Genomic DNA, 141,671 nt, shown 5'->3' on the forward strand with positions numbered 1-141,671 from the left:
CTTTCTGAGAACTAGAACAAAGGCTTTGAATGGGAAGGTTTTCAAATGCACCTGTGACCTGGGCATCTGCAAAATACAAGGGAGTTGAATACACAGAAAGAGGTACATAAAAACTGCTGGGCTATAGAGAATTCTGATGCAAATGAACCAGCAGCTGGCACAGACTGGTCGCTCTTCACGTCTGTTTTTGACGGTTAGGAGGGTGTGATGCAAGGATTATATTCAAAATTGATCCTACCTTACATTGAAGCTTTTGGATTTCACACTGGTTTCCTTTGCATTTGTGTTGTGCTGATCACATCAACTGTTTTTATCTGTTTTCAGAATTATATTTAAGTTTTCCTTTTGCATAGATTTTTCCAAGCCTTAATTCTGCCTCTCCTATTGTGTTGGCATTGGCCTTAGTTTGGCTCACCTCCTGGTGAAAAGCAAGCTGGCTCCATATGACCCTCATCAACAAATCAAGATTCAGACACTTTTGAAGTTCTTCCATCAAGATTTTAGGTGTCTCAACAACAACAACAACAAAGTGTCATGGTAATACCAAGTCACTGGTTAGAATTCTTTCTTGTGCTATTAGATAACTCATAGGACAGCACAAACCTAAAAGTCAAAGGAACAAAGTGCTTCAATTACAAGAAAAAATTACAGAGGAAGAGTAACTTTTAAAATCCAGGGACTGTTTTGTTTGTTTGTTTAACAGTATTTGGTACAAGAGTACAGTCTGCTTGAGGAGCCAACCACTGCAAAGGAGTGCTTACTTCCAAGAACTTTAAAGCCATATAGTAAGAAGGTATCAATAACTGCTGATTGTGGAAAACAAAGTTATTGGACTTAGAATTATAGTGTCTTGGGGCTGCAAGGAAATTTTTGTTAATGACCAAGCTGCAAATTGGCTCCCTACTGACTTTAAGAGCTGAAATTTTAAGTGTTAACTCGTAATGAGTTAACAAGCATCAGCTGCATTGCGGTAATGAACGTGCATGTTTGCAGTGCATGGTGTGACTGCTTGGTACTTACTGCAGTCACCTAGTACGTGATAAGGTTTTGTTGTGCTAACCTAGACATAGGAATGAGTCTTTCATTTACATTCTCTTTGGAACAAGAACATAGTATTTCATACCTGAACAGCACTTAGGCAATAATAGCCTCAGTGATAACTCCTTCACTTGCTAACCCTTGCTAATGGCAAGAACAGAGTTTGGCAATTTTACTTTTCATGTCACTTGTTGAACTTGTGCCTCTTGCTATTTAAAATAATTCCATAGCTGCGTAACGGTCTCCAGATGTCAATGTGACTGATAACACATGACAACAAAGAGGAATTGAATGTAAAGGAACCATCTTACTCCGTTTCTTTGCTGCTGCTCATCAGCCTGTTTTCAAAGTCTGGGCAGTTATGAAAGCTTGTGATCTGACTTCCTCCATTATTACAATAAGGTGTTTATCTTACTCATTTGACTTGGGTGGCTTCTGGCAAGTAAAGGGCTCAGAACAACCAGCTCCCCCTGCTATCAAGAGCCAACTAGTAGCTGAAGCTGGAATTTCAGTATCTTTTAGCTGTTTGTTATGGTGACGGGGTGTGTTCCGATGATACAAGTAAGCCAGTTTCCTTGAAATACTGAGAGAGCACTAGAATTTCACAAGGCCAGATTCTGAGATCCCTCCTATACTCTTGTCATAAATGTTGGAAGCACTTAAATGGCTTGGGGCACATAGCAACTGAAATTACCCAGTCCGCCCCAAAAAGTCATGGCAAAGGTATTTAATAGAAAACAAAGAGCAATTTTTCCCCAGAGTTCCCTTTAGTCTCTCCACTTTGAATTGCGGCCAATGTTGGCTTTGTCCATGTGAAAGTTTAGGCTAGTAAAGGTTTAAGGGGTGTTAGCAGGATCCTGCAGAAAACAGAATTAATTCCTCCGCACATCTAGCTAGTAACTTGTCTTGGAATTCAGTGCTGCAGCGGTGTGCTTTCTTATCAAACACCTTATTCTGTCTTCTCCAGGGAAACTGAAGTGACTAGAAGCTTCTACATTTTCCAATTAATCAAGCTGATTTCCTAAAAAGAATCAAGGTCTCCTGTGAATCAGGATCTTTCCTAAAAAGAATCACCGGGTCTCCTGCAAACAGTAAAATGGTGTAATACACAGACTTGTTTTTTAATTCTTATTTGTATTAGAGTAGCAACTGGCAATCCATAAAATACAGACTGCATGCTCCTTAGGCACGTGCAAAGAGGCATTTCCTGTATCAGTGAGATTACAGTCTTGACAAGATGGATAAAGAGGGAAGTAATTGGTTTTATCTGTTTTGAAGGCAGAAAAACAGACTCCATTAGTCACACAGGGAGAAACAGGAGCACCTCCCAGAACACCCCAAGCTGTATCCCAAGCCGTTCTCCATAGGTGTCTCTCTTCTCTATGTTCTGCTGCGTGATAGGAGGTAAGTCCTGGGTGCTTGTTTTGAATACTATTCTTCACATGTTAGATTTCTCCAAAATCTCTCCACTCCCTGTTACCTAAGTTCTCTTTACTGGCTGCCAACTCTTCTCAATCCTAACCTGACGTTATCAAAGACAATCTGTATTGTCAAGTGGATTGAGTGTGGGGCTACACGCCAACATTCCTAATTGGTTGTCTCAGCTGTGCCACAGATTTGTTAACCCTTGTGCAAGTCAATTAATCTAGTTCAATCTTTAAAATCGGGATAATGACATTTACGTAACGATCGGAGGTGGTGTAATCAGCCTGAATAATGAACGCAATGCTGTAGTGTACATTTCTCTGTCTTTATGTCAGTGGCTTTGCAGTTTGTGACCATTGGTAAACAGCTTATTTGTCACGCTCACGTGCCACCATTTTAATCAGAATTTAAACTTTGTGGTACATTTTTATTTCTCGTGATTCCTCGGGAATTCTGAGTCATGAGAGATGGTTTGAAATGAAGTTTGAGAGGTAAGAACTATGTTCTTCAACCCTGTTAGGCATTAATAGAGACAATTTGTTAATTGTTTCCTGTTCACTGGAAATAATTTCTGCTGAAGGTAGGTTTGGGTTGTAGATGGAGACTGAACAGAGCCTCTCTGTATCAGGTAAGTCGTCTGTGCAGTTAAACAAGCAAGAGCATTTTTGTTAACTTATCTTTTTTGTCAATCTAAAGCCAGTCAAATTTTATTTCACAGAACTGAGAGCATTAGTAGAAAAAAAATCACATTTTCATGCTTATTTCTCAATGTTACTGCCAACGTTTCTCTTTACATTTCCCCAGTGTCTTCCCTGGGAGAAAGGAAGCACAATCTGGGTTAGAGAGCTGAGCTACTGTTCTGATGATGGTGTTAGGAGGGACATGCTCAAAAGTGACATAGAACAGAGTTAAGACTCTTCTGTTTCGCATGGCAATTCAGTCTGTAGAGGACAAAAGAGGAGTTACCTCCCTGCCTCTTCTATTCATCCAGACCAGCAAGCAGAGCTTCCAAGGTCGCTGCTGAACCTGGGCAGCTCAGAGCTGCTGTTGTAACTGTAGCTCTTTTATAAATAGGATAGGCTCAGCTGATTAGCAGTCTTATCTCTACCAATTAATGAGGATAAGCGTTCGTCATGTTGCAGAGTTCATGCCGCTTGCAAAATGTTGAGTAACTGCATGAAGTTATTGTGTGTGGGGAAGAAACCCTGCCACTTGGAAATGTTTATTATTTAACAGCCTATGTATACTCTGGTGGAAAATGATTCTATCACTAGATAAATCTAATAGATTTATCACAGTCATCTTAATGAATTCGGAAAATTTCATCCCAAGAGCCAACTCAAATGAAAATTTACTCCTTGGTTAGCTTTTGTAGTCATTAACTGGGTATGGACAGGCGTGGTTAACATAGGCACTGTGTCCGAGCACAGTTCCTCTCTGCTGAAATGTGTTGTTTTACTGCAGCTCTTCAGATGAATGCTTTGACTCTGTAAAACTTAGTGTTGTTTTCCTTCCCAGTGTCATGTTACGTTGTCTGTTCACAGTTCGAATATCTTTTTCAGCATCTGAAAGACATTTGAGTCTCCAAGATATCATTAACTTCATAGAACTGTGTATTGTTTCTGTAATTTCTTGCAGACTGGGGCTCTTAACATTGTCCGGAAGGAGGACTGAAGAGAAATTGTGACTTTTTAGAAAGTGGTGCAAGATTGCCTATGGTATGTTGCATATGTTGCAACTGCTTCCTGTTTTTCATGTTTGTCTCATCATTTATGGACTGTCACTTCTTTGCAGCCTCCCCAGTTTCCTGAAAATATAAATTTTTGCATACAGGAAGAAGAAAAAAATATCCTATATTGCCACATTCTCAAATGGCGTAACTTGTTCTCACTCTGTGGATTTATCCTGAAACACAATCCAGTGAGCTACACGCATGGTCTCTTCAAAGTAGTACTGGCTGAAAATGTAATTTAAAAATCAGAAAACCTGATTAGTTTTGGAAACTATGAAGGATTGTTTTCTTGTTGGCATCTATATAGGTGCCTGCTCCTACCTCTGTTGAAGTTGGTGACCGAGTTCCTGATGATTTCAAGAAAGCATGGACACTGAAACCACAAATGCCTTTTCCTTTTGCTTCACCCTTGCTCAAAATTTGTTTTCAGATCAAGAACAAACTGCAAAATGGTTTCCTGCATTCCGGGAGCTTCTATTTGTAGTTGAGATGAAGAGTGATTCCAATATAGTAAGGCGGCCTGCATTCTCAAAGAGGAATTTTATATCAGAAAGAGTATTATCTAACAATCTAAGGAAAGGTTAAGGTAAATGTTCATGACAGTTATTGCAGGGTAGATGGGTGTGGGTGAAGTGTGTGCAAACAACTACAGCGGAGGCAAAGGGATTAAAAGGTGTGGCATGAACCAAAGGGCAGGAAGGTGATGAAGCCCATTGAAGGCACAGAGCTGTGCCTGTGCTTGGATTGCGTGTTCCAGGTGAGGTGACGTAGGTTCCACACCTGGCACCTTCTACAATGCGCTGTCATTTGAGTGCCTGGTCCTGTACTTGTGACTGGCCGCCTGAGAGATGACGGCAGAGGCCACGGCACCGCGAACAGACCGAACCCGGCTTTGGCCTTAACTGGGCCTGCGGTTTGCTTAGCCTGAGGAGGTAACGGCTGCTCGGTCAACTTGGTCAACGCTGTTATGACGCATTTTGAAGGGTTCTGCTCCTTTTTTGGCCCCTTTTGCTGGGCTCTAACCCCAGCTCCAAGGGACTTCTAATCAAAAGCGAGGGAAAAAGGAAAAACCACCAGTGCCCCCAGCACTGCGCATGCGCAGCGCTTCCCGCGGGAGTCCGCGCAGGCGCGCGGCCCTGCCCACTCCCGCGCTGCGCAGGGGCGGGCCGCCCGGCGCCAGGGCGGCGCTGTGGCGCATGCGCGCTGCCCCGCCTGTGGGGCCGGGGCTGCTGGGGAGGCGGGGAGAGGACGATGGAGGCGCGCAGGGTCCGCCGGCCCCGCTCACTGCCCGGCAGCCGCCGCGCCCGCCACCACCGCCGCCACCAACACCGTCGGCCTCGGCGTGCCGGCCTCTGAAGGGGCGAAGGGCGGGCGGGACGCTCCGCCGAGCCGGAGGCGCGGTGAGTCGGGGGCGGTTGCGCTGAGGGGAGCCCACGGGGAAGCTCGGCCGGGCCGAGCGGCCTCCCGCGGCGGGGGCCGGGGTCGGGGCTGGTGCCTCTCCCCGGCGACGGGGCCGCTCGGGCTGCCGTGTCCCGGTGCCAGCGCGGGGCCCGCGTTCCCAGCAGCCGGTGCCGCGGGCAGGGCAGGGCCGGCCCGGAGGCGCTGGGATCCGGGGGAGCCGCGGGCTGACTGACTGCGGCGGGAGCCCGCCGTCGGTGCGCTGAGCGGCACGGAGCCCCGAGGCAGGAGTTTCCCGAAAAGCTGACGAGTAAAACCGCTTAATCTGGCCCGCGGTCTCCTGCTCAGACGTCAGATATGTGCGGTCCACCGCCTCGTTTGTTTGTTTTGACATCCGCCTTTCTGACTAAAGGGGTGGCGATGAGTTTTGGGTTATTGCTGCCCGTTCCCTGGTATTGTGGGTGTTGCCGAAGCGGGAGAGTTAACGAATGGACTTGTTTTCCCTGGATATTTAACACGTGATAGTCATACTGTCTAGTTTTTAGTGGAAATAACACTTGAATATGTAATCAAAACCCACGCTACTGAATTTCAACTGCTGTCAGGCTGCTAAATTTCAGTATGAATCCCCCCACCCCCCCTTCCAGGCACACGAGAGTATGAAGTTCTAAACTAAACCAAAAAGGAAAATTTGTCTACTCGATATAATTATTCCTTCTGTTTTGTGTGAGAGGAGGTTTAGTGCCTTAGGGATGGAGTGATATGCGTGTAACCTCTGTTGGAGTGCTTTCTTCAGCAAAATGTAATAATAAAAAAGCTTCTCCACAGAATTGAGTGATTAAGCAAACACAGCTACGTAGCAATGGGGCAAGGGGTACCGGTTTTGGCTATAACACTTTTTAATGCCCTAATACAAGGTTGATGATAAGGTACAAAATGAGGAGTTTTGAATGGCTGATGCAATTTGTAAGAAATCGGTAGAAGTGCTGTAGGCTTGAGGGCGTGTTAAAAGTAGTGTGAGTACTTGGTCAGGATGGACCCTGCAGTAATGCTCTAATCATGATGATTTGGGGCAATGCGTTTTGTCAGGAAAAGTTAGTTACAAAATAGCAGCGTACAAGCATGCTCATTAATAAATAAACTGCAGCCTTACACTCCTCGTGCAGCTGCTTGCATCAAAAGATCATATTACTTTGTATGCTGTTCAGTGTGATTACGCAGCGGAGAAGATGGCTTTTTAAGGTGTGAGCACACATAACTCTTGCCTGGCCACCTGGATATGGATTCCATGTGTACGGAAGCTTAGCAGAGTTGTTTCAGACTTCCTCTGTAACTAGGACTCTTGCAGTCAACCTGGAGTGCGATTCCTTAACAACAGTCAGCGTGGGGATTTTATGGTCTTGTGTCCATGTACATAAAGATGGTTTGATGAAACCTCTCTGAAGTTCTGGTTTGTGGGAGCATTCATTTGTAATGACAGAGAAGTTGAAGACGGGAAACTGCAGTGAAAGGTTGGGTATGTCCGAGATGGGACTTGACTGGCTGCTTTGTCTTACCGTCACATAAATTTGGTATTAAGTGTTAACACTTTCTCAGTTATCCTTCATTCTGTGATGCTGAACATCTAAATACTTTTAAAAACTTTTTGACACTTTTTTTTTAATAATTTGGACATGACTTAGACCGGAGCAGCCTTTTTCACTAGTTTGTTGACATGTGCTTAAAGTTTTTGGATCCAATCCTGGAAGCTGTTCAGTGATAGTTTTGTCCTTATGTCAAGTCTGCTTATTTAATAAAGGTCTTGTGAGGGAATGTTAATTAAACAGTACATGGTGTAAGCTGTAGTTAAAACATCCTGAATTGGAAAGTATTACATGGAAGGAATATCAAGTTCTTAGGCTGTATTTAGTAGGTCTGTACACCGTCTTACTTCCAGTTTTGTGCTAATCTGATTTTCTTTAGTGGCAGCGTCTGTCAGATGAAGATACTTCAAACAAAGTCACTTGGAAACACACCTTGTTTGTTGCTTGCTATATAAATTATTGTTCTCTGCACCTCTTAGTTAGAGGGGATGCTGTGGAATAGGATGTACGTGTATCAGCAGTTAAGTTACTGAGAGAACTAATTCTCCACGAACTACTTTTGCAGATGTTACATTTCCATACACTTTCTTAACTCTTATTGTAATTTTATTTTCCTAGGGCCAGATCAAGCTCTCGGTGTTTCAGTAAAAAGGAAGGAGGCGTTGATAAGCTGTGTAGTGGGAAAGCAAAGGGAAACGATGTACTATTACCTACCTGAGCTTGTCAAACTTTTGTGTGTGCCTATTTTGCAGTGCAGATTTTAAAGAAATAATTACTCATAACTCTGACTTGTGAGAGTGGACGTGTAGTGCAGATATGCATCTGTGGATACATGAGTGTCTTTGAGAAATATGCTGTGGGGATAGGTAGGAGGAGATGGGAGGCTGCTCACTGCAGATTTTCACTCTGAATACTTCTGAAATAGTTTAGCAGCAGTCCATATTGAGAGCTAACTAATGATATTGCTGAAACCAGCTATTTTGTGTAATTCCCTAGGGTAATTCTGTGAGGACAGTGTTTCTTTTGCAAATACGTGGTTTCTAAATCTGATAATAAAACACAACTGCAGTAGTTGTTGGAGTCTGCTTTTTCTCTTCCTCTAGTGTATTTTTTTTTCCTGTCTGGATTATTCTTGGGGAGCTGATCTCCTCCACTGATGAATAATTATCCCCAGCATTTTTATTTGCTAATTCTACAAAATGGAAGGTATTCACATATACTAAACATTAACTTTGACTCATTATAATAGTTTTGGTTAATATTAGGTAAGAGCATGGTACTCCAGTAAAGATATAGTCAGATCTGTAATTCCTTAAAAATCAGAAAGATGGTAAAACATGTGGAAGTCTGAGGATATAAAGCTGCTGGAGAAGCCTGTTTGGACCCTACAAAATAGATATGCCAAGCACAAGCATATTCTATTTGCCTCAATGACTTCAGGTTATAAAGAATAATCCTTAGATTTGAAAGTAAAAATTAAGTTATTAGGTTTTGGTTGGGTTTTTTTTGTGGTTTTTTTTTTTTTTTAAATCTGTTGATTGATAGTCCTTTAATAAGTGCATTACAAGTGTGAGTAGCTGCAAACAGAGGGTAAATGACATGTCTATTTTTTAATTTCCTTTATGGCTTTTCAAAAATTATTATTTTAAAATCTGTTGAATAAAGCGCTCTTTGTTAAAATATAGAACTTAATATTTTGAGTTCTTTCTGTATTTGACCAGGAAGACTGTCAACTCAGAATCCAGTTTGCATGGGGAGGGCAGGAGGGAATCCATCGGAAATGCTTGTTTAAGGCTGTCTGGAATCTCTGAAGTAAAAATGGTGGGCTAGTTTAGATTATGATTTAAAGAACAAACAATCTAAGAACTTTCCTCATGCACACATAGATACTGAAAGACCTTTTCCAGTCAGAAATACTTATTATCTCATTTTAAAGTCACTTTTTTTCTGAAACTTAGGCTTGTTTTCTGTATCTGATTCAGAAATGACTGGCCAGAGATGTATTCCTGAAGCTTGATGAGTTTATGATAAAAGGTGGTACAAATGCAAACCTATTAAAAATAACTTATGTTGAGTCAGATTTTACAGTCTATTTTACACGTGTGCTTGCATCATCAGAGTAATTATGTGCATAAATCAAGTAACTGGCATTAAATTTAGATTGAGCTTGAGGTTGTCAAAAATTTAAGCTATATTTTTCTATTTTTAGTTGTCAAAAATTATAAATGTGTTGAAATGACTATTTCCCAAGTCCTGGTTACAGGTTGTACTAAGCAATGTGTAACCAACAACTAAACATTGATATCTTTACCAGTGCAGGATCTTATAAATTATTAATGGGTGACAGTAATTGTACCCCTTTGTAGTGGTGTTCTCTTAGGGTAAGCCTAATCTGCAGTAGGAGCAAAAGTATTTTCTGATTTGATCAGGTGGTGGTTCTAATTTAGTAATGAGCCAGTGCTCGTTCTAAAATTACAACTTCATTTTAGTAATGCTTTTGTTAGCTAAAAGTTGGGATACTGTGAAATACAGTACTTGTAAAATTGTGGAGATCGTCATCCTCTGGTAACTTTACAGCCAAACATCATTCTTCTACGAGTATTTTCCAGAGCCATAGTCCATTTTAATGGTTACAATAATGTTACGGCCTGTTCTCTACAGTGGGAAGCGCCTCCAAATTGATGAAACTGTTTTAAAAAATCCGTGGATTTTTAACAAACCACCTTTTTCCCTGTGTCTCAATCAGTTGAGGAATGTATTGTTCCTCTAGACTTCATTATCTTAGATACTATTTGTTTGTAGTTTAGTGTTTATTCACACACTGAAAGTTGTTTTCTATTTATATTGTGATAAGGTTTCTTCTACTTGGTTCAAATAGTGATGAGAACTCCCATAGGGGATTTCTAGTACTTTTGAGGAAGCATGGTTATTTAAAGTTCGGGTTTGGTTTTTTTTTTTTCCTGCTGCAAAATTGCTGTCTAGCCAGCTGTTTATCTTTTATTTGTGCTCATTATTTATGGTAGTGAAATACTTCACATTTGTCCTTATTTCATGTTGTTTGTTTTGGGCCACTTCCCCAGTCTGCCACAAATTATTTCAGAACTTCAGTATCGTCCTCCAACTTGTTTTTGTCTCTTCTCTGCTTGCTATTAATCTCATTTTTCAGTTAAGGTTATCTCTATTGCATTGTTTTTTTGTCACAGTAAGGTGACAGATTTTTTTTTTCTGTGACAGAGTATTCTGGTTTTATTTGTTCAATATATGTATCATTGTTGTGGTGGAGACTTCATAGATTTTCCTGAGTCTTGATTCCTTGGCAAATATTTAAAGCTTTTCTTCCTCTTCAGTATCTAAAATAAATTTATTTTGTCCCGTGTATAACTGGGGATGAGAATCTGTGCTGGTCTTGAAACAACCTTGTATTGAGTCTCTTGTAAATTTGGGAACATATATGTTTTCATTCTGGTCTGTTTTCCTTCCAGTGTCTTCTAATTACCTTGAAGAACTTCTCAGTTGCCCACATCCTTTTGAGAAGTGTTTAACAAAGTGTGTAAACTGAGTGTTTAATAATTACTCGATTAGCTTTCCTAATACTGAGATTTTTGTTCTCTTTCCTTCCCATCCCCTTTCTTCTGGTGTTTTTCCATAGGAATTGAATTTCTGTCTCACTGAGGTTCCTTCACTTCCAGTATGGAGATGAATCGAGAAAAGTTGTGTCCCAGTAAGGCTGATGTGAGCTCAGATTCTGCTTATCACTGCTCAGCGTGTCACGATGATGAGGAGTGGAGCAATACTAGCCGGGGACGAGCTAAGTCACGAAGTTTGTCTGCTTCACCAGCCCTAGGAAGCACCAAAGAATTCCGGTATGGCTCTTGGTTCTGCCTATTGTTGCTGCCTTTAAGAAAAATGAAAAAAAATTTTTTTTAAAATTGTGATGTAGATTTTACTTTTTTCTCCTGTTTTTGTATAACCATAGTCTTGCAGCTGTGACAAGTGATAGTGAACAGAAATAAAAATAGTGTTTTGTGGTAATAAATAGGGAAGGAGATGAATAGTGAACCATACTGTTGTGGTCGATGCTGTGAAAAGAACTTGAATTCCTGAAGCAGTCACATAGGTGGTCATCTCTAAACCGACGTTCATGTCAATAGATTCTGGTTGGTTGTGAGGCCCGCCTTCTGTTTCAGTGTTTCTTGGTAGATCTTAAACTCCTTTTGTGTAGATGTTACAGCAACATTCTATATGTGCATATAGAGCTTCAGGGACACGGGACATTACTCATTTGCTTTGTATGTGCCATTAAACGCTGTCTGAAGGGAGTATGTCGGTCTGGACTCAGTAAAGTGTTTGGGTTTAGAAATGGCTATGTGAAACGTAATAGATCCTTTTTTTTTTTTTTTGAAGACAAACTGCACATAAGACTGCTATCTGTAGCGTCATGTGTTGAAATTATTTCTTAGTAAGAAAGTTACTCAAGAAAGGATGGGTATTTTTCCAGCTAGGAGACCTTCTTAAAGTATAAAAGCTTAGAAGGTTATTGCCTATGAGCAGATGAACACACACACACAAAAAAAAAAAAAAAAAATTGAGGAACCCATTGTGCCCATATACTTGACTTTCAGGGTTTGGGGGCAGATTTGAACTTCGAATGCTATGATATTTGTCATATTTCAACCTAGCTTCAGAAGTTTTAAGTACGTTCCGGAAGTAAAATACAAATGCGTCTGTACTGAGCTATGTTAATGCATAGGTTGATAGTAGCTCAGGTCACAAGAAAGAAACAGTTTTTGCTTGGTTCCAGGTCTTTAATTTGTAGGCAGAACTTCACCTCTTGCTCAACAAGGGGATTCTTAAAATGCACTTTGGAAGGTTGTTAGTCCGAAATGAAGGAAGGAAGTTAAAGGTGCCCGATAAACTAAGAGCACACCTGCAATCGAATTGGCGTGGCTGTCTAAACGGGTATCTGCAGAGTTCATAGGCTCAAAAAAAGAATTAATCAACAGTAGAGACACTTCTGCAAATTTTTACAAATGCTCTAGCAAGACCTCTAGTGCTGTGTATGAAAAACTTGCATGAGTATTTAAGTTATAGTAATGTGAGTCAGCACAAAGTAAGTTTGTGTTTGCAGATGTTTCCCAGCAGTGAGAAACGCCCATTTTTTCTTTGAGCCAAATTTCTAATCTAGTTGCAAGGTTCTTTATCACGTCAACAACTTGGACAGAACTTCTGATTTGTGATCTTTGGACCCATTGTAAATACTGAAGAGCATGCTGTGGTAGCAGTGTGACTTGATCTTGTGGGAGGCGTAGCAGAACTTTACCTTACTTACTTTGTGACCTCTATAAAAGCACGGACAGAATCATGGAGGAGTTTCTCCAGAGAAGACGTTCTCGTCCAGAGTTACTGCTTTGCTGGTAGGAATGCTCTTGCAAGGCACAGCATATATGGGTGAGGCTGAAGATCACAGGGGGAAGCTTTGTGGTGAAGGCAGGCATAAGAGGAGTCTTTATCTGAAGAGACGAAAAGGTTAGGAAAATACTTGCTTTGCATATGTCGTTCAGAAATTCAGTGTACTTCAGTGTTTTTGGAAAATGTTCACAAAGGGCTGTGCTCTGACTGTTCTGTTCTAGCTACTATGTTGTGTGTCATAATCCATACATAAGATTTTACATTAAAAACGTGCTGTAAAACTGGTGGTTTTTGCCTTCTCCACTTAAATCTTTAAGAATGTAGACTTCAGTCAGCCTGTGTAAAAGACAATGTGGTCTAAATTTTTGTGTATTATTATCTTAAAACTAAATAACCATTTTTTCTTTTTTAAACTAGAAGTGGTCTTTGTAGACCCTACCCATTGTGGGTTTGAATTAAGGTTATTGTTAGAGATTTTATTTTATTTTATTTAATATGCTCTGCATTCATTCACTGGGTGTCTTAAATTTAGTGCAAAATTGTCCCAAGGCATTTTGCAGAATGTCAGAAAGTGATCTCAGGTTTGCGGTGTAGTACTCAGATTGAAGTAGTTCCTATCTGCTTTGAGCTGATAAATATATTTTCCTAAAAGATTTGTAATGAGCATTGCTGCTCATTCTTAGGAAAGACAGTCTCACTACAAACAACTTTAAAGGTTCATGTAAAGGTTTTAAGGTTCATTTTACCTTCTATTGGTTGAATAGTGCATAGATTGAGTGCTACTAAAACCAATTAAATCTCAACCAAAACGTATACAATTAATAATTAGAGTGCACAGAGAAAATTTTGTTTGAATGTCATGAAGGTCAGATGTGGATATTTAATCCCTTTCGTAGGGACAGAGTTTAGCCAATTCCTGGGAGTGGCATGGAATAATAACTTGTGTTGAAAGAAGGCGAAAAAGTCAGTTATTTGGGAGAAGCTTGAGTGGAGCAGGACGTGGGAGGTGATGTTGTGGCAGGGTGTTATTTAACTATCCCGATTTCAAGTGTAATTGTTCACAAGTGGATAGAGACTTACCATTCCTTTATACATATTGCTACGTGTGTTAATCTCTAACTATGCCAGTCCTTGCTCATTTTTCTGTTTTAATATAATTAAGGTAAACTTTATGAAACACTTAGTAACAATCTTATCTGACTGGATTAGTCGTGCCTGGACTTGTAAATGGAGAAAAAATTATTTGAAAAACAAATATAACTTCTGTATGTGAGATGTAGGAAATTAAGTACTAATTTTTTTTTTTTAATTGGAATTCAGATCTTACACACATGTATTTTGAGACATGGAACCAAATAAGATGTTGTTGTTGTTGTTCCTTAATTGTATCTTTTTAACCTGGCATCTAGTTTTGATTTTAATTAGATTTCTGAGAGTTTTTTAGAACTAAGAGTGAGTTACCAGGCTGGTCTGAGCTACTTCATAATACACACAATAAAAGGCAGTGCAGCAATGATTTGTTACTGCTGAGCAATGTGTTAGTTACCAGTTCCTGCATTAACTGAATTAAGCACAGGAAAGGCATATTTCCCCTCTTTTTTAATGGAATAATGCTAATAACATTTCCATGATGTTTCAACAGTTACATGACTTGAGTAAGTTTTACTCCCATTTACAGATTTGCTGAAGGAGGTGGGAGGGCAGTAAGGCAGAACAGTTCTGACTTGCTCCAGATAATCTCATCCTAGAGCTAGGAAGAATCCTGGCTCTAGATAAATACATGGAAATAATTTAGCATTTTTTTCTACCTATTCAAAACTAAGGCCTGGTAGTGGAAATTATGGTATAATTTCCATGTACCTTAGAACTGAAAGATTTGCATTTTATTAGTTTATTAAGTGCAAAGATTTTTGAGACACCATTACTGTGACTTGACAATGGCAAAAATCTCCTTGGTGTCGGAGATTTCATTGTAAATGCTTGTCAAGACTTACACCGGGAAGCCTAATTTATATACATTGCTGTACCTTATTGAGACGAAGAGCACTCATTAAGCTATTTAATGTGTATTTATACCAGATTTAATCATTCTGCATGTCCTGTTCTGAAATTGTGTGATCTTAGATAAGATGTAGTGCTTCAAGAAATACAGAAAAGAAAGTTTCATGGTTATTGCATCTGCAGCAGCGAAGCTGATGTCACTTAGGGACTGATGCTGCTCTTTTGATCAGCTAGTGTTATTACACAGATATTTTGAAGTTCTTTTGAGTGTTGACACAAGTCTCTCATTTGATAATTTTTCAATGTTATTAAATAACTTTCTACAAAATCCGAAATGTTCGGTCAACTGCCCCTCAAGTACCCAGTTGAGCACTGGAAGTGTTAAATACTTGTTTATGCTATCATGTTGACTGTTACTTAGGATTACAACAAACTGAGGAATTGAAAAATGTGTCATTTAGTTATTTAAATTCCTTCTTACTCTAGCTTAAAAAAAAAAGGTTTTTTTAATATGTAAGAATTACACAGCTAATTCTGAAACAGGAATTGTCTGTGCTTTGTTCCTTAAACATAGTATTTTTCCTTTTCACAGTAGTGAGACCTTGAAAATTGATTCATTTGGGATGTCATCATGTTTCTTTTTACTTATTGTTTATTTTGTTTTTATATATATGTATTTAGGAGAACACGCTCCTTGCATGGACCATGCCCAGTGACCACATTTGGACCAAAGGCCTGTATGCTGCAGAATCCTAAAACGATTATGTAAGTACTCATCAAATGAATGGTATTGTGCTTATTTTATGTGAAAGAATAAAGTTTATTTTTCCAGTGTTCACCCCTAATCAGTATTGTTTGAATTTTGCCTGATGTTTAGAGGTTTCCGTGTTGCTTTATGGCTAGCTCGGGGTCTGCATTGCCGAAGTTGGCCTGCTATTTTCATCACACACTGACTATTTAAGAAGTCAGTCTGAGAGGAGAATGGATAGCACTGCTGAATGGTTTTCTCAAGTAGAACCCCTTTAGATGTGTATTTGCTTGATCTGCATGTTGAAAAGTACAGTATGGGTTTGAATGTCTTTGGTTTTTTTTTTCTCCCAAGGGATGATAAGACATATTCAGTATTTCTCTGTATGAATTTGCCAGTTGGAATACTTCCTGCAGAGTAACAGATACAAAAATAAATTATTTTTACTGGTTTTACGTTACTAATTCATGTGGTGTTCTTAGGCCCACTGTCTGCTACCTAAACTGGTTGGAGTCTTCTCACAGCTCCATGTATCTTTTTTGGGAAAAAAAAAATAACCATTTCATATTAAAATACAGCAGGGCATGTGAATAGTGTTAAGTACTGAAGTTTTTTTTAGACATGTTTTGCATAAGCTTCAATCCATAGTTTGATGTCAACAATGGCAGCTACAATAAACACTTTCCAACATAATTGGCAGTAAACTTGCTACGTGTATTAAACAGCCTTGTAGCAATCTAATTATGGTACGGAAAAGCGTTTTGTTTATTCCATCAACTTGAAATATGTGAAGAGCAGTGTTTCTGAATGATAGAACAACACAAATTTTTACGGACAGCACAAGGAAAGGAGGAGAAATTGTTCTGTGTGCTGTGAAATCTGAGGAAAGCCTTCTTCCTCTCTTGGTATTATGTGTTTGAGTTAGTAGTCTGAATTTTTGTAGTCTGAATTTTTAGTAGTCTGAATTTTTGTATTTGATCTATGGCACTTTCAGTGTATGAATATTGTTAAGGCAAGTTTGCTTTTAGACTCTGATAAATTTGATGTGAAAATAAAGGTTGGCTTCTGCTTAGCAGGCATATAAACATTTTAATTTTGTAGGTGGAGTGGTATAAAAGTGTTGCTTTTTACACCGTGTGTTATATACATAATAAATGATGTCTTGTCTTGGTCAGATGAGGAGTGTCTGAGTTCTACAGATCAACGAGATTAGTGGTCCCTATTTTTGTCCCTTTAAAAAGTTTTATTTATTTCATAGTTCTTTCAGTTAAGGTATTTGAAGTAAGTATTTATTTGCCTAAATCTTTACCTAAATTCCTCAAAACAGGTTGGTGGTATCCTGACTTTTCCTATGAAGGTGTGGCAAAAATCTTGTGGTGTACAGTAGCTCTTAGCTTCCTGATTCTTTCTGTCTGTTCTAAAGTTGATGGCTTGGAGTGCTACAGTTCATCTGAAAACCCTGCTTGTGTTTTATGTTTACCCACCTGGCTCCTCCCCGTGGGCTGGGCCAGATGGTACAATGTAATGATAGTGTCAAGATCAGTTGAGTGCAGAGCCTGCAGGCAGTAGGAAACTTACGTAAGGTGGCCAGGTGAATTGAATGACTTCAGTGAAAAAAGAATTAGGTGCTTGTGTTGTTGCGGAGAGGGGAGGTCAGATACCTGTTTTTAAACTCTTCCTTGAAATTGGATTTTTCTTATGAAGTCTTGCTTCTGAAGATCTGTAATAAACCTTTTGTACAGGATTTTTTAAGAAAGCCTCACAACATTTTATTGAGAGTGATTGAAATACTTAACTGGGAAAAAAATTTTCAGAGAAAATTGTTTTCTTTAAAGATAGCAGTTTATTAATAAGTGATAAAAACCTTGGGCTTTTTATTTTTTGCCTGACTCCTGGAAAGAAAGATGAAGATCTTAAAGCATGTTATGAATAATCTTTCATTTAGTAGAACTACGTGGAGTTGGTGAGTACAGTTGAAATAGGCAGACTGTCTTTCTTTGAATTAAGTCTATATTAGTTCTTAGTTTTTTAAGTGAAAAGCAGTGCTGCAATCTTTATTTCTTTGCTAGCTTTAGAAGGTAGCCTAATAACCTTGTAATGGTTTTGGGAGTGGCTTTGCTGTGTGATTTTTTTTTTTTTCTTTTTTTTTTTTTTTTTTAACAGTATTGACATTTGAGGGATTTAATTTTATGGAATAAACTTCAGTGTTGAAAATGCTTCCTTAGTCACCATTTGTATTGGAAATACTGTCTAGAACTTCAGCTTCAGTTCCTTTGCAACTGTTTGGCGGCAATAAACACATTGATGCAACCCTTCCTTTTATTTTATTTTCATTTTAGCTATTAGTTGATCAGTCAAGTCAGAGGAAACCTTCCAAATTCATGGTAATCTCAGATTCATGGCAATGTTTGAGACTGAGTACGGTATCTTCAAAACACCCTTGCACTGAGCTAGGGGACTGGACTAGACTATCATCAGAGGTGCCTTCCAACCTCCTCTGTTCTATGATTCCTTAACTGTAAAACACAATGAATTGAAACATAACGTGATGTTAAAAGCCTGTATGTGATACTGAGTGTAGCTGCGTATTTGTGGTGTTTGTGTTACGTAATAATATTTAGAGAGAGATATGGAGAGATAGTAAACGATATTGGTATTAGACTACTTCATTAATCTGATGTTTCTGCAGTATTTATATGTACAGTATAGGCATTTTGGAAAGTAAAGCGAACAGCTTATTCCACCTCCAGCATCATCATCTATTTTATTTTAACCCTTGAAGTGCTAAATCCAAATCTCTTTGTAAATTTGGCTTGTTCAGCGTTTGTACTAATCTGCTTTGCTGTATGGATTATATCTGCACCATATGGAAAAGGATGGGGTTCTTGTCATATGTGAAATACAACTGTGAAATCGAGTAGCTTAGAAGGAGATGTAAAAGGAGGAGGAAAATACAGCTGGGTATTCCTAAATCAACTAAATGTGTTGTAGAGCAACGTGAGGGTTCTGTTACTGAACTCTTGAAAGCTGCAAAATTATTTCTGTACGAATATTTAGTTCTTGGGGTTCTCAAGTCTTCGAATGCTGTCAACTATAGGCAGACAGTAGTTTTAAAATACTTTCTAAAGTTGTTTTGTGGTTGTTTTTTTTTTTTTAATTTAAAGTAGTAGTTGTGATACTTTAAACAGATAAACTTGTTTTGGGATCAACATGAAAAGAAGATTACTATGTAGATTAGAGTTTTAAAGAAATTTTGCAGAGAAGCTATGTATACTTACATATCTGTAATGTTTGCCTGGAATAAAAGTGTACAGGCGTCTTTTCCTGTTTCAGCTCTTTATGGCTTTATGATTTGAAGTATGAGAGTTGCAAGTGCAGACTTCCCAGAATAGAATTTATGTACTGTAGTTTGTTCATATTTGTTAAGACTTATCTTGAAGATTTAGTACAGGAGCATGTGAATCTTAATTCTTTGCCCTTCTCTTCTGATAGTGTTGTTTAGTATTAGTAGAAAAACTGTAGAATTTGTATCTGCGCCTACAGGCTTCAAACTATATTGAGAAAATGGTGACTTTTACTGGTATTGGTGAAAAAGTGCTGAAGGAAACATTGCTAAAAAGAAAAAAAAAAGAATATTTGGGTTTGAACTACTGCACTATTTTAAAAATTTACATTAAGCTGTTTGAAGTACAGTCTTGGATGGGGAAAAAAGTCTTACACTGTAGCTTTTTTTGATTCTGTAATTGGATGTTTCTCCTTATTTTGAGTCAGCTTAAGAGGAGAGAGCACTCAAACAAAAGGAAGGCAGGCATTATGGCTGGAAGCATCAGGGAAGATGTCAGTTAGTTCAATAGCTTGATCCAAGAGCTTGTAATGCTTCTGTTCAAGTCCCTGTTTGCACATGTTGTTAGCATGGTAGCAGTTACAAGAATGGACACCTTAATGTTGTGTTAGCAGCTTAACGTAGCAGAGCGTTGATCGGTTTCATGGTGGGGAAAACAATCATGACACTACAAACTATTGCATCCTTCTTTCTGTTGTCTGAGATTGCATGCAGTTACACTTAAGGATATGTTCTTAACAGACCAGAATGTTGTCAAGACAAGATGTAACAAGATGTAGAAGTATTGTCTTTTTTTTTTTTTGTCTTTTTTTTTTTTTCCTCTATTCTCTAGGCACATTCAGGATCCAGCAAGCCAGCGGTTGACATGGAACAAACCTCCCAAGAGCGTCCTTGTTATTAAAAAGATACGTGATGCCAGTCTACTGCAGCCTTTTAAAGAGCTTTGTGTGTATCTTACTGAGGTAATGAAATGTAAATTCCATTTTTGACTATAATTAAAAATTTTACATTTAAAGTGTTCTCAATTACTGATTCTGTTGAATGTGGAATGTGCAGAGTTACATAGAGGAAACAAATCCTTACACCTAATGCCACTGGAAGTAGTAAAACTTCAGAGCTTAAAGTCAGTACTTAAGTGCTTTAAGTACAGAGCTTTAAAGGAAAAAAAAAAAAAGTAAAAACTTTCCTTTATTCCATTTGCAGTTCTAAATTACAGGGAATGGAATATAAAAAGCTTAATCTTTTAAGCCTTGAGCAAACATAGCAACGTTACTATATCGTCTAATCTATATTCCAGATTTTAGTTTAGTTTATCAGATGGTCTGTGCCTACTACAAAGTTCTCATTAGAGCTAGACCACACATTAAAAACCCCAAAACCAACAGATACAGACTACTTCTGTAAAATATTATTTATATGTTTTAAACTAATGCAAATTGTGGGAGAGTCAAATATTTTGTCATTTTCAGAGGTTATTAACAAGTCTATCTTACCTTTCTTAAGGAGAACAATATGATAGTGTATGTAGAAAAAAAAGTATTGGAAGACCCTGCTATAGCTAATGATGACAACTTTGGACCAGTGAAGAAGAAATTTTGCACCTTCAGAGAAGGTATGGTAATGATTTCTTGAAAGTAAAGTTGGAGTATATTGCTTTTTTGTCTTGGTATTTCCTTGGGTTAAGTTTGTTAAATAATGTGTCTTTTGCAAACAGCTGTTGTTACGTCTTAGTTGTATTTTTTAATCTTTGTGAGTGAATGTTGACATGCTGCACTTAGTTTATTTTGGGAAATTAAGACTTGATGAAACTTAATTCAAAACTTGTATTCCAATGTTCCTTCTAGATTATGATGATATCTCCAATCAGATAGACTTTATCATATGCCTGGGAGGAGATGGGACCTTACTTTACGCTTCTTCGCTTTTCCAGGTTGGTTTTTATGGGAAATAGACTTAAAGACCTCTTTTCTTTTTAAAGTATTTGAAGGTTGTTTTGTCTCCTTTGTTACCAAGTTCAGCATTTGTCCTTTGCTGTTCATTCCTTTTTTATCAAGCCTGTTTTACCCTATACCTTCTGAAAATAATATAGTGTGTTGTTTTTATTATGCACAGTTGAAGTTACATCAATAGTCAAAATATTTACAGGAAATTAGTTAAAGTATGAACTGCTTTTAATCAGTAGCTTTTAAATTCTTTTCTTTATTGATAGGGTAGTGTACCTCCAGTTATGGCTTTTCATCTGGGATCCCTTGGATTTCTTACTCCATTTAATTTTGAGAATTTTCAGTCCCAAGTCACTCAGGTTATAGAAGGTAAATTTAAGGGGACAAGGTGTGGTGTTTCTTTTTGTTACGTTTTCTGTAGCTTTTTCCAAAACTAGTAAACTTTCTTAACCAACTCATTTAGGTTGTCCCGTAAGATTCTGTCACAAGACAGGATATACTAAACTGACTAAAGTATTGTATTGCGTTGGCCCATTCAGTGCTGCTTTCTGTACTATTCTGTAAAGGAAAATGGCAAAGAAATAACTTTGTCCTGTGTGGAATAAACAAGTAGAAGATGATGCAGAACTTATGTTAGATGACAGCTAGACATACAAATAGAGCGTAGCTCTGAAGTCTGTGGGAGTCTGTTTCTTTAAGCAGTGCAGTGCTTAAATACTGAGAATTCAGACAAATAAAATATTTGAGGAAAGAAATACTTTGTTTCTTCAATATGAGGTTGAGTTGCATCCAAAGTAGATTCCTGAAAAGATCTATAAAATTCTCACATTGCTAGAATATTGTCTTTTAATAGATGTTTCTAATGCACTGATTTTTTTTAAGCTTAGCTTTTGTCTTAGTGAAGATCCAGTGAGCCTAACGAGATTCCAATCTTGAACATATCTATATAAAACTTAAATTTTATGTTTACATGAGGAAGGGGAGGAAGGACTGGCTTCAAATTTGACTTTAATTTTGCTCATTACTACTAAAAATTAGTTTTGAGCTTTAACCAAGTTTAGACAATTATCTTGTAAATGAAATTGGGAGCTTTGAAAGCACAGGGAATAGACGGATGGCGTTTCATACAGTTTGCTAGTCATTAGAGGTTTTATTTACTATACTAGTGTATCGTTTTTGTGTGCTTTCTCCTGTATTTCACTTCTAGGCAATGCAGCACTCGTTCTACGAAGCAGACTGAAAGTGAAAGTAGTAAAAGAGCACAGAGAGAAAATGACTGTACAAAATGGCATAGAAGAAAATGGAGTAGTGTCTACAAATATAGAGAAAGAAGTGGGCAAGCAAATTATGCAATATCAGGTCAGAGGGCAAAATAAGCAAAAGAACTAATATGCTGTTTGTAAATTGCTTTGTACTTGTTTTATTATGACTTTCTCCTTTTCATTAGTTTACTTACATTGGCCTGGTAGCGTGGGTCAGATCCACAGTGTTCTGTGTATTTAGTGCACAATATGTGCACTAAATAATGAGGAAATGGTGCGCATCATTCCTTTCTGCAGTTGTAAGTGCTAGTATTGTACTTTCCTGTAGTAATATTTTCCGTGTATTTTGAAAACAACGTAGTAGTTCTAAAATGAGTTATCCCAAATATTTTTATAAGTGAGAAGAAAAACCCTGCACATTGTTAGTAATCAGCTTCTGGAAATAATTCTTAATGTGTAAAAACTTCAGCTGGCATTTCATAAGTCAGAAGTGTAAAGAGAGGCTCTTTTGGCAGGTTCTAAATCAGCATGATGTTTTCAAGCTTCTGGAAAGCATGTTTTAGGTCGTCATTTGTTACTTTGCCAAGTCAGCAGTAATGGACTGGTGTAACATTTTATGTCGTGGCAGGTCCTGAATGAAGTTGTAGTGGATCGTGGTCCTTCTTCTTACCTTTCCAATGTAGATGTCTTTCTAGATGGACACCTGATAACAACAGTGCAAGGAGATGGTGAGTCTGCTTATTAGTTGTGTAGACTGTTGCTATTTTGCCGGAGGATTTTCTCACATGGAAACAAAATCTTGAGCTTCAGTTCACTGGTGACAGAAAATGTTAGCATGCAAATAATAGGTACGTTTATTCATTGGTAGCTAACGCATTCCACAACAAAGCATTAAAGTGTTGTCAGCTTTGTTTATGGACTTGTGAAGGCAAGTGTCAGTTTCTTTGGATATAGTATGTTAGGGCTAAGGGCAAGAAATAGCTCAGAAAAAAAATTTGCTTGGATATCTGGAATATGCTGAAGGCCTAAATCTCAACTCATTAAGTTCGTCTTTAAAGCTCTTATCCTTAAAAAATTAATATCACTGTTACCAAGTTGTGTAACCTGAGATCTAGAAGTTTGTGCAACTTATATGAAGCCATAGAACAAATGTGGTATGCCAGGATTAGAAGAGTTTCTGACTTCTTGTGTATTAAATTGCAATTCTCCTGTGAGATACAAGTTGATACATTCTCTGCTTCATTTTCATAACAGTGCTACTTCTTAGTAGCGTTACAATCAATGCTTTATTTTGGAAGACTAACGTAAGTGAAATTCTTGCTTCTTTCACAGGAGTCATTGTGTCCACGCCGACTGGTAGCACTGCATACGCAGCTGCAGCAGGAGCTTCTATGATTCATCCAAACGTTCCTGCAATAATGATCACCCCAATCTGTCCTCACTCATTGTCTTTCAGACCTATTGTTGTTCCTGCTGGAGTGGAACTCAAGGTTAGCTTCTGTTGTGTTCTTTCTCTTTCCAAGGTCAAAACTTTTGTAATAACCATGTGAACCTGACCAAAGCAGAAGAGGTTAAGAAATGCTGTGTGTCTCCTGCGTTCTTGCATTTGTAGGAGGACCAGATTGAGTCTGGTTGAAGAATGCATCTTTGTTTAAAATAATATGCCCACTAGTGGAATACTTTACACTGCTTCCTACTGGATTGTAGTTGTGTAACATTCTGCAAAATGGGAATACATATATTTGCATTACAACTAATAAAATTTTACATTATTTTTGCTTAAGTACATGTAAATCAGCGGTATTTAAGGGAATTAAAAATTCTTTCATGGCTAAAACAACAGATATTGCAGATTTTGAGTATATTGGTAGAGTTATCTGCAATCCCTAATTATTTTTTTGCTCATGCTATCTTGCAGAAAAAAAGGACTTTCAGGTTTATGACCTTTTACTTACAAATAGGGGGTTTATTGCGTGTAGGGGAAAAAAAAAAATATATATATATACACCAAGCATGAAATGAAAGTTTAGAACTTGTATGGTACGTTACTGCACTGTTATTATGGACAGATTACGAATTTCAGTGCAACTCTAAAGTTGCAAAGAGTTAATTCTGTAATCAGAGGGAGGATGGAGGTGGTGTTTGTTCCTTGCTCTTGAAAAATATACGTTCTGGACCTGAAGTTTAGTTCTTTTGTCTTTTTCAGATTATGCTCTCTCCAGATGCCAGGAATACAGCGTGGGTTTCATTTGATGGAAGGAAGAGGCAGGAAATATGCCATGGAGACAGGTCAAGCCTTTTTTTGTTTGTAGCATCTCTCTATAAGTATAGAAAATACTGATTCATGCACTTCACTCATTCTCTAACATCTGCTAAAAGTGTTCTGCAGTGCAGAAACAAGGTTTAATAACCTCTAACACTTACTACAGCACAAGCTGCGCTATAAGGATTTAATTTCTAACTTGAGTTTTTTACATCTTCCTATGAAAGCAAGTGAAATGTTAAGATAAAAGCATGTAAACATTGCATGCTTGGCAAGGAAGATGGACACGTCTTTAGAAAATTCTGTAGTTTTAACTTAAATCTTAAGAGTTTGAGATGATGCAAACCAACAGGAGTCGCGTGTAGGCAGTGGCTCTGAATAATGCCACGTGGTTTAAGCTGTGTTAACTTAGTGAATGCTGGTGGTCACTTGAGATGCTATTGCCTTGAGTGAGCAGAATGGAATGTGGGAAGTATCTTCAGTTCTTATGTGCAAAATGTGGTGTCTTATCCTAATGGGAGATTATTTAAGGCAACTGTGTGATGTGTGACTGGTAGACTTGCTATTCAGGATGACTTCCTTTTTCTCTTGGTCCATACAAGTTCCCAGGAAGGAAAACGTATAGCTGGCATGATGCTCCATCTTGAACTGTTTCTATTTCCTCTGAGGTTGAAAGTTCTATAGAGTAGATCAGGAAACTAGTAAGGATTTAAACGTGAGATTTTGCCCTGTGTTAGGTGCTAGACCTCTTAGTGCTGTTGCTTATAGTTAAAACTTGAAACTTAAAGGCAAAGGTGGTGACTTACCTTTTCCTTTGTCCCTGTGTTGCTGATGTGAAGACCAGCAAAAGACTGCAGGATGTCATGGAATGGGTTCAATATTCTCACTGTGTCAAAGGATGCGGTCCCCCATGCATCTCTTAACAATTTTAAGCCCTGTGTTCACCCTGTTTAGATGAGCCTGCAGACTTGGTTAGTGCTTGATTATGAAAACTCTGTTTTACCGAATTGGCTGAACATAGCTCTGTGTTAGCTAGAGAGCAGAAGTTGGGTTTTTTTGTTTTGGTTTTGGTTTTTTTTTAAGTTGTTATTCACTGCCCTTGACTGACTGGGGTATTCCTGTGTTGTTGCAGTATTAGCATCACTACCTCTTGCTATCCCCTTCCTTCGATCTGTTTCCGAGATCCTGTGAGCGACTGGTTTGAAAGCTTGGCTGAGTGTTTACACTGGAATGTTCGGAAGAAGCAAAATAACTTTGCTGTTGAAGAAGAAGAATTTTGAGTGTCTACATCTAACAAGACTCATGGGAATGGAAAGTGGCAGTATCCCTTCTGTATGCTTGGGTTTTTAAGTTCTTGGCTAACAATTGTGGTCACCATCTGAGACACACAGTGATTATAGCTTATATCTGTCTGATCTGCTGATGGCTGGAAATTACTGTGCTACTTCGTGTCCACCAAGAGTAGGAATGGAAGAAATTAGGCTCTGATTGTTGTAATCCAATTGGAATTTCCTTTAAATGAGCAATCTGAAAATGGATTATTTCTGATTGGTGTTGACAGCTACATCTGTAGATTTGATTGTAACCTGTAACTTACCAGTAACGTGGTAGGCTGAATGTAGATACATAATAGAAAAGTGGCATTAAAATAGTCTGTTTAATTTGGTATATTTGTAATTCCATTTAAGACTGCTATGCATATAAAGACTCTAAGAAATTTTCTTTGGAAAAAAGAAAAAACCTAAACCTCTTCTTTGTTAACTGAAATATGTCTTGCACAGAACGGCTCCCCATCAAGACAGCGCTTAAAATACTTTCTCCTTGTGAATGTGACACTGTGAAGAAACACCTGGGAAGAATGTTTTTTATGAATAGATGGAACTAGTAAAGAAAGGTGTATATATATATTTAAATATATATATATCTTATGCCCATTCGAGCAGTGTTTGACCCTCGCTGTCATCACTGTGCAAGTATCCGCAAAGAGCATAGACAAGCATTAGCATGGGCTTGGTTGGTTGTGACAGTGATCTCCGTTTTTATAGCTGAGCTGGTTTGTAGCTCTGCAGTTCCTGTTGGTGAGAATCATCAATGTGATTTTTTTTTCTTATTATTTTTGTTTGATTCTCTGGAATAAACGGTAGATTAGAGACTAGAATGTGGGGAAAAAAAAATTCCCCAAGTGTTCAGGAGGAATCTGGACTTCAATTACTACTATATTATCTAGTTCCACTATTGTCTTGAAGAAAAAGAATATCCTATACTAGTCCCTGAATGCACTCCCCTTCCACAGATACCTTCCAGTTCTTGGTGCTGGTAGTACAGAAAGGGATACTGCAATGGTAGGCTGATAAACGAGCGGACACATTCCCAGTAGAGTAGCAATGGTGCCTTCAGCACACTCAAGATATTCTAAGTCTCGTATTTTCTTTTTTAAGATGCTTTCAAATGTTTCTAACTTCTCTATGTACATATTTTATTGTATGTGCTTTTATGAAAGAAAAACAAAAACCAACGCAAAAATAGTTGGGAAAAAGGGTTTGTACTGTACTTTAACTGAAAAATATCAAACCCAAGAATAATGTTTACATTTATGTTCTCTGTGGTGCAGTCTCATGATCATACTATCCAAACTTCAGCATTTTCAAAGTCTCGCTGCATTGGTCATTAAAGGAATGGACATTATCTGTTAAATTTAAGCCTATGGCATAATACTGTGGAGGAATCAATGTACTGATTAAGGTGGGATTTCCTTGAAAGTGGAGTGAGAAGCTCTGTTGGACTTTTCACTGTTGTCTGATGTTGTTTGTGTGGTCCAAAGTGATAATGGGAAATGTATCAATTTCTGAGCTCTGCCTAACTTGCTGGTTTAAATAATGTCTCTTCCATTTTGGATGCTGCCCAAGTTTGTCTAATTTTATTAAATCCAGGTGAGAGCACTTTTCCGTAAGAGATGCAAACTGTTGGTTAATGATACAAATCACAATGAAAATGCGTTAATATAAATTAATACTTGGTTTGTAAATTTTGTAAAATAGAATACTGATTTGGTCTAAACAGACAAACTTTGAGATATCTGGAGAATATCCAGATAGTTTTTGGGATTTATCTTTCACTTGAATCTGCAGTAATTGTTTTATCACTGTTTTGAAGCTGCTTACGGGTTTCCTAGGTGGAGTATTCAGTTATTAAATAACTGTTTACTTTTTGAACTGTAGAAGTGTCAGACTTTTTGCTTTGAAACTATTTTATTTAAACATGCAATAATTGAGAAAAGGAACAGGGTATAGTGGCTATATAAATGTGTTGTTAAGTGAAGAACAAGCAGAATACTAGGCATGCTACGAAGTGGAAATCATTTTGCAGACGTGAGGTGAAATGATTAATGAGCCTTATCTAGTATTTTTTTAAAGATAAAACTATATTCAGCACTTTTTATTTATGCTTTTTATAATAGTAAATCTATTATTGACTAAATTGTTGAACTTTAATTTTCAGAGTGCATAGTTCATGAAATCTATAATCAAAACCTAGCTAATTTCTCTAGCTTAGATCTAGATTACGAGTTGTCTTTAAATTTATCACGTACTGCAGCTGCATTACTGGCTTTGAGGCTTCTGCAGTTTTGCTTGTACAACTACTCCTGCTTGATAGCAATCTTACTTGGATCACTGACAGCCAAGTAGAGAACTACAATAACTAACTAAAGGAAAATAAGTCACATGATGACTTTAGGCTTTGCTTTTTCTTCAAAAAGCTGCGTTGATTATAATTGTATGAGCTGCTTTATATCAAAACACAGCCCAAATTGTGTTAATACATTACAAATTTATCTAACTGTACAAAGTTCCTTTTCAAGGCCTTTCATCCGCAAACCAGCAATTCACAAGCAGGCTAGTGAAGTTTAAACAGCACTCAAGTTTTGCATATTTAACTGCTTAAAGTGTGAGTAACTTCTGTTCAAGCTACAGCTGAACCAGAAAAAAAAAGTGTAATGCAGACTTGGTTATATTGGCAATAAAAACTCATTTTGCTGATGTAGCTTACTCGAAGTAACTTGTTTAAACTGTACTAGTAAAATATGGGTTTGCTGATTAAGAGTAGTGTTTCTAATATTAAGGGTTTGTAAATGTCATTGTACCTACAAATCCTTTCAAGTCTACAAAGGGCCAAAATGGAAGCTTGGAAATTTTTTTTTTTTAAAGTTATTCTCTAGTAGAGAGTTTAAGAAGTTATTGACTGATGTAGAATGGAATAAAGCAGTGTACTGAATTTTTAAAAGAGGAAAAATTCTGTTACATATTGTTAATGCTTTGAAAACTTGTTTTAAATATTGTTGAAAACAAATATTTTTCAATCCTTTCAATAAAATCTTTTTGTAAAGTTGGATTTGCAAAGCAGCATTTTGACTGTTGAGAATATAAAATTAGGTGTACACAATTACTTGCTTGGAGGGCAAATGCCCAGTGTGGGGTTTTGATGCATTGTCTTATGGGCCAGGAGCCTCTGCTTTCTAGAAATATACCGAAGGCTTTTTTGAATGTATATGTGTGATACCAGTCTTTTCTCAAAAGTTTCAAAAGAAAAGCTGGTTTTGCTGTGCAAGTTGAAACAAATCTGTACAACTGCTTGGGCTACATTAACTACTTTTTTGAAGGCCCAAGAGTAGAAAAGTGAGGAAGGAAATATATAAGGCAATAACCTGAGATAATCTCTGATAATTTGGATATCTAGTAAGTTTGAGATTGAAAATGCAGTATGAGTGCCCATTCTGTTTGGTCTCATGTATTGTCCTCAAACCGAAAACCAGGAAACTATATGCACAGAAATGCAATTAAAGCTAGCAATACTTTGTAGTGATGGGAAAAGAGCAAATTGATTCATTTTTTCAGTAATACACAATGAAAAATTGAACAAAGAATAGGTAGAAGATACTCATGCGAAAATGAAGCTTATGAGTAGTTGGAGTTTTTCTGTTGGCTGCACTTTACTGCATATGCAGCAGCAGCCTCTCTACATGCTGGTTTTGAGATATTTCTCGTACAGCATGGAAAAGATGATTGATCAAAAAAGGGGAAATGTTTGTGTATTTATCAGGTGTTATGTAAAGAATTTGTGCAAATTACCTAAAACTGAAGTCTCCTTTTAGGTATCATTCTGGGTAAAAGTCGCTGAATGCTTTTGACGGGGGAAGTTCTTGATGACATGCAGAGCAGTAGCTTCCATTTGGAACACTGTGGGTTCTTCCCATTGTTTTCCTCTTCTATTGGTGAATACCAGTAAAAAATGTGATAAGTAACTTTGGATTTATCCAAAGTTAACTTTGGATTTAGTTGGATTAATCTGTTTTAATAATAGAAAATGTGAAGTTGCTTGTCCGAACCAGTTGGTTTAATGATTGTTTACATCCAGGATTAGAATGGCAGGGCAAAAAAAATAGTGTTTCAATTTATGGTAGGCCAAACATTATGACAGGATTGTGTATCGGGAAACTTTCACAGATTCAGCGTAGTAGCTCTTATCTACACAAGTATTTGTGAAAAAGACCTTGTGAAAAAGAACAGACAGATTTCCACACAAACTTAAGACCTTAGACAGGAATAAGAACATTTTTCTGTGAAAATATGAAGGTTAATTCCCCAAGGCATAACAATACGTTTCTGCTTTTGGGGAGATAAATGTTCAAATGTAATCACAACGTTTTTCTTTCGAATGATACAATTGTGTTTCTGCTGTCTCCTTGCTATGAAGATAAAAGGAGCATAGCACAAGCCTACATTCTTCAGCACATTTTGACCAAGTACAGGCCTACTGCAAAACTGAAGTCTTCCCTTACTGGTCCTGCTCTAGGCAAGAGCTGCTGCGTGTTTGCTTGTTTTAGAAAAGGACTGAATATGCTTAATTGTGTTCCTCCGTTTCAGCAACAATTCATAGTCACATTTTGACTTGTGGAATGAAGTCACAGTCATCAGCTGGTACTCGCGTGCTTTCTCTTGATATCGTCAGCTGTATGCACTCTGATACCTCCATTGTGCTATCTATAAAATAGATTTGTTTCAGGTTTAGAAGACTAGGATGAGAAAAATATTTTTTTATAGAAGTTTTTTGAGATCATCTTTGTAAATTTCCCTAATAAGTTGCAATAAACTATTGTAACTCCTTTTTGCAGTGCACGGGTACTCGCAAGTCAAAGATGTATCTGAAGAGGAATGTAACGGCAGTGTTCATAGCACACTGTTGATACGAGAAATAAGTATCCATGCGCACAGTATAACTGTGTTTATACTTTATTAAAAAAGAGACAGCCAGTAGCTAAAGGTGTCCAATCAATAAAATACCAAACTTTTAAGTTACAATATTAAATGCTTATTTTAAGTCACCCTTGTGTATCAAATGGCACATGGTTAGATACAGTATAGGAAGGCATGAAGTTACATTGAGTAGTTTTCATGTGTAGCTGGGATTAAAAAAAAAATAAATTATTGAAATATTCTGAAGTCAGAGGAGGAACAAGAGCCCTAGCCCTTCTGTTGGGGTTAAGCCATCACACAGCCAGAGTGGAGATCAGGGAATACAGCTGTCATCAGAACAGCTTCCGGGGCTTGACCTCTGTTCAGCAGCAGATCTGAGTTCAGAAATGATGACAAGGCAATCCACTTCTAGACTCAGTAATAAAAGATGGGTGTGCAAATTATTTTTGTTATGTTTGTGTACATCCAGGAAAACAGCATTTATATTAATAACGTTCTCTACTCGCATGCATGTTGTGAAGCTCCTGCAGTTACAAAGCAACATCAGGAAAACAAGGAGTGAAAGATGCATTGTCCTGTTAGCAAAATTCATTGAATCGGGAGGATTACTGTTAATTTCCTTTTAATTTAAAAGCTTTGCTTTTGAAACTAAGTTACCAGCTGCACTGCTATAGTCCCCTAGCACAATACGAACCAAGAAATGTGTAGACATTTTCTTGAGTCACTTCCTCTACTTCTGTGAGACTGACTCATTCTCAAGTACTTGATCAGAACTTCCCCAGCTATGATTTCACTCTGTAAGAGCTGCAGATAGAGCACACGGGGGATGCTCAGGAGTTGATCCTTCCATAGGAAGAAAACACTGTGGGAAGAAAGGAAGATCCGTCAACACCAATGCCTAGCAGCATTTATGTCCTTCATGGAAAAGGAGGTTTGGGTAGTTCAAGATTAGTGGCTCTCTAGGTCCCTTTATTCTGTCTCTCTTAGCTATTATAAGGCGGTTAAACAGCATGATAAAGAAGAAACATTACATGTATCTTGTATAGAGCAGATTTTTTTCCACACAGGTCTGTTTTTGTGGATAGCAGCAAATTCTTGCATAGGTTGGAAGCACCTTTGACTAATGTTAGTTTTCTTCAGGGAGAGTTCACCTATGTTCCATCCAAGCTTCTGAACTTTGTCAGGCCAGTAAATTCTGAGGCTGCAGTAGTGCTTGGTGTCATTAGGGATCTGCCTTCTGTTGTGACTACCTGTAACTATTTTCCTGGCTCGACAAGCTCTCGACTTAATTGTGACTGTGATACAGCAGGCTACAACCTTCCTAATTAAGTTAACCTTTTTAAGTACTTACTTCTTTCTCTCAGCCCCTGCCCAAAGCTGCGGTACACGTGAATCAGTGCCCAAAAGAGAACGGATTTTATTGCAACAGAAATGCAAGAGCCGATAATGAAGGCAGCTTCCAGAGTGTAAGAATTCCCTTTGCCCCACTCCCTTATCACCTGTAAGAAAAAGGAGACATACAGCAATCAACACCTAGTGCTGCAAAAACCTGAAGCTATAAAATGCGATCAACCACTAAGTTTCTGAAAGAAGTCACTAGATAGTAATTGGGGTAAAAAAACCTGGTCACTTTTAAACTGTCTCACTTTACACGGTTCCCTGGCTGCACACTGACTGTGGCTAAATGCATTATACCTTCTGATCTCTGCATCATTAAAGGCATACGAAAACAGTACTGTGCCCAAACTGAAAAAAACAATTAAGCTGGAGATAAGGAAACCAGACTTCATCTTATATCTCAGTCTCTATGTGACTATATTACAGATCTCTCTAGCACAGAGGAGTATTGTATCGCATGTCCCTCCTTTGCTGGGCACTCTTGCGTGTTCATTGTTGCCATGCAAAAAGGTAAGGAGACCCAGCTGTTCTCAAGTTATGTTACTCTTGTGTCAGAAGCCACCACCTGTACTTTTCTTCCTAACTGCAGTACTCGTAAAGTATAGCCGCCAAAGCCAGTGTGCGGTCCTTCTGTGCTTTGCCAGATCAAACAGCTCTGTGAATAACTGGAAGAGCCTGATGTGACCGCATATTTTAATAAACAGAACCCCAGGGACTTGGATGACTGCAGCCACTGGACTTTTATCAGTATCTGGAGACTATGTGAAGTATGAGAAACACTGGCTGCTATCAGCATTCGAGCCCTTCCCATGATGAACAATCTGCTTTGCCCTTCTTCTTCCTCACCTCCTTTCACAGGTGTGTTGTGGGAGGTGCTGGGGTGCCCCAGTGATAAGAGCTTTATCACTATTATAGTGCCAAAAAATGCCAAACACTGGAGTTTGTTTGGCTTGCACTGTCTTTTGTTTTGGCTACATCAGGATCAACAGCTGGGGGTGCTGCCTAAGAAATTCTTTAAAATATAATGACCTGAGGGCCTGCAGATGGTCAAATGCTCTGGCACCATTTGAGACTTCTCGTGAAGGAGGGGAGGCGTTTTTGCAGAGCTGTGTATCTTGTACTGGAAGATTTTGTTGCATCTTTCCCTAATCATTCTAGACACTTTGCCAATTGCAGAGACTTCCAGGGCCTCTCCCTCTAACCTATCAGTTCAAGAATTTCGATGTGGTTCCCGTCTGAAAAGTTGATCCTGAAGAGGTAGGACGTGCCTGCCGCTCTCATTGATTCTAACAGGAGCTGCAACAAAGGGGAGTGAGGCTCGGCAATGAGGCACCACGTTCTGGGCCCAAGGATCCAGAGAAGGCCTCCAGCCGCACTATTGAGCAAGTAAGTTTGATGAATTACCGTGTAAAGCAGGTAGATGAGATAAACTACTTCAGGTACATTCTGACTCAGAAAAATCCACACTAGAGGTTTCAGTTCTTTTAAAATCTGTAAAATAAGATGAAATATATACAGCTTTATAACTCGTTGCTATATACTCTGTAAAGGCTGTATGTAGTTGATTTTTCAATAGCATTTCAAGTGTTGGTCTAGCTGAGTTCTCAGTTGCAACTTTGCTCTCTGCTTGCCTTCTCTACCTATGTTTTTTTAGCAGGAAATATGGTCTCTGTTTTCCACTGAGCTGGGCCAGGAGCAATGTTGGTGAAATCAGAACCAGTTGTTTCACAGACACCTCCGGAGAGCTGTCTGTCATTTGAGCCATCTCAGCAGCCTCTTGAGCTCTGCCTTCTAATACTGACAGTATAACTCCCAGCTAGCTTAAATAGAGAAGCAGCTGACTCTTTTGAGTTGTATCTAAGCTGATGGACTTTTTCTTTGGGTACGCTCAGATTTTTCTCTATCAAATTAATGTCTTCATAGCTAACAGACTGAAAGCCCTCTGTGACTTTTTACTCCACCTTTTTTTCTACTACAGAGAAGTAAAGTCACTGAGAACTAAAATGTGGGAGAAGTAAGAGGATTTAACTGTCAGAAAAACTTTATTTCCCCATTAACTGTGGGACTTGGGAAAGAAGAAACAATGGATTGCTTTCCAGCAGGTAGCAACTTTCATCAGTCCTGAACTGGAAGGGCAGGTCTGAACAAATGAAAGAAAACAGCTGAGTCACTGGGAATGAAAGCAGTGACTGCGCCAACGCTATGATAAGGTTAGATGCCACAGATTTCCCCAAAAATCAATACTGATCCTTCTGCACTGGTCAATATATGCACCTCTACAAAAGCATTAAGGGAACTGTCCCTCACCCAAGAGAGTTTGTTCTCTGCCACCTCTACTATTGTCTCTGTTTTCTCTGGTACTGCATAGTGCTCCTCTTAGGATAAGACCAAAAGGGAAAGGAAAACAAAGGCTGAGAAACAAGAGGAGAGAGGAAGACAGAATTACTAATTAACATGAGAAAGGAGAGAAAATAAGTAATGGAAGTAGAAAAAATAAATCCGCTATGTAAATGGGAGAGCATGTATATGAACAGAAGAAGAAAAAAAAAAAAGAATAATCCCCTTGTGAAAGGGCTTGTGCATCAACCCAGAAATAAGGAAGCATGAGGTTTAGCTGTGCTTTCAGGTACTGCGGTTACCAGAAAGGAATGTGTATGAGGCGTTTCCAAGTTTTCCCTTCTATTATGCCTGTACTTTCTGGTGGATTATGTATGTCTCCATACCTTCCTTACATAACAGCTTCATAGCAGGTGCAGTTTCTGAGAGCACCAAACAAGACAATGATACGTGTTTCTCTGCTGCTGCATCATCTGCCAGGAGCTGATTGTGAAAAACTTGTCTGAACAGGGTAAGGAAAACGAGTTCCTATTGTGACCCCTCTGTCAAACTGTCTACGTGCCCTAGCCTAAGACAGAATCATTTTCACCTTGCATGCAAAGCTGTCAGACTCCTATGAAATGCATCCACCTTTTCTAAGTTGCTGTTGCCCTGCAGTGCTGCCGGTTACTGAAATACAGCACTCATTTTTTTTTTTCATTAATTTTACATTTGCTATTTCTTAGTTAGACAAGAAGTTGTTAACTTCTTCCAGTAGAGAAGTCAGTAATGTACCTAGACAGGGTAATGAGTAGCTTTCAAGTAGTTCTAACATAGACAATTTTGAGCAAAGGGCAAGAATATGTACTTACCCCTGGGACATTTACTATTACTAGTTGAACTATTAAGAAACATGTTTGCTATTGACAGCATAAGGAATATCGTGTATGCTATCGTGTATTTAACTGAATCACGTCTTTCTTTTCTTAAAAGAAACAGTGGGTTTTTTTAATGCCTAAAGCCAAATCGAGGAGAAGCGAAGAACTCGTAGTGAAGGGCAACTGGATGGATCAACTTTGTTTCTGAAGGTAGGGGAAAGTAGCTGAAAGGTTTACATTTTTAATCCTAGTAGGAAAACAGACATGGTTCCACTTGCTCCCTTCTTTCTACACCTGATACAATTTAACGAAAGCAAAGATCTAGTGCTGCACAAAGGTTTGTAAGGAGCCCACTTAAATTTACTGAATTATCTTAAAAGCACAGTGCTTGGTGTTAGCTCCATTTTATAGCAAGGAGAGCAATCAAAGTACTTGGAAAGCTGTATCTCAGCTATCAGGAATGTGTCTGAAAGGCTAAGGCAAACACCCAAGGAGCCTAAAAAAACAACAAACCCCAAACTCCCTGAACTCCTTCCTGCTAATAAAAGACTCGCATATCTGATGTACTTTGACCCTGATTCTGCAGTCCTTCTGAGCTCTCAAGACTTCAGAGGAAGTTCAGTCTGACTGACATGAAAAACTACATTTCAAGTTCACAGATCCTTAAGTTAACCTGAAAACTGTGGCCCACCTTCAAAGAAGCTGCCCCAATAAAGGACCACTCATCTTTTTGGTGTGGTTTCCTAAGGATGGAAGGCCTGTGCAGTCTCACTGCGCCTGTGTATCTGTCTTCATAATAATTTGGAAGACTGTTGCCAGTTTCAGCTAACCTTGTCAGAGAGGTAGAAATAGTGAAGATACTGTGATCCTACAGATTTCATTAAAGTAGGTGATCAAGGACTGAGAGTAAAACAGTGCCCCTCAGAAAGGAGTAACAACTGTGATGTTGTTTCATCCTGTATGCTCAGTTGAGAGACACAGATCTATAGGAAACCTGACTTCATTGTTGTTGGTACTCTTGTTTTTTTTTTGCTGGGATCCATTCTGGCTCCCTTCCCCTTAGCAGTATTATGTAGAATGGGATGGCTGTGACTTTCTAGCCTGTGATAATTGCTCAGGGTGAGAACTTGTAGTCTCAGAAGTCGACCATCCTTGCTAGTGTTGCTGTTAGCTTAACACTTACTGCGATGATGCCAATGGTCACCTTCAGGCAGGCCCAAGCAACCCCTGTTGCTGAGATGATGTTATGTAGAAGGGTGATCTCATGCAGGCTTATCAGCAGAATACATAAGCAGAGCTGAAAGAAAAGAGGCAAAGTTTTGGTAAGATGATTAGTTTTTATACAGCCCACCAGAAAATACTTGACAGAAACCCGCAGCAACAGGAAGTTGGGCACAGGTCTAAAGAGTAAAATTTTTCCTCAAAAACTGGCAGACAGTATGAGACAAGACACAAGGACAGACGTACTTCCCTGTATGCCGTATTAGCAGCAACAAAGAACAGGGAAAGTAGTAAGATGTGCTCCAGATAAAGCATAAGGTAATACAGTGGTAAAGTAAGAACGAAGGGTAGTGTACAGAAGTGCAAACTCTTTCTAAACAGATCGTGGGTTCACTTCACTTATGTGTAACTTCATGTTGCTATCCCACCCTGATAGCCCTGCTAGGTCAGGCTCCCCTCTCCCATCCCAGTAGCATTTTCACAAATGTAGGAGACAGCTGTGATGGCTGGAAAGCAAGAGACTGCAGGCTGAGATGCTGTGCAGTGATAACCTTTCTTATTTTAGGAGGCCATGTCGGGTTGGAGCTTTTGGATGCAATTGTTTTTATGGACATACCTCCCAAAAATAAGAGTTGGTTTTCCTTTTGGGCAGGACAATGATAAAATATATGTTGATGTATTTGTATGGATTTTAACTAAGCTTCCCTATAGCAAACACCTGGAGAGATGACCATTATTAAGCTAATCTTACCTAAAAGGTAAGATACAGGCAGGATTGCTCTAGGAAGTTAATAGTTCAGCTCAGCTAGTCTAAAATATTCTCAATGGGAGGGAAAAAAGGGAACCCAGGAGGAGAGTTCTATACCTGTGCCTGAAGATCAAAGGTCAACATGGAAAAACAGAGGTTCAGCATGAAGTATTGTGACTGTAGGCTTTCTAAAGCACCACCCACTCGAAAGGCCATCATGCTTTGAGTCTGAATGAGGATGATGGCACATATCACGTCAAAGGAGCCAACCAAGAGGATCAGAATGAAGCGGGCCTGATGGGAGAGAAACAAGGATATGACTGGCCATGCCAAAACAGGGAGAGACTTTAACCGTGAATCTTCTAACTGGAAAGAACAGAATAAAGAAGTAAGGAGAACCAGGCTGCCTAGTAGTAGCATTTTAAATAGACAACAATTAAAGATGACAGTTTCCCACAGTGTTAAGCGCAAAGATCAGGTGATGGTTTTTGCCATTTGTTGCAACCACTTGTTAATAACTGCAAACTCACACTGGCTGTTTTGGTTTATGTTACCCTCAATGGAGTAGTTCTACAACTGTTAAGAGAAAAATGACCTTTGCGCTCCCTGTGATATCCTGACCACTTTTAGCAAGGTTTTGTTTCAGGTTTTATTATACAGTTTGAAGAAACAGCTTGCTTTGACAGAGGCTGGCTCTAAGCTTCCTGTATGGCATAAACCAACTGGTAAGAACCTTCCCGTTGATTTCAGTGTGGACAGTGGGTTATTCTCAATGCTGTACTACTTACATTTTGGAAAATATTGGTTTTGTCTGGGTTGTATCTACAACTTTGCTAGCATTCATACTAAATGTTTGCTGCTTTAAAGATGGATCCTTCATGGATCCTTCATAATTACATTGATATGAGAATATTTATACTAATATGTCTTGTTCCGGCTCAGAAATTTTGCTCAGGAAGCAGGAGCTACAGTAATCCAACTTTTATAGTGGTAAAAAAAATCCTTAATAGTACATTTTCTACACCAGCCTTTACTTTGAGGTTCTTGTTTAATATATAAACTGATGAGGGGGATGCATACCTTAAAGTAATTTGCATCTCTTTGGTGCCTGTTCCTTATTGGCCCTAACAACCCAGTTTACTGTATGTTCAACTAAATGTACAATTGATGTGTAAATTGAATAAGCAAATTCTGCTTTGGTTGCCATCTCTTCTATTGAAGAATAATTTTTGGATGACTTCACAGCAAGGAACCTTCTTCTCATATTTGTGATAAATATGCGACCAAAAAAGGGAAGGACTGCTGAGAAATACAGCAAGCGGAAGTTGAACTTCAAGTCTTTAACTACAAATCTTAGTAATACATAGAATACAATCCCTGTGTTACATTTTATTGTTACGAAATGCAAACAAGATAATCTGGAATGGCAGTACTTCCCCCCGAGCACATTGTATCTTTTTGTTTCCTTGCGGCAGGTGACTGTAACTCTCTCAAAAACACATTGCTGCATTTATGGAGCCGTGGGGCTGATGGCTATGTCCTTGCATATAGACCTGAGATTCCAGTTCTGTTTGTAGGCTAGATTTACAGGACTTTACGCCAGTCATTTTATAGACAGAAATCTGAAGCAGAGTAGGGGAAGTGAAGGATATCTTCTGCGGTAATCTTTTGTGAGTAAATTTATTTTATATTTATGTTCCTTTCAGATACAGCCATAAAGAAACCCATAGAATAGCTCACAGAAACAGTTTTGCAATTGTGGAGGTGCACATTTTGTTATTCAGTGGTAGGAATAATTCAGCCTGATTTTTCTGTTATCAGTGCCCTTACCACAGACGTCTTGCCTTTCTAAGATTTTCAAATCCAAGATGTGGTGAAAAGCAAAGTTAATTAAAGGCAGGAGACTAACCAGGAGCTTTGGCTTTTGCTCAGCAGAGAGAACGGTGAAGTTGACGATGGAACGAAACATCACTAGCAAGATGGAAAGAACAAAGACGATGAGTTCCTGGCGATTCTCCTGCAGGATTCCTCTGGTCACGTAGTATACACAGAACACTGAGAAGGAGAAGGAAAGGTCAGTTACCAGGTGAACACAGATCGTACGTGGTGCAACTTTTCAATATGCTTGGTCCAGATGACAAAATGGAAGTAACTCAGTCGAGAGTGGATCTTTATTCTTACCAAGGAGCCTGGATCAGATACTTGAAATGAGTACTCTCCTCTGTGTTTAGCGTACAAGAAAAAAAAATAATTTGATAGATTTTTAAATTACTTGTGAAGTAACACTTTGAAAATGGCAACGTATTAGCTATCCAAATTACTGGCAGCTGTGGTACATAATTCTGTTAATACTACATTGAACACTATGTTAAATAGTGTATTTGAATTAAATGAAGCAATGCTATTTTTATTAAAGAACTGAAATTACATAATCTTCCCAGTGAGAGTAACTGAAGTGACTAACAAGGAATTTACTACTCCTACACATACCTCTGCAGTAATGTTTGTGTGGTTCTGACCACTACAATGGCTGGTGTGTTGAACTGAACTTAGACAGACTGGATTCCTAACAGTTTATTTTTGTTGTGGAAATTTTGAAACACCCTACTCCGCAAACCCTAGTCCAGAAAAGAACTGGTGTAGGAAATTTCTGAGTTACATTTTTATAAAATCTTCAAAACCCACCAGTCTTAGGAGAGTTTACATAGTGGCACTTAGGTGCCACTGTTGAACTCTACACATCTCTTTTGACAAAGCTTAAATAAGGATAAAAAAAAAGAATCAATACTTTATTCTTATATAGGATGCTCCTGCAAACACTAGTTAATTCTTACCATAGACAAAGTAACAATAGATTTCTTTTTCCAGAGGGCTACTTCCTGGATTCCGCAGATCAGATAATCTAGTCTTGCTAGTGGGACATGGGGACAAAGTGTCAGAGAAGTTTTAAAAGTAACATAGAATAACAGAATAATAGAATGGTTTGGGTTGGCAGGGACCGTTCAAGGCCCCCCATTCCAACCCCCCTGCAGGGAGCAGGGACATCTCCAACCAGATCAGGTTGCTCAGAGCCCCAGCCAACCTGGCCTTGAACGATTCCAGGGATGGGGCATCCACCGCCTCTCTGGGCAACCTGGGCCAGTGCTCCACCACCCTCAGCGTAACACATAATTGTAATAAATAATTGTAAAACATTATAAAACATAATAACTTCAGTCTCTAAGCAAACCTTCCAGTAAATGAACTTCCTTTTTCACTTTTACTAACAGCGATTGAGAAATCTGAAAATTATTGGCAAATTATAAAGTGAATCTTGTGATTTCTTGCACGCTTATGACCTCAGGATGACCTGAAAGATTTAAGATGGTATTTTCCTTGTTTTGCAAATTCAGCTGCTGAATCAGAACAACTCTGTACAAATAATTTGAAAACAAACTTTTTTCTGAGCATTAAGATTTTTGCAGAGATAGCATATGCACATTTCTGAAATAAAGGACATCCCCTTGTGTTTGGCAAGTGAACATTTTTCAACAATTTAAATCCCAAACCCTCTTTAAAGTAAATATCTCTAGTGGTAAATCCAAGAGATTGTTACAGCCAGGGCATCTATTTTTCTTCAAAGAACTATTAGCAGTTCTGTCAGTCTTTGTTTACCCTATGGAAAACTTACGTGTTTGGCATGTTTAGGGAGGTTAGGTTACACACAGTAAAGTCTTAAGGTAAGCCAGTCATGGTTCTAACCTGTTCCCTGAATGATGTTATCTTTACTGACTGATATGTTGAAACAATAACTTTTGTTCACATTAAAACTTTGAAATCTGAAGTACTGTGTTAAAAATACACTGTTTTTCCTCCTTTAAACCAGAGGTTTGTGAGAGGCGTGCGCTTCTTCCCATGTGTGTGTTGCAGCATAGAATACTAATTAGCATCAACAGAAGGTAGGAGGGGGAAAAATAGATTAGCAAGCATGCTTTCAGCTTCCCCATGTATAACATCATGTGATTTGTTTGATTTGTTATGAAGGTTCTTCATTTTTCTCTGAAGCACAAAACAGCAGTTGCTAACAAAAACAGGGTGACAGATTGGAGGCGCCAATGGTCTGCGCTAGCATTGCAATTTTTGTTGGCATGCTGAGTCTTGTGTGAAAAGCCGCTAATCAAACCGGAGTTTTGGAATAAAAGCATTGTTTATATGTGTCTAATTATAGAATCTGGAACAAATCTATTGTCTTTGTTCCCTCTGGGTGAAAGCACGAAAGCTGGAAAGCAATGATTGCTTATGATCAGCGTGTCCTTCTCATACACAAGGTGTTACGCTCACAGAGAGTCTGTTCTTTTCTACACTGTTTTGGCCAGCAAGCCAACAGCCAAAACCTGATGAAGCCACTGAAGAGGACTTTCTAAAATACTTACAGCTGTGTTTATTTCCTTATTAAGTTTCATTTCTACTTAATACAAGTGGACCCAGGAATATGAACGTAAGTTTCTATCAAAGCTCTAATTGGAAATATCCAAGAAAACTTGGATTTTGCTTCTAGTGGGACAAAAATTATTAGACAAAAAAAAAAAAAAAAAAGAGAGAGCTTTAAAAAAATTTGGTCCTTATATTATTAAAATACTTCCAGTGAAGCAACATCCTTGCAGGAACTTAACACAGAGAGATGTCTTACCGTTTTCTTGTTTCAGATCAAACTGTATGTTTGGTTTCTTGCAATGTAGGAAGCTGCCTTGAAACCAGCTATAACTGAGGTATAAGAATGGCTCATGTCAGGAGATGTATGTTCTATGACAAGCCTTGGAGTCTGGACACCTCTGAATTCCCCAGCATATTACTGCGCAGGCATTAGAATGGGAAGGGGTAAGGTAAGCTCTTTCTGGCATAGCTGAACATTCAATATATCTTACATAAAGTGACAGCTGTCTGAAAGTGAAATCTTTGCCACATCTGCCTTAAGAAACACCAGTAAGACAGACAATTGTAGGAAAACTTTCTAAAACCCAAGTATTTTTTCACACTATTCACACATGAATGTATTCTGGATGACACCATATCTATTACTGATCCTCTCTCTAAAATACTACTGGAAAAAGGGCCAATGGCAAAAGCATCTAGCTTCTTAGTGCTAAACTATCCGAAGATCCTATGTGCAATATATCAGGCCAAATGGAGTGAAACAAGAAACTTCAATTGCTGCTTAATTACTACAGTGGGGAAAAAAAACATATTTGTTTTAAAATATAAACAGTATGTTTCTTACCAACTCCAACTAACTGAATAAGAGAAATGGTGAAATCTTCCTCAGTTTGCCGAACGAGCGTCTCTATGGTTAGCCCTATTACACTTAGCAGAGACAGAATAGTGACACAGAAGTAGATCTTCACGGGAAATGAGAGCTCTGAACAAGGTTTTATCTGTAAAGGAAGAAAATTTTTAGACACATAGCGCAGTATAAAATAATTGCTGTTCCTAAGAAAAGCATTAAAGCAGGCTGGCTAAGTGACACAAATGCAGAGTTTTCCTTGGAAAAAAAGGAGCATAAACTTTCTACAATTGAATTGAAACTCCAAAACTGCTCAGGAAGGGAGAACTCTAACTTTATTTTGTAACTGGTCTCAGCCTAGATTTTTCTGGTCTATACCTACAGCCTGCCTCCTGCTTTTCCCAGTGCCTCGCAAAGGCCATGGCGTTATAAGTTCATCTCCTGAAACCAAAACTGCCACTGTCCACAGACACGCTGGTCAAAAGATAGCAATATTCAGCAAGTAACTTTTTCCCAGTTCCCCATATCAAGATTGATCGTTTTAGAAAATTGTAAATAAGAGTTCACACTTCCACGCAATGCGCAAAGGATGCGAGTAAGATTTTTTTCCATTCACCCCGGGTAGTTTCAGTCGTGGGGACAGATAAACCGCACGCTGGCAAAAGTCACTTTACTGTTCTGTGAGGAAAAGGCGGGGGGGGGGGTGAAGCTTCACCGAGAGGCGGATGGAACGGGAGAGTCACCTGCAGGCAGGGCCGAGCGGTGGCACTGCTGCTACCCCACGGCTTTGGATTTTGGATTTTGACGCGTCCTACCAGGACCTGCAGGAGGTTTGGATCAATTGCACTTATTGGCTGTTTCAAAACACAGCTTTATTTAAGCAAAACCAGCTCTTCGGAAGCAGGGGAGCCCTGGTGTCCCAGGGGCACCTCGGGTACACATCCCGCTTTGCTCTCGCGTCCCCTTTTTTTTTTTTTTTTCGGAGCCGCGGTCTTTCCCGGGGGCAGCCCGGAGGAGCCGGGGCGGGTTGTACTCACGGGGCCGCAGGGCGTGGGGATGAGCTGCCGGTGCCGGGGGGTGAGGTTGGGCAGCGGGGGGGCTGCGGCGCCGCTGGAGAGGGGAGAGAAGGGGGGGAACCGTCACTGCCACCGCCCCGCAGTGACCCCCTCCCGGGTGGGCCGTACCAACCCGCGGCGGGGGGGCACCGGATGCTCCCCCCTCCCCTTATCCTCAGGTATCAAGGCGTGAGAGCCCCCCCACCCGCTCCGTGCTTGGTCCCGTCCGCCCGCCGGCGCGCGCCCCCTCCCCGATGGCGCCAAGCGCTGCGCGTTCCCGCCGCTACCTGTCATCATCATCGCCGCCGCCGCCCTCCATGGCCGCTCCGCCGCCGTCCACTCTCCGGTAACGGTACCTACATGGCTGCAGCGCCCGTGTTTCCGGAGCAAGCCGGGACGTCACTTCCCCGGCCCGGGCGGGAAACGCCGCCGGAGGGCGGCGGGGCCGCGCCGCCTCCCGTCCCCCCCGCGCTTGCGGCCTGCGCCTTCCCCCTGCTCGCTCCTCTCCCCGGGCGGAGGGGCCGCGTCAGGCGCTGCGACAGAGGAGGGCGACCCGGTAGCTGCCGCCTGGCTCGATGGAGGGCTCGATCCTGAGTGAAACGCCTGGCGGGGTTTTAACGGGCTGGGACCCGCAGCTGCCTCCCCTGTAACCCTCGTTTCCTTTCTTTCTTTCTTTTCACGGCGGGGCGGGGGGCGGCCTCCGCCCTGAGGGCCGCAGCGCGGGAAGCCGCAGCCCGGTTTGACCGGGAGCCCCCCGGTGCTGGCTGTGGTGCACTGACCGGCTCATGGGAGGGGAGAAGGAAAAAAACAAAAAAAAAAAAAAAAAAAAATACCAGCGGCTGGGCTCCGCTGGCGCCGATGGAGATGGAGCTGTTTCAGTCTTTTAGCATCATCATCTCTGTGTGGGAGATGCTGATAGTTCTGAGATTGTATTTACGGTCTGTGTTTTTATAAACATCTGGGGTGCTCTCCTGATCATTTAGTGAAATAGTGTTAATATTTACAGCTTGCTTGGGATGCTGAATTCTGCATTCGTCGTGTTGGAAGCTGTGTTTGCATGACCTGTATTGCATAATAGTAGATTAAGAGATATGCACACCAAGCCTCTGTTTTTTTTCACTGTCAGATTACTTTCTCTAAAACTTGCAACATTTTTAAGCTTTTTTTTTTTTTTTTTTTTGTGCGAGTTGTACAGCTGACTTCATAGAGTTCTATGTGGATATTGTGAAAAGAAAGTATCTGTCTTTGTATATAGGCACTAACAAGCAATCAGAAAAACTGTAGCAGTGGCATTTTGTCTTCCCTGTTAGATAGCGGTCATTCCAAAGTCCAGAGCACTTCCAGTCTTGGGCAAATAAATGCAGAAAGAAACTGTCACTGTCATACATGTAGTGCTGATTGTCAGAATCTGCTTAGCTGTTGAAGAAATAATTAGAGCTTCTGACCAAAAGGTATCAGTTTTGAGGTGAGCTGATCACAGAAGAATTTGATAGTAAATTTGTTGGAGCACCTGATAGATGCTTGCCAATTAATATATTTCAATCATAAAAAAATACTTAGCATCCTCTGTGGGAGGATCGTGAAGGACTCTGTGCTTAACCAGGGTTGCAGTAGATAGTTAGAAAAGCCAGACTCTGTAGTGCTGGAAGTGCTATGCTTTATGTTCACCATAAATCATGTCTTGGTATAGCGTATGTAATTTTTAAAAGACACTGTATTTTCTCTTTCACGTGACTGCTTTGTCTCTTGTTGCTGTATGAGTTATCTTTAAATAATTTTATTCTTTCAGTTCTAAAGGAAGACTGTGGTTATGTTGAACTTTGGCTATATTGTTGGCTTTTTTATTTTTGCCAATTTGTTAAAAATTAGAGTTAAAAGTGCAGTGTCCCATTAAAAAAGAAAAGATCAAGATACTTTTATGAGAATTTTTTGACATATGTCAGTGATAATCTCATCAAAACAATTTAATATCTCAGTTGGTTTTATGTCTTGCCTTTTGAGTTTGTTTTTTTTTTAATCAAATATGGCTCTGAAAGAACTCTTAATTTTCTCACCTTATGCTTACTTTTAAAGAAGCTGACTAGGTGGTGTCAGCGTTGGGCGAAAACAGCTCAGCTGGCTGCGCTCACCTAATCTGTAGCTCTGTTGCAGAAAACCTCAGTGAAGGCCAGGTGTGAGGAATGTATGTTAAATGTTAAAATGTTGCTGAGTGGTTGCAACTGTGTTTTCACCAGCTCCTCCACCACTCACATCTGCAGTTTTGGAGGAAGGGGGATGTGACACAGACCCCTCCTTCACCGGAGAAGGAAAACTGATTTTATTTGCTTTTAAGTTGTGTTAGAAAATTGTACTGCTGTAAAACTTTGCATAAGGTAAATTTTTTTTTTTTTTTTTTTTTTTTTTTCTGTCTTTTATTCACTTGACTTCAGTGTGGAATGTTATCATTCCTTTGGAAAACTTTTTTTTTTTTTTTTTTTTTTTTTTTTGAAAGAACAGATAGCTGTAATTTCTATATATTCATGTAGGCTGCCTGGCAGCAAAGCCATGTTTATTCTCATGGAGGCCACTTGCACACAATAGAAAATAGTGTAAGCAATTTAGTAATCAAGCCAAGTATGACTGTTAAAAGCCGAGGATAGAGTAATATTTTTTAAAATTATTATTAAAAATAGATGCTTAAAAGAACAAGCAGATAATGTAGTCTTTTTTTTTTTCTCCCCACTCTTAAAAGTCTTCTGAGAAAAGGTTTTTCTCTGCTCCTGTTTTCAGTTTGAAACAAATGTATTTCTGATTAAATTTTGAACTGCTCTGAGTAGAAAGGGAAAAGGAGTTTGAATGCAGGTAGTCTTATAAGCGTGATGTGTTAAAGCTGAAGAAATTGAGGAGTTGCTGAATTGGTAATTAGCTGCTTCTTGTAAGTCAGAATCTGTTCGAGACTCTCAAAGCTTATGCTCCCTGTTTTTTCCACCTTTAATACATTTTTATTGCTGAAGTAGTTAAAAGTTAGAGCAGATGCAAGGACAAATGTAAAATGCACTGCACACTGTTTGTTCTTTTGAGCTGGAAGATTGAATGTTTGTGTGTAATCCAAGAGAAACAGTCTACCAACCACTGCCACGTTTTCATCTGTTGGTAAACATCAGCTGCTGGTTGGTCTGGAGGGAGGAAGACTGAATTAGTTCCAGATGGAGAACTCCTTCAGCCTGTTTAAGACTTTCTGGTTGATTTAAGATAGCAGGTCAGTAATTTAGGGGAGTAGTTTTGTTCTTATTTGCTGTTCTGCTTCCTGCCATGTGTGGAATCATCGATACAAAATATGATATTGCAGTGCTGCTGAGGGTAGGAGTTTTGTTATGCTTAATTGCTTTTTTTCTTAATTGGGTAGTATAAACAGACAAATTAATAGTTGTCACAATTAACAAAGTTGCGATAACTGTTTGAATATAGAGGTTGTGTTTTTTAAGACCCAAAAAAGGAGGAGGAGTCAAGAATCCATTTTTTCTTAACAAATTCTCTTAAAGAATGCATGTCTTCCTTCAAAGTTTTGTTGTAAACGGGATTAACACAAGTGTATGGTTTAATGTGAGTGTGTCAGAGGGTCTTGTGCTTCGCTTTGCTGCTAGTATGATTTCCAGGTAAAATGATAAGGGGATAGGGACGGAAACTTTGCGCATGGCTGTAATAACGGAAACAGAGAACATGAGGAATGGAAAATTTCAGTGTAAAGGAGCTTCTGTTTAGGATACTGAAACTGGCACAATATACTTAACTCTTTAGTACTTCTTTATGATTTATTTTGAGGTGCCACGCTGGACATTAAAAAAGCATGACTAGTTATCCTATTCACCTGTTCCCATGCTAGTGAGATGCGGGCACGTGCAGTAGCTCCTGTTACAACTCCTGTGTTTTTGCTTGCCATCGGTTATTTCTTGTGCTGCCGCTACTTGATGCGCTCTAGTATTATGATCTCATTTCAGACAGCTTTTCCAAGATGTCCGGCGATTAACTTCCCCTGCAAGAATTACTTTTTAGCAGTATAAGGTCCACCGTCTTATCTATCCAGCAAATGTGCTTCTGGAGACAAATAATTCAAATTTGTCTTCCTCTAGTGTGTGTTTGTTGAGGAGCAAAAGAGGTCCTCATACCATTTTTTTTTTTTTCCTCATAAAAGGCAGATAGCAAAATAGAAAGCAATACATCTGGTAGTGTGGTTTAACATTGCAGATAAGCTGCTCAGGTGCAATTTATTGCTTTCTTAATACAGACTTTGAATCTGTTAGCATTATGATGCTAACTAGCTTTACGTGGCTTGAGAAGAATAAAGGTCACTGGGTTTTGCTGTTCTCTTTACTCTTCTACTGTAACTTGCCACGTTTCATGCAGTTTGTAAAAGGAGAAAGCTCTGCTTGAAAACAATTTAATGCCTCTGTCAGATCTTTTAAAAAGGCTTTAAGAAATATTGTAAGTACTAATATTGAACTGCGAGCCGTAACAGTAGTGCATGGCAAAAATAAGTAATGTTGCATTATTTACAAGTATTTAAATAGAGGGCACGTCTTTCTGGAAAGCTACTGCATGTATTTTCCTACTTTGTTCACTTAGATCTCATATTTACCAAGGTAACTGTGTTTATGATTACTGGAAGTTATAGTCCTTGATTATTGATTGCTCACTTTGAGTCCAGTTGATAACAGGTTAACTAGTACTAAGGGTCCAGGTTCCTGCCCAGATCTCCTGGGTTGTGAAGATTTTTCTGTTGAATTGTTATAAGACCTTAGACTGACATCAAAGAAGCTGTAGAATCTTGAAGAAGAGTTAATTATAATGGAAAAGGCTGTATTGACATGCTTTAGAGGAGAAGAAACTTAAAAAACATGTCAAGTCTTTTGTGTGTGTGCTATTTTAGAATTAAAAATATCTCCCTTAGATAAGTTCTTAGTGCTTAATCTTGGTATCATGATATTAGGAGTGCAAAATCCAGTCTGAAAGACAAGCTACAGAACTCTCTATCTTTCATAAACTGCGGGTGAAATGTGGTATCTTTGCTTCACGAGGGACTTAAATTGTTATGTTCAGAGCTACATGCTTTTTTTTCCTCTTTTTTTTTTTTTTTTTGTTCTTAGGCAGAACAAAAGGAATAGACCACATGAAGAAACATGTGAAGATTACTTTCATGCGAGATGTTATTTGGAGGACCAGCTACACTTTTTCAGGCCATGGGAGATGAAAGGCTAGCTAAACACATGATATTTTTGTTCCGTCAAAGTGCTGTTCTGTGCTCAGTCAATGTTGGTTTGTATTAAGGACAAGTATTAATTTCTTGATGTCAGCATGTCGACTGTGACAAGTGCTCCGACACCGGAGGAACCTAATCCTTCCCCTCTTGAAGAAAAGCCAAAGGGAAAATCACTATTTAATTTGAGTTCACTCTTCGCTAACAGGAGTGAAAAATTTGTAATTGCTAGGAGTGACAGTGTACCAGAAGAGAACGTTCTGAAAATAACTATCACGGAGACTACAGTCATTGAGTCGGACCTGGGCATCTGGAATTCTCATGCTCTCATCTACCTCACTTTGTGGTTTTTCTTCAGCTTTTGCACTCTTTTTCTTAACAAATACATTCTCTCGTTACTGGAAGGAGAGCCCAGCATGCTAGGTAACCCTACCTTTCTTTTACACTTCAATTCCAGTAAGGTATTTGACAATACCAGATTCTCCTATATAAATGAGGGACCAAAATGGTTCAACTAAATTGAAAAAGACCTAGTTGGGAGATGTGGGAGTGGATCTTGGGTCTGGGACCTCTCGAGTTGCGATCTCTGCCTGTAAATGGGTTTCTGATACTGTCCTTTCCTCCTCTTGCTGAAAGGTGATATCATAGAGGAGCTGTAAGATGAGGTTTGAGAGCCAGAAAGAAAAATGTAATTTTTTACTTTCTATATTGTAAGATAGTGTGGGTTTTAAAAAAATAAAATAGTTAAGGTTTTGTTTGTCTGTACAAGTGCAGAAGTTGCCTTTGTGTGATATCTATTATCCAGTGGACTGCTTATGCCTTTTTTTATTTTATTTTTTTTTTTTTTAAGGGAGAAGCAAAGGGCATTTTATCTGTCAACCAGATTTTATAGTTGTATGCCACCTTTGTTTTATTCTACTGCCCTGCTGGTAGATGTAGAATTAAAGGGGTTTTGTGAGAATTCATAAAATATAGACAGTAGTTGACATGTTTTTTAACTGCTAAAAGTACTACACATCAGTTTGTCTAAGAAATCTTCTTATGTTGCTTGATTTGTCATGTTCCCATCATCTTCTGATTCTATTTTTTTTTTCCTTTCATCTTTCCTTAGGTGCTGTTCAAATGCTTTCAACCACCTTCATTGGCTGTATAAAAATGTTTGTTCCATGCTGCTTGTATCAACACAAAACACGCATCTCTTATCCACCCAATTTCATCATGATAATGCTGTTTGTTGGATTAATGAGGTAAATGGTTAAATATTTCCTGGTGATCTATCTGGTTGTTTCGTTGCGTTCTTCTGATTGAAGCTGTATTTTCATGGCTCTCTTCCTTCTCATTCTTGATTAGAAAGAGTTTGGGGTATTCATCTTTCCCCCCTCCCCCCAAAAAAAAAAATCACAGGATAATTTTGATTTTAGTTCCTATTACTGAATGCTACATTCCTTTTTTCAGCTGTCAATTTTTTGGCTAGCTTGGCTTTCCATCGCATTTAGCTTCTTTCAGAACACGCTTTTCTTTCCATTTACTTCCTTCTTGTTCTCTTTTGAGCCTGATGTTTGTTTACTGTACTGGTATTTATTATAATGTTGCTTTGTTGCCTCACCTTTTCTGGCAATTTGCCCCAAAAGAGATACAGCCTATTAACATTTATCTTCTAAAAAGTAAATATTTGCTGTGTGCTCGGATAGGATCTGTTTGTGGTCTAGGAGAGAATAAGAATGCGTGATTTGGTTTCTTCTGCACTGCAAAAGTGATAAAGGAAAACAGAATTCACATTAATTCAGAGTAGACCTATCGTAATAACTGTGCCACACTGCTGTTTAATTTCATGGTTTAAAGTATGGTAAACATGTAGCAGGCCTAACTGACACTAAAAATGGGTAACTGCAACTGATAGCATTTCCTTGGTGAATTACTGTTTATCAGCAGAAACTTACTAACTTTTTCAACTGAGCCTACTGAAAACTTTCACTTAAAACTCTCATTTGAAGCTTGGTTTGAGTGCATTAAGGGGTGTTTTCTGGAAGTCCACTGTGCACCCACAGAAATGGCACAATTGCCTAAGGGTGCCGTCAGTTGTGCTAAATAAAAATAATGTTTAAGCCAAAGCAGAAAGAAACGGATCTAACACATTCCGCCTCACAGATGCTGGGGAGTAAAGGTGTGCAGCTGATCAGTTCCCGCAGTTCAGTCAAGCTGCTGAAAAATTTGATAATTCGATTGCTGACTACACCTGTCCATATTTTTAGTTACTGCAACTCAAATGTATAAACCTAGAGAAATTATAACACAATTCTTTTTTATGCTGTATGTCTAAGAGTAGCTCTTAAAGCATTATTTTATTTTCTGCTTAATTTCATGTGTTCTTCTACTACAGATTTGCAACAGTAGTCTTGGGTCTTGTCAGCTTGAAAAATGTGGCAGTTTCGTTTGCAGAAACTGTTAAAAGCTCTGCACCTATTTTTACTGTTATCATGTCTCGGATGATATTAGGGGAATACACTGGTGAGTACTTCACTGTTGAAATGTGATTATTTTTTTTCCAGATTTTATTTTTTTAATGATACTGTCACTTGGTTGGCCATGGATAAAGACATTCCACCAAAATTTAGTAAATGCAGCTGGAAGAATCATTCCATTTGAACGCAATAAGTAGAGTATATATAACTAAAAATTGATTTATTTTAATGCAGCTGTGAAGGGCATTGTTGCTCTCAAGTTATTTTTCTGTCAAGAAAATACTATGGCAGCCTTAAATAACTGGAGTTCCTTGTGTTCCTTCTTATAAGGACAGGTTGCTGCTCAGAAATTAAAATTCTTGAATTTCTTCACTGTGTTCACCTTGTGACTGAAAAAAAAAAAAAAAAAAGCAACAAAGCCACCCAACAAAAAACCAAACTGGCTTACCACAGTACAATTTCCTCCAGTCCATGGTAGAATTTCTTTGCAATTCCACTTGCGATCGCGTGCTAATTGCTTGAAGAGATTTTGCTTGTTACCAGCTGTAAGTCACAGGAGTAATACAGAAGCCATGTACAGATTGCTTTGTGATGCAAAATGGCAGAAGGTTGAAATAAGCCAGAGGAGGAAGAGTAATTCAGTCAGAGTTCCCAGGGAGAGTATAGTTTTCTTCTGTCACTTGGTGAAAAAGATGAAATGAAGACAGTCATCAGTCCATTTTCTTTCTCCAAGGGAGATACTTCTATCAGTGAGGATATGTCCATATTGTTTTTGAGAGCACTCTGCTATTGTCTGAGATCGCACTTTAGAACATCTGTACTTCAAAATCCAGTCAAATAAGTTGCTCTTTCTTTCAGCTAAATAACTTAAGGTGGAATTTAAACTTTCAAAAACTATGCTCTCTGATACGTGTAATTGGAAGTAAAGTAATAAAGTAAGATTTAAATTTTTCTTTTCATTTGCAGGATTGCTGGTTAATCTCTCTCTCATTCCTGTTATGGGCGGGCTAGCTCTATGTACAGCTACCGAAATCAGTTTCAACATTCTAGGTTTCTCGGCAGCTTTATCGACTAATATTATGGACTGGTAAGGCATAATGACAGTTTAATGATAGTTACACATGTAGAATAAAGGAATTTTGTTTATTGGTTGATTGAAAAAAAAAATTGTTGCTTTTAGTTGTTTTTATGTACTACATTTAAATGTTGATATTTAAAAATGTATTTTTAACAGAAGATACGGTTTCTCTATCACATCTGCTAGCATTAATGAGATTAAAAATTAGCACAACTCTGTTACTCTACAGGAGTTAGACCAAACTCCTTTCTGTAGTTGCATGATGTGTAGAAAACATATCTGCCTGTCTAAGGTAAACAACTATCTTTCTCATGGATTGATTTATTTGTCCTACCTAAAATAAATGGTGGTGTTTTTTTTTTTTTTTTTTTTCCAGTTTGCAAAATGTCTTTTCCAAAAAACTACTCAGTGGAGATAAATACAGATTTTCGTAAGTATTCAAAATATTTCAGGTTTGATTATAGATAGAATTTGGGCTGCATAAGGAAACTATATATTTATGATTACATTGCACCAAGATTTTTTTTTCTCTCTGACTGTTTACAGATAACTTTAACCTATTTATCAGGGAGGGAAAACTCCCCTAAGCTCAGATACCGTTGCGATAGGTCAGAGTCCCGTAATTAGCTAAAACTCTCAGCACACCCAAAATGAGTCACCTTTTCACAGAAATAAGTCCTTATTCTGCAATCATAAAGCATCCCTTAGTGTTATTAGGCATGCAGAAACAAACTTCAGAACTCTCTTGATGTTTTAACTATGAAACGTGAGCCGAGAGTAAAATCTTGGGGTAAAATATACCTATAACTATACGTGTGTATTTTGCCACAAGACAAATGCTAGTTGTGGTCTTTAAAACATGTGCCTTTTATTTTCAGTTCATCTCAGCCAACACAAAAAGCAAAACGCTATCTTTGCAAATGACTGCTGAATTTGTTGTCCCCAAAGCTCGATAGATGGCTTTTATAACTTTTTGCTATCTGTAAATACAATAATGATGCAGCTTGCTTCACCTCTAAGAAAGGGGAAGCTTTTAATCATCTTGATCATTGTTTTTTTTCTCCTTTGTAGAGCTCCAGAGCTTCAGTTCTACACAAGTGCTGCTGCGGTGGTTATGCTTATTCCAGCTTGGATATTTTTCATGGTAATTTGAATTCACTAAGACAAATGTGTTTTCTTTTTGACTTGTAAGCAGAATGTGTAACTAAGATTAATCCTAATTTTTAGGTTTTATTTTTTGCATTTTTTTTTTTAAATCATCCTGAAATGAATTTCTTCTTATGTTTGGAAGGTATTGGAGGGAGTAAAAAAGAAAAAAATTCAAAAAAATTATTTAAGATAGACGTGAGTTGACAAGTGACCCAGAAAGCCTGAGTTTATTTCGGGATTTTTGAGATCAAACCATAGTTTTGTCTAAGTGCAGTTAAAGTTTTAAATAAAGAACTGAAAAACAAATCTTAAATATTTGTTGACTTTTTGCCGGTAATCGCATGGTGTACTGGAATACTAACTCTGAAAGCAAAATTGAGCTCAAGTAAGTATAATGTATCAGGTTAAGTATGTATCCTTCATATTATGGCATTTAATTGCTGTGCATCAGTGTTCAAAAAAGAAAATATCTCACAGGCAGGGTGAACAGGTTGGAAAGCTCATTCAGATGAGAGCTGTTGTTCTAATACGTTCTTTCTGGGGGAAAATGTCCTGTATGTTTTAGCTTTTGTTTTGCTGAAGTTTAAATGTAAAACTGTATCTGCTTATAATGAGTTGGGTGGAAAATCGCTTTTAGATTTGCTTATAGAGTCCTCTCTTTTGTTGTTTAGGATGTGCCTGTGATTGGGAAAAGTGGAAGGAGCTTCAGCTACAACCAAGATGTTGTCATACTTCTCTTAATAGATGGTGTCTTGTTCCACCTACAAAGTGTTACAGCCTATGCCTTGATGGGAAAAATTTCTCCTGTGACTTTCAGGTAAAACTATATTTTCACATCAAGAACACTATTTTATTGCTCAGTATTTTTGCTTGAGAACTAGGCAATAAAGGTACTCTGCAAAGAAATAAATAATGTAAATGCATAAAATTAAGAAGAAAACTTTTCACATCTGCATCACCAAAACTTTGTGGTTTGCTCCCTCACTAAGGGAGGAGAACAGCATTTGACCCGTGCGGTTGAGCTTCTGGAACAGGTGCTCACACTTACTCAGAGAGGTACTTTATTCAGGTTTGGCAGCCATTCCTTAAAGCTGGTTAATGAGACTGAACGGATTCACCGAAACCCTAGATCCAGCGTTCAAGCTGCTGTTTGCTTCAGTGATAAGGCAATACCTATACACATCTCGGCGCAGTACAAAATATGAGCACTCAGCTCTGCATTCCTTTTTTTTCTGAAGCGTGGCACGTGTCAAGCTGTGTTTGTTGAATTACTTGTGTTCTCTAAAGACAGCTTCCACCTACGCTGTCAGTTATCAGCAGCTTTGTTAGGCTGTTACACAATTCTGATTCAATAATTGGTCGTTAGTATGAATAGCCCTAGGGCCTGTGGGCTAATCCTGGTCCTAAACTCTGAAGGCTTCTGCTGCCTTATACTTTCAGGTGCCCCTGCTACAGTCTTGTGACAAGTCACTGTTCCACACGTGGTCGTTCTGAAGTTGCTAGTTTTCTCTACGTTGCAGGATGTCAAAGCATATATTCACATTTACACGTATACAAAATTTCTTAACTGCTTGCTGTAATGTTATTGGTATTGATTTTCTTCAGGTTATAATGCTATGTTACCTGAATAGTAGCAGCGCACTCACGCATGGTAGTTATCTTGCTAGTGTTCTGTTAGTGTTTTCTGGATGTCTGTGTTCACAGAACGTTAGCTAGAAATGAATTGCTGACACTGTACTGCATACTTGAAAGCAATGAGAACAAAAACCAGAGTTGAATTATTTGTACTAGCTCTAAAATTAAGATGAGTGTAAAGATACGAGTGCTGATATACAAGCAGTTTGGTATTGGCATTAGCTTCAGGAGGAAAAGTGGAATCTGAGTTGGTGTTTAAAAAGCAAGCAAAACAGAGAGGTCCTGCTACATTAAAGCATGGTTGTGCATGGGATACGAGCTTTCTTTGCCCTTAATTTTTATATTCCTTTCCAGTGTTGCTAGTACTGTGAAGCATGCGCTGTCAATCTGGCTAAGTATTATTGTGTTTGGTAACAAAATCACAAGCCTCTCAGCCGTTGGGACTGTTCTAGTGATTATTGGAGTTCTGCTATATAACAAGGCAAAGCAGCATCAGCAAGAGACTATACACAGCCTGGCAGTGGCGGACCCACAATCCGCACCAAGTGCAGCCGAAGATACTGAGCCACTCATTTCCAAAGAGTCGGAACAGTATGATTAATGTGGCCACCTATTCTTCCAACCTAGTGTAACTCAGAGGAGCTCTTCCTGAAAGTGGTTGGTTCTTCAACTGTTGATGCTGGTTTGGTTCCTCTCAGTTCATGGCAGGTCAAGCTTGGGACTTGAAGCAGAGAGAAAACAATGGGAAGAATCCAGTAAGCCTTGATTTACTGAGAAACTGCAATACCCAACAGAGGACCTAGTGTCACATAATGTGGTAAACGTGGGCGCTTTTGTCTTGACTGCAAATAATGTAGAAGCCGATATTAGAGAGAACTTCAGTGTCTTGTGGGAAAATGATTCCTTTCTCCATATCTGTCAAAATAATGTGAAAGTATGGACCATCACTGTATTTTGCTTGCAGTGGAACTTGGTGCATAACTGAAATTCCTAGTTGTTTGTTACTCCACGCTGCCTGCATCCTCCATCTTCTGTGTGTGTGGTAGAGCTGGAAGAAGGAATGCCCTCCGCTCCCAAAAAATGACTGACTCTGGGATAGTTTAGTTGAAGCAAACTGCGGAAATGAGTCCATGACCCAAAGTGGTGATTAGCAGCTATTTCTGACTGCAAAGCTAGGAATAAAAAGTGATTTTTCTACTAAAATTTAACGTGGAAATATTGCATCCTGGTTGTGTATTGACAATATTCAAATGTAAGTATACGCACATATACATACGTTGTGTAAATGGAGTGTTGAATTAAATATTTGCAGTTGCTTAGAGGTAAAAAAACACTGAAAAATGTTGGTGATAAAGGAAGCGGGATCTCTATACTTGTGTAAGAAACCATTTTAATATTTTAATTTCTTGCATTTTATTATGTATCTGTATTATGAGGAAATAAATCAGGTTTTTTGTATTATTTCTATGAGTGCAACAAAGTACTACCTTTAGAAACTCAGGGTTATAATTCTGACCTATGTGCAAAGCATTTTTATAATTTCTGATTATGTAAAGCATCTCAGAGGTATCTGCGACAGAGATGGAAGAGAGGTCACTAAAGGGAGGAATATTAACCGTAAACTGCTCTTAAGATTTCTGGTTTGTGGTAGATCAAAGACTAAAAGTTAACTTTCCTTTAAAATTTAATTAAGAATTAAAATGAGCTCATCTTTAATAATTACCACTCTTTAGAAAGATGGTAGCATGGCATTAGAAGCACGGATGAAGTGCTCTTTATGGTAAAAATAACTTTTCATCGGAAGTCACCAGTGGAGTTCCTGCAAAACTTAAGCTCATGCTTACATTTCCACATGTGAAATGTTCTGTTAGCTTCAGTGAATTATTCCTGCAGAGAGAAAAAAAATGTTCCAAGACTGTTTCTGAAGAAGCCTGTCTTCTCTTTAAATAGCGTGTGCTTGTTTTGTCGTGTACTTCAGGTTATATTCTGATACGTGACTGGTTGTCTGGGGTAGATTCCCTGAAGCTTTCAGTAGGAGGGAAATGTCAAATTTTGTTTATCACTGTATCCGTGATGTCTGTGGTGTTTTTGTTTCTTTGTACTCTTACCACTTTTTTTAAAAGCTGTGGACTACAGGGTGGAGCTCTGTGGTTTTTTGGTTTAGAGTTGTTTGTGTTGTTTTTTTAGTTAAAAAAAAATGTCTGTATATTTGGCAGAAAACAAAGTCTGGTTTGCATCACGTTTCTGGTCTTGGAAGACAAATATAAGCGGCTTTCTGGTTGCCTTGTGCTGTTCTCATGTAAAGCCCTTCATCAGCGGATTCAGCTTAATTTTAAAAGTGAGCAGGCTTTCCTATTGCTGGAAATTTGTTGTGACCCCAACAGCTGGGAGGATTTAGCACTTGTAATTTCTAACACATGTCTGAGCTATTAGCGGGTGGGTTAGCCCCACCTGCTCTGTGGCAGCACAGTGATCCCATCTCACTGTTTTTGCAGTGTTGATCTGTACTTTTCTATGCAGTGGGCCTTTAGTTGTGTTAGATTAAACAAGCCAACTATTTACTGTCTGCCTTTGAGACCTTCTGTTCCTCCAGTCACACCAGCAGTTCTCTGCTGTTGTTCTGGTTGGGTAAATGATGTCAAGAATTCGTTACGGTGTTACACTCTCTGCCTTTTCATTGCTTTCTGTGATGGCGATGGCACTGCCCCATTTCTTCCGGAAAGTTCTCCCCTGAAATGCTCTGGGGCTCCTTTCACCGGCGTTTCTCACAGCCGCACCCCTGATCCTCGTGCACTGATCAAGCTGAGCTCCGTGAGCTAGAGCTGTGCGGGTTGTTTTACCTTGGTCAAATGTTCCACTGAAACAGCCTATCTTCCTTGAAATGTGAATTCCTGAGCTGATCCAAGTCCTTGCTGGAGAACACGGACTGGCAAGTGGTAAGGTGTTACCTGCAGCAGGTAACGTGTTTCTAAAAACGGCGTTATTTCTCAGCCAAAATGACGGGTGGATGATGAAGTGGCTGTGCGTGGTGATCTTTGCTGTCATGTGTTGTGTTGTAACCTCTGGTCGTGGTTCAGTAGCCTCACACTTTCAACAGGAAGCGTGTTAAGTTCTATCTGTGCAGCCCTAACGAGTTTTCCTTTTTAGGAATCGCCCTTCTCCCACCCAATTAATGTAAACTCTCCTGTGTAGTGTGTTAGTTCTGTTGCCATTTTGTGACTTGTTTTAACGATGGTTGGAATCGTGCTTTATTCAAATGAGTAAGAATAAAATTTAACTTTGTTTTTTGTATGTAATTCTAAGGATGCTCCTTGTAAGGATGGTGACGGCTTCTCCTTCGCCGCCGCTGCTGTGGGTTGCGTTTTTATTTATTGTTGAACGGCTAGAGCTGGGCCGTTAATTGATTACCTTCCTGCCCGCGGTAAGGCTAGGCCTGGGCAGGAAACGGACTATTTGACAATTAATGACCGATATTTTATTTTACTTTATTTTATTTTTTTTGTTACTTTCCCTTCCGCCCCCGCGGTTCCGCTCATGGCGGCCTCCTGCCGCCAGGCGCATGCGCCACCGAGCGCGCCTGCGAGCGACGCCATCACCCTGCTGCGGCGGGCGGAAGTGGCGCGTTTGGCTCGCGCTGCTCGTCCCAGGCTCCGGTAGCGGCGGCGGTGAGTGGGCCCGCGGCCCGGGGGGGGGAGGGGGCGCCTTGTCCCCACTCCCCTTCCCGCTTCAGCGCGGCGGCGGGAGCCCCGCCGGGCCGTTAAGCGCTTCGGGGCTGTCCCGGCTGCGGCGCTGAACGGGCGCCATGGCGGAGGGCCCAGCCGCCGCCCGGGCGGAGGTGGGCCCCCGGGTGAAACCGGTCTCTGAGGCGGAAACGGGCGTCGGGTCCGCGCCGAGGGGCCAGCTCCGGGCCTGGGGCAGGGTTGGGTTTGTCTGGGGGGAGCTGGGGCCGGGACGGTGCCCGCGGAGAGCAGCGGTTCCGCCACCCGTCCGGTACCGGAGCTGGACGTGAGAGGCCGGTGCGTGCAGCCGCCTCTGTGTCGTGCTCGGTGGGGAAACGCCAGGCCTTGCTTACCGGCCGCGCTGTCGTTTTACTCGAACAGGTCCCTGCGCTCGTAGCAAAGGCTGTGTGTGCTTCTGGGTTTAAACCAGACTTTTTTGGTTCGGCGTAGGTCCAGTCGCAGTTGATTTGGCTTGAAGACGGTACATTAAGTGTTTGTGTGCCTACAAAAAATCGGTGTGAAATAGATGCAGCTGCGTTGGACTGTGTAGTTTGTGTAGGCTTCATTAACGTCGTGTTCTTTTTCAGAGTTGTTTCTTTTTAACCCAAATGGGTGATGAAAAGGATTCTTGGAAAGTGAAAACTTTAGATGAAATTCTTCAGGAGAAAAAACGAAGGAAGGAGCAAGAAGAGAAGGCAGAGATAAAACGTATGAAAAATGTAAGCTACCCCTTGGTGTACAAGTATCTCTAATGAAACTTGAGGAGCTTCAGTGCCTGTGTCTTCATTTTCTGATGAGAACAAGGCTTCTTGCCCTGTCAGCAGAATTCCTGTGCGCTCTTATGCATGTGTCATGTGTGATCCAAAGTCTGACTGAAATACAGTGCTTGGCTAAGATCTCACTTGATTTGCGTTGTATATTGGGCTTTGTTTGATTGGTTAGCAAAGGTGAGGGAATTGATGTGATTAACTGAAAGCTGCAGTTCAAGTAACGACCTTTCAGAGATTTTATAGAAGAATGGATTTAAGTAATTGTTTTTGAATAGCTTTTGTGTTACTATTTGGTTTTGTACAGCTACGTACAAAATAACTTTGTTTTGGAAAATAAAAAAAAAATAGTCAATGCAATCATTGTTAACCGCTGTTTAATTTTGTCTAATTACATTCCATTTATGGAATTAAATCTATAATTGTAGTCAAACTGACTGCTTACAGCTATAAAATCTCTGCTTCATAAGTTAGTGTACTTTACTGGTGTGACCAGCTGAAGGTGGCTTTTCAGCCGAGAATGGAAGAGTTGAGTTCTATTATTTTATTAATTTTTTTCCATTTTATAACTTAAAAAAATAATTGCATGTTGTTTTTGGCCTTTCTTGTGTTTTTGTCACAGTCAGATGATAGGGATTCAAAGCGGGATTCTCTCGAAGAGGGGGAGTTGAGAGATCATCGCATGGAAATAACCATCAGAAATTCACCTTACAGGCGGGAAGACTCTATGGAAGACAGGTAAGAACAAGAGAATAATCTTGTAACCCTAGGAAGAGTTATTGGCATCAACCTTTAGAAGTAATGAGAAGAGGGTTTAAAAATACCCAAATGTTTAATTTCTTTAGCATGCGGATGTGCCATCTCCCATTTGTAGAACCTGCCAGAGCGTCTTTTTGAAGTACTGATTAAGGCTCAACAGTGTATCGTGTTCTAATTTTGGCCACTACCCGGTAATAAAATATTTCGCTTAAGATGCAGTTAAAGCAGGCCTGTTGAGTTCCTTTTGGTGCTTAATTCACCCTCAGTTTACTTGTCTGCTAAAAGTAGTCATATAATAATAGCTTAACTTCTTATCTATGTAACTATGATCTTCCGTAACGTACTGTTAATAATTTTGAAACCTTATTATGACAAAATCATGGACTTTTAATGTAAATAAATAAAATAGGACGAAATGCATTCTTTTCAAAATGGAGAAAAGAGGAAATAATGCGTAATCTGTTTGACAGTACACGTAACCTTCCTGAGTTTGTTTATTTGTCTTATGTTTTAGAGGAGAAGAAGATGATTCCTTAGCTATAAAACCACCTCAGCAAATGTCACGGAAAGAAAAAACCCATCATAGAAAAGATGAGAAGAGGAAAGAGAAACGTAGACATCGTAGTCATTCAGCAGAAGGTTGTTATTACTGCATTTGTGTAACGTTTTTGGTAGCTCCCCAAGGTGAAGCTGAACGGGCACTATGTAGAGAGTAAATAACAATAGCTACAAGCTAAAGAAAACATGTCAGGTGGCTGAGACAAAGGAATTTAAACTTTTCTTTGATTATGTTTAATACTGTTATGGGAATGACAGGGGTGTATAGGTGTTTGAGAGGACAGCGGTCACTTTGGGATAGGGACACGGAGTCTACTTTCACTCTTTGAAGTCTGTTAAGCTTCTTTCTGGCTTTGCTGAGTGAGTGGGCTGAGCTGTGGTCTTTGTACCTGACTGCCAAGGAAAAAATACCCTTTCTGGAGACATCCATGTTGTATTCCTGTTACTAACAGCCTTTTTCTGTTTTTAATGGAAGTATTTGTGCAAGATCTTACAATCTCTTAATTTTCCCACACCTTTTCAGATCAGGATTTTTCCATTAAGAAAATAACAGAGAACATGAAAATAGGTTACCATAACTTTCATCCTTTCTAGTTTTGCTTTTTAAACATAGGAGCGCTAAATATTTTGAATAGTAACACTCCAAAATTAATTTTTGTTTGTTTAGGGAAACATGCCAGAGTGAAAGAGAAAGAACGGGAACATGAGCGTAGGAAGAGACATAGAGAAGAGCAGGATAAAGCCCGTCGTGAATGGGAGAGACAGAAACGGAGAGAAATGGCAAGGGAGCATTCCAGGAGGGAGAGGTACATCCATCCCTCCCTCCCCTGTGAGAAACCAACAGAGAGCTGCACAGCTTCCTCCTCTAAATCTATCTCTAACCTTTCATTGTTCTGAAATGGCAAAAAAATTCAGAGCAAAAACTTCTAAGGCCTGGTGCCAGTGCCTTGTTCCTGCGAACGTGTTGCCTAATGAAAATGTGTTCTTGACTTCGAGTTATCTTTGTAAGTGGCTTCGTTACAACAGATATTTCTAGGTGAATTCATTGCCAGAGTTTTACTATAATGAAAAAAAAGTGCAAAGCGGGTTTGCGTAGTATCAGGGGATTTATTAACCGAACTTGCTTTATTTCTGTTTAAATCCCGATAAGGCTGTAGAAGCTCATGTGTTCATGAGCTCGTGGTCTTTGTCTTGGAAACCCTGTTTTTAAAGGATTATCTGGAAAGCTATGTCTGGTTTTGACTGATAGGTAATCAGTGGTGTTGTTGCTAATGAAATTGAATGGCCCTGTAATTTGTTATAGCAAAACAGCTTTCCTTTACTTCGTAAGCTGAATTTGTAGTGAACTGTAACGTAACAAAAAATAATTATTTTCTAGAGATCGTCTGGAGCAACTTGAACGAGAGCGAGAGAGAAAAATCAGAGAGCAGCAAAAAGAACAAAGGGAGCAAAAAGAACGAGAGAGGCGAGCTGAAGAAAGGCGTAAGGAACGGGAAGCCAGAAGAGAAGGTAACTGTCTCTGTATAAGTGTTGTTTGGGCTTACTACCTGCTGACACGATGGTGGAGTGGAGGTACAGAAAGCGTTTTTTACTTAGGCCAGTGCCAGAATTTAAAATAATTAAAGCGAGAGTGCCCTCTATGTGGGAGACGACGAAAAATGTATTAAGTTCTACGTAGGGAAATAAAATAATCTCATATGCCTTAAATGTCACGGCATATTGAGTCTTTCTTTGCCTCTCTCTCCGTTAGTTTGGATTCCTGTAGAAATAAGACATAATTGACGTTGCCTCTGTGTGTATATCTGTCGTGATCCCAGTCGTTTCTGAACTCTTTGAGTCTAACCTAATTTGATAGAGATTGAAGTCTCAAAATTAAGTGTGTTAAGGATTTGGGGAAATAAATTGCAAAGGAAGGGAGAGAGATCATGTAAGTACTCCAGCCATGAAAAAGGCTGTAGTGGGAGTCGAGTGGGGAAGATCTGGTAACAGAGTAATTTAAACTAACTTCTACACGTGAACCCTTGCTTTGCATGGAATATCAGGTACTTGCAATCTAAGTTCAGGTCACTTTTGGTTAAAGGATCTCTTTGTCCCAACTTTCAGAGGTAAAAATCAGAGCCTATTCCTGCGATGAAGTGACAAAAGATTGTTCAAGAGTAGCAGAAGCAGCCATATTTATTGCTGTTCTTTCTAGCTCAGTTTGTGCTGAACAGCTCCTTTTTGTGCTTGGTATTTACGCTGGCATTGTTCAATCTATCTAACCTTTCATTTTAGTTATTTTTATTGCTCTAAACATTCTGTCGCCTCCTTCTAAATCTTGGCTGGTTTTATTCTTTTATGTGTCGTCTTGGTCTGTCCGCTTCTCTCTGGCATTAATGCCTTAGTTCCAGGGTGTTTGTAGAAGATAGGGCGTCTTGCTTCTGTTTGCCAGGCATGGCAGCACCTTTCTCGAAGTAGTACAAACCCCAATCTTATTGTGCATGAGGTAAATTGTGCTCCTTTATTCTTTTAGGTACAACTAGGTTCCACTTCCGCTCCTTCCCATTCCCCTTCAGTTTGTAAGGAATAATGAAAAGAATGCGAAGCAGGTGGTTGTGGCGGACAGAAGTATTCTAATTAGGGCAGGGAGATGTAACAATTTCTTCCGGTTTTGTTTTCACTAGTTTCCGCACACCATAGAACAGTGAGGGAAGAATATGGAGACAAAGTAAAAATGAGACCCTGGAGTCGCAGCCCATTACGACAGCAGAGAGACAAGCTTGAGCAAGGAGATAGCAGGAAACCAGGTAGCAGTTGCCACGTTACAATGTCTTTGCCTGGGGCTAGGAGGAGCTGTTCTGGGGTAGGGTTTAACTTTCGGTAGTAAACGTACATCCCTGCTATTGTGTTGAAAGTATTGTCCACTTCGGCCATGGTGGCGTAACTCTGGAATATTCGCAACTGTGTACGTTTGTACTGTTTTCCAAAGCAATGCTGGTTTTGCGGGTAATTTTTCAAGTGACAAATCAAATGAATCTTTCCTTTTTAGTAGTAGGAGTAGTAATTTTAAAAGTTTCAAAGTGAGTTACTTCATTCAGTGATGAAAGAAGCAGCTGACTGAATTTTTAAAATTTTGTAGTTTAACTCCCTTGCGGGTTAAAAAGGGTCTGTTTACACTAGCTCCAGTTCGATTTGGTGTTAGGAACTAAGCTAGCTTTAAAAGTTACCTTACAGGGATCAGTGTAGTTTAAGCATCACTGATATTGTCATCTTGTAAAAGAAAAATAAATGCTTAAGGCAGTATTCTGGTTAGGTGGATGAATTTTGTATTCTAAGCCAGAAAATGGTCCTTCCCGTGCCTGGAAGGTCCTAACTGTGAGTAGAGCACTTGCACAATTGATGTAAGTGTCTTTGGTTAAAGAGGAAAAGCTCTATGTCTGCCTTGTTAAGTGTGTAGCTTTAAAATAAGTGTAACTATTTCAAGTAAGCTGATGCAGAATATAATCAGCTGCAATCCCAGGTGGAGGCAGGCAGTAAGTCCTTGGAAGCTGCTGTCGAATCGATCAGTTACTCACACCTGCTATTTCATGGTGGTCCTGAGGGACTGCGTGAGGACAGTGAGCGCTGTGTGTACACGTTAGTGAGACTGTGTTGTGGTGATACTTGTTACCATGTTACTTTTTTTTAATTTTATTTTTTTTATTTATTTACACTTAGAGAGGCTTAGGCATCTATCATGTTTAAAAAACAAAAGGTCAATATTTCACATTTTTGGCTGTTGATCCTGCACCACTGCAATTTAGAAAAGCTGTTTTGTCTTTTGAGCAGTGTGTGAATTATTTTTTAGTGCTCTGTATCTCCAGTACAGAATGTTCAGCAGTAATTTAGCGGGCAGAGAAAATGAAGCGGTTATCTGGGTATTCAGAGTCTTATAAGTAGAAGTGGTATTCAGTCAGCGCCCTGTTTTTAATTTTACGGTCTCAGCAGTGAAAGAAGAGAAACCAGAAGAGAGAGATCCTCTTTCAGACTTGCAAGACATCAGTGACAGTGAAAGAAAAACCAGCTCAGCAGAGTCGTCTTCAGGTGATTAAATGCAGTTTAGTAGATGTAATTAATTGTTCAGTTGTTGTCTGTTGAGGAAACACTGTTGTTAGAGTATGTGCCTACTTAATTATGTGTTTGATTATTCCTGAACAGAATCTGGATCAGGCTCAGAAGAAGAGGAGGAAGAGTCTAGCAGTGAAGGTTCTGAGGAAGAGGGAGAGGAGGAGGAGGAGGAGGAAGAGACGGGAAGCAATTCTGAGGAAGTGTCTGAGCAGTCAGCTGGTGAGTAACATAAAGCACGTCCTAGAGTGCTGCGTTATGATTTTCTTTGTTTCTCATTCTGTATTGTTTTATTTGAACATTTTCCTTTTCTCTTAGTCTAGGATAGGCTGAGACCTCACAGGTCAAGATAACTAAAAAGGAAAAAAAACAAGTACAAGTCATATTCTGTCCTTTTATATAGAGGTAATACCCATTATTTGTCTAAGCAGCCCGATTAGAAAACTGGAAGCCGTTTTTGTCTTCCTAAATGGTGTAAGGCTATAACAGTTTAAGTAGTTTTGTAGCATTACAAATATTCTGAGGCGAACAATTCTGCACTTATTTGGGGGGTGGTGAAATGCAAACATCTCTGTTGTTCTGAATTATTTTCAGTTGCAAATTTCAGTTTCTCTTCTTCATGCCACTTCAAGTAAATGAACATAATAAAAAAGGGTTTAGTGAAAAAGTCTACTTAGAGCCGTTCTTGTAATTAATCAGTAAAGAAAGGCTCAAAAGCATGCTCTGATGGCTGGGTATTTTTCTTTAAAATCCATTTCCATTAGTAAGCAAATATTCATAAGTTTCCTAACTTAATTTATTCACCTGCCCCCATCCTCAAATTGCCAGACAACTGGTAAGAATTGTGTTCCCTGCTGGAAGCTGAGAGGTGCAGTTCTGTTGAGTTAGGGGAAGCATTTGCTTTCCAAGTGAAACAGAAGTAGGAGGTCACTACCTAGATGAAGGAGGTCACTAACTAGTGAAGAACTCACTAGATAGTGAGTTTAGAAAAGATTTCAGTAGTGATCTGCCTTACAAGGAACTACAGAAGTCTTGCGTTTGTTCAGTTGAACTTGATTCTCTTTTGCAGAAGAGGTGAGCGAAGAAGAAATGAGTGAAGAGGAGGAACGGGAGAATGGAAACCACATCCCAGTTGGTACAATGCAAATACTGAATATTTACTTAAATGTTTGGCTGACTTTTTGCAGCCATATGAATCTATTTCTGCAATTATATAAAACTATTTTAATTTTTCTTTTTTTGTTGCTGTTTTGCCATCGTGCTAAAGCATCATATATTTGGCATTTTGGGGTCATTCTCTTGTCAGGATCAGCAATTCCTTGCAATCTCTTCCAAGGTCCAAGTTTAGAGGAAATCAGGTCCTAGCCTAATGAGCTAATGTTTCCTGCTTTTTCACTTTGGATCTCTCGTCCTGTCCTCTCATAAAAAAAATGCTTTGCGAAGAGATATGCTGGGTCAGTTTTCTCTTTGTTCTGTTAGTGTAAAGATTTATTTTTCTAACTGAAGGGAAATATGCTGATTTAACGCTGGAAATTGTATGTACATGACTGTAAATGAGTTTTTTGAAAGCATCATCTCTGCAAAGAGGAGGAATTAGGCTTCTCATTCGTCTTTATTGTTACAGTAACTTAAGTTGCATAAGTTGCAGACCTCTTGTGTAGTGCTCAGTGTTTCACTACCCTTATTTGTCTAAAGCGGAACTTAATTGTTCCAAGCAACGCTCTCATTCCACGACTGATTCTGACTTTTAAAGTTGCAGAGTCGAGATTTGACCGAGATTCAGCGGGAAGTGAAGTAGAAGAGGAGGAAGTAGGGGAGGGCACCCCTCATTCCAGCGCAGTGACGGAAGGGGACTACATTCCTGACTCACCAGCTTCGTCCCCCATTGAACTGAAACAAGAGCTTCCGAAGTACCTTCCTGCGCTTCAGGTAGAGGATCGCTTAAAGGGTGCTGGAGAACATCATAGCAAATGGATTTCCCTAGCTGCTTTGCTAACATCATAAACACGTATTTGTGCGTGAGATGGTTTATGGGCAGAACATGCCTTGCTGACCCAGCGTCACAAAATACGCATTTCTGTATGAAATATTGCTGCGGGGTTTTTTTTGACAAGGGAAAAACGTATGGAGTAAAAATTAGATTACTCTTAGTTGTAGATAAGAACATAATAATACATGTGATACTCTCATCCCTTGGTATTGCTATCTGAAAACAGATACTTGTGAGACAAGAATTCTGTTAACAGGAATAGAAACTGATGGGTGGTTATTCTTTTTGTAGCCAACAGCAAAGTGTAGAAATACGAAGAGAGAGCATATTTTTTTTTAACTGAACTCCATGAAAGGTGTGAGACTAAGGTGCTGAGTTGCCTTTGCCATTGTGGCAGAAATTTCAGTTTATTCTGTGCAAAAGTTGAATGAGTGAAGAGTTAATGAAATAATTTAGTTCATCTACTAAAACACAGACTCTGTCCAGCATTCCTTCAGAGATCCAAGTAAAAATAAACCCCAAAGATACCTTTCTCACATGATGTAGCCATGTTGTTGAGTTCTCGTGGTAGATTTTAACTATTCCTGTGAAGTTTACTGTGCGTCCTGAAAACAGAACAAGCAAAAACCTCCTCCAGAGGCTGGCAGTGTAAATGTTGTCCATCTGTCTGTTTTTTCAGGGGTGTCGTAGCGTGGAGGAATTCCAGTGTTTGAACAGGATTGAAGAAGGAACATACGGTGTCGTGTACAGAGCAAAAGACAAGAAAACTGGTTAGTATAAGTGGTCTGCAGTTATTATTGTCATGGTATTTAGGGCTGCAGTTGTATACGAATTACGGTTCTGTATTTTTCATGGATGAACAGAATATGTCTAAAACATTTCCTCCATCAAGAATAATCTGAGCTTTTTAACAGGATGTGGGCTTGACAAAAGGGCTTCACTGGCAGCTCTTTGAGTTCCGAAGTCATCTCTGTATTGGCCGTGATGGTGTAGAACAATTGACGCAATCTCAGTTTCTGGCTCGAAAGGCTGTCGTTTCTGACTTGAGATCTGCTGTAGGTAATCGCTGGGTTGGAAGTTTTCAAAATTTGATACAAGGGTTCCACCGGGTGTCACTGTGAGTGCAGCTACCAGTTAAGAGACTTCATAAAAGCCACAGTTGGAGTGCAGGGACTATATACTGCAGTATTGTGTTGTAGAAAGAAATGTCACTCATCTCCTTTTTAAAACTGCCTCTCAAAAAACCCACTTATTTTGTGTACAAGTGGATTTATATTTTTAATGCTCAATCTCTTTGCTTATCTGATTTGTACTGGCAGGCGTCTCGAGGAAATTATTGCATTTCCAATGAATGGTGCAAGAGGCACCATTAAGTCATTTATATATTCCTCTTCCATGGTGATTCCTCAAGTGAAAGAAATACGTGCTTTGATAGTTTAACAAAAATAGTGATATTAGTGCAGCACTTCTTTTTTTTCCTGGAAAAAAAATAATGCACAGCAAAACGTGGTCTGTTCTTTTGGCTCTGACCTTGGTTTCCCTGTAGCGTTGCCATCAGTAGCGACACATTACAGCAAGCTGGTGATGTTCAGGGGGAGCTGCAGCACAGTAATAAATACCTGCAGTTTTGGATAGAGTTGGCAGGTGGTGAAGAGAGCTTGTGGAAAGAACTGCGTTCCAAAGCAGACCTAGGCAGAAATCTGGGTTATTCTCAGGTTCCAACTGACAAGTTGTGAATTTGGTGACAGGTTTAAATTCTGGATGCCCTGGTCTCTCTGTTTATTTTAGAATAATGACCGTTTGGTCTCCTCTGGGGAGTGAAAGTACACAGCTGGCATCGTGATCGTGGTTTCTCTGAGTTCACTTGTTTCCTGGACAAAAACCATGAGCTCCTTTTTCTTTTCCCTCTCTGTCTTGAGGCGTGCTCTGAGACTGACGTAACCATTATTCTCCAAATATCATGCAAAACCCAGATGTATTTAAATAATTCGGTTCAGTAGTGTTCTGAGTAGCACCTTGGTTTCAAGTGGGGTCTTCAAATAGAGCAAAACTGCATTTGAGCCATTTCTGTCTGCGGTCTTATCTTCCTAACTCTGGTGAGGAGTTAGAGTTAAATATACTTGAGTTTCTTTCCAGGTGAGCTGTACTAGAATACATTCAAATCCACGATGCACCTTTTGGATTGTTGTTTTGGATTTTATTTTTTTAAACTTAGCAATCTTGTGGTGGTGGGTTTTTTGTTTTTACTTTCGTTATGCGAGACTGAATGTCTTGAGTAAGGGTTTTAATTCAAATAAGTTAAATTAGTGACAACACCGGGGGACCTCTTAACATGTATTATATTAGCTATGCGTTGGGAAATCTGCAGTTAACAATTCTGTTTTCTTTGCAGATGAAATTGTGGCTCTGAAGCGGCTGAAAATGGAGAAGGAAAAGGAAGGCTTTCCTATTACTTCTTTGAGAGAAATAAATACTATTCTGAAAGCACAACACCTAAATATTGTCACTGTCAGAGTAAGGCCACAATCTTCTATTTAAAAAATATTTTTATCCTTTTGCCAGTAAATTTGTAAAATGCATTTTTGCATGCTTTTTAAACACTAATATGTTTGTTTTAATAATTTGTTTGTCTTTTAGGAAATTGTTGTAGGTAGTAACATGGATAAAATCTATATTGTAATGAACTATGTGGAACACGATCTCAAGAGTCTGATGGAAACAATGAAGCAGCCATTTCTACCAGGTACCGTTTGCCGTAGTCTCCTATAATTCTCAAAACTGGAGAAGTGGCCAACACAAACCTCGGTGTCTTTGGGCTGTACGGACATCAGAGAACTTGCCTTGTACGGGGACGTATATTGCCTTGGAGTGGCCCCTAAGTGTTCTTTGGAACAGAGACTTCATTGCTCTTTCTCTGTTTGCTCTGATCTTGCTGCTACAAGTTCAGAGAGGATCGTAGGCTGGGAGTGCTGATACTCATAGTGGTATTGGCTGATGAATCCAGTTTGCAAGCTTAGGGTGGAGATTCAGATAGGAAATTGAGGGAGTGTCCCCTGTGCTGAACTGGAAAAGAACACTGGGTTTTAATTTTGGCTACTTCCTATGTTTTTGAGGCATTAATTTCTGAGCCCTGTTTGGATGCATTCCAGCCATCTAATTTAATTTTGCTTTATTGACAGCTCGGAGTTTAACTGCTCTTGTTCTGTGACGTGTTTTTATGGTGCAGTCTATTCTGTGCTTTTAACTTTACAACCCTTTTCTTCCTCCTGCCCTCTTCCTTGTTCTCTGAACAACAAAAAATACAGATTTATTCTCTTAAATGCATGTGGCTGCTTTCTGTCATTTCAGGTGAAGTGAAAACCTTGATGATTCAGTTACTGCGAGGAGTCAAGCATCTTCACGACAACTGGATCCTTCACCGAGACTTGAAAACTTCCAACCTGCTGCTCAGTCATTCAGGCATTTTGAAAGTAAGGATTACGTTACATGTAAGCCGGTGTTGCTGAATTGCAGTGCGTCATAGCTATCTCCAGAGCTGGACAGAATGTTTTGCGTTAATCTTTAAGCGGTATGAGGAGTGGCTTGTAAAACGTACACTTGTGAAAGAGTGAACTTCGACTGTTTAGTAAAAGACTGCTGTGCCACAACCGTACAAAGTCTTTTTAAAAAGTTAAACACTTGAAAAATCTGTCTAACCTTTCACCGACTTATTACACAAATCTAAGAGAAAAGCAGTAATAAGATCAGGACATAACATTTCGATTTTTATTTCTAAATTTTAGAAAAAATCGTTTATTGCCATTATTTATATCTTATAGCTGTTACTGTTGTTGAGCCTTTCCCTTTCTTGGGAAAATTGGACTTTGAAATTTTTTTTCTTGCTTGGAAAGTTGAAGTTGGCATCTAGTGATGTTGTCTGGTTTTGTTTTCCCCCTGCCATGTAAGCCTTCTGTCAGGGTGATAAATAACAGGAACTTGGCCTCAGGAAGGGAAAAATGTTTTTTCCTTTCAGTGGAAGAGGGAAGGCCCATGAGAAACAGTGTATTCTGTGTGGCTGTTTCTGAAGGCTGGAGGCCATGCAATAGCCACCGTGGCCAACACATACTGGGACTGACAGACGACGGTGTGGTTGATGTTGGAGATGTTGCTGATCACCGGTTTTTGTTTAGGTTGGCGATTTCGGACTAGCCCGCGAGTACGGATCTCCACTGAAGCCGTACACACCAGTGGTTGTCACGCTCTGGTACAGGGCTCCAGAGCTGTTGCTTGGAGCTAAGGTATGTTTCTCCTAGTTCCTCTGGCTGCTAGAGGAATGACTCTTCAGACTGTAACTTTGTTTTAGAATTTGTAAACAAAGTATAAGTATGCTTGATTCTTTATGTTCCTTTAGAGGTGGAAATTCCGAGTCTTCAGTATTATTTTTCCTAATAACACTAATAAAAAGGTTCCATATTCCACAGACAGAAGGTGGGCAGGTGACAAATTGAGGTTTTTCTCCTTTAGAAAGCTGATGTGGTACTGCTGCTGGGCTTCTCGTGGTTTGGTGCAAACTGTCCCTGTCATCTTAGGCAGTTGCTTTTTAATTTATTTTTTTTTTAACCTTACTCTAAAATTTGTGAGCCCTGAGAGCAGAACAAGGTACTGGCAATGTTCCCTACTGATACCTGTTTCACAGCTGAAATCTGGATGCAATCAGTAGGGTTTTAGTGACAAGAACCATGCCAGAAAAAAATACGGCACTACCACTAAAAAAAAAAAGTGCAAAAGTAGAAGCAGCCCTTTGTCATCTTTCAAAGAGGTTTGTAAGAGGAGAAACGGCTCCCTTTAAGCTAAGGGGTGTACCACGGAGACCAGGTTCTGTGCCATAACCTGAGATGGCTGTTGTGGCAAAATAAGGACTTAGGATCTTGGTAAAAGTACATTACTGATTTTACAGGGCACACTGTGTTCCTTCTGTTCAGGAATATTCCACGGCCATAGACATGTGGTCGGTGGGGTGTATATTTGGAGAGCTCCTAACGCAGAAGCCGCTGTTTCCGGGGAAGTCAGAAATCGACCAGATTAACAAGGTTTTTAAGGTAACATCTCTAACACCTTTGGATTCTAACTCTCTAATTTTAGAGACGGGTACATTAGAGTAGTAAGAAATTAAAAGCGCTTTTTGCTCTTTGACAGAGGTTCAACCTTAAAAAGAGACATTGCTCTGCAGCTTGGTTTACAATACTTACAGTAGACAAAGGCCATAATTTGTGTTTCGGCTCTTTTCTCGGAGTGCTTACCAACTCCTGTAGCTCCATAACGAATAAGCAGAAGGGTGCACTCCAGACTGAGTTTATTAAGGAGATGTTTTAATTTACAGGATCTGGGTACTCCCAGTGAAAAAATCTGGCCTGGCTACAATGAGCTGCCAGCAGTCAAGAAGATGACATTCACAGAATATCCCTACAACAACCTGCGCAAGAGATTCGGAGCGCTCCTCTCCGATCAAGGTTTTGATCTGATGAACAAGTAAGTGCCAGCTCCTAGGGCATCCCTGGGAAAACGCGTTCGCGTGCTGTGATAGCGGCGGGAAATTGAGTTGTAGTGAAGCGTGGTATTGCAGCGCGTGTAACCTTGTCGAAACCTGCTGATGCATTTGAAGTTTGACATTCCTTGCAATGCTATTCCTCGCTCTCTCACAGCAGCTTTATTCAGCGTATCATGCTCTTAACGCCTGCTGTTAAACCTCAGTCCAAGATTACTCTGGCACACCCGCATCCAAGAACAGGAAAATGTTCTAGTAGTAGTTTTAGCTCGTTCATGTCGTGTTTCCTTATGTGGTGGGTCAGCTAACATGCAGTCTGCTGATGGACCTTGTTAAAATCGAGAAAAAGCAGTGCATTCTAGAGATCGTATTTAAGAATTATGAAAAGAGCAATTTTGCTTTTCAAAGTTCATGAGTTCTGTCACGTCTGATGTTCTGGAAGTCCTTTTAACGAACTCTCCTGGGGCATTCTGATTGTGTTCCAATTAATTTTTCTTTATCAGGTTGACAATAGCTTGAGAGATTTTTGTTCCCCTCCCTCCCCTAATATTCTCTTTAAATGTCATGACATTAAGTAGTAGAAACAATTGAGTTTCAGACCTTACTTAGACCTTGTCTCTATTAAAAATAATAATTAAACTATTTTTTTTTTTTTAAAAAGAGGGATTTTCAGTCTTTTAAAATTCTAAGGATTATTTTGCTCTAGGTTTTTGAATAAGTTGTGAATAACTTATTGGAAATTAAATAACCTTTTGGAAGGTCCAAGCACAACTTTTCTTAAAGAAAGCTCGGTGTCACATCAGTGTCATCTCCTCCTTAATTGCGTTGGTTATGACAGGGCTATGTCTTCACTGTTTGGGAAGAACGACACTACTGCAGTATTGACGTGGGCTGGGAACTTGCAGAAACACACGAGCAAGCGTATGTCAGTCAGTGGAACTCGTTACGCGTACAAATCCTGGATACGTAGGGGTTTACGCAGCCGGGGCCCAGTGCTGTTTGGTAGGATGAATGGTCCAGTAAAACGTGTGTCTGTATTGCCCGAGGTTTAAAGTAATCAGCCACAGGCTGGACAGTTAAGTTACACGCTGTTACAGTGTTTTGTGGTCTATCAGTGCAATCTCAGTTGTCATCTCTGAAAAGCACTGTAGTGTTATAAAATATTTTAATTGAACCATCCTAGGTGCCTTCTGAGCTGTACCTGACTGCCGGCAGGTTCTGAGGTGGCTAATGACTGATGCCTCTCTAAACAGATCCCTACAGAGGCTGCTTTTGATACATAGTTCCACTAATCGTAGGTTCATGTAGAAGCATGCTTTTAAAATCATCAGCTCTGTTAGACTGCCCGTATGTCAGCACTCATACCCATTAACAGAGTTCTTTGTTAAAAGTCAGAAAATTCTGAATTGCATTTCTGAAGAATTTCTAATTTATGGCTAAAATGTTTCTTCTTTCTGCCCCTCTGTTTCTCCATGTTGCTTTATCCTTCTAAATTCTTCTCAGCTTTTTGACATACTACCCAGCCAGAAGAATTACAGCCGAAGACGGTTTGAAGCATGAGTATTTCCGGGAGACTCCTCTTCCTATTGACCCTTCCATGTTTCCCACCTGGCCAGCAAAAAGCGAGCAGCAAAGGGTCAAACGAGGCACTAGTCCACGGCCCCCTGAGGGAGGCCTCGGATACAGTCAGTTGGTAAGTACAGCAGATCGAGGCGACTGATGCAGAATTCTGATTTCCTCAGAGATGTCTAAATCCTGATTTTTGGAAGTTCCTGGGGGCTGCACTGTGGCAGCCCTCTGGACCTTGGGATCCTGAGACTCACCTGTGCTTGCATGAAAAGGCCACTAGAGAAGTCCAGCTTTCCCTCCGCCTTTTCCGTGGCACGTCCTTTTAGTGTTGTACTCACAGAATCATAATTTCAGTACATAATCTGAGAAAGAAATGATGCCTGGTTTTATCACAGTGCAGAACAATTTTTATTTGGAAAATGTATGTTGTTTTACCCTTATAACTAAGCTTTCAAAGCTGCATATTTATTTTTTGGAAAAAAAAAAAATCCCAAGCCTGGCAAGTTGTGTATATCTTGTGGCTAGAAACAGTCGCCTTCCTTCTTCCAGTATTTGGAGAAGAATTTAAAAAATGGAAGGCTGGTGTTCTTTCTGTCTGTGGGGACTGTGCTGCCCCTTTTGAAGGAAAAAAAAAAACCCCAAAAACTGGCTGAAAAAGATGCCCGTGTAAGCACAGCATGTTAGTGTCTCAGGTGCCTTAATTATATCAACACCTTCTTACTGTTGCCATGTCAGCACAGATGAAATGGCACCGTACAGCTCTTGTACCCCATTTAACAGATGAAGTAGCCTCAAAAGTTTGTTTAGCCTTGCTTTTTCAGGATATAAAAATTACGGTGGAGGCTATGCAGAATGGGTTTTATCAGATGCCAAATAAGTGCAGCTTACACTGATTTATACAGTGTATTCGTGTTTTATTTTTGATCTTTCACATGTGCAGTCAAAAGTAGGTATCCAAACTAGGAATACACTTGAGGTGCCTTTAGAAAAGATAAATTTTTAAATAGCAATAGTTAAAGATCTTTCTTAAATAACTCTGCATTGACCTTAGCTCTGATGCCACCAAATCAAACATCTCATCTCCTTAGAGATACTACTATTTTTTTTTTTTTTGTTGGTTTACATTTTTGTGTTGGAGAGGTAAATGCCTTTGCACAGACACTTAGTGCTGAATTAATTGTGATTGGTTTTCACAGGGTGATGATGATCTGAAAGACACAGGTTTTCATCTGACCACCACAAACCAAGGAGCATCTGCTGCCGGACCTGGATTCAGCCTCAAGTTCTAAACTCAACATGAAAGACTTGGGGGGGGGGGGGGGGGGGGGAAGAAGCAGAGAATCATTCATGTGATTGGATTCTCAGTGCCCCAGTTCTGTTCTTCATGGCAGGGAGACTAAAGATGGTTTTCACAGGGAGGAAGTCAAATGTCATCCCAGATTCCGAGGCTCTCGCTGGGTGTGGAGTATGACTGCTGCATTCCATTGGAGGACTGGAACTAACCTGAAAAGCCAAGGATCATTACAAAATTTAACAAAGGAAAACTTGAAGTACAGTCCTGGAACAGTTTCTGGTTTATTTTTAGTTTTTTCCATTGGGTTTATTTTATTTCATGGTTTTGGTTTGGTTTTTTTTTTTCCCTTGTAAATTTGTAGAATTAAAATACATTTTTAATTGTTGAACTGTGTGAAGGATTTCATTTCTTCACATACAGCAAACGTGGATGGTGGTTGCATTAAGTCTTGTAGAGCAGAACTTTATTCCCCCTCTCCCCCAAATCCCCAAACTCACTATCACAGCATACTGTCAGCCTGGGCAAACAGCTGTATTTTATTTTAGTTAATTGTATGTGTCTGAGTAGGGCTAGGGCAAAAAAAACCCATAGCAGTTCTGAGGTTTCTTTCCTGTTGTGTGCCTTGGAGAGAGCGAGCCTGAGCTAACACTGATGTGTTGTGTACATGTATTTACAATGGCACTGGTGCAAAAGCCGTACTGTATGGTTTTATAAATCAAAAAAGATTTAATATGGAGACTTGAAACTTGATTTTCTACAGAAAGTTCTTTTAAATACACCTTTCTTCCATAAAAAGAAGAGCTTAGCTTTATTGTGTATAATGCCATATTCCAGTCCTTTCTCGTAGCTGAAAAACCAGAGGAATCATGTTGGAATATCGCATCCTTTTGAGGCTCTGATGTATAATGGTATCATTCGTTCCCGTGAACAGGAAGATGTGGAAACCACTGAGGTATTAATGCAATCAGAACTGGGCACCAGTCCAGTACAAGGATTAACTTAAATTATAAACATTCTTTCCATTTCAGTACATTTTGAGAGTTTTTCTGGGTAAAGGCTGGAATGTGGATGTACTAAAGTTGTGTAAGTTTTGAAACCCAGTAGGGGTGGTGGTTTTTTCTTTTTCCTCTGTGGAGGAATGCAGAACTGGTTTTCTCTTTAGGGCTGACTGATTGCCTAGTACTGAAGGAGCAGCAGTTCTGTTACTAGTCTGTCAACTGCAGTATGCATGATTTTAGCAAGCTTCCTCACAGGCGGAGATCAATGACCCATGGAAAAGCAGGGTTTTTGCAACACAGAGCACAGGAAAGGAGAACCATGTTCCCAGGGCCTGTGCTAAGCGTGAACAGATTAGAATATGACTGCACAGTTTGTATTTCAAGCTGTGCTGTGCATCTTGCACTCTGACATTTCCTGCCTAGCTTCCTTGGCACTATTGCAGGCATCACTGGAAGATCCACCTTCCTGACAAAAAAAGGATTATTCATCTAAGTTTAGATAATTTTAGTCAAACAAAGAAAACCTAGTACTGCATTGCAGTGGAAATAATACAGCTCTCACAATTGTAAGGGTTTTTTTTGTTGTTGGTTTGTTTGTTTTTGTAAAAAGGAAATACCAGCTTTCCCTGAGTAGTGCAGCATTGCTCAGTGACTGCATCTCAGTTGTTTTATTTTTGTCTCAATTGTCTATTTCTGCAGAGTGCTTGCCTTTTATGATCCTGAGCTTATCCATGCAAAGACACATGAAGTTAAGTAAGTTAAGTTGTTTTATACTGTGCTGTACTCTTAGCTAACTGTAGTGGTAAAACTGTCCTAGAACAGAGGAGAATTGGACTGCTGGAGCCTTTCAGCTCTACCACAGAGGTCTTCCTGGACTGCAGTGATGCTCTGTGGTTCTGGTGGTGCTTTTAAGGAGGAAGAAACCTGTTTCAGAGAATAATGAAAACGGATGAAGCTAAGCTAAGAGCACTGTAGGCTGCTGTACTCCTTAATGACAACCTTGGTAGAAGTCATGACTGTCAGGGATTCCTAACTGCAAAGGAATGCTCCACCGCTGTAGACATTCGCGTGCGCTAGGCTTTGCCTACCACTGTTAATGCTGGTTTCCATTTGTGGCACGTTTACCTTGTCACTTGGGTGACTGGGGGAGGAGTGTGGTGGAAATTACTTCATCTCTGTTGAAGGAGTTGAGCAACTTATTGCTCAGACCCCTAAAGGATAAGTTATGAGGAGCTGCTGAGGGAGGGAAATAGTATACTAGGAGAAGATTACACCAGTCAGTCATAAATACAAACCCCAGGAAAGCAGCTGGGGGGAAAGAAGATGTTCTGTGGATACTGGGACTGAACATGTCAAAATGTGGAACGGAATAATCAGAAAGGGGTGGTTGTGACCCTACATCCTCCTCCTGACAAGTAAAAGAAAAAGTAATATTAAGTAAGTTACACATTTTTTTAAAGAAGTTCTTCTAGTGCTGTGTATCAGGATCTTAAAAAAAAAAAGGCAAAACACTTACAGAGCATAACCGGCCATTCTCCTTCCACACTACGTCTGCAGCATAGCTGAGCCATCACTCTGTTCATCCATTTGTTTTTCAGCAGTCCGCAGGGATCCATGTAGTTTAACTGCAAAATCTGACACTTCTTTTAAAATTTTAATTCTTTGTACAGCATGTATTTGATAAATTCTTTATCATAAAACTACTTTTGTAAAGTTTTACTTTCCAGTAATGAAGTCTCCGAGTGTCTCTTGCCCAAGGAATGGAAGCAGCTGATTTAGAAGTTCAGTTGCACTACTGGAGATTAAATATAAAATGCCAAAGAAATATTTTGAATTTGAAACAGAACTAGCAGTAATTGAAGTGCTCGTTCCAGGGTCCTCGTTAGTGCTTCAGTCTGATTCTCCAGGAATAAGTTGTCAAGATTCTTTCTTTTTTCTTTACTATACAAGTATAAGTTCCTTCATTAATTGCATTTGCAATGATGCTCATGTGATCCTCATTTAAGGACAAGTAACCTGGATACGAGTATTCCAGCAGCTCCTTATCTTTGTACCAGCTGTCAAAAGAAAAATGACAGAAATTAAACTACCGAATGCTCAGTACAATGCAATGCGTGTGAGTGGTTCATTGTCCCTGGCAGTTCTGCTTGAGTAAGTGTACACCAGATGGGACTTCAGCCAAGCAAGGTTATGTTTTACCTGTACAGTTCAGGGCCCTATCCAAGGGCCATGCAGGAGCTTGAATCTTACTGGAAACTGATGGGATTTTGGGTCCTCAGGCTAAACTAACCCATGGACTCAGGTGTATCTCCAAATTTTGGATACAGCCAGAAAGAGCACACTTGTACATTAGTAAGAGCTAACAGACTATTAATTGAAGGGATAAATTTAAGACTGTAGTTTTTTTTTGCAAATATGGGGCAGGGAATTTGACTTGAGGATAAGAATTATCTCTGTGCTATAGCTGTGAATTGGATTTTATCCTTTTTCAACTCAGTTTGCTCGTTTCTGAATAGCTCTGCTTTCACGCTAAATGCCTTGCAAGGGCACGAACAATATTTGCAGAGTCCCTTCTCCCTGTCAGCCAGGCACTCTTCTTTCTACTCCGGGCACCAAATGAGCCGATAAACTACACTCTCATTTACACTGTTTTGTCATCCTCCCTCATCCTTTTTTTTGGATGGATATAAGCTGCAAAATCTCCTAACGGACTGGAATAAATGAGAGCGCACTTACTAGACTTTGCCTTTTTTATGAATTATCTTCTGTCCACAGCGGAAGGTGACATTCCTGCCTTCAGAAACCACCTTGGTTTTCGTCCTTGGCGGGGGCAGAGTGGGGGGGACCGTTGGAAATGGGAATTCTATCCACCAGAAGTGAGAGAAAGAAATGGCAAAAGTTAGCATATCTCATTAGCAGCCTTTAGGTGCCTTAGGTGATAACTTAATTCTGTGAAAGTGTTTTGAAAGACTAAAGTAATAATTTAAAAATGTCTCCTGCTGAGCAGTTCTTGGATAGACACATAACATTCATATGCACAGATAACAATTCTGTGGCATGTGAACTGACAGAGACGGGTAAAAAAAATCAACTTGCCCATTTCATACATCTATAGGAGCGTATACATGCAGTGTATGAACAGTCCTCTAGAATATATGGGGCTGTAATTATCTGACTGCATTTTTGCATTTTTCTATCATCTGGTCTGAAAAAAAAAAATACCTCTGTACTGGAGAAAGAAAGACTTACTAGCCATACCATACTTAAGAGCAGTAGCTATTTATCTGATGCTTAATTCCACAGCTGCAGTAAGTTGACCCACTGCTGCATTAGTCTCTTATCTGGGCTTATAAACCAGAGACTAGATACGCTGATTAACACACGTCATCTGCAGAGCAGCTCAAGTCCAGCTTTGCTCGAGATGCCATTTTTCTTGTTTATGTCCCAGCACCGCATCAGGAACTGTACACAGCTCTGATCTCTGAATTTAACACATCAGCATCTCAGTTCCTCAGCTGGGTTCAAAAGGGAAGCAGTCTGAGGCACACAGAGCAGTTGCGTTCTCAGAAACTCCCTATCAATCATTGCTTCAGTTAAACTAGAGAAGAACGGGACAATTCAATGTTCTAGTCCACAACTGTTTAAGCACTCTGCTCCCTAGAGTGGGATAAGATCCTGCCTCTCCCTGCAGCAAACACCAATTAACTTTTGCCTCCTCCCTCTGTGCAAACCCCACCACGGATCCCGGAAGTTACACACCATAGCAGAAGTCACAGGCAGATGGACAGTGCTTTTTCATCAACTTCCTGCGTTTCTCGCAGAAACCTTTTTGTGCCCACGCTGAGCACACAAATAATCTGTCTTTACATCCTGAAAGACAAGGAGACAAGGCATCAGAGGGACTGAGGCAGACTGTTCCTGCTGAGAAACAAACTGACATTTCAGGTAAATCAGACTGTGCACTGTAAAGAACAATAGGTAGAGCGTGGCCAGGACAGCACCTAAACCAGGAGCACAATAAATAGAGCAGGGTGCCATTACTATGTGAGCAGCAGGGTAGAGACTGAGCTACTTTCACGCAGTACCATCTGAGATCCAGGAGCATTGCTATTTCTAAGTCAGTCCTACACTAGGTGATGTCTGAAGAGCAGCAGACAAGTGAATCTGGCCCAGCCTGTTTGGTTTGTGTAGAGTTTTGTTAGCTTCTATTAACACATGTGAGTCCAGCCAAAGAAGTAATTAACAGCTGTTTGCCTTCCCCCTTTCTTTTGCACACGAGCTTTTCCTTTCCCTTTTGTGCACCTGATGCTTGCAAACATATAAATGCAAATCAGAGCTCTCCACAGCTAATATTGGCCTTTTATTCTTGTAAAGCCAGAGGACAAACGGCCCAAAGAGTCCATGCCCAGAGCTGGGCACCTCTGCTGCAGCAGCTCAGAGCAGTCGGAGGCCAGAGTGGACTGACCCCTCTGAAATCTTTTCCCAGAACTGCCATCTGGGGAGGTGGGAGCACAAAGTCTCTAAGACTTCCAGTCTCCTGTCTATCACATTTGAAGCTGGAAACAGACCATGCTACAACTCCTTTGAGCTCTGCTCTGCATCAAAAGGAGTATGACTGCTCCTGCCTGCTGCTCACCAGCTCACAGCCTAGTCCTGCCAAACAATGAGGGTCTAACACCATGAGAGCTCCACAGGATCCAACTGACACTTCAGGCAAATGTTTCTTATACAGAGCACAACTCTGCCTTCCTTACCATAAAGTCTGTGAATTCCCCAGACTTCATCTTGAGAGATGGTCTTTTTCCCAGTCAAGGTGGCGTTGATGTGCATGAGGGCGTTGGGGTTCAGGGAGTGCATGAGGCCTAAGGCGTGTCCTATTTCGTGAGCAGCTACGTGTACCAGATCTGTAAGCCAAACACCTGGAAGAAGAACGGAAAAACAGCTGCCATTGTGTGGTGAAGTACATTTGCTAATCCTGGTGTAAAATCAGAGGAAATATTTTAGCAGTAGGAAGGTATCAAAGGTTGCCCCAGTTTCATCATCTCTGTAGCTGCCTCAGTGCAAATAAACGAGCCAGTTATTTCCACGTGCTTCTAATTTCAAACAGCAGGACAGAAAGCCACTCTGCCAGACTACAGGAAGGCTGCTCTGGAAGAGTAATGCTTGGGATGAAGGCAAGGGCCCTGTGTAATGCTTACTCTTGTCAGCTTTCTGCTAATGTTGTTCCCACAGCCCAGAGCTGTTTGGGAATGAGACTGCTGGCTGGAATATTCCGGTCTGAAAGAGCCTCCAGTTGACCTCTGCATCTCCTACATGTCAAACTCCAGTTTCTCGGCAGCAGCTCGGAGCCTGCTTCCAGCAGAGGTGGGTTTTAACTGAAGGATGACTCAAGAGGTGTTATTACTGACACCTATCTTGATAACATGCTTTAAAAATTATCTCTCCTAGGTCTTTATCCCTAGATCTTATCTGTTGCTGTGCTTTGGAAAGCAAGAAGGCTAGGAGAAGTCCATCTCTGTCACCTAAAATCTCCCCTCCTCTCTTTATTTGGTGAAAAACAAAATATCTTACTTTCAAAAAAAGTACTGAGTTGGTCGTATAATATGAACCAAATTTGCTAGTTAGTCAGGAACCATCTGCTTTTAATTTAAAAGTTAGTTCTGACATTGCTTAAAAAAAAAAAATCAGGAAGAAAAAAAAAATGTCAAGCTGTAAGCTCCACAGACATTTTTAGGTACCCACAAACCCCAAAATGACTGCAGACCCAGAAAAACTAAAATGTAAACAGCCATACCAGCAAGCCGTGGCCCTTCTCAGAGATGCACCTGCCTGGGCAGCAGCCAGCCGTAGTTAGTGACTATGTGTCTGAAGTATTGAGTAAGTCCACTGAACTATTAGAAAGAAATGGCACTGCCACCAAACAAAGTCCCCTAGAGCAGCTCAGTCACGTGACAGCAAGACCAACAACTTCCAAAACTACAGAAAATCACAAACATTCCTGTGGTCTCTCCTGTACTAGGTAAACCCCACAACAAGGACCAAAAACCTAAATCCTGCAGGCTCCCCGAGTGCTCCCTGAGAAACACGTTACCTTTTTTCCAGCTGAAGCGCGTGTTCCCCAATATCCAGTACTCATGGTCATCAAAATGGATTTCCCCGTTGGGTGGGAAGAAGGCGTGGGCAAGTTCCCCTGTTGTTCCATCAAAGCAGTGGTGAATGAGAGACTCCAGACAGTCCGTGTGATTGATAGAGTAGAAGCCTGTGGAAAAAAAGCAGCAGATTTAGTGTATCAAGCAGGGTAGGCCTGTCCAGGACACAGACATCTGTAAACTTGTGCTTTACAAAAAATAAATCTCTGATGATATCCTACATGTTTTCCAACCTACAGAGTCAGAAAAGGAAAAATAAATGCACAGCCATTGTCAGGAACGACGGCTATGCGATGCAAACTGTACCCAGCCCTGTGATGACCCTGGACTTAGAGCTGTTTCCAATGGCCACAAATGAGTCTCCTTCTCAGAAAGGAATGCTGAGCCATTTTTACAACATCACATGGAAACTTTTTTTTTTTTTTTGAGAGAAGTTAGACAGTGAGATGATAACCCCAGGACGGAATTGTTCCATTTTAAACATAAACAAACAGATAGCCTTAGAGTCACAGCTGCTTGCCCTCTTTTTGTTAGCATCACGACAGCATCGCAGTGTACCCTGCGTCTGCTGGGACTGGGCCACCTGGAGCTCATGCGTGGCAGCAGGACAGGCCCCTGGGAAGCCACGCCATGTGCTTGTAAATAGCGTCATGCAACACGAGAGTGAAGAACACATTGTGAAACAACAGTAAATGTGCATGTTATCTCAATATTGCTGCCATCTGCACAGGAAGTAATTATTTCACACAGACCTTAAATCCTAGGAAGAGTTTACATCTGGGGTTGAGAGTGAGCAGATAACGCCTCAGCAGTAACATTTTTCTAGGCCAGCGAAACTCAGGAAGTAACTACTGCACAGCGATACACAGCAAGAAGAGGAGGAGAGAGGGAGGACAGAGAAAAGACGGTGCTTCAACTGGATTAACCAAAGGGAGACTAAAACCATAGACAAGCCGGGATCCATCCCCTGCTCTTTGGCTCTGCGTGACCCTGGATACGTCATTTCACCTTTCAATATTCAGTTTCCCCATGTGTGGAACAGAGATAATCCTGTCCCAGTGGCAGATTTTGAGGGTTAATTCTTGTTAAACATGTAAAGCTTCCTGACTGCAAGATTCACAGAAAGCGTTAATTACGATATCAGCATTTCCTCAGGGCCACTAGAAGTAGCTTCTCTACCTGACTAAAGGCAAACGAAGCCTCGAGCCTTATCCAAGAGGCCCTGCGGAGTCCACACAGCCAAGGAGGTCCATCTCCTGCCTCCGAACTCCTGGTTCACATACTGAAACTCTACAAGTCCCCTGCAGAGTTAACATGCACAACAGTGTCCTGTCAGCCCAGAAGCCCGTGCAGCCTTACCTATTTTCAAGTCACTAGCTACGTGGCGCGGCACTTCTCTGAAGCTGAACGGTGAAACTTCACTCCACATTCGGAAGGCAGCCGCTAGTCCTTTGCGAGTGTCCCTGGCATTTATGAGGTTTCTTGGGAAGGACAGGATTCTGTAGGAACACAAAACAACTTCAGGAAAAGGCTCAAACATCAACATCATCCCTTCTCAAACATCAGCTGAAAGCTCTCAAGCCTGCATCAATCAAGTCCTTCCATTCACTCATAGGTTCACAACAGGAGTAGCTTGAACCGAATATTAAGAATATTTAACAAAACCCTTACAGGGACCAATGTATTACCGATGTTCTTTACAATCACATGTTCTGGACTACAGCTTTTGTCCCTCCCTCAAGCACATCATTTTAGACAAGATTATCTTGGAAAAAGCACATCATTTTAGACAAGATTATCTTGGAAAAAGCACATCATTTTAGACAAGATTATCTTGAAAAACCATTTTTATCCTAACATCTCCCAGTCTGTTGTGCTGTGCTGCTAGAAGAGTAAAGAACTGCGTTTCAGCAGCAGACTAGGTAACTCTAACACCTGGGATACAAGGTGTGTGCACGCACTGAATTAGAACACTCCCAGGCAGAACTTTTGAAAGAGGGTTCCAAAGGATATCAAAGATTTGATAGAAAAAAACAAGTTATCTTCTTTGAAAAAATCTCATTATTTGGGAGAGAGACTCAAGAGAGGTTTTTTTTCTTGGGCCGCAGGTCAACTGTAAGAAAACTACTGGTGCAGGACAGCAGAACCATGGAAATGTACAGATGGCTCCTAGAAACTTACCTTGTCCCACAAGAAGATCTGCATTCAGGAAATTGCCTGAAGTGTAGCAATTGGGAAAAGTTGTGTATATTCTGCTATCCCCTCTGGTTGTATTTTAGCTATGCTCTTTATGTTCTCCCTTCGTCCCAGCACATCCTAAAGGGAGCAGAAGGTTTCGTATCAAGCCAGGCTGTTAATGAGTGTAAACCTGGACAATTAAGACTATGATGAGGCTTAGCCTGTCTGGGATGAGCGTAAAGGGAGATCTATGTTCTCTGCTCGGTGTGAAGAAGTCAGGTTCACATCACTCCCCCAGCTGTTCCAGTGACAGTCTGGTCAGCTTTTCAGAGCTAGAGCATGAGAGAACCCTCGCAGCTCCACGATCATGTCCTCAGCCCAATGACAAGAGAGGCCACTTTCCAAGTGTTTTCCAAAATCCAGTGTGCCTGCTGTTCAAACCACTGTGGTTTAACAGTTAGTGATGGCAGCTCTCTGAAGAGGTCAGGTTTGGGGCTTACTCTTTACTTTAAAGTCAGGAGTGGCTGGAGTTAGCAGCCACATTAAAAGGACCTTTGTAATCACGTAAGACATTGAAAAAAAAAAAAACCTGATTTGGCTCCTGTGCCTCCAGCAAGGTGCAGACTCTCAGGTAGGAGTGGACAACAGGCCTTTGTTCAGTCAAACCTCCAGGACTCCTGCTAGTCTGACGTTTATTGTGACAGTCTGATTCTAGTGCCAGTGCTCATCTTAGGAAGCTGTTTCTAAGGGGATTCCCTGAACCTTGCTCTGTGTGAACTCAGGCTACAGCTCCTGAAGAACATTTAACAACGCCATTAATATTTTCCCAGAGAGAAACATCATCCTCTCAGGAGCCCATTGTAGTTTCAGGGGCTGTTTGGCCCCTGCTAAAATAAGGAAGAGAGCTGCTCCAAAGGTAAACACCACACAGGACTGACATTGCCTTATGCCAGCAGCAGAGGCAGACAGCACCGAGAAACAGTTCAGCATGAAAATCCATAGGAGTCCATCACCTTTGTCTCTGAACAGCCTGCTTGTGAAAGCAGTACTAGCATTACACATCTACACAGCTCCACCGTATCAAAAACAGATCACACTATGGCTGTATGGTCCGGCCAAAGTGCTGCTGGTTCTGAGCAGGGGTAAACCCAGATGCAAACCAGTAATCTGGACAGCCACCTTCCTTGGCAGAGTGTCTGAAAATATTAGGGTTAACATTCACTCACCCTAGAATGGCCAAGGGCTTTTTATTGTTTGTTTGTTAGTAATCTAAGAGTTGAAATCCTATCCTAAAGACAACAGGGAGAAAGAGATTCCTAAAAGCACTCAGCACTAACAGAGCTCTGTCCTCCTGAAATCACAGAACCTTTCAACAGCCATTTCCCTCGGTGATGATTTAGGTTCAGACAGAGCTCTTTTAAAAACACCGGCATGACACAGTTAATATTCCAATCACTACCTTCCGAGGGAAGCCCCTGGCTCTGGGAAGCCTGTCTGAAGCCTGAATCCACCCCTGCATGGTCAGTTTTACTGCAAGTAGCCTCACCACGCAGCCATATGTGCTACCAGCTTCTCCTGCAGTGACGGTGCTTCACAGGATCCACAGCTGAGGTGAGAGGTGTAGGTAGCCTTTGTGGAAATAGTTCCTTTGGAGGAACTTTAGCTTTAGCAGCTATCCATTCACTAGCAAAGGGATCAGCAACATTCCAATGGTTAATATCTATACCCATGGCAGGAAAAACTCAGACCGCAGCATACTTAGAAAACGCTAACTCTTAGGGCTAACACAAGTCCGTACTTATACGTCAAGTTGAAGTGGTCCCATTTCAAGTGCCCTGGTGTGATCGTGTATCGTTTTCTCCGTGCCGGAGGCTGAGGTGGGAAAGCTGGACTGCGCAAAGCAGAGGCACTCGCTCCATGAAGATCAGGTGGTGTGGCGTCTTCCTTAAAAAAACAAAACAGGAGGTTGAAGGAAATGGGAGAGACTGCAGGATTGAACAGTGTAAAAGAAAAACTACCAGGTATGGGACATTTGGAAGCTGAGGAGCACAACTTGTCCTCCCTTACGGGCGTCCAGGAGACAAGGCTAGAGCATTGGCTGGTCAGTGCTTTGCAAAGTGTGCCTGTTCCGAGCGTGCTGAACAAAACCAAGACAGAGCAAAAGAAGGGCTATACTGCGAGGAGTTCCTGGGGCATGCCTTAGATCAGACATGCAAGGCAAGGAAGAGAGCAGCACTCCTCAACACGGGATCACAGAGGATCAATGCTGTAGGCTCCTTTGAGCTCCTGCACAATTCCAGAACAGGGCACCGCAGCCACTCTGCTCTGCTCCTGGAGCGCAGCACAGATGGAGCAGAAACGAGGCCTCAGTAGGCTTCTGGCCACAGTCAGTCTGCAGCTCTTCCTGGAAAGTTTTCATTTCCTTTTGACTTAGCTATTGCTCTCCATCCTCACCACAGAAGAAATGAAATGCTGGACAAATGAGTAAAACAGGAGAGCCTCTGTGCAGAAAGCTCTTTATAAAGCTGCAGTGTGGATCTGAAATGCCTTCAAAGTAAATAGAAGCCCTGGAAACCCTGGAGTGCTTTTAAAGCCATCACACAGTAAAAGACATCAAATTTGGTGGCAGGTCTGACTCAAACTATAAAAGCCTTTTAGACCTGAGTAGGGGAGCTAACAGAATGGGACCCAACACAGCTCTAGAAGTCTGCCTGCTCTATCTCCCCTTTTGAGGACGAAGACACTGAATATCTCTGGGTCACCTTGGCTCCAGAGGCACCAAGACTCTCACTAAGCAATAGGTACAGTGGCAATGTTACAAAAGCTGCACCAGTATGAGTTTTTTCAGCTTCACAGCACATTCTACAGAAATCAAGAGCTGTCTTCACCTTACTCATGGAAGAGCTGAGGCTCTGAGAGTCAAAACAGCATACCCCTGCTTTCACAGCAAGCAAGCTGCAAGAAAAGACAAGAAGCTCAAAGCAACAGCTGCCAGATACTGCCCAAATCACTAGCATCTCTCCATGATTACTGCTAGCCATGATGGGCAAAAGCTGAGGGAAATCAGTCTCTTTTGGTCATGTCTGTGAGCCATACTAGCTTCTATCTTCTTCTAATCTCAGTATCTTTCTTTCCAAGAAGGACAGTCTTTTGGTCTTTCTTCCAGATTAGCTGTGGATCCGACTCAAACTGAAATCAGCGGAGTCTTTGAATGCAAGGAATGCAAAGGCCATAGAACGGCTCCTATGAGACACAGAGATGTTAACTAATACCTTGCCTTTTAAGCTGCAAACTTTTGGCAGGGCATTTGGTCACATTTCTGGGAGCCTTCAGATGCCAATTTGCTCTTGAAAGAAAACACAGGGTCACTTTTCCCTTTTAACTGTTGTCACTTTGTTGGCTGTATTAAAGGATCTGGCTGAGGAACCCATACTTTTTGGTTCACTCAGCTCAAGGCCTAGCCCCTCGTTCACCAAGGCACGTGTGATGCGAGTACACTGGCTATCGTCCCTCTCCCTTCACCTCCAGCGGCTTTTACCTCTGATTCTACTCTGAGTGCTGTTTTCCCTTGATACGAAGGGAAAATTTTGATTCATTTGAGCAGCACAGAGTAAAGGATCAGCTAGCCTGTGTATCAATGACCTGCTGCAGCTGTAAGAGAAGCCTGGAGAAGACTAACTCATAATTACAGAATAATGACATATTTTCCCTTCTTTTTTTTTTTTTTTGCAGTTCTTTCAAGTAGGGTAGAATTAGGCAAATCCTTTCTGCCTTTGTTGTCTTCTCTACGATCCCCTGCCAGTGTTTGGGCTGATTACACACTCATTCTGGCATCACTCAGGAAGAGCACAGGATCACCAGTACTGTGAATTCTCAGTCTACGCCCTCTGACTCGGGAGACTTGATAACTTCTGACGGGCTGAGGTAAGGTATTAACACCCTTCAGGAGCTGTTCATCCTTGTGACAGATGCTCCTGCTCCTTAGCAAAGCCAGCAGAACACACAGCACATTTGCCTTCTAGCCCCTGTAATTCACAGCCCAGCTGGTGCCATTTCCAGTTTACGGTAACACACTGAGGTGTAAGCTGCACAGGCTGAGTAATGGCCACTGCCCATTCTGCCCCCTCTTCCACTGGGCTGTTAAATTACACCAGCACAGGCTGAAATCCTAAGAGTCTTCTTAAAGCCTCCTCAGTATCAGCAGAGGAAAATTAGATAGTTAGAAACAGCCTGCTTGCTTCTCCTTCTGAAAGGAAAACTCCTGCAGCCCCAAGAGAGAAAAATTACTGCCTTTTTATGACCACTGAGTGTAAAACCCTAAGGCAATGAGTGCTGAACAAGCAAAGGGGCGAGGGGGGGGGAGTGGGGGGGTGGGGAAGTCTGAGTCCCTAGTGAGCTTATCCTCAAAAAAACCCAAAACAAAGTAAGGGTGACTCAGGCCCAACAGCAATCACTGAAACCTGTATCTGACCCAGTCACTAGCCAAGAAAGGTGCAGAGGGTTGAGTTCTCTCGCTCAGACATTCTGCTCAGTCTCTGTTCTACTCCAGTCTTTGTTCTGCCTACCACTGGTGCAACAGGATGCTTTTAACTAAGAATGTGTTAAAAAACGAATTGGGAAGGGTGGGGTAGCACACATATGCTGTACCTCAGATGTAGGATTCCAGCAGAAATGGAATGACCTACTTAAAAAATTCACAGTATAATTTGGATCAAAGGATCTGTCTGGATGCCAAAGAACCAAGACTATGGGAATTCTCAGAACTGGAGAAGAGATCAGCCGCTCCCAGGAGGAAACTCATTTGAATGTGGGTTAAGGTCTCAAATATTCAAAAAGCTTAGGAGGTACTAGGACAGGTGCTTCAACTCTCAATAGGCACCCACATTAAAGATAAAAGCAGACACTGGTCAACATCCCTGCTCTACATTATTCGCCCTGTGCTGTCAGACTGCCATTAATTTACTTCACTGAGCTGTAATTAATGTAATTCATTCCCCTCTCTCCTAGTCCTGCAGTTCTCCCTTCATAAACTAAACAGTAACATAACTCTGCACCTTACTACCAATTAATAAGAGCCCTGAGCATGTGATACAACCAAGGGGTGCTATTTCTGGATCTTCATAAACACAAACAGCAGGAGGGGATGCAAGCACTTAGAGAAGATTGGGTTTTTTTTTTATAAAAGTAAAAGCTAAAATTAAGCTAAAAGCAAAAATTAAGATCAGCTTCTGGGAGCCCTAGAGCCTTGCTACAGTTCCGCCTGACCAATTTGTCCTCATACCTTGCTAATGGATGGATCTTGAAAGAGTTAATATCAGCTAATAGTTTCTGTAGGTCCAGCATTAAATGGCACTTTAGATCTTACACACCAGAGCCCTGCCTCTGGAGCTCCTGGGAAAGCTCAGCTGCTCCGGGAATCAGAATATATACGTGCCACATCATACCAGGCTGGGAGAGCAGAGGTACTCAGAAGAAAAGCAAAGCTCTGAGGTAAAGTCCCCCACATCTTCTGTGCATTCACTGTTTGGTTGTCTGCAAGCTGCATACACATCTCTAATAATGTGATGCTACTCGGATGCATAATTACCTTCTAGGATCTTTTGCAAAAACAGACTCAAACAGCCATAAACAGGTCTTGTTTCCTTAGCAGTTATTTACGTATTGTTTAGAGTGCTTCCCGAATTCACTCATCTTCTAAAAAGAATACACATGCACATATATTTGATGCCCCCGCCCCCTTTTAAGCATTTAAGAATGAGATCCTTTTGCCTACCTGACTTTTCTGAACTGCAGCTCCAGCTGGATCTCTCACAATAGCCAGCAAAGACACCACAGGGAATATGCATAAAAATCCCACGATGGTTCTACAGCCATGGCTTTTTTTCTTGTCAAATGAGAGGAAGCTCTTCCTTCTGCTTGCAGAAACTGATTCTACTTGATCCATGTCACTCTTTAATACTTTTTAGAGGGAGATGTGACAGATACTAAGACATTCTCTTCACAGACTGCATTGGTAATCCTTTTGCTCACAGTTGCATTTGGAGCATCTGTGAGTAGCCCTGCAGTTACTGCCAAAGTTGTGCAGAATCGCTAGAGTTTCAAAAAGCCCTAAAAAAAAAAAAAATAATAAAAAAAAAAAAGTAGACTTTACATTAAGCCTCTTTCCAATGTGCCAAAGATTCTCTTAGCCTCTGCCAAGTGGTATCATATTACTGCAGCTGAAAGTTGGGCTGGCGGAGGAAAAGCAGCAAAGTGAAACAAGCTGGGATGGACATGAACTCTTTTCTTTAACTGACTGTATAATCACCAGAGGACAGATCTGCAGTTGTCAGCTTTATGTAATGAAACAATTGGGGGAGGGGGCAGAAAAAGGGAATCCAGAAGCCAGCATCATGCCCTTGGAATGTTTCATTAGGGATGCTTAACACTAGAAGAGCTGTCATTTGTCAGGGGCTGTCTTGAGGAGCAGGATGAAAAATGAGATGCTGTGAGAGCAGGCAGGGCTTCTGTGTTTCGGAAATTCTGGTCAGGGAGTTTACAAACTCAGATAAAAGTAAACATCAGCTCCCTCTTCCATAAAACTTGGCAAGTGACCTGCAAATTTCTTGTGTACTTGGGAGCTACCTAGTAATGGGTTATCAAGCTGAGAAAGACAATTATTTTCAGAATTATACTGATTTTGGGTACCTCAGTTTGAGCGTGTTGGAAGGACTGACTGGGAGAAGCGGTCAGTTTGTCTGAAGCTGTTAGGTTCTTTAAGGCATCTCCAGGCTGCAGACATTAAGTCAATTCAGGACTTTTTAAAAAGCTTACTCAGAAATTCTCAGGTTTTCAGAAATAGTTCCACTTTTCTGTCTGGTCACTAAGCGCTGGATGCTCAGCGCACCTGAGGTGGAGCGTCCTTAGCTAAACAGTTCTGATCAGACAGAGGAAAAGGAACTGTGCAATCCCCTAGTTCACAAGCAAGCAGCAGGGAGGGAGTGGTTCTATTGTCAGCCAATATAAAACATTCCTACGGGATATCTGAAGCATTTGAAAGGTTTCAGAAAACTTCTCGCGCTTTTAATAATGAAAATGGTTTCATTTCAGTTTTTTTTTCCTCCTAGTTTGTAATCAAGCTTGTGAAATTTTATAAGTTTAATGTCTTTTCAGACTAAAGCTGGCTAGGATCTTTTAAACAACTCAATAAATATGACAAATGAGTCTGTGTACAACTTAATGAAAATTTTTTCTTTCAATTTTCACCAAGCTCCCCCTGGAGAAAAAAAACATGCTTTCTGCAGAGTGGACAAAGTGCAGCAGTTGTTCAGATACCAGGAGAAGGATAGAATAAGGAGTAACATGGAAGGAAGTTATGGATAGAATTACAAAGGGAAGCTGGAACTAGGAGGAAGAAGAGCAGAAAGCTTCAGTGCTCCAACAGTGCTCCAACTCCTGTGGACCAAAGCAGTCAACTGCAGCAGTCTGAACTATTGGCTCATCTCAACTGTTAGCTGCAATTCTCTAGCGATAGTTACATCTCTTCCTCAGTAGCACAGCTGGCAGAATGAAACATGCACTCTGAAAAAGTGCTCTGTTTGGGGCTCCAAAGAGTGGTGCAAACGCACCTCCCTTTGTGGTTTAAACTGTAGACCACAGCATGAAGTGAGAAACTGGTAAGAGCACACTCCTAAACCTATCGGTGTCTCAAGTCCCCTCAGCAAGTTTCTGTCGGAGTCTGTAGATGAGAACACATCTGCAGAAAGACAGACTGAGAAGGGAGCCTTGAAGTAAAAACCTGCCTTGGAATGGGGCTCAAAACTTCAGCCAAGAGTTCTTCTCCAGTAAAGCAGTACTGGCTTGAAAGAAAAAATACTGCTAGCAAACACAGTGCTGGAAGAACATTCAGTTTCAGTCGTGGAACCGTGTTACAGCACTAAGTGCATCTGCCTTTCACATGGCTAGCAAGAGTCAGCAGCGTTTGAAAAAGATTTTAACTTATGCACTGTTACATATGCTCTCTCCACTTGCCACAGTATCCGAGCATCTCACAGTTTCTCAGTGCACGTAATCTCACATCAGTCTCGAAGGTAGGAAGGCAGCGCTATTATCTGCACCTGACAGATTAAGACCTTACTGTGAAGGAGAAAAGACTTGCCCGAGGCCAAGCATGGAATCTTGCAGAGCAGGAACCTGAAATCTTCCAAGCACCCAGTTAGTGTCTTACTGGTTCTGAAGATGACTACATAAACCTGAGTTTTAAAGCACAGACTGAGAGCTCACACAACCACATAGCCTGAGGGAACTAAATTTCCTTTATCCCAATGTAAAAAATGTAAACATTTCTGTAAAATACATCTCAGCTCCGATGCACACCCTGCCTCCCCAAAGTTAGTATCTAGAGTTTAGTAAAAGCTCACTCTTGAGGACCTCATTGTTTCCAAAAACTTATTAATGCAGCTACTAAAGGCTGGCACAGCTAAGCCTTTTCCGTGAGGTACTGAAGTATTTTGAATGGGGAAACAGACCATACTGTGTACGATCCATTTATCTTCTTACACCACATTCAGTGGGTGAATGAGAATCCTGAGCTGCAGAGATGATCCATGACCTCTGTGACATCTAGGATCCTGCTTCCCTGTCAAGGTAGTGAGCAGGTTAAACCTTGATGGATCAAAAGTGAGAGAGCAGGGTTTCTTGGAAAGCACATAGTTTGCTTCCCCCTCATATGCTGGGAATGCACTGTGCCCATCCACATGGGAATTCAGTGCCTGTGCATTCAACTTTACCAAACCACTGGCTGCAGAATGCTTTCAAAACTTCCAACATGTAAGCCAAATATTTGCTCAGAAACCAGCTCAGCAGTAAGGCCAAGACAAATCTCAGTTATTACGGCAATGAGAGTCAGATGAGGAAAGCTCTTATGCTGAGGTATTCAGAACTTACAGATGCAACTTGCGGAGCTAAGGGAGACACGTTAACCTAACGCTGTGCGCACTAACAATACTTCTGATAAAGTCACTGTGCATCTGGATTCTTTGGTGCACAAGCTGTGGGCAGCATCTTCAGTGGTGCTGCTGATAAAAAACAAAATTTCAGGTTTATACTTAGTTCACGAATAGTGTGGTTGTTAAATTTCAATCACAGCTCTCTTCTGTAGATATTTTAAGGATTATTGTGACCAGAGTGCACATCTGTTGACATTTCATCCATGTTGCCTGCCCTGGGTTAAGAATATTACAGCTTTCCCAAGAGATACTTGTGCTTAAAGGACTCTCAGACACAACCATCAGTGGCCTCAAATCTTCAGCACTCGTCACAGTTTAAGCCTCCTTCAGATCCTTCAGACAACTCCCCAGATTCCCTTCTGGGAGCCAGCACTGCTCTGTACTGAGGGCAAGAAGTTAGCCAGAACTCTAAAAGTCTTAACTCTGCTTTTCCCAATAGCTGAAGATATTCTCCATGCTTTATCAGGCAGCCTGAGCCCCTGAAAAGACTGCTTTTATACAAGTGCAGAGAACTGCTGCTGTGACTTCAGAGTTCTGCTGAATTTTAGAGGTCTCGGGTTCTTAAGTGCAGATATTTGGTTTGGACTACAAGCAAGAACTGTCATCCTGACTATATTTGGACAGAAGAACATTCCTGGCTTTGGTTTCTGCACAGTGTCTAAAAGCAATGGAACACATTACACTTTGAGGGAATCCATATGGTGTAATGGGGAATAGGAAAGGAAGGCAGGGAACAGAACTGACTTTGCTTTGTCTTCATGCTGTTAGCAGTGGTGACCAGGACCTGGGTATCATTTGTAGGGAGCTGGGATTTTCTGAGCAAACAGGGACGCATATCCTGAGATATGCAATAAATGTCACATGAAAAAGCAGGCTCTAAAAAGCTGTCAGAAGAGAATGAAAGTTGCATAAAACCTACAATGGCCAACTAGAGACTCTGGAGAAGGTAAAAGATCAGATAATTAGCACAACACAATACATTTTCCTTGTTAAATCACCTCGGTCTCGCTCTGCTCTTTTCAATCTTAATTGCTGAAATTAAATATTTAAAGTGGGGCTGCTGTATAATGCACAACGTATGGCTACATTCCCAAGGGCAAGTTTTAGCGCAAAAATAAATACTTTCTTACTTCTATAGATTATTCTTAGCATTTCTCTCCTCTTTATTCAGCATTGTTAACATTAAATGTTACTTTCTAAACTGTTATCTCTGCTGCATTTGCCACATTTAAAAGGAAAGCTAGCCCTAGTGCAGCAGGCCAGGAAGCACACTGGCACCGCTTCATTCAAGTCCCCAAGATGATGCAAGAACATATTACAACATATCTGTACTTGTGCTAAGAGGTGCTACAACAGAGAACAACCGTTAGTGCTAGAACGGCAGCTGACTATCCAAAACTAATCTCATCTGTCATGAAATCTCTTACTTATTTATGGATTAAGTGCATATTATTCAGCATAGGAATAAACTGCTCCTATTAGCTTCCCCTGTCATGAACTGGGAGTTCTATGCGGAGGTGGGAAAGACAGGGAAAGAAGAAGGACCTTACATCTGATCATGTGTGATGGCTCGAGGCACGAGCATCAGCATTTCATCTCTAGGGCACCAGTCCAAATCCAGGCCACAGGCAGGGGAGGGGGAGTGCACACAGCTGAATGTGATTTACCACATATTGGCTCCTTGGTGGCCCATGTGAAAAGAATTAACAAATCCTCATATAGCTCTTATTTTAAAAAGCACTTACATATTTATCCCTTCATCTCACAGCTTGGGGGGAGGGAGCGGAACCTCAACATTCTTGCATGGTTCCTGTGGGAACGGTGGTTAAAACTTGTACTTTTTCAGTAGGTCATGGACTAAAAATGATTGTATCTGCTGTCACAGGGAACAACATTCCCCAGGGAGAGGGAGAATAAAGCATGTCCTTTAGTCCCCAAGCATTCTCCCATTTTCTACCATGCAGCCCCTTGTGATCAGCATCTGCTGATGTTCCTAGAAAAATCCATGGTCTGCTGAATAGCAAATGAGCTGAAAACAAGGGCTTGCTCCAGCTGGCAAAGAAAATGGAATTTTTTGCTTAACTGTCAATTTGGAGTTGCAGCTCACAGAAGTGCCTGTACTGGCCTGACCTTGTGTTACCAAAGAGATGTGGTCTTGACCCTAGTCAGAAGCTCAGCAGTCCAGTCATGGCCATGTAGAATTTCAGAAATGAAATGAGGGAGAAATTATTCACAACACACAGATAATAAAGTGCGTCCATAATGGAGAAAGAACTGCTTCTCTGGGTGGGGATATTTTTGTTGTTATTCTTTGGTGGGCTATATTAATAATCTATAATCCATTGTGGAGGGACCAATCCTCCTGAAATCCTGGGAGCAGCATTGACTACTGGGAACATCATCAAAGGAGAGATAGGTTCTTTTCCTGACTCTGCCTTTCAACAAGCGATCTCCCTCTCTCTACTCTCTCAGCCTCATGCTGTCAGTAAAACCCAGAGGTTTGGCCACAGTTACAAAGGCATTGCCTTAGAAACCCTGGTTCCAAGTATGAGTTGAACTACCGTCTCGCATTTAAAGTTTTACACCAAAAAGACCCAGCAAGATCTTCCCCTTTCAAAACCCTTGCTGTACATTGCTGCAAGGTACAGAGCTGCATTTCAAGAGAAGGCAGAGGCCCCAGTGAAAACAAGGAGCCCTCCAGCTCTTTCGCGGAAGACCTGTCAGTCTCGTTCGTGGGAAACCAACTGGCAATAAACATCAAGCAGAAAGTTACTTACTAGCCACCCTGATCAACTAACAACAGTATTTGTCTTTAAAAGAGCATTTGGCTACTGCTCCGACATCTCCCTGCCTCTCTTCAGCCCCTTCCTGTTCCTACAACCAGCAAGAATATCAACTGGTGGCAAAAGGAGAAAAGGGAGGAACATCTTCCCGCACCTTGCCCCTTCCTTTCCTCTCTCATAATCTCTAGCCAAACTCAATGCAGCTTCTATTCTCAGTCCAGGCTCTTGGCTCTTTTCCTGCCTACTAGAGATACCTTTTTCTCCTCGTACTTCAGATTCAAGCCTGGATTGGAGCAGAGAAACTATTTTGCAGGCTGAGAGTACAGGCCAGATTACACATGAACAAGATGAACTAGCAAGTACACAAAGCTAACTGTTCCACCCAGCGTGGCACTCAATCAGCCACAAGTTACTCTCTGATCCTGGCCCTCCATGTAAGCAGGCTTATCAGGGAAAACAGCAGAACTTCCTTCACTTCTCCAAAACCTCAGACTCCCGTGGAGCTGAGCCTGTCATATGGGGCAAGCTTGCCAAAAACATACCTGGCACATACGGGCATCTGCTTGCCTTCTGTCATCTCCTGCTCCTGTGGCTCCACTGACCATCTTGTTTCTCCTCCGTTGTGGTGGGGCAATTCCCTTCTTCTCTACTAGGAAAATGAAAGGGTCAAAATGGTGCTTAACAGCTCAACTCCTGCTCCTCAAGAGCAATCACAGCAGGAACAGGGCAAAGAAAGAATATATTCCCAACCTGAAAACTATGCTTACAAACAATTGTGGTTCTTAAGCAGGTATATTGTGCTGTGCAAAATTCCATCTCTAACTTGGCCATACAATGGATTTCAGATATGAAAACAAGATCAGGAGATCTTGAAGTGGAAATGCATTTAAAAATATTAAAACATAAAATTGAGAGGAGCTCTTCTTTCCCTACAAAATCTCTTTTCATTAGCCAGGGGGAAAAAGAAAAAAAAATAATAAAAAATAAACAAACCACCTCCATTTTCTACAACAGCTGCACAGCTTGGAAGTTGAAGGCTGCAGTCCTCCTACGATTTTTTTCCTTTAGGGAGAATACTCACTTGGAAGCCTCTCTTCATTTAGTATCCAAAGAAATTATAAAAAATGAAGCAGATGCTTCTTGTTGTTTTCTCCTGAATAAACTGACACTTCAAGCAGAAGAGATGAGAATAACGCAACAGACATCGAACACATTGCCACCTGTGCCCCCTCTTCCCTGCACACGTACACATTTAACACACATGATAAAGTATCGATTGGTTTTACCTTCAGTAAACTGCTTTTCGATTTGATGTAGAAGCTTGTGAAAGAACTGTATTTCAAAAAATGCTTAGCATGGAGCTGGGGCAATACACAGTCTGAAAAATAATTCACTTGCACCAAATAGCAGTTAAAGCAGCTCTTAAACTACAAAGATGGCTCAGTCTTGCACTTTTTGGAAACAGCCTTTGCGCAGTACTTTTCTATTGCTGCCCTACCACAACACAGCAAATATTTTTGGGGTATGTCTCTTGTTTATTCCAAAGGATTTTACACTAACATGAACTTCTCGCAAAGAACTAAATGAGTATCCACACCTCTGATTTTTACCAAAGCTGATTCTGAAAGTCAGCTTTAGGTTATTTTGGTGTTAAATCTAACCCAATCACGTAATTAAATCTAATCCATTTTCATAGGCCAAAAAATCCACTGAAACTGTAACAGCCTTAAGTGAAAATTTTGACAAAGATTATCTACAGGAGTCAGAGGCTGTGACATAAGACTTTCTCACAACACCAAGGTATTATGAAGAAGTAAATATTCCTGTAACTACTATATATTCCACAAAGTTAAAAATGTCTTTAAAAGATTTGCCACCTCTTCGCTAATGAACAAAGTAGAAGAACACAGTATTTTTGTTTGTTTTAAATATTGCTTGCAATAGGTAACAAACAGTATGCTTGTGTATAATCGTGTCGTTAAAGATACACACCACACACGCAAACACGTATTTATACAAACACACACGCATGGCACACTAGCCCCACAGGTTGCCACTTCCACCAACAGTTACTTTACAGGATGGTCTCAGTGGATTATATTTCTTCAGTCAGACAGTTGGAAAACACAATACAGCTGGATCCATATTTCAGCTACTGTTTGTACATTCATTTTAATGCTCAGGAAAATATATATTTTATTTTATTAAGTTTTGCTGCAAAACAAAAACAGAAATGAAATCCCTTTTTCTCACGTCTTAATTATTACTATTTATTTTCTTTACACTTTGATTGGAGTATTTAACACCTGCCTTTGGCATTATGGATAGAAAGCTCAGGAGTCTCTGAACACACAGTTGTGCCAAAAAAAAAAAGAAAAGGGAAGAAGAGTGTCACTTAGAGGTTAGAAATATTTGTTGTAACAACATATTTTCTCCAATCAGTGTTCACTACTTTATCTCTAAGGCACACACTCTGTCTTTAGGATCTCATTACATCCAGATTTGTCCCTGTCAGTCCAAGTTCTTGTCGACCCCGTAATTGCTAGCTTCAGAGAGCATGCTGTCTTAGGACATTACCTCCCTACCACTGACAGGCATCTGGGAGAGCTGACGCCACGACTGATCTCCTCTGACATCTCCTCACGTGAAGTGCAGGCGTACGCTTTGCCATTGCCTGCCATGGTATAAGGCATATCCTCCTAGAGCATCTCCTTTCGGAGCAATGCGAGGCTGCAAATCTGACACTGCAGGGCACTAGACACGGTGCAGTCACTGGAGCCGGATGCCGTTCAAAAACATCTGCATATGAAAGTCTGTTCGCCTCTGGTCTGAAGGTCTCTTCTGCCTCCAGCAGACAGGTCAGTGCTCTTTACTTCAGGTCTTTCTGATGGATCAGCAGCACAGGGTGAGGGGCTGCCTGCCCTAAAGCACCGCTCCTTGACCTTATGACGTTGTGAGTAGAGGAGACTCCCTCCACCTCCACCCAAGTCACATCAGTTATTTGCTTCCTCTCTTTCAGGATGGCTTTGCAGGTAGCCAAACACATCAGCCTGACTAGTGCTTCTCATCTAAAATGCAAACAAAAAGGAAGTAAAGGAGGGAGGTGGGAATGGGAAGGGAAGCAAGCATATCCTTAGACAAAGATCTGAATCCTCTCCCGGATAGCCTGCCGGCAGATGGGGCAGACAGTAAGGGCTGTGCTGCAGTCTGGGCAAGAGCCATGTCCACACTGGAAGACCAGTTTGATTTGGTCATCGATGCAAATAGGGCAGGTGATGCGCTCTTCCATTTGCCGATAGCGGTTCTGCAGCTCCTCCATGAGCTTCCTCTGATCTGTGGATTCAGAGCTTGGGCTGCACTCCACCTCGGTGCTGTCTGCAGGGGTGGAGAGCAGGAAAGGAGTTAGTCAACAGTGTGCTCTGCCTCGTGCAGTGTCTCTTTAATTAGATTCTGCCCCGCAGGAGGAGCCATTAGTTCAGACTATACTCTCTTCACTGAGTCTTACCCTAGGATTCCTCAAATAAAAAGCCTGAGATGATGCTTTTTACAGACCTGCCAATGTTGCTTCCTCTGTTTAGCTGCTCAGCTGGTTTGTGCGCATGTGTGTGTGCGCGTGTGTGTTTGCATTTGTTTGTTTGTTTTTTTAAAGGAAAAAAGGTCATCTGCAATGTCCTGCCATGGCATTCTGGAATACGCTGCTGCTATCTTCAGGTAAAAACACTCAAAGCTGGTTGCGACGCTCTGCCCCAGTCCAGCAGTCCTTACAGTGCTACCAGTACTCTGTTCTCTCAACCTCCTGTTCACATCTGGCATTCAAATTTCTGGTTAGGTCTTTCAGGACATACATGGTAAAACAAGAAGAAACCATTTGATGTCACTTATGTTGACTTTTGTGTACATGAAGCTACACAAATAGAGTCATTTAGTCAACTCCATGAAATGAAAGAACCCCAAATCCTTGACAACTGCCAGCTTAGATAAATAGACTCCTCCTGGTTTCAGCTTAATAGAGGCACTGTTCATCTTCTGCTCCTCAATCTTTGATTACGTAACTTCACAGTCCAATATAGATGTCCCTTTCCCCACATTCTGGAATTAATTGCACTTCAGTGGTGCAAGAAGTGACTTCAAATCCATAAAGGTGAAGCAAGTTTGGGGACAGGGAGCCTGCTAAAGGCAAACACTGAAGACATCACTGATAGAGAAGTCCTGCTGATATTCTCAAGAGACCTTGATGTTCCTCCTCCAGCAGAAATCTGCATGCAAATGTTTCATTTGGAATTCTCATCACTATTTCGCTGCCAATCTGTAGTAAACACAAATGCTCCTGCCTACTGTCAGGTAAGCTTCCTATTTTTCGCATTATGGAGTTCCAAAGAGGATTTCTGTCTTTGCCAGGCATGTATGTCCAATGCCATGTGACAGATTCCTGGTTGCCCTATGCTTTTGTCCAGGCATCAAGTCACAAGACTACAGCGGGACTCCAACAAAGGAGTCCACAACTCTAAGCCATGAGCAGCAGGACATGCAATTCATTTTCATGTGCACTTGTCCTAAGAGTGATCTCAGCTAGAAAGACATCAGCTCTCACAACTGCTATAGAAAAAGCTTCAGTGGGTAATCTGCATTAATTTTAAGGAAAGTGCAAATCTGCTTCTAGCTTGCTGACATGCATAATATTGCTCATTCTGGGCGTTGAGTAGTGTGGACAGAAGAGAACCTGTTTAAACTGAGCTAAAGAGCTTTATCAAAACAATCCAGCTCAATGATTTCGAGGTAGCTGGCTAGTGCCAGCCCTGCATAGGCACTGCTATTTTCAGCCAAGGAAGAAGCAAGGCTTTCACAAGATGTAATTTTTCCTTTCTCACAAATTTGGTCTGTTAAATCACCACCTGTGAAAATGGTTAGACTGACACACGGAGAATCCGATATTTGCTTTCAATACAGAAAACAAGCCAGGCACAGGACAAGCTTCCTCAAATATCCTGTCTATGCAGCTTGAGGTTGGCCCATGACACCTGAGAGAATCTACCTTTTCCTCTCTAAAGGTGATCAATGCAACAGGCAGACAACCCCCCGCCACAAAAAAAAAAAACCCAAAACAAAACAAATCAACGCCCCTCCTTATATTTAACTGAAAATCATTGACGCTGCTCAAACTAACACCATGTAGGACCAGTCCCACAGCACTTAACAGCAGGAACAGCAAACATACCTTGTTTCAGTTTTTTGGTTATTGTCACTTGACATTTGATGCACTTCTTCATTCTCCTGGAGCATTCTACCATGAATGATACAAGAAGAGAATACAGTTAAGCCCACTGATGCCAGAATCAAGAGGAAGATGACAGAGTCAAGAACATCAGCTTTGAACAACTTGAGATCTCCCTGGATGATTAAGAGGTTGTTTCTGCACGGAAAGAAAAACACCATCTTCTTTTTTGGGCTCTTGGTTTAGTCTTTCCTACACCAGGAGCAAATACACCACCTTTAAGTCCTCGGTGCTTTGTGCTACTGGAACTGCTGCACTGTGGATGAAAAGGATGCAGCTCAGGCACACAGCCCTTACCAAATTCCCTATGGTCAGATCACGAGTGCATTGCGAGATAACAAACTTGGGACATGTTTGAGAAGGCTGCCATTAGAACAACTGAAATGCAAACCAGTAACAAAAGCAAGAGAAGAGGGAAATCCTTCTCAGGAGGTTTTTGATAGATAAAGCACTGCCAGTTAGAACTGAAACATCTGGCTTTCCTTCTGAATTATCCAGGGCGTCTATGAGCACAAGCAAAGCTGCCTGGGGTCCCAATCAGCAGACAGTCAGAACACTGTGCTTTTCTAGACATCTTGTCTAAGATGGTGGTGCTGAAATCATGCTGGGGTTGTTTCAGGACACAAACAGCACAATAGCTTTGTGTCTAAACAGAGCTTGACTCATGAGAGTCCAGTTCCTGAAGCTATGTAGTGGAACAGGAGAGTAAAAAAAATAAATTAAAAAAAAAAAAAGAAAAAAAAGAGACTTACCTTCACATACAATACTGTGCTGGCATGGGAAGAAATGGATGAGCAAGGCCAGCTCTGAGCAGACCAGGCACTCTGTGGGAACTGCCACGCTCGAGACACTAAGGTTGGTCATTGTGTTGGGGGTGGTGTGCACGCGGCGAAGGCTGCAGGTGATGGCTGAGCTGTCTGAAGAAACCTGTTGTTCCCTGCAACCATGAACATGTCAAAAATTTGAGCCACGTACTTCCAGGTCCTCCTTCAGCAACCAGATAAAACTGTATTGATCCGTGCTAAACACTCCACATGGAGAAAGAGCAGCAGATGCTCAGGTAGTATAAACTTGTGAACCTTCACTGCCCAAGTGGGACCAACTCACTCCCTAGTAGCCAGGATTCTGACTAGATCTATCTAAAAAGAAAGGGAAAGAGCAGGGATGACTAGTATTTACACCAGTTGGAACTTCTCTTTTGGAAGGCAACAGTAAGGTATCGACAGTACAATCATCCGCTGGGAGAAGTCAGCTTTTAGAAGCTATTTTAGAAGTGCAGCCCTAAGGATCCTCCATATTTGCACGTTCCTGAAAGGTGCCTGGGGTGGTTTTCCATGAACTTGCCTCTTACGTAATACAGGCTCAGATTCAGACTTCTGTCCTGACATTGTGAGCCCCAAATCCAAAGCCCTCAGCACCCAATCTATCCATCACTTTTCCTGCCAGCCGGTCAATCTGCTAGCTAGACCTACTGCTTGAACTGCAAGAATGATTAATGACTGATCAGAAGTGACAAGGATGGTTATTTACTAGCAAATGTCTTCAGTACTGCCAAGAAACCTCTGGCCCTCTAGGAGTATTGTGAGGGGGTGCTTTTTGGTCTTTCGATACAAAGTCAGTATCTGGGAGCAGCTGGGAGGAAACGGCTCTCTAGCTTTCTACCCAAACGGCAGTAGCTTCATTACAAATGCATATAAACCCAGATACTCTTCTCTTCTAGATCTATTAACTTCAGTCAAACTCACCAAGCAGCTTAAGAAGGCACAGCTAACCATCCTGTCCTGACAGCTGCTGGCTGTGATACCAGGACACACCGTGGTGCACTCAGGCCTCCGATCTAGCATGCAGCACTCAGTCTGCAGGGGCTGCCTTACCTCTGCAGACACACACCCAAATTCTCAAGTCGAATCTCAACACAGAAGCTGAAACCAGTACACGTTGTTATGAGACATGTCAGTTTGAAAGAACTGGCATTCTTTAAGCAAAACAACTTCATCCAACATATACTCCACTGACAAAATTCCTATCCAAGATGTTTAAAGGGACACATTTCACCTGTGATTTACAACGGACCAGAAGCATGGCCAATTACAACTGCTGCATGGTTCCTCCTCCAGTGGTAACATGACTGTGGGTCTGTGCCCTCAGATCAAACAGCATTCTGCTTTCATGCTTGCAAAGTCAAAATTAAAAAAAAAAAAGGTTTCTCAGAACCTGAGATAAAGCCATCTTTGACTCGCTACTCTCTCTTTGGCATTTTCTCAACTATTTCTCTTATCAGTTGAAAACAACCATTTATCTAGCTGTAGAATAAATTCTGCAGATTCTGGTGCCCACTCTTTTGTTGCACTTCCTTTCTGTTTAGACTTTAAATAACTTTTAAATAACTTTCTGTAACTCCAGAACCAGATGAAAGTAAAACAGAACCCAGAATCACTCTGCAAGAGAGAAGTTGTTCTTGGCTTCAGTGGCCAGTCTTCTCAGACTGCCTCAGGGCCCTCTGTAAGTCAACAAGCCGAGTTTGCACCAAGGAGTATTAATCTGCTTTTCCCAATTCTTTCAAACAGCAGTATGCACCCTTAAAGAGCCCCTACAGAAACACAGGGTCAAGAACCAGCTCCAGATGAAGCAGGAGGTGCTCAGACTGATATCCAAAGTGTTTCAAAGATGCTTCATCCCTCCTGGAACAACAGCTGCAAGCAGTGACACCACAGTGCTGCGGGAGCACTCTGCATTTTGCAAGGAAATATACTATAGCTAGTTTCCAGGGGACATGGTTTACCTGAATTTCTGTGAGAAGTCTTTGATGATCTGGACAATCCTTCCATCTGTAACGAGGTCTAAAGGAGACTTTCCACGATGGTTTGCATAATTAATATCTGCTCCTTCTTGTGCTAAGTAACATGCAATTGCAGTTCCAACATTCAGCTCTACATTTCCAAGAAAGCCAGAAGCCTGCAGCTAAAAGACATTGAGAAACATTCTCTGTTAATACAAAAAGTTTCTGTTATGTAGCTTTGATCTGTATCAAGTTCTAAGCAAAGTATTAATCCTTGTACTTACAATTTGAAAGTGCAATTCAAGATTCTCTTTCGAAAATCCAAAAAGATCCTTCAGTATGTAAATGGCAGATTCAAATCTTGCATTCCAGGAACAAGAGCACATAAGACTGGTCCTAACTGGTGCTAATGATTACTAATCATACTAATAGGCATTCACGTCTTCAGGTAGTGCAAAGGAAGTACATTAAAGACACCGCAGTACATACCAATTGATCAACAGTTGGTGTATGGAGCCCTAAGTGGCAGCTACTTAAAAAGCCAAGTTTTTGTGTATGTTATCCAAACTGATTTGAAGTCAACAAAAATTTTCCACTGACTTTAAAGACCAGGGCAAGTAAAATTAGACATGAAGGAGTCTCCAGCATCTAGATATAATGTTACTGTAAACAGTGTTAGGAATGATATGCACAGATCCCTTTAAAGCACAGATGTTGTGTTAAAGACTTTCTGCATCCAGGATTAGCCATGGACTGTCCCTAGCACAAGCTAAGAGCCAACAGCTAGCAAAGCTGTCTGCAGACTTTCAGTGAGATGATAAAACCCACCCTTGCTGCTGACCACTCTGCTCCAATCTGCAGGCTGAGAAATTCAGAAGAAGCAATTGCTGAGCTGGTGCAGGGTTACTCTGTGGAATGTCAGTGGCTGAAAAAGTCTGAGGCTGGAGCATCTTTGGCCATGCACTTGAGCCATGAACTCATGCTATCAATACTGGTAGCTTAGTAATGAGCAGAATGGAAGAGCAATGCACCAGGCTCGTGGTTTGGCACATAGCACGCAGCCCGTCAACGTCAGTTTAACTTATTCTGATCGTTTCAAATTACAATTAAAAATCTACACCAGATTTTCTAGTGTACTAAATTATCCCTACAGTGGGATCATTCTCACACCATCCATAACATAACCAATGTTTTCACTCTTGGTTTGCACTGCAAATCTAGTGTGTGCACATGCTGGTATTTATATGGATGGCAGAACACTCTGGAGGGATAACTCAGTATCTTTGCCAAAAAGCCAGACCAAGCCTCCAGTCCTTGGCATATCATGCGCTGATTTCTAGACCCAAGGCCTTTCCTGAAAGGCTGCCTATACCCATGAATACAGAGCAACATAGTGAAATCCAGTTCAGGCTTTGTAACAATGTACCCTCTATCATTCAGCCTGATTTGTCTCACCTCTCGCATTCTGCTCTGCATCTGCAGATAACTGGGGTGTTTGTGGTTAGCTATCCTCATATTTTCCATGCCATCAGACAGAAATGAATTGCTGCGGTTCTAGGGCATGAATTAAACCCCAAGACTCTTGGCTTTGCAACTGGATTCATGACCTTTCCTATGTCAAAAAAGAAGCACACAATGCTAATAAAAATATCGGGGGAGACACTATGAATTGTCTGACTATGTGAAGTTTCGTGCTACAGATTCAAGCATACCCTCAGAGGATCTATTCTTGCTTTCCCACATGCAACATTTGTTTCCACACACCCCATCTGTACTGGCTTTACACAATTTCCCTGCCTTCCTTTGCCCCCTTTAAGTCCCACTATCTGCTGTCATTCTAACACCGTCAAGCGTTTTCCTGCCCTCGGCGCTGGAATTTTTCCTACTCCCAGCTCACCTTGGAAAGGAGGGACAACCCCATCTCCCCTTCACGCTTCTCAATCATGATGGACATTAGCTGCTGCCGTTCCAAGGCGATGTGCATGGCTGTGTCCCCATCCTCATCTTCAGCATTGACATCACTGCCTTCGCTGACCAGCAGTTGCACCATCCCTACGTGTCCCTGGATGACAGCCAGGTGCAGCGGTGTCTGGTTACGGTTGTTCTTGAGGTTGACATCACAGCGACCCTTGAAGAGAAGAATTGCAGAGTGAGTTGCTGCTGCTGAGTCTGGCTGAAGAAGAGTGCTGCAGCTGTGGTGGTTCTTGAGGCCCCAGGTCTCAAGCCCATCTTCATCAGGAGAGCAGGACAGAGATCTCCAAGAGAGTGATGTGATGCAGCCCGCTATCTTGGCCGTAAGGCCCACACATCTCAGATACCAAGTAAAGGAGGATTGGAAGCCAAGTGCCCAACTGACATATAGATAACATTTTCCTGGTGATGACTTGGATATGACTATTCTTCACTCCCCCGACACCATCAAATCCTGGAACTACTCCAAACAACCACTAGCTCCTCTAAAGCAACATTGATTCCTTGCCGATTGTTATGCTTTGATTTCCCCTCTTCAAACTAAAGAGAAGAAAAATCAGTTCAAATCTGAATCATTCTGCCACTCTGCCAAACCTGCAGGTGAAGGCAGCAGTAAGAGTTAGAGACAGAGAGCCTTTAAAGACATTGCTGTTTTAACAGAGTGATTACGCCAGAAATAAAGCAATCACAGTATTAACTAGTTAGTGCTCACAGCACTCGTTTATAAATCCATTAAAAGCTTGTTGTAGTGGTTAGGATTCCCTTTGTAAAGATGCAGAAACTCGGGCAACAAACCACTGACAAGAAGAAACAAAACCCAGGAGTGCTGACATGCAGTTGTCACCTTCATTTCCACTATTCACCTGGAAGCAGAGAGAGGAGAGCTTTGACCCCACAAAAATCAACAGCAAAATGCCAGTTAGATCAGCTGAATGCTGCCCACCAGGGGCAGGTCTAGCACTTACTTAAGACTGAAAAAAAGATGAGGAACTTGGAGTGAACGTGTCAAAATAATTTTGTTCTGCATTCAAATGGAATATATGCCTTCAGATAATCTTTCATGAAAACAGTGAGAAAAGCATCAGAGAACAACCAGTATCTGCATAGCTTCAGCATGCACCTGGAGTGAGGCAGAGAGCTCTGATCTGTACCTATGAGGTAGAGAAGGCTTTGAATACAGATCTGCACACTCCTTAACAAGCAGGTTACCAGCCTACCACTGAACGTTTCCCAGCAAGCACCAGTTCCAATCCACTTTGTTCTCGCTTGCAAGATACCCTTGTCCTCTACTGCCAGTGCCAAAGGAAGATAGCCCTGGGAATGCCAACTCTTGCTCTTCAAAGTCTGGCAAACACCACCAGCTCTTCAAAAAGAGAGAGATTCTTGTGAGTCCCAGGATTAATCAAAGAGTGCTCAGGAAAACTGGGAGCTTAGCAGTGGGACAGATAGAATTTTTTTGTTGGTGGTGGTTTGGTTTTGTTTCTTACCTCTTTGATGAGAATTTCTGCCACTTCCTTGTGATTATTGAGAGCAGCAAGGTGCAAGGCGGTGAAGCCATCTTCCTTTTTGGAGTCAACCAGCTGTCGAGCTCTTGCTAGAATCTTCTTTATGGCTCTAGAGTGTTGGAGGTTAACAGAGATAGAAGAGGTACTTTACCAGGAAGGAAAACAATGCAGAAGAGACAGCCCTACCTCTTCTGCTCAGTAGTTATTAATGTTTATGTTTCAATAAGTAGCATCATGAGCTAGCATCTGTGATGCAGAATACTCCCTCTATCTCACAGATTGAATTACAAGAATAAAACAAAAGCCCTCAGTTATCATTTAATAAAGCAGGGTAAACTCACACTGCTATGAAAATGATGAGCAGATTTATCTTTGGAAGAATTCCAGAGGCTCTCAGACACAGTCTTTTAAAGTACTGTTTACTACAGACCTTCTCCTGTCCTTCCGTGTGTGAACCCAAACATCTATGGAAAGTATCCAGAAGCAGAGAGATTTCCTAGCCAAGCTAGGGAGGTATGAAAAGGATGGGATGGGGAAAAGCAGGCAGAAGTTTCCTGTGAATGCATGAAGGAGGGCTACAGCTACACCCAGCCATATCTAAACTAAGAAATGTATAACCAAGCACTTCCTCCTAGCTATCTAGAACTACATCCACTGCCTTGTTACTGTTAAGACAGCAAGCATGAGTTAATATCTGGAAAAAAAACCAGTAAAAATGGAAAAAGGTCACTTACAGCTTGTTGCCTTTTAGGGCAGAAAAGTGGAGCAGGTTGAAGCCTTGACAGTTCTGGACGGTGAAGTCTATGTTGGGTACTTCAGTGAGAATCTCAATAACGACTTTGTAATCTGCAGTGATAGCATAATGCAGTGGGGTGTCTCCCTGGGAATCCTACACAAGCATACCAAAGCAGAATACAGAGTGTCAAACAAAACAGCTCACCCTGAGGGACAGTTCAAGACAAGAAGATACACAGTGTCAGCAGGTCACATTAACTCCAGGCCAAATATCCAGACTTCACTGGCATTCACGACAGTTACATAGCCTTTGTAAAATCATTTCCCCAGAGCTTGAAATCAGCTGCTGAGTAGACAAGTGCTAACATTCCTAACCAGCTTCAAGAGACTGACTCAGCACAGTCCAGTCCCACCATCATACAAGCATACCCTAAAAATGGGCTGGGTCCAATTCACCATCACTGCCCTTCAAGTTCCTAAATGTCAGTCTTAAAAATCTCACCACTCCTTATTGCTGCGAACAGGAGTGTTTTCAACAACACACTTCAGCAGCAGGTCAGCCCTCACTGGAAGCCCAAGCCCAGCACAGCAGAGTGCTACTGGATTGAGCTGAGCAGACTCATGATGATGAAGGGGCAGACCCAAATCTGGAATTTCAGAGCACCGAAGTTAGAGGGATACTTCCTCTGTGCAATGCACAATAGTGCATTTTAAGAAAATGCCCTTCAAATTCTACGAAGCAACAAATAGTCTAAAACATAAAGAAGTGCCTCCTTGCCTCAGAAAAAAAAAAACAAAAACAAAAATCCAAACACCATCCCCAAACAAATCCCACAAAATCCAAAACTTACTGGGAGGTTGACATCACAGCTGAGCTCACAGAGGGTCCGCACTACCTCTGTGAATCCTTGACTGACAGCAACATACAATGCTGTGCACTTTGCATTGTTTAACAGGTCTGGACTGGCTCCTTTACCAATAAGCACACGGGCAACCTCAGCTTGGTTTCTGATTTAAAAGCAAGGAGTAAGACAGATTAGATTCAATGCTCTACAGGCAGTAAATTCTTCCTCTTTGCCAGGCAACAGAACTTCTCAGGTTTTGTATCCTCTCGACCTCCTCTCACCTCCTTGTAGTATTACAAAAAAAAAACAAACAACCAACCACCACCAAAACAAAACAAACAAACCACAAAACAAAAAAAAAAACACCCCAAAAAACCCCCACAACAAAACCTTCCTAATTTGTACTCTAGAATCTGGTCTCTCTTTGCTTTAAATCAACAGGAATCTCCTGCTTTTAATGATGAATTTTTCCCTGGCAACCGAAAACACAATTCGACCTTTCGTCTTGCTGTGGAAAACATATGCACTTACAGACACCAACCAACTAAACTAATACCAATCAACAAACTCACTCCTCCATCCCCCTGAAAAAAAAAAAAAAAAAAACTAATAACAAAAAACTCTTTATAACTTCTGATTACCCCAGAAATTTCTAACACGGAAAACAACATAGCTGTGGAGGTTAAACTAGTGCACTAAGAAATGCACTTGTGGCACTGAAGCTCAAAGGCCAATTTCTAACATAAGGTAAAATCAGAGAAAAGTCTCCATCAGCCACACACCCTTGACACAGACTGTCCATTTATATGTAGAAATGTCCTTTTGCAGCCCTTTAGGTCTTGAATCAGAGACAGCAAGGAGAAAGATATCCTACCCAAAAGCTGCGTAGTGCAGTGCTGTATCCCCCTCTTCATCCCTTAGGTTGACAGTAGCATGTGCCTGCAGCAAAATCTTGACAACATCCAGATGTCCCTGATAAGAGGCGATCTGCAGGGCAGTTCTGCCCTGGTTCTTTGCATCGACCTGCAGGAAGGGCAAAGACACAAACAGCTTGATTAGGAAAGACCTTGCCTTGCGTTCAGGTCATAGCTCTGCTCTAAAGTAGGCCTAGCAGGATGGAAGTCACTAGCTGCAGAACTGTCAGAGGCTCAGAAATGCTAATCAAAACTCACGTCTGTTGGCTCCACCTTACGTACATCAATTACAAGGCTGACCCTGTCCCAGAACATTTCTAAAGGGGAAGGGGACAGCACATTTAGTCAAGAAGGGAGAAGTGGGTGAACAGAGCTGGAAGCCAGGGCTCTAATTGCAGCTCTGATGCCAAATCCCCTTATGCCTGCAAGCAGAATACTTCCTGACATCTCTGCCAACAATTCCTTTCCCAATAGGAAAATGTGTGAGGAAATAAAATTAGCTTTGCATAAGGCTTTGAAGATCCCAAGTCCCTATTGTTCTGTGTTACTTCAGGTACTTTACTGGGCACAATGTTGGAGGGTATATCACAATATTGAAGTGCTGCAATGAGATTTTTTTGAGAATTAAAGGGACTGAAGAACAAAGAGAGGCTGTATGAAAAGCAAGAAAAAGAAAAAAATAAAAGAAGCTACTGACATCAGCGGGATGCTAAGGGGAAGAGATGAAGCAGCTAGCAAAACCTCAGCAGACTGGCAAGGAGGACAAATTTTTTTCCCTGCAGCTGGTTCTATGCAGCAGTCAGGAGAGCAAGACAGGCAAGACTTCTCTTGATTCACTCAAAATGATGGGTGAGTCATTTAGGCAAGGAGGCATTAGAGGTCACTGTGTTATTCTTCCATTTACACAAGACAGACAAGGCTGATAAGCTGGAAAGGCCTTGGCAAGCAATTCCAACTTGCACTACTAAACGAGCCTCAAATCCAGCCTCCTCTTGCTGTAAATAACACTCTAATAGAAACAACTAATTTACTAATATATATATTAGAACAGAAATATAAAACAAATAACAATAACTAATAACATAATGAATTCCTAACTCTTGGCTCTCTCTTATCTGGGACAAATTTGACAAGTGCAGGTATTTCTCTATTCCTCCCATCTCCTCCATCTCACTAACTCTGTAAATAAAGAACTACCATAAATACCGGATAACTAACCACTAAATCAGCTTCACAGGGGTTCCTTCAGAAATTATCCCAGTTTTCCTGGTTCATGCATTCAGCTGCTCCTGCCAGCCATGTAGACACAGCCTCAACAAAACTTATGTTTGCTACCAATGGTTTCCAAGGACACTGCTGAAATACTTTGTTCTCTGGTTCTCTTTTTTTAACCTGTTTATAAACTCTGTACCCCGCACTGAAGAAGCTTGAACCTTCAAACAGCCAGCTTGAAAGAGCAGCGATTTAAGTAGATATGATCCTAGCAGTTTGGCACTCTGCAAGCACATAAATTGTTCAGCAACAAGTCAAGTCCAGTTCCCTGCTCCAGTCAGACATGAGATAAGACATTGCATAGACACGCACAGCATCAGGATCTGGGCAGCTTTTCTCTTTCCCAATTCCAACAATATCATTTTGCAAGGTCATCTAAGGACAGATACATTCAGCCAGACACAACCCGTGGCTTTGTTTTCAAAAGGAGGCTAGATATTCAGACATCTTGCTACTGTTTTCATACAGATAAATACCGCGCCACCTCATTCTAGAGGTGCAGTGTCCATACAGGAAATCTGGGAAAAGCCAGCTTTGGAAACGCGCTGTATGGACTTAACTCTAGTTCAGATTTAATCCCACAAACTGGAGCCATAAAATATTCACATTTAACATACAAATTTAATCCTAAATTGAAGCAAAATAATTTTCCAGCTGTTAGGAGCTAATACTAGACCTGAAAAATTTATTCTTTTTCTACCATCCTTTTCCCCACTTAACTACGAAATTTTATGACAGTATTTTAAAGAAGAGCAACAAAAAGTAACCATTCAGGATGTCTTCAAAACTTGCCTTGTCTGGGTACTTCTGAAGGAGCTCCCGAACTTTAGCCGCATTGTTGAGTGCTGCGCAAATAACCAGGCAGCCTGCATGCTCTGACTCTGTCTTCTGGGATAGCAGTTTCTCCAACACCGTAATCAAAGTACCTGGTAGGAATGAGAAACGGCCATGGGTTAAGAGGGCCAAAGAGTATGCGTATACACTCGTACAGTTGGCACAGTACAGCTGTACAAGCACAGTATGGCCCTGCTGTACCTCTCATACTTGGCTCACACAAAGAGCTTTACAAATTTGTGGCTTACAAAGAACTTTTGCTTTACAAGTCTGATGCTTTGAGAACCCAAAAGACATGAGACCGTGCTACAGAAGACCAACATAGAAAAATCACTACCAAAAGGCAAAAAATCTGAAGAGGAATGCATGGGTTTGGAAAGGATGCTACAGGAAAGAAATACAGGTCCTTTGAGATGGACCCTCTAATTACAGACTTTTCAGTGCTTGAGAGGAAAGAGGTGTTACAGTTCTCCAGACACAGCGAAGTTAAAATGCGTGGGCTCATATGCAAGTTCTCCCTGAAGTCTAACTTAAGCAAACAGTTTAAGATCCATCTACATAGCAGAACAAAACAAAAAAAAAAAATGGCAGGTCTGTCCTCTCTCCTGCGTGATCCTGACATCTAAAGGAAGTAAGTACAGTGAAGCTACAAAAAATGTTACAAGTAGATGTGCAAAACAGACAAAATCTCGTTTACACATCATGTTATCCCAAATTAAATGTTGGGGTGGAGTAGGCAAAATAGTCATTGATTTGACAACACTTTCACATAAGGACCTGGGAATATTTCACAAGCATTCAAGAATTAGTATCCTCCTACACGAAATGCAACAGGATGGAACAGGAAATTGAGACAGATCAAGGCAGAAGCAAACACTGAACCTAAGGCAGTGCTATGGTTAGATTTCTGAGTCCCAAATTCTGCATTTTCCTGTTAAGTCCAGCTTTGCTTCCCCACTCAAGGCACAGCTTGGTTTTGGAGCTCTGTCCAGGGAAGACCAGGCAGCTGGAGTTTAACACTGTCCAAATAGCGTGGCTGCTGTTACACCACAGCAACCATTTCACAATCCCAGACAGATCAGACATCTCTTTTCTCACTATCTCACTTTTGGATTCCTTTGCATTCTCCGTTGTCATGAGGTTTGCTTCCTCTTCTCTCTGATAGGCTGTCAGGCACGCTGGGTTAAACGTCCAGGACTGCCCTCCGACGGACACTCGCAAATCTCCATCCCCATAGACTTTGATCACTTTGCCGATGTGCCCTAGGGTCTGCAATGGAAAGAGAGAAATTATTTTTAAAAGGTAAGAAGCAGTATGCTTTGCATCTCAGAAGCAATGCAATGCTTCTAAGAGTGGTTTCGCAGGCGGCACTCCTGCTGTGTGAAAAGAAGCACCGAACAGTGACACACTCACAGACAGCTCCCACTTGAAGGACACCAGAGAGTTCTCAGCAGTTTATTACTGGTTTTACGTAAGAAGGGTTTCCCAGACACATTACAAATGTCTGGAGAGGAAGGTGGTGAAACAACAAAACATGGTCTGAAGAACTGAGAGAACTGATAAAACTGGGACTAGGAAAGGTTTCCTCTGCGCATTTAGTTGCTCCTGGAGGACACCTGTATTCTGCTTTTTAGCTGTACCGGTCTGATCACACCATTTTTCCACTTGGACACTCTTTCCTGCCTCATTCCAGAAAATTAGGGAGGGCATAAGAGGACTGGTTTACTTTGGTTAGTGAAACCTCTTATCTGACTTACTGGTAGCCAAATCCTTTGTCAGATTCCCCATCTACCCGCTTTGCTTTGGGTGCTGCAATAGGACTGCATTACCAACAGTCAATAGCACCAGGCAACATTTATTTTGCAAGGCCTCAGCAGTCCCAGAAAGGTCTGCGCACTCACTGACCAGCAGGAATACTGGAGGGCAGTGCAAGCCCAGTCACTATTAGTAATCGTTTGGGAAAACTCAGGAAGTTATTGGACTGTCCTGGAACTGGCGCGCACTCACAGGTGCCATTTCATCTGTCCACTCCCCATGACCAGGTTGGAATCGCTTCACTGTTTCCATATCATCTATCACCCGGACAACATCACCAACCCAAAAGGTGTTGAGCTACAAGAAAAAGAAAGTCATAAGCTTTTGGGGGATGAAGCTAGAAAAAAAAAAAGCGATTAGTCCCTCCACCCCCACCCTCAGAAAGCCCAACCAAACAAGAAGCTCATTGACTCAAAAAAGAAGGCATTACAAAACAAGCTACCGAGAAATCTGTAATCACTGTATTGCAAAATAAACAGAGTTCAAGGGCTGGGGTATTTCTGTTTTAAGCCAAATGCATGTTCAAGTAGGGAAATAATTTGGGACACGACACTTTTCTTTCTTCTTCAAACCATGTACAATTAATACCAGTATAAAGTCTCCTCGCTATACCTGACTTGGCACTGGAGCTTTTAATTCACTTTAATAAGAAGTTAAATCTGTTTGTTACTTAAAACAGAAAAGGGAAACTAGAGTTTACCTGTACTGGTAATTTGCCAGATGCTCCCTCTGCTCAGTAATCTAAGAAGGGAGCACTGTCAAAACACACTTTTCAAAGCAGACTAACTCTGCGCAAAACTGACACTGCATTTTCCGTTGGTATTGGAGTTTTTAGCACTGTGACCTTGTTCAGGTCTTTCAGAATTCTGCAGTCTTCCAGCAGCTCCTTCTACACCTACTAGCCCTGTTTCTAATAATTCACATGTCAAATCCTCAAAGCTCTGGGACAGGTCAGAGCTATGAGTTTTAGAAACGCAGACACAAAACTGGATTAAAGACTCAGGTCATCCAGAAGAATTAGAGAGAAGCGAGACAAAGAAAGATGCAAAAAGGAGAACAACATGAAGACACAAGAACAAGGAAGAAAACAAAATCAAACGGAAGTGATGTGGAAGAAAGTTCATCACAGATGAAAGGTAGCTGCAGAAGGTTGAGCTAGTGTAGGTCTACTGTTACCACTCCTATCAAAGAAGCTGAAATTAAGAAATTAAATTTACCTTAAGAACTGACAACATTTGAAATGCAAAGGTTCATACAACTGGGCAGCCTAGTAGCCCAGTTCCTACTGTCTGCAACCATCTGCATTAGCTCTGACGGTGTGCAGGAAATTCTCCCTAAAATTATTGCTTTCAGAATAGCAGTATATTTCTTCGGCACTTGCTTGAGATACATTGTGTTAGAATACAGCAGGCTAAATTGATAGCTATTCCCTACAGCATTTCTAGTTCTGGCCAAGCTCACCTATCAGCACCTACCTTAGTCAGAGCGCCAGGATGAAAAGTCCAGCGGGTTTCACTGTTGAACTGGACCCTCACGTCCCCTCTGTCCGTGATTCTGTGCACAGTCCCTGTCTGGCCAATGAACTTTTGATAGGGGGGAGAAAAAAAAAAAAGTAGGGGAAACCCCCTAAATAAATCACATTGCTTAACAGTGGGGAAAGCAGGCATCCAAGGCATAGATGGCTAAATTACCCACCATTTCCAATTCACAGACTAACAGTGCTCCCAAATCTGCTTTAAATGAGATGCAGTCATTGTTTTTCTGCAAAAGGAGGGAAAGGCTGCTTAAGAGGCTCCTCTAAAGTAGCAGCATATTGAGGGAGGAGCGTGATACAAATACAAAGTGCGACAATTCTTGAAAAAGCAGCACAAATTGTCTCTTTCCAAATGACAAAGGTAGACAGAGATTACAACATTGTTCTGCAGTTTAATACCAGCGAGACATGCTCCGAGAGAAAAAAGAGGAAGCATGGTAGAGGAGATTACAGAAGACGCACAGTTGTGTAGTGCAGCATTCTGTAACTGTCCCAAGCAGCCGATAATTTTAAAGGAGACAAAAAGTACTTATTTCTGAGATGACAGGAACTTACTGTTTCTCTGTTTAATATTCCTCTCTACACCTGCATTCACCAACAACAGGAATTCAAAAGTGCAGAGATTTAACAACCTAACAGTCTATGTTAGCTACACAGCAACATCCAAAAACTATAGCTTTAGGGACGAAGGCCTTAGCTGGAATTAAAAATCCATGGGTCCACTGACAGCCACCTTAAAGTTCAGGCCAGAAGACTGAAGCTCACTTACAAGGCCAGTTGGCCTAGGATAGACACAGAACATATCTTTATAATTTATAGCACTGCTTCATATACCAAGGCTTCAGACAGTTGTCTGGCTATCAGACCTGCAGGATATTCAGTTTACTTACTCAAGTGTAGCAGGCATTTGGGTCACTTGTGTCTGTACGCTTCCTTCCCTCTCCAAAAAGCCACTTACATACAAGTTACTAATATAGGCTCAGAGACAGGTCTTATTAGTGTAACGGTGATTTTGTCTTGCAGCAAATCTACTGCACAACAGCAGTACTGCCTTCTTCAACACGCGAAGGTAATTTAATCTATTTTGAGCAATATCTGTAGACTATTAAAAGCCAAGAAAGTTGATTTAAGGAGAAACAAAAAGCACAGACCTTTTAATTTAAAGGTCAGATTTATTCATTTAGCTGTCATCATTTTGCCTGAAAGTAAGCCCACACTGAATGTTCACAACCCTCTGGAGACTTACTTCCATCGTGGCCCCTGAGATACTACCTTTACTTCCTCTACTAGAGGAGGTTTTTTAGATAACAAGTGACAACAGACCGATAGCTCTTCAAACTAAAGACAAGACAATAGGCTAAGCTCCAAGAACATCATATAGGCCGAGAAATTTTAGCCCTGGCCAAGGATAGACCCCACTGTTGACAAAACACATAACTTTAATTAGTAGTAATGCACAGTACACAGGAAGCCAAACAGGGAATGGCTCCAGAACTCCAAGGGAAAGACCCACAGCTCACTTAAAAACAAACCAACCTGCCATTAGTTTTTTGCACTGGCTTCCAAGACTTTTGAGCAACTCTTTTGACGCACCGTAGACTCTTAGAAATCAGGCAGGGCTCCACAAGGCAATTCTCATACAATTCAGATTTATCTGAGCCTAAAAATAAATCTGACTCCAATGTCTTATCACTAAAGAATTTATATTTGTGATTCAGTCACCACAATATAAACACAGAAGGTAACACGTTACAGAAAGATGGCCTGGTAACTTCCTAGCCAGTGTCTACTTCTGTAGTCTGAGACAGTGACTGATACATTACCGAGAGAACAGGATCAAGCAGAAGCATACCTCAGCCATTTTAGGATTCCAGCCACCGTGGCCCTCCTGCATCTCCCGCAAGATGTCAATGTCCAGCAGGCATTTCACTTTGTCCCCATGCTGGAACGGATGTCTGTCCGTGCTTTCTTTCCTTTGCAGTTCAGCTGGTTTTCCTAAAGAGGAGAATGACACCACCCACACACACATAGGATGCAATAATATGCTTTGTGTCTCATTTGGCTTTGTAACAAGAGTTGCAAATTAGCACAGGCTTAATTGGGGCAGAACAGTGTAAAACCCTTTTTCTATTGTGGAGTAGCAGCACTATGTCAAGAGATCAAAAGGATGTAGCTCTAACTGGATATCGATATGGGTTAAACGTGAGGTAGCTCTAACAAAACACAATTTTGTCCCTTCTGAGAGAGCGGAATGCCTTCGAATGATACCTCTCATGTCATGTCAGACATCGGTAGCTGTTCTTAGCACTTCAGCCACCTACAAGTGTTGTTCAGCAGACGCACCTACACAGTACTCAAAATAAGTTCTCTTCCACAGGCAATCACATAGCTTGCTTTGTGCAGTGCTTTACCCTCCTAGCCTTCCTGTGTAGAGAGATGCTGTACCCCTGGAAATAAGCTCCCTATCTAACCCTTCCCTTCCCTCCTGCTCTTACTGAGCTGCTTAGGGTCAGAAAAGAATGAAAAAGACTGGATTCTGCTGCTGCAAACTCAATAACAGACCTCTCCATTTTCCTTCAGGGAACTAAAAGATGGCCCCTCCACCTCATTTTTAAAAAAAAAAAAACAGAACTAAATTACACCTTAGTGAAAAATGCTGCAAGTTCCAAAATACAAGTAGTTTCCTTGGTTTCATTAGAGTTAAGAAGAAAGGTGGATTGCAGAAGTTTCCAATACAGACATCACCTTTTTCCATTACTTTTCCTAACACCCCTGCTGGGCAAGTATTTGGCAGTTCCATTCTCAGAAATCTCCCTTTTGGCACATTCCCCTTCAACACACTTCTTGGTCCACCAGACCATTTGCTCCCTAAAAGCACAGTGAACACCAGTTGAACTGTTTGCCTGAAGAACGATAAACTCTGGATTAACAAAACTGACACTGGGTTGAATTCTCTGCTGACAAATGCAGGCACTCCCAAGGGAGCTTCATGCATTTGCGGCAGCGAGAAGTTGCCTTGGTAGAAGATTCCTCCTTGGGATACAGCTGTGGGCATCTGATGGTCTTACACAATCTTACCACTGAAAGGCCAAACTACTTTACTAACCACCCTGAAATAAAGCACTATGTTGACACACACACCACTTTTTTAAAACGGTACATTTTATGTGGGAGCTTTATAAAACCATCTGTTGATCTTCTGTCTTCCAAGCAAAATGGCTTTGGTGTCAGGAAACGAATCAGAATTTCTCAATGGAAGATTAGTCTCTACACACCTAATTTTGGGAGATGCTCTTTGTAGTAAAAGCCACCAGATGCCTCCACAGTGCACTTCAGGTCCACCTTTCCCTTGTGTCCAACTCTGTAGACATTCGTGGTACCATCAGACCACGTGACACTGGCCACACTGCGTCCGGTCTCTACATCCCAGCCACGAATATCAACCACACGCCCAGTTTTACCTTCCCCACCTGAAGGAAAAAGAAGGGTAAAAAAGTGTCAAGCTTGCATTTTCACTGAGACCAATATACAGAAACTCACCTGACACCGAGATATGATTAGACATTTTTGTCTTAACTAAGTAAAAAATAAGGAAAAAACTTGTCAGTTCTTCAACTATTTACCACAAAGGAGTAGGCACAGAGTCAAAAGTCAGTAGCTGGGGCAGATGAAATTCTGAGAGAGAGGCTGCTGCCAGGAAGGATTTCTGTGGGGTCCCATCACAGGGCAGCTTTCCATGCTGAACAGAAGCACACAGGTCTGCTTCACCATCAGCATACTGCTTGCCCTCCAGTCAAGTTTTTCTCATAGACATGAAAGAAGGAAATCACACAAAAAAAATTACGTGGCAGCTCATACAACTTCCTCACAGCTTGCATGATTCACCCTGATCTGTAGAAGGCACAAGAAATCTCAGTCACCTTTTGATTAGGGAAATCAAGCCCTGAGACAACTCAGTTTGACCAACTAGTAGAGAATCTCTACAATAAACTCACTGAAAGCCAGCCAGACATTTACTTTGAAATACAAACATGGAAAAGCTGAACTCTGCGTAGAAGCAGCCATTCCTCCTGGTGTACAGAAACAGTGCCTAGCTAGGCAATGCACAATCTCATGGCACCACACTGTGGCAAGAAAAAAAAACACAGCAGAGTTGTAAAATCCACCCAAGACTTTTAATCTCTCCCCAACACCGGCCAGGTGGAGTTGCATCAAGTAAAGTTTGTTCTGGTACTTCTTTTCACCCACTCAAGCAAGGAGTACTACTGAAACAATCCAGAACAGGAAGAGAAGGTAAGTCTGGCTTGGCACGTCAGACATACTCTCATCCAAGAGATAACAGTCTATCAACACCAAACTTAGTGACAGGCAGTCAGAATTTGCCGATTCCCTACCTCACTCTGCTGCCAAGTCACTGTGTGAGCTTGGGCAACTCCCAGCATCGGTCTAGTGCTTTCCCAAATGGGAACAGCAACATTTGTCCATTTCTGCAGGTGGATAGTGAGCTTTAACTGCCTGCAAAGTCTTGGAATTTAACAGCTCAAAGGAGCTAACTTCCTCATCTAACTGCATATCTATCTAAAAAGTATAATACAGACAAATCAATATCTGTATGGTCAATTCTGTCAATGACAAGAACACGTCTTCAAAGGGTTGGTCCGAGAATCAGAAAGTCCCAATATCTCTTTATTTTTACTGCAAGAAAAGTATTTTTAAAAATCCTGCCTTTAGCTTCTTTCCCTACAAATGGCAGGTGGATCTCAGTTCTGTACACAATTCACACTGCAGTCAGTTACCAGAGGAGCATTCCAGATATCCACCTGCACAAATATTATCCAGGAAAATACAATTTAAGCTACCAAAAGCATTTCTGTGTTGTAACTTCCACAGCTATGCTAAAAAAGCCTTCCAGGTTAGAACTCAGATCCTAGCAATAAGGTGGCTAAAAGTAATTTTGACCTTCCTTTCTGCAGATAACCATAACCAACCATCCAGTCCAAAATGAATCAGGGTGACAGCTCTCAGAAAAGGAGGCTACACCCAATATGCAGTTACTGACTACGGGAAAGGAGAGCCTCTGGACAGTACCAATGTGCAAGCATGGGAACACAGTGATCGTGTAGCAACTTTGTGCTCCTTTGGCTATATTAACGTGGACAGGTTGTGTCACCCTGCTGTCCTCTCTCTGTTCTTTCAGTCTGTAAGAAACCTGGTAGGTATCACCAGCCTCAAATTAGTGCTGACAGAAACTTCACAGTGGTGACAAAAGAACTTCATGTTTGTTGCAGCAGGGACTCAGACTGAAAAACAACAACAAAAAGTTATCACCCGCCTCACCCTGTTGAGATGCTTTTCTCTGAGGAGGGCACTAGCTTCCACTTCCATGGTGTTTGGACTCTGAGAAATGGTAGTAAGGAAAAATATGTATTTAATGAAAAGGCTGAAGGGCCCGAAGAGCTGCCAGGGCGTACCTTGACCACAGCAGAGAAAACAGTCTGGTCAATTGGCAAATTTCGCAGTCAATGCTGATTTCTGCAAGGGCCCTCAGGCAGCAGGAATACTAAAAAGGTACAGGTAAATAAAAGCAGGACCATTTGATCAAATTTCTCAGCTAGCTGCTATTGCCCTTACCAGACACACAAGATCACATGATCAATACAGAAATTTACCAGGACCCTATGACAGAGTTTGGAGGTTATTTATTACCACCACTTACAAGCTACCTCCTTAAATGGAAGTGGAGTTGATGTGTTAGTGCTACCAGGAAGATAAGTTCGGAAGAGCAAGTGGCTGCGGATGGAGACAACTCCATCAAAGACAAAACAGTACTCATCAGAGACCAGCTGAGCAGCTGACCTTACGTTCCTTCTGACTTGTCTTGCACATATAACTGCTTTCCGGTCACAGTCATTGTAAGCAACACAAGTCTCAGACATGTAAATGTTGATCTGATCTCAAAAGGATGGCTAAGCTGTACTGAGCATAAGCTGCTTTTGCTCTCAGACCCTGCAGTTATCCATGTCCTCCACTGAACCCAGAGCTGCAATAAATAGTGGAACCAACACAGAAAACTTTTGGACTTAGAACTTAATAATTAAGGGAAAAAAGAAAGTTCTAAACATTTCAGTGTGTACAAGGCTCTGGAAGAGAAACAGTCAGTGAAGTTCCCTTAACGCTGCAGCACTACCCATAAATCTGTATCACTGAATCGGACACAGTCATTACACGCCAAGAGCAGCTCCAAAGCTTTGTCCCTTTGCATTTTCAGCCTCAAGTCACAATTCATACAGAAAGCAGAAACAATACTCCAGCAACCACAGCGAACAGCTCTTCATTGATGCTCATTGTGAAATACTCCTTACAGATAATTTCTTTTCACTGTTTTTAAAAGTGTCCAAATAAGGATATTCCAAAGAACTCCAAAGGAAAAAGGAGTACCGTATACAAAGTCAGGCAAACCTTATTTCCACTGTGGGTGGAAAGATGGGTCTTTATTTTCTTGTAACATGGTCTACATTCACAGTTCTATGCAAGATCTTCCAAAATGGTTCTCATGAGTTTTCACATCTATAAAATACGAGCAGCAAAACTTCCCTCCCACACCCCGAATGAATGCATACAGTTTATGACACAGATACGTTTTTAAACAAAAGAAAACAAGTAATATTTAATACTCTAAAGATCAGCAGCCTCCAGCATCTGAACAGCTCCCCTAGAAGCTACTGCTCAGTACATGCTTTTTCAATTAGCAATTTGGAGGAGGGGGGAAAAAAAAAAAAAAAAAAAAAAAAAAAAAGAAAGAAAATTAAATGGTATTTTACAGAACATCTCAAAAGAAGCTTACCATCCTGGTTACCCCACTCCCAGTCAGGACCACGGACTACTTTAGCCCCCTGGAAAGTTCCTTTTAATGTGATGCGAGTCAAATTTTGACGAGGACTCACTAGGACTCTGGAAAGACAAAAACAATAATTTTTTGTTACTATTCACACTTTATAAAGCTCTATTCCAACCAAGGTCTGTCACATGAGGACCAAGTGTACCACACTTACATACAGAAAAACACGGCTTGAATTCTGAAGAGCATGTAAGAAGTGAGGGAAAACAACAAAATAGCTGAACAGGGTTTTTGATGCTAAAAGCTGGTCTCCCCTGGAAGGTCAGAATAACTTAGGTATCGTTATAGTGAATTATTAGTGAATTATAGTGAATAATACACTGGGCTAAAGAAGACCTAGGTTTATATTCAAATATTACCAAAAATTTAGATCCATGGTGAGCTTTAAAAAAGTTCTGCATTTCTCTCAACTGTGGGATGCAGACAATTGGGAACAGAGGCTGCTACGCGAGCACAAGGAACACGTACACTTCAGTGACAGTCTGTGAAGACACACACATATCTGCCTACAGCAGGACTGTGGTGGGGTCTCTCTCTCATATTGCAAGATACCAGATTGTCATCCTGCTGAGTCAGGAAGTTGAACATATATAAACACAAAGATTCAAAGTTATTTCATTCACTTGTTTGCACACAACACGCTTAGCCATGAAGGAAAAGAGATCATCCTTCTTTCAGAACTTCAAGAGCCTTGGGGAGGCTGTGTAGGGCAGAAATAAAATCTAGTAGCTCCAAAGAAGAAAGAATTTCCCACACGCTCTACAGGATACACAGGTCACAAATTATACTAGGGGAAGACAGCTCACTGAGGGCCAAGTATTATTACTGTGAATACATTGCAAATTAACACTTTTTAACATAACTACTAGTATTCTACAGCATAAGGTACAAAATCTGCAAACCAAAGTCATCAAAATCTGGATTTAGCAACTTGACCCCACTGCCTACACCGAGCAGGGGAAGCTCTGCTACAAATACCAAGCAATCCTAAACATCATAGCAGGAGGGCATGTGAATTTCTCATTGCCAGCTGTGCCACTTAAAATCCACAAGCTTCCCAAAGAGCACTCAAGTCAATTAATGTAAGTCTCACACAATTAAAACATATCTTTAAAACAGAGCCTCTGAGAGGGGAGGAAAAAGAGTAAGGAAAAAGTAACTTCTCCAGAAAGTTTGACATCACTTCAGAGACAGAGTGAACTTTTTCAGCTGCCCTTGTATCCCTTTGTTAAGTTTAAGGCAATGCTTAAGACATTACCAGGGTGCGCACTGCATGAAAGCATTAACGGCTCAGGCAGTCTCGTAGCTCACAGTCATAGGGAGTCCAGCGTGTTTCATAACCTAAGCTGCAGACTGCACAGCTTAGTTCACTTGCTGAAAAGCAGAGCAGATGAGACCAGCAACGTTGTGGCTAGACTGCTTCCAGGATAACACAGACCTTTCCATCTGCCCTGCAATCTGTATCACTGGCATACACACTGATCCATGTTAAGAAAAAAAAAGAAAAAAAATACCTACGTGATAGTAAACAGGGGGTCTGATGTCCTGTTAAAGCAGCTTCCAATTCCCATAACGTTACAACAGCTTCTCTGCTGTTTTTGTGCGTGCTGATCCTAGTCTCTGTTCCCTAGCAGGAAGCCTTCTCACGAGGTACCAAGCCACCAAAGTCCTTACAGACCTGTTTGGGTTGCTCGCTCAGGCTACAATCCGCTTTTCTAGGTGACTGCAAAGGTGCCACAATCCATGCTCATAACTGCACACCTCCTCCTGACAGGCTCTTGGCAACTCCCAGACCAGACAGAGCAAAACCAAGTTCAGCAGCTGTTCCCCAGGGAAAGGGGAGGGGAAGCCTACCAGGGTAGGGCTGACCTCAGAACACTGTATTTATTTTCCATTTAATACCTTGAGAGAGAAGGTGGAGACTCAGAAGGATAAAAAGCTTATGCCTGAACTTACTGTTTACTTATCCATCAAAAGCCTAAGTCTTTTACCTTTCTTAACTTGTTAACAGATCTCCCACCTGTGCTTTACAACCTAATGTGTTTAAAAAGAGGGAGAGATTATTTACACACGTTCTTATAATCGTTGAATGTTCATTATCCAGACTGAACCTCAACAGAAGGAAGATAAAGACCATTTTTTGAGTGGCTGAGATTTTGTCTGTTTTAAACACCATCGAGGCTGGCATTTGTTATGAAAGAGAAGATAATCCAAGAGGGCCAGGAAAAAGCTCAGCTAAAAAGAAACACTGAGCAGCATTCATTTTACTGCACTGTGTCATGCACTATAGACTGGCTTCAAAAACCAACATGGATTATGTACTACATCTGAAACAGCTACAACAAGCTATTTTCACTGTATATTGTTTAACACTTTTCTAATAATTTATCAAAGATGTCTTAGTCAAACCCTGAGACAAAGTGATAAAAATATACTTCTCTCCTCCAAAAGCTACTCTCACAAAGGAGAGGTTTCAGTACAAAGCCTCTCAGCACCTCTTAGCACCAAGCTAAGCTTAAGCAAGACATTTAAACAGCAAAATAACCACCGTTCACTATATTCCTAGCATAATTTCCCTTTTTGTATAATCATAAAACAGCAGTCATTTTCCATCTCAACAGCCCTCACACTAACCTGTCACTTTCAATGAAATTTGTGGCTGGAGACCAGGAAACAAAGCTGAGCAGTTCAGAAAGCTGAGCGTCCTTAAAGAAGAAAGAAGTGTAAGAAACTCCATCTCCCATTCTACTTAAAAGCTGGAGGCAACTCACCACAGCTGCCTTCTTTCCCCGGCCTCACAAAAATTTTGACCTTGTCTTGAACCACACTCCTGACCAGCAAGACTGAAGAATGATGCAAGAACCAGACGTCCTGAGCCATTATATCTTAGGTTTTAATCTAATTCAACATGTTTTGCTCCAAATACTGGATAACAACCAAAGTTATTAGTGCATTGCAAAAATACCCTAGGGATAAATTTAATCACTGCAATACTGCCTTTAATAACTATTTTAATTATGACAGTCAAAGTCTGCAGCCATTTCTGCCCCACAAATTCCAACGATATTAACTTACTGTAGGGTCCAGAAAACACTTGAGAGCACACGCTGTGCAGAATGAAGCTCTGTCTCTCTCCAGCATGCTGGGAACCACCCCCTGTGGATATTCTGCTGGTGCTCAAGTTTCACGGAGGTGCTTACACAGCCTTTCACATCACTGAGAGCTATGCTCCAGACAGCTAGAAAAATAGCATCATCCATGCTTTACAGGTAAGAGATTTGAGACCCAAAACAACTGACCTGGAGAAGTTTAAACAGAGATGGCTTTTGATTTGCAGTAGCAATCTGAGCCCTGCGGAAGTCAGAGCCCCTTCATAGCAGGCACGGCTAACATTTTACAAGACAGAGATTTCTCCACTGTATAAAATTCTTATCCAAAGAAACAAGCACAATGCATGGGACTGGAAAGCAGAAGGGACGGTCATCCTGCAAGGTAACAGGCCATAAATACTGTGTTGATCTCTTCAGAAAGGCACAGCTGTAAACTAGAATCTCAGCTCATGTGGGTACAAACCCACACTCCTAGGGTGTATAAAGATCTACCCAGACTACCTCAAGAAAAGCCAACACAAAGATCTTACGGAAACTACACGTAAAACCAACCTCAATGATATAAGAAAATCTAGATTCTCTAATCCTCCCTAGCAAAGCTTTTACTGAAGCACTTCCAGCAAAGGATAAAGGAAGGAAATTCTGACAGATGGCAGGCGGATGCTGATTGCTCAAGAATGAACCAGACTAAGACAAGGACACCAGTAAGTGAGGGATCAGGATCACAGAAACCTATTTCAGGAACCGTCTTTACCAAGAATTTCCATTGTCAATCCTATCCTTCCTTGCCAAGGCACTGTTCTTCACAAAACCAACTGTACGTTTATAACTCAGAACGCAAGGTCTGAGTTGGGCTAAATGCTTGCTGTCTCTTTTGCTAACCTCCAAAGCTAACTCATATTAGACCAAGTTTTGGAAAGCCACAGTGGGTGAGATTTCAGATCAAGGCTACTAAATGTGAACTAAAATGTGCGTGCGCACTTAAGACTCAATACTGTACTGCAGACAGAAGGTTTTCTCAACTGTGCTCTCAGAAATGTCTATATGCAGCCTTTAACGGCAGAATATTGTACTGAGAATGACACAGACGCACTGGTGAGCATATAAAGTGAAACATCTTGCTATCACCCTTTAAACATGACCATTAGTTCAAAACACAGGCTAAGGATGTTTTAGTGAAGATTTCTCTTGCTTACAGTTTTTATCATGTTAGTCCAGAAAAGATAAAGATAAAATATATCACGGAAATTTAATCACTACTCCACAAATCAAAGAGAACATTCCAAACTAAATAAGGGAAGCCCCGGTGTAAGGATAAGCCCCAGCATTGTGCAATACACATGGTTTTTTTAAGAAGGCACAGTTAGGTAGTTTATCTGGTAAATCATGCTGGTTTTCTTTAACAGTAAAACTATATTCATGAATTAATAGAATAAATTCATGTTAATAAATTCATTAATAATCAATAAACTTTTTTAAAGTTAGGAAACAAACACATCATCACAGGAGTCTCATGTGATTCAAAATGTTACCAAAATTTCTTAGTCTAGCAGCTTAAATAACACATGTTGAAGAGGTTACTACATTAAATAAACTTGCATCCCCTTTATTGCCTAGTAATCAAACGCCCTGCAGTTGTCACTCAGCTGCTATATTACTTCAGGCTTACAGTACAAGCAGTCACAGAAGAAGGCTGGACTATTAAAGCTGCCTTGAATGGGTCTGCATTGCACATGCATACCTAAAACATAGCATGCACTTGTTCTCGTAATATATCTGATTCAGAAAGAGCTGGTTCAAGAATTACAGCTGAAAATAACTGCAAACTGTTTTGACGACAGTATAAAACACAATGTGAGAAAATATTTGTATTTCTTATGCTTGATTACACAAAACATTTCCCTGTGTAGTTTGACGGCTCCTCCAAATCCATTATTCTCCAGAAAAAAAAAATAAGATTTTCAAAAAATTGTTAAGGTTGTGATTTATTGGTGAGTGAAGTCTAGAAAATAGCCTGGGGGAAATGTACCACATCCCCTACTGAAATTCAACTTAGCATCATCCCCGAGAAGGTGAAGCATGCAAAATGCCACTGCTGCTTTTGTATTTGAATATAATATTAATACTTCGTATGAGAGGAAGACTATCTCAGACTTGATTATTTACAAAACCCACCAGAGTGTGCCTGACTATTCCAGCCCTGAGATAAACCTGATGACTTTTGCTTTGCTACCTGGCTTACAGACACTGATTTATCTTCCAGTTACTAAGGGTATATTCAGCAAATGAATACACGATTGCAAAAAAAGTAGTCTTCAGTGAAACTGAGCTTTCATCCTTTTAAACTAAGTCTCTCCCAAAACAGCCATAAAATTCAAACCAAACAAGACCAATAAAAAAAATCAGCAATTGGCAGGTGTCAGAAAGAGACTACTTCAAATGGTAAAAATATATATATATTAAAAACAAAACAAAAACAAAAACCTCAGTACTTCCTGCCACTAGAGGTTCAAACTCAGGTCATTTAAGGCCTGAAATAGCCCTTCGGTAAAGGTGTCTTCAAAGCCTCTTTAGAAAACTGACTGGGAACCCTCTGCAGTGTGTGTCTGGGCTTAAGGCCCCTTAAACCCTAGGATTAGCGAGCTGCTACAAACAGTTACGTGTTGGCCTTGCCAAGGTTTAGCTGCACAGGTGCCATGTGGTGGCTCTGGCAACAGCAGCACCAGCAGCAGCAATTTGCTGCGCAAGGACACCACACTGCGAGCTCTGAAACTCTCCTACTAGAGGCCTTAGCTTCCTCTGACAAAGGATCAGCAACGGCAGCAGTTGCAAGACCAGATGCACGACGATGCTCTCTCAACACAGACTAAGAATGGAGACCAGGGAGGGACTAGGAACTCCCAGCTCTACATCTTTGGTTAAAGGGACACTTGACACGACAGCTCTGTAACACAGCTGCATTCCACAGTTCTGCATTTGACCTCACTGATGGGAAGCCAAGGATTACAATCATCATATTTAAGTAGCCCCTCCTTCATTATGCAAAACCAAGATTATGGGATGCTCTCAAATTTGGTGGGCTGTCTCTCCATGCACTCCCCTTATAAGCTTTCTGACTAATTAACGCTCCAATGGGCTCACCACAGCACTTTGCCCAGGTCTTGAAAGCAACACACGACTGTGTTTGAGGCTCACTGCAAAGAACCAAAAGATAACCAATTCCCTGCCAGTGAAAGGAGGTGAGAGAGTTGTGGTCTCTAAAGACAACTCATTCTGTGTTTCATAACCAAATAGATGCAAGTAGCAACAAAACCTCAAGACGACCCAAATTCACGCAGCAGTTACCATGTCTTTTTAAACACACAGCTTTCTTTGGTCCTTGGGGAACTGCCAAAGGTTTTATCTTCTATTTTATCAAGCAAGAAAATTGAGATGAGTGATCTCAGCGGTAGTCCTAGTGAGTCATAAGCATGCAATTTTTGTTCTTCGAAAAAGACACTGCATCGCCTAAGGCAATGTGTCTTTACAGCTCAGACCTCACTTATTCTGTAGAAATCCTCTCTGGGGCATTGTTCAAAGGTGATCTCTCTCCCTGCCCCTTGTTTCACTTTGTTTTGTTGTTGTTTTTTTTTTTTTTTCTTAATGCAGAGCAATCTATTGAACACTAGACCAAATCATAGCATTACATTTGCATTAAAGCAAAAGTGTTCTACTTCTTCCTGCTCCTGCACTGCAAGACACTTCTGAGTAGAACTGTTTCAGTTCGCCAGCTCCCTGTATGAAAGCTCTTGCGTAAAACGCATATGCATTGCAGTTATAGTACAGTATTCTACCATCCAACTCAAACAAAAAGCATCTCTGACAGCCTTTTCTCCAAAAGCTTAGCGACTTTTAAGAATCAGAGTATGTAATTTTCATTCAAGTTTAAAATTGCAGTTTTCCACAACTGGAAGCTTCTTCATTGTGGATTTCTAATTTCTCTCCATCCCTCAGCATGACTACATTCAATACCTGCCACACAGGAACAGCAGGAAACATGTCATATTATCCATTTACAGCTACTGCTGCTTCTTCCCTTACCCCTTACTGAGGGTTTCAGAAACCACTGGCACATCTGACAAGCTCATGCTGTGCCCCAATGTCACAAACACACATCCTCCTTTTTTTTTTTTTTGTAATTAGCTGCCTAGTATTAGCAGAAGCAATGGTCTTCCTAACACATAGTAATGACAATCAGAACACCGCTACTTAAGTAAAGATTTGGTATCATAGACTCTAGCCTATGTCTAGACTTCTTTATAGCAACTCCAAAAAAGTTAATTTGTATCACATCATCTCTAGCCACTGAATGAACCGCACTCACAGAAAAAAAAGTGAAGCAGTTTAGGAAAAAAAACCAAACCAAACGAACCAAAAAGCCACTAGAAGCTGAGCATCATCAGAGATGAAGTTCTGCTCCAGCGGACATCTACCTCCAAGGAGCCCTCCAGTGCTTCAGCGACATTCCAGAGTGGTGCTGCAGTGTTTTGGGAAAGTCAAACAACCCACATACTGGCCACAGAGGACAGTACCAGGTCCAGCAAGTTTACTGGCAGTCTTCCAAGCTCTCTTTTCACACTGACAGCAAGCACTCTGCCGCCTAATTCCAACGACAGCCTGCACACAGGTCAAACACAAGCCTTGAAAGGAAAAACTGCTCTATTTACATCTTTCACCATTCAGATTCCTCAGAAAAGGAAACAAGTTCTGCAGAGTGTAAGAGTCCTGGGGAGAAATTGCCTAGGTGTTCCTGATGAGGGTCAATGGAGCTGGCCTGCTGCCCAAGAGAATGCAGTACCGTGCAGCGCCATGGAGAACCCATGCCAAGGCCAAAAAATTTGGACTGCTCTGCAACAGTGCAGTCTCTTACAGTAATTGTTGCCTACTTATTTTTATTTTTCCTCTAAATGTGAGGAAGATTACGTACCTTAACAGCAGAGTGTACCTAGAGCTCAGATAAAAGATACAAGCAGGCACCTCTGAGTAAATACAATATTCATAAGAAGAGATTAAAAATATTGTCTATTTTAAAAAATATATCTATATATATTAAATCACAAAGCTAATTTCACAATAGGATTTGGCTGACTTGTCATATTAACACAAGCTCAAGAAACATCCTAATCTGGTGGATAAACACAAGCCTCAATGCTCACAGGGGACATCTTTGGATCTACCCCTTTGCTCGCACTCAGAATTCTGGCTCAGCCACACTGGCAAAACGATGGTAATCAGCTCCAGAGCGAGCTTCCCATATGGGAGGAAAAACAGCTGCAAATCTGACACCACTGTCTTTAGCAAAGTAATTACACTTTTCATTCCACAGACAGATGCAATGTACAAGGATATTTTCAATGCGAGAGGAAAGAAAAAAAAAAAAAAAAAAGAAAAAAAAAAGGAAATCAATGACAGAGACAAGAGCCGATCTTCTATTACTTTCCTAAAGCCAAGAGGATTACAAGACTCATCTTCATGCCCGCCTTAGGAGGCACAAATGAAACTACTGTTGAGACTATTTTTCAGTTCTTCCTCAGGACAGGAGAACAGAGCTCCATGTTTTGGCACATCATGAACAAGCATAAAATTATGGATGCTGTTCCACAGGCATCAACGTAGCAGTCACTTCCAATAACGCTAGTGTGCAGAGGCAGAGCACAGAGTAAACGAGAAGGGTTGCTCTTCAGTGACTGGTATAGACCCTGAGAAGAAATCAACAATTTGAGAGTGCAAGATTCCTGTCAGTCCCTCTGTAGCCACTCAGTCATCTGAGAACATCAAATAGTAAAGCATGTCTAAGAAATTATTTAATTGAGGGGGAGGAAAATAAAAACCAGAGCAGACAAACATTTCAAATTTTCACTTGAATTTAATTTTTCAGAAAAAATCCTGCTGATTCCTGTTTGCTGGCTTTTTTCAAGAAGCCTCCATAGAAGTGTCAGACCCAGCCTTGCACTATTTTATAGAACAGCAGTCCCCAAACTTTTTTGATCATGCAATCCTATCAGTAAAAAAAAAAATCTGAGCACTCCCCAATATATGTACGTTTATTTATTTGTAAATTATAAAGACGTGTACTAGCGAAGTTCTGTTAGGTTCTTCCTGCTCCTCAATAGGTCATCTTGCACACCCCCTATTTGGAGGTGACTATTACAGAATAGCGACCTATAAATCTCACCATGGTAACTGGATTTCCCCTATAGCACTACTTACGGTTGCGAGTGTGCTGTCTCATAGCGCTCGAAGGAGTGAGACAGATCGTGCTTGTTGTTCATGTAACACTGTGTGCACAAGTCATAGTCAAAACACATTTTGCATTTCCACCGCATTCCCCGTATACCATGCTTCTTGCAACAGTCACAGATGATGTTAGGGTGACGGACACCTAGGAGAACAAAAGCAAAGGAATAGAAGATCCACACAAAATCCAGAGAAACCAGGCTTACCAGGTTCTTAGAACTACATCAGCATGTTTTTGGTTTTGTTTCGGTTTTTTTTTTTTTTTTGAAAAAAAGAAAAGAAGAAGAAGTATGTGCATGTATTGAAGATGATGCAATAATATAATATGAAGTGATACGTGTAATATGAAGTGTCCATTTACTGGCTTAAGGACTCTCATCCTAAAAGTCATGCCAGGATCTAACAGAATGACAAAGTCAGCAAAACTGTTAGACTCGTGGATGAAAAAGAGAGAGGAAAGAAAAGCCTTTGCATACAGGCAAACAGGAATCCCATTGCCATGAACTGGCTGAGAGTACACTGCTGCTCAGCATCAGTCCACAGGCAGTTGCAAAGGCTTGACGTTCCAGCTAGTGTGTCAGGCAGATGGTACATACGCTACAGGAGATGAGTTTACAGCACTAGCGATTGTGCTTCTGGTCCATGCTATACTTACCTATTTGTGCATTATCATACAGAAGAAGGTCGTAAGCCCCTTGGAATCCAGTCCGATAATTGGTTCTGTTGCCTTGATCCCACTGCACGACCACAGTCTTATCTGGAGTGGTTGGGCTGCCTGTCCGACCAATCTCAACGACAGTCCCAACATTCCCTTCGCCGCTGTCTTGGTTGCCCCACTTCCAGTCCACTCCACGAACTACCCGCATCCCGACCTGCATGCTGGCATAGGGGTCCACGTCCATTGATCTGCACAGTAACCCCTAAAATCCTTCCACGTAATGCGTCTTGGAGACAGGCAACAGCATCAGCAACACACTCAGCATCGTCAGCAGCATGTTCAGCATACCTAATAAGACAACATACAATTAAGTGATGCCACTCAAAACATCGCATTTTCCCCAGAATGACCTGTCTACAGAAGAGGTCTGATCTGCTGAGTAGATAAGTCTGTACTTTATTTAAAACAGGGATCCTCACAGCTTTAGCACAGGTGGGAAGGATACACAAACTAGCCAGACTGCCAAGGCACAGAAACATCCGCATGTTATCCAAAAGACTTAGTCTAGAGTGCTGGGCATGAGGGAAGAGAACCGGGCAAGAAGTCGTTGCAAAACTCCAGTACCAGCCTTTGATTTCAAATTCCGGAATATGCACAACAGCTACTAGAGACACAATGCAACAGGAAGAAAAAAGCACAGTAAATGGAGTTGAAAGAAATTACCAGGAAAACACCAGCAGCATGATCTTAGCAATAAAAAGTCAATACTAGTCTATTTTTCAGGAAGGCTCTTCATATGCATGTTACCACAAAAATACTGTACTGTTGAGTTTCACTTGCCCCAAAAGTTAGTTTGGGTTAGATTCTGGGATACAGGAAACTGTAAAGATCCACAGGAAAGAAACATTTGTCTGTTTTCCAAAAGTAATAACAGGGTTTTTTTTTTAAAGTGCCAAGGTCAGAGAAATGTCAATATTTTGCTGCTATTTATCAATGCTAGCTACAGCAGGAACAAGGAAAGGTCACTGCTGACCTGCAAATAAGCACTGCATATCCTGTGCTGGGATCAGTAAAAGCTTGGGATGTCCTTTCCAACTGTTGCCATGACAACTGGTATATGAGGTGAATACCACACGGATGCAGCACATCTGCAACTTTTAGATCAAATAAATTGTCAAAACCTGGAACACTTCTTTACCAGAACAACAAGACAGCGGAGTGTGGTTTTCAATATTTAGGGTCAAGCTGCTGCATTGACTTCTGGAAAAATCTACTGTAGCATGTTTTTATCTTTGGGCATCCCTGGGTCTCCCTCTTCCTCTCAAGCTATCCAGAACATCCAAAATTTTCTCAAAATTTGAAAAAACACCCCAACAGAACCCCAAGGGCTAAATAGCACAGATTCCAAAAGCACAGCAAATCGCACCAACTGCCATGACACAGAGCCAGTTCAAACCAGGCTGACAAACCAGCTAACAAGCTAATAGGATGTGCACTCCGACACGGCAATAAGAACAGCTCTGTGCCATGTGACACGTTAACGCTACCACCTACCAATAAAACAACTGAAACCACCAAGGTCTAAAAATAAACTCTTCCTACAGCCAAACATCCCTTTCTAAACGTATGGAGGAGTAGTTCAATGTAACATCAAGTTTCTAGTGTGCAGAAAGAGCCTGATTTCTGTTCAGCTTTAGCATCTCTCTAGCTTCAGACTATGCATCACTGTGACATCCAAACACCTGTCACATGAGAGCAACATCAAAAACAAATGTCCTTGTGAACTTCATGTCATCTTTCATTCTAATCACTAAAGATGCCTTGGGCAAGACTTTTATTCAGACTTCCTTTGTGGACGAGGACATAACATTGCTGAGTTTAAGGTGCATCGGTGTTTATTGTCTTTATGAAAGCAGACATTATAAAAAAGAAAGAATATCCTTTTTAGAAAAAATTGCAGAGCCTAATGAGATTTGTACAATCCCCATTTCCTCCAGATCAGAGATGAGATTAATAAAATGGACAATTTATTGCTTTAACTACGAGGCAGAACTGCTTTTTGGAAAGGCTGCTATCAACCAGTCAAGACAGTCAAACCCCCTGCAGAGAAAACAAACGGGAACACTCAACAAAATAAAGGTACAAGAGAAGCACATTTCACTTACGGCTAGATGGCTTTTCCTTAAAAATTATGACAACCACCTCTCCCATTTCATCCAAATGAACAGGTGGAAGGCGAGGGGAGGTAATAACAGCAGGAAAAGAAGCTGCATGCTTAAAGAAGGAAACAACAAACCCTAGTGTTGTTTAGATGAGGATGGAGTGCCACTCCCCAACCTCAAGAGTTCTATGCTACTTCAGCGGACCTTTTCCCTCACTCCAGGATTGAATGAAACACCACAGGCTTCAGGACCCTCAGCATTTCAAGGAAGGCAATGCCCGTTCCAAAAGCTATTAATCATAAATAACATTCCAGGCTGTGCCACAAACCCATAAAATGTAAGCCACTGCAGTATAGGAGGACGATCCCTTGCTACCTGGACACAGCAGAGCAGGCTAGCACACTATATATCACGATATATGCTTAACAGAGCAGTCCAACGGCAGAGTTCAACCTCAGGTCAGAACTGCCTTGGGCCTAGAAATGTGCGACCTACGTACAGGCCAACCCACACCTTCTCTGCGCACCTTCCCACTACTTTTCTGACATGGATGCTACAGAGATGCCTTCTTCAAACTGCCAGTGACATACACAAGCTACACAAAGACACTCTAGGGATTCCTGGAGAAACACAACATTTCACTGCACTGTGAATTTACTTACGGATACAGTATGACATGCCAACATCAGGTGTCTTGTTGCAGAACTGCAACAGGCAGCACTCTCTGTGAATATCACAGGTACTGAGTTGCGAGGAGAAAAATCCATCTGACCAGCAGTCCTTAATAAGCTGGATCCTGATGGGAACACACTTGGGCTGCCACGGGCAACGACCTTCCCTTAGCTCTGCAGGTCCCTACAACTCACAAAGGAGCTGCACGTGTACTCATCGCACAGCTCGAGGAAGCTATTACAGTTCAACTGTACGCTTGCGATGCTGAATACTGCTTAATGGAGTTGTCTACGCTGCAATGACCTCCGTGCAATCCCTTGCTCACTGATCCAAAGCCTGTCTTCTTAATGTGAATATTCCATTTTCCACATAAGAAGAAGGAACCAAATGCATTCTGCATTCCCATCTAATCTGCAAGGGTAATGCATAACAAGAGTAACGAACCGTTCAAAATCTTTATGAGATTAACTACAATGTTCATGCCGTCTGAACTTAGCCAGAAATCAGCATTATATAATTCCTAAGTGGAAATGTTTCATTCATTGAAGCAAATACTCCTCCCTCAATGCTGTCTGGGTCATGATTACGCCAGGGAAGGATAGGTATAGCCACCAGAAATGATTCACAGAGAAAACATCCATTTCCCATAGGAGTTTAAAGTAACTATGACCAAATAATCCATTACAAGACAGAAGCATATTTCTAAATCCTAACCTGACATTCTGACCTCATCCACTGTCACACAGGAAAGCACAGCCCAGGTATAATCTACAAGTCCATTCCTGGGAAAACCCAGTAATACTTAACTGGGACAAAGGGAAAATACTTCAGGGTGCCTTCAGGCTGCAACAGTTTAGTTGCAACAATTGTTGCAATTTTCTGCCAATATTCAAACTGTGCTGTTGGTAGTAGGTGCTCTAGAGACAACCTAATATCTGTCTCAGAGGAGGCAAAGGTTGCTGCTGCACTGGATACACAGTGAACAGAACTGAACAGTGGTGTAAGCAGACTGACAAAGTCAGTGCATGTAACTCAGTTATCAAGTTATTTGAACAGTATGGTAAACAGAGGAAGATGCAAGAGTCTTTGTTCTCTTTTGTTCTCTTTATTTTCTAAGCAGCTTTTTTTCCCTTTACACATATTTTGCAGCTCAAATTGTCTCCTCGTGTGAATTACTCCACTTCAGAGCGCTTTGCCTATCCTAAGGATGCTTCCTTAAGTACTTTGGCTATGGCAAACGCATATCGTACACTTTTCCAAAAGAGCAGCACAAGCTTGCAAAGCTCAGACTTCGATATTCCTCTAGTTTCTAGTTCCTGAACATCCTTTGTGAATGCACATGGAAATGGCTGCAGCAGAACTTTTATCACGAGATCTTTTCCACAGCAGCTCACTTGAGCCTGAAACACCCAGCTTTCCCAGCTGTTAATTCATAAGTCCCAAAAGAAATCATTATTACGCTAAGCATTTTGGAAAGTAACATCATCCCCCATCTCTTACTATTTTCATTCACTTTCACTCTTTGCTCTCCTCAGGTACAGTCTGTTATTTTGAATATTTTATCTCTAATAACTGTGGAGATCGGCAGCATTCAACACCTACCAAGGAGCGCACACTTTCTACTTTCATCCTCTTGCTCTTAGGCGGTTTCCTAAGGAATACAATGCACACGCGGGCTACAACCCTCTAAAACTGATAGAAGAGCCCGGTCCAGCGGGGCCAGCCCAGGTGTCCGAGAGCAGGGGAAGCCCTGTTCCCACCACGTGGGGTGCCGGGAGAGCCCTCTGCCCCAGAACCCAAACCAGCCGGAGAAACTGGCCTCCTGCCATTAAACCGTGTGCTGCTCCTGCACAGCACCCACAGCCCCGAGCCGCCCTCCCGCCCCGCGTTACCGTCACGGCAGCTCGCTACCCCAAGGGGCTGCTGCCCTCCGGCCGCTTCCTCAGGCTGGCGGAGGCGGAGGCCAAGAGCCGGCCGGTCGTTTCGCTTCCCGGTAGCCGCCCACGGCCCGGCCCCCGCTCTGCGGTGCGGTCACAGCCGACCCAGGACGGGCGGGGCGGCTCCCGGGCGGAGCCAGCCGCTGCCCGCTCCCGCTCCACCGCCCAGGACAGCCCCGTCCCGTCCAGGCTCTGAGGAAGGCGGCGGGGGGGGGGGGGGGGGCGCGAGGGAACCTCGACGACTGACACCTCCCCGGGGGGAGCTCCGGCCCCAGGGCTGCAGGGCCGGCGGAGGCGGGAAGATCCAGCCCGGCGGAGGGCAAAGCCTCCCCCTTCCCCACTCCATCCTGGAGCAGCAGCTCAGGGCGGCCCGGGCCACTGCCACAGCCCGGCGCTGAGGGGGGGCCGCCGCGTGCAAGAAAGGGCGGGAGCAGGGTCGGGGGGTGGCCGCCGCGTGCAAGAAAGGGCGGGAGCAGGGTCGGGGGGGGCCGCCGCGTGCAAGAAAGGGCGGGAGCAGGGTCGGGGGGGGGCCGCCGCGTGCAAGAAAGGGCGGGAGCAGGGTCGGGGGGGGGGGGGGCCGCCGCGTGCAAGAAAGGGCGGGAGCAGGGTCGGGGGGGGCCGCCGCGTGCAAGAAAGGGCGGGAGCAGGGTCGGGGGGGGGGGGGGGGGTGTGCAGCCGCGCCCAGACAGCCGCACCACCAGGCCACTGCAGTTTCCTCTCAGCAGTGTTTTGCACCCTCTCCCTCATTTCATGTGCCTGCTCTGAACAGAAGCGCTGGGTCTGGGACATGAACACAGAGACGCAATGGGGTACAGGGCTAGAGACTGCCTGCTGGGGGAAAAATCCTCACCTTGGCCAGTCCTGGGTGGTCCGGGCAGCCTCAGGAGTCAAGATTTCCTCAATAAATCCCCATTCAGGGACAGAAAATACATTACGTCACTAAGAGGAGAGAGCAGTTTGTGCTCTGCCTGACAGAAGCGGTCAGAGCAACAGTTCTCGATGCTCAGTATTTGTTTATTCAATACACATTGTGTTCACCCTGCCCCTGTGACACTACAGAGCTATAAACCCATTCTCCCACTTGACCTTTTGCACGTGGTACACAGTGCTATGAGTAAGAGAATTAAGCTTGGGCATCCTCAGCACAACTCAGAGGTGAGTAAAGAAGCTTATTTTAATTAGAAGAGCATGTAAACAGTTTCAGAGCCTGTCTTCTGAGACCGCCCCCTCATACAAACAGTGAATAAGCACCACAGGAAGAACTACACACAGGCTTGAGTTTATTAAATTAACTCGCAGCAGACTGGGAGTTAGCTTACACGCCAGCTACCTCTCTAGTCTTTCATTCTCTGTGCAACAGCAAAGGCAGAAGAAGCAATAGCAGCACAGTAAATTAACGTCGATGAGATTCTTCCATTGAAAAGCAACAGAAGGCATTGAAAGGACTAGGAAAACAGAGTGTGACGAACAAAGCCATAACAATCAATAGCCACAAGTGGCAGTAACCAGATAAAATGAGGGCAAATATTTACAGAGATCACTGAAATGGACAATGATCCTTTTGGATCAGTGCTGATCAGATCAGTGCTCAGGACTAAACAAGCAGAACAAAGGTATGCCAGAGATATTCCAGCTGTGAATTTTATTAGCAAATTAGTGGAATTGTGCTATTTGATCCTCAACACATCTCTCTCGGGGAAGAAGTGAACATACCAAGCAGCGCCAGGGCACCGTGCATAAAGACACTATTCACTTGACATCAGCAAAGTAACTGCAGGCCAGTGAGCTCTATCAAGACAAACATGACTTGCTTTATCTTTCCTTGATCCCAAGGCAGAGCAGGCAAACCTCACAATGTGTACAGACAGCCTGGAACAGAGCATGCCTCCAACACTGCCTGCAGCAGCAGAAATCCAGAACAATTTCTCTGCAGCACAAGCAAGCAGGATTAAGTCATTCATTCTTCAGGAGAGAGTTCAACAACAAGACACCAAAGGACGCTGCTGGTGGTCCCGTCGGCCTCGCTGTTCTTTGCCGTGGGATTCTACACAACAGCAAAGGTCTGTGGTTCAAATCAGAGGTCAAAAGGATCTGTTCCCAGCTAAAACGGGCAGCAGAGAGGCACCTGGCTCAGGAGCAGTTTCTTCAACCATTCTTTATAATTAAGCTGCCAAAGTGGTTCCTGGTCACTCCAAATATTTTATTTTAAGCTCTCACCATACACACACACACACACACCACATTTTAACTGCTTGCTTCCAAGGGAACTTCAGGGACACAGTGCCATTAAAAAAGAGTCATATCAAGCAATTAAACATTTAGATTTATCAACTACCACTACTGTAAAGTTTCAAGATTTACTTTTGTATATCCTTGCACTAGGAACATCAACAGAGATTATTAAAAAGTTAAGCGTAATGGCTAAATTAAGTCTGCTCATGTTGGCTTAGGAACTTCTGCTGTGGCTGCGCAGCTGGGTTTTAGCAGTACTGCTTTCTGCACTACTCCTACGGGCATCTGCCCCACAGAAATAAAGCTTGACAAGGTTTCCCCCCTTTCCTGCCACAAGCAGTGTTTTTGTGAAACCAACACGAGCTGAATAGCTAAATGCCTGGCCAGTTACTAATCTACACAATTAAGTATTGTTCCCTAGCCCAGTTTCCCTCTCTGCAAAACAGAAAGAAATACTTCTGTATTCTTTAATAACAGACAATAACTAGGATCAAATACCTCTGTCCAAGGCTCAAAGCTGCTAAATTAATTACCAAAGCTAGTCTTCATGCCAATAAGCTCAAATTCAGATTTACCCTTCACTTTTCTTTCTCCTCAGCAAACAGTAAGACCCCAGGACACCACAGCAGCACACACGTACGCGTCCTCACTAACAGGATGCAGTGGAATTTCTCAAGGATACACACAATTCCCACTAATACATCCAGTATTAAATGAAAGCAGACTAGAAAAGCAGCAAAACACACAATAAATAATCCTTTCTGGCTTACCAGCGTGCATGGTCCACCTTGTAGCTTTTGTTCCCTCCTGGCTCGCAGGCAAGGCTCGCAGCCATCAGCCCTCTCTGCTGCCAGCTGGCCGTGGTGCCCCAGGTGTGCGGCGTTGGGCAATTCCAAACCCAGAGGAGGCCCTCCCCGCCTCCCTGCACAGTTGAACTCTCTGCACTCAGCCTCCAGTTTCTAGCAGAGGCCTTGTCTGGACACTTTTGCCTATCCTATGGCATTTTAATACCTCAGCTCCAGTTCATACCATTCAATACTCAGCTCCACCACTTGCAAGTCTCCCTCCTTGTCTACTCTGAACTTTGGCTTTCTATGCAGTCCCCTTGTACTGGGCCCAAAGGTCCTCCCTCATAACACAGCACTAATACAAATCCCGCTTCTTGACGTGGAAAAACATGCAGTCAGGCCCATTTAGTTGCTTATTATAGTCTTCCAGATCTCATTTCACAGCCCTTGCTCAAACAAAGAGCAGCACTGTCAGATCAGGTCTTGTGTAGCCGCCGAGACTGAAGAATGGGGATGGGTTGGTAAAGCCAAGTTAGCAGGAGCTGAACTACTTGGGATGGTCCTGCTTGCAAGTAGCTTTGCAGATCAGAGCAAAGGACCAGCAGATCAAAGCCAACCATTTCCAAGTCATGAAAATTTTAGTGGTATCAGACCAAGTCCAAAAAGACAAGAGTGGACCCCAATCCTGACAACACAACTCTTTAAAACAGGCATCTGATCCTAACGAGAGGCATTTAATAAAAGAAACAATGAAAACTTCATGAGCAGGGTCAGTCTCACCTTAATTTTGCCACTAAGTCTAATCGTTTGAGCAATTATGCTGTAGTGTAAATGGGTCATGGGTGCCTTGGTAAAACTTCAACAGAACAGGAATCTCCCAGCTGAAACCATGCTAGTCTTACCAGGAACCAAAACCAAATAGCAAGGGTGTCACCCTTGGCACTGTTACATCGTGGTTCTTTTATTTTTCAAGACCTACTGGTAACAGCAGTCATTAGACATGACGTTCCCTGCCTCAGCCCATCAAAAGGATTTGCAGAACTGGCTGACGTGAATAGATTAATGTTTCACTGCAAAGCCATAAGGTCTCAAAGACACTCTGCTTCCCTTTTCCTCGTGCTGTCAGGATTTCTGTTTAGTCTAAATCTTGCAAAATGGCATCACTGGCACACAGGGGGAGAGAAGAGCAGATGATGTTTCTGTAAGTTAAATATCAATAGCAGATAAATTAAGCCGTTCTTACTGACAAATTACTCTCAGCAGAAAAAAATTAGA

The 141,671-nt window shown here is 41.3% G+C and overlaps 6 protein-coding genes across 16 annotated transcripts in view; 3 read left to right on the forward strand and 3 right to left on the reverse strand.

Moving 5' to 3' along the window:
* Positions 1-5,451: 5,451 nt before the first annotated feature.
* NADK (NAD kinase) lies at positions 5,452-28,532 on the forward strand. The gene is made up of 12 exons (XM_086764753.1): positions 5,452-5,595; positions 10,826-11,039; positions 15,268-15,351; positions 19,510-19,639; positions 20,181-20,289; positions 20,522-20,607; positions 20,887-20,989; positions 21,828-21,979; positions 22,511-22,610; positions 23,215-23,372; positions 24,089-24,171; positions 25,278-28,532. The coding sequence occupies exons 2-12, from the start codon at positions 10,867-10,869 to the stop codon at positions 25,423-25,425; spliced, it is 1,326 nt and encodes a 441-aa protein (XP_086620879.1). The 5' UTR covers positions 5,452-5,595; positions 10,826-10,866; the 3' UTR covers positions 25,426-28,532.
* A 1,887-nt stretch (positions 28,533-30,419) lies between these two features.
* LOC104476773 (uncharacterized) lies at positions 30,420-43,695 on the reverse strand. The gene is made up of 9 exons (XM_086764756.1): positions 43,560-43,695; positions 43,255-43,327; positions 42,215-42,368; positions 38,867-39,012; positions 37,075-37,251; positions 36,172-36,285; positions 33,199-33,285; positions 31,748-31,895; positions 30,420-31,258 (listed from the first exon to the last, which is right to left on the reverse strand). The coding sequence occupies exons 1-9, from the start codon at positions 43,589-43,591 to the stop codon at positions 31,227-31,229; spliced, it is 963 nt and encodes a 320-aa protein (XP_086620882.1). The 5' UTR covers positions 43,592-43,695; the 3' UTR covers positions 30,420-31,226.
* A 27-nt stretch (positions 43,696-43,722) lies between these two features.
* Positions 43,723-58,125, forward strand: SLC35E2B (solute carrier family 35 member E2B). Its single transcript, XM_086764755.1, has 9 exons — positions 43,723-43,918; positions 48,396-48,928; positions 49,617-49,752; positions 50,886-51,013; positions 51,934-52,054; positions 52,422-52,475; positions 53,117-53,189; positions 53,866-54,011; positions 55,184-58,125. Exons 2-9 carry the CDS (start codon positions 48,604-48,606, stop codon positions 55,428-55,430), a joined length of 1,230 nt encoding a protein of 409 aa, XP_086620881.1. The 5' UTR covers positions 43,723-43,918; positions 48,396-48,603; the 3' UTR covers positions 55,431-58,125.
* Positions 58,126-58,429: 304 nt separating this feature from the next.
* Positions 58,430-75,526, forward strand: LOC104473703 (cyclin-dependent kinase 11B). 5 transcript variants are annotated; one of them, XM_086764446.1, is made up of 20 exons: positions 58,430-58,498; positions 59,138-59,267; positions 59,938-60,053; positions 60,589-60,713; positions 61,300-61,438; positions 62,011-62,141; positions 63,296-63,421; positions 64,599-64,694; positions 64,809-64,937; positions 65,785-65,850; positions 66,469-66,644; positions 67,385-67,475; positions 69,098-69,219; positions 69,343-69,448; positions 70,054-70,175; positions 70,875-70,982; positions 71,667-71,783; positions 72,065-72,213; positions 73,733-73,922; positions 74,995-75,526. In XM_086764446.1, the coding sequence occupies exons 2-20, from the start codon at positions 59,157-59,159 to the stop codon at positions 75,085-75,087; spliced, it is 2,313 nt and encodes a 770-aa protein (XP_086620572.1). In that variant the 5' UTR covers positions 58,430-58,498; positions 59,138-59,156; the 3' UTR covers positions 75,088-75,526. The 5 variants fall into 5 exon arrangements, with proteins under 5 accessions (XP_086620572.1, XP_086620575.1, XP_086620577.1 ...); XM_086764449.1 differs by having other exon boundaries at positions 66,475-66,644; XM_086764447.1 differs by having other exon boundaries at positions 58,431-58,498; positions 63,296-63,418; positions 74,995-75,525.
* Positions 75,527-77,723: 2,197 nt separating this feature from the next.
* Positions 77,724-90,400, reverse strand: MMP23B (matrix metallopeptidase 23B). Of its 2 annotated transcripts, none has more exons than XM_086764525.1 (8): positions 90,191-90,400; positions 86,216-86,361; positions 83,599-83,738; positions 82,182-82,349; positions 80,845-81,009; positions 79,850-79,960; positions 78,827-78,953; positions 77,724-78,147 (listed from the first exon to the last, which is right to left on the reverse strand). In XM_086764525.1, exons 1-8 carry the CDS (start codon positions 90,359-90,361, stop codon positions 77,973-77,975), a joined length of 1,203 nt encoding a protein of 400 aa, XP_086620651.1. In that variant the 5' UTR covers positions 90,362-90,400; the 3' UTR covers positions 77,724-77,972. The 2 variants fall into 2 exon arrangements, with proteins under 2 accessions (XP_086620651.1, XP_086620653.1); XM_086764527.1 differs by having other exon boundaries at positions 86,216-86,357; positions 90,191-90,390.
* Positions 90,401-98,340: 7,940 nt separating this feature from the next.
* The window catches only part of MIB2 (MIB E3 ubiquitin protein ligase 2), a 50,735-nt gene continuing 7,404 nt past the window's right edge, over positions 98,341-141,671 (reverse strand). For 2 of the 6 annotated variants that reach the window (XM_086764486.1, XM_086764487.1), the window contains 18 exons: positions 132,603-132,953; positions 131,921-132,092; positions 122,508-122,614; positions 118,939-119,133; positions 117,516-117,658; positions 115,605-115,712; positions 114,322-114,426; positions 113,421-113,583; positions 112,273-112,406; positions 110,169-110,317; positions 109,301-109,457; positions 108,449-108,603; positions 107,697-107,823; positions 106,136-106,366; positions 104,242-104,420; positions 102,212-102,396; positions 101,403-101,468; positions 98,341-99,562 (listed from right to left, as the gene is read on the reverse strand). In XM_086764486.1, coding sequence (XP_086620612.1) covers positions 99,321-99,562; positions 101,403-101,468; positions 102,212-102,396; positions 104,242-104,420; positions 106,136-106,366; positions 107,697-107,823; positions 108,449-108,603; positions 109,301-109,457; positions 110,169-110,317; positions 112,273-112,406; positions 113,421-113,583; positions 114,322-114,426; positions 115,605-115,712; positions 117,516-117,658; positions 118,939-119,133; positions 122,508-122,614; positions 131,921-132,092; positions 132,603-132,849 — 2,865 coding nt within the window. In that variant the 5' untranslated portion in view covers positions 132,850-132,953 and the 3' untranslated portion in view covers positions 98,341-99,320. Of the gene's footprint in view, positions 99,563-101,402; positions 101,469-102,211; positions 102,397-103,204; positions 104,153-104,241; positions 104,421-106,135; positions 106,367-107,696; positions 107,824-108,448; positions 108,604-109,300; positions 109,458-110,168; positions 110,318-112,272; positions 112,407-113,420; positions 113,584-114,321; positions 114,427-115,604; positions 115,713-117,515; positions 117,659-118,938; positions 119,134-122,507; positions 122,615-131,920; positions 132,093-132,602; positions 132,954-141,671 lie in introns of those variants that run through there. The other 4 variants (XR_015260833.1, XR_015260832.1, XM_086764488.1 and 1 more) reach the window with 4 other exon arrangements.

The sequence above is a fragment of the Chlamydotis macqueenii genome, chromosome 21 (assembly GCF_036417535.1).
Source record: "Chlamydotis macqueenii isolate bChlMac1 chromosome 21, bChlMac1.mat, whole genome shotgun sequence".
NCBI lineage: Eukaryota > Metazoa > Chordata > Aves > Otidiformes > Otididae > Chlamydotis > Chlamydotis macqueenii.

Coding starts and splice junctions, on each gene's coding strand:
- NADK (XM_086764753.1), top strand. CDS start 10,867: ATGGAGATGAATCGAGAAAAGTTGTGTCCCAGTAAGGCTGATGTGAGC. Junction 21,980..22,510: donor AGCAAATTATGCAATATCAG/GTCAGAGGGCAA, acceptor ATGTCGTGGCAG/GTCCTGAATGAAGTTGTAGT. Junction 22,611..23,214: donor AACAACAGTGCAAGGAGATG/GTGAGTCTGCTT, acceptor CTTCTTTCACAG/GAGTCATTGTGTCCACGCCG.
- LOC104476773 (XM_086764756.1), bottom strand. CDS start 43,591: ATGGAGGGCGGCGGCGGCGATGATGATGACAG. Junction 39,013..42,214: donor TATTCAGTTAGTTGGAGTTG/GTAAGAAACATA, acceptor TCTCCTTCTCAG/TGTTCTGTGTATACTACGTG. Junction 36,286..37,074: donor CCTTTGATCTTCAGGCACAG/GTATAGAACTCT, acceptor CTTTTCTTTCAG/CTCTGCTTATGTATTCTGCT.
- SLC35E2B (XM_086764755.1), top strand. CDS start 48,604: ATGTCGACTGTGACAAGTGCTCCGACACCGGAGGAACCTAATCCTTCC. Junction 48,929..49,616: donor AGGAGAGCCCAGCATGCTAG/GTAACCCTACCT, acceptor ATCTTTCCTTAG/GTGCTGTTCAAATGCTTTCA. Junction 53,190..53,865: donor CAGCTTGGATATTTTTCATG/GTAATTTGAATT, acceptor TTTGTTGTTTAG/GATGTGCCTGTGATTGGGAA.
- LOC104473703 (XM_086764446.1), top strand. CDS start 59,157: ATGGGTGATGAAAAGGATTCTTGGAAAGTGAAAACTTTAGATGAAATT. Junction 64,695..64,808: donor CTCAGCAGAGTCGTCTTCAG/GTGATTAAATGC, acceptor ATTCCTGAACAG/AATCTGGATCAGGCTCAGAA. Junction 73,923..74,994: donor GCCTCGGATACAGTCAGTTG/GTAAGTACAGCA, acceptor TGGTTTTCACAG/GGTGATGATGATCTGAAAGA.
- MMP23B (XM_086764525.1), bottom strand. CDS start 90,361: ATGGATCAAGTAGAATCAGTTTCTGCAAGCAGAAGGAAGAGCTTCCTC. Junction 86,362..90,190: donor CTGCAGTTCAGAAAAGTCAG/GTAGGCAAAAGG, acceptor TGTTTTTTTAAG/GAAGACGCCACACCACCTGA. Junction 79,961..80,844: donor GGGAATTCACAGACTTTATG/GTAAGGAAGGCA, acceptor CTTGTCTTTCAG/GATGTAAAGACAGATTATTT.